The sequence below is a fragment of the Carcharodon carcharias genome, chromosome 2 (assembly GCF_017639515.1).
Source record: "Carcharodon carcharias isolate sCarCar2 chromosome 2, sCarCar2.pri, whole genome shotgun sequence".
NCBI classification, from domain to species: Eukaryota; Metazoa; Chordata; class Chondrichthyes; order Lamniformes; family Lamnidae; genus Carcharodon; species Carcharodon carcharias.
The window spans coordinates 88,854,574-88,998,752 of record NC_054468.1 but is presented as its reverse complement, the minus strand read 5'-3'; the positions used below and the strand labels follow the sequence as shown (position 1 = coordinate 88,998,752).

The window sequence follows — 144,179 nt, the reverse complement described above, 5'->3', positions numbered from 1 at the left end:
GCTTGGATGGCCCAACACATTTCTCCAAACCTACTGTTTCACAAACCTAGCATTTTCCTATTATAAATGTGCCTTCGCTGCACAAATGGAAGGAATCAAACAAGGTTTATTTTTCTTTTACAAATGGCTGAGGGCATCTGAAAGGGCAGCTCCACTCTGATTAGAATTGCAGATAAAACCTGAAGGGTCACTCGGCCTTCTGCGTGGTGCTTTTGTTGGGGTCCAATTGATCTTCTGCTGCTTTTGTTCGAGGCTGAATACAGCCTGGCCACGTTTGTGAGAGGTCAGGGGGTCACAATTTCAAGCTGCTTGCGACTCCTACCATCACAGGGCAAATCAAGGTTTCACAAGTCAACTGAGTAACCCCGTCTCCCAACTGTTCAATCTCTTTCCTCGATGGTTTACAGAAGCAAGAGCACTTGCATTTATATAGCACCTTTCACAACGTCTCAAAGCATTTTACAGCCAATGAAGTTCCCTTGAAGTGTGGTCACTGGTGATGTAGGGAAATGCAGCAGCCACTTTGTACGCAGCAAGATCTCACAGGCAGCAATGAGACAATGAGTTGTTTTAGTGATACTGGTTGAGAGATTATATTGGCTAAGGCACCAGGGAGAACTGCTTTTCTTCAAAATAACACCATGGGATCTTTTATCTCCACCTGAGAGGGGAGAAAGAGCCTCGTACATCCTCATTCAAAAGATAACAAATACTTCTCCCAGGTTGAAAATCTGGTGGTGTATCTGATCTTGTTAACGAATATTGTTTGCTCCTTTTATATCTATTTAAATTCGCCTACCAGCCAACCCACTGCCGTACACCAGTCTTCTATACTTTAAAGCACTACATAAATGCAAGCTGTTATTAAATATCCAAAGGAATCTGTCATATTGGAGATCTTGGATCTAAAAAATGACAAGTTAAAGCATTGTATGCAAGCCTGCTGCCGATCAGCTTTAACAGAAAAATGGACCAAATAATGTTATTTGATCCTCAAGACACTTAAAATTCCTGGAATCCCATGTTACCAATAAAAAAAGTGGAATGTCACGATGAACCTATGGGCCTAACTTCAATTGATGGCATAATGAAGCATAATCCACAAAATACTGGCAAAATCCCCGTAACCCCCATGGGCTAAACATGAAACTTGACTTATTCATGTCTCCGGTTGTGGTGTATTGGGAAGGGAAGCAATTTTACATATAATATCTGTGTGGGAATGAATGTGAACAGAAGAGCACATTTCATCAGCAAATGCTCCAAACTTGACCTTGATTTTTCTCTAAAACTGGACCAGAGGAGGCTACCGACCTGTTACGTTGTGTGCATGCTTATTACAACAAGGCGGCAATAGGTGCTTCGTAACATATAAATCTTAAGTCCAACTAAGACAGACAGTCCAAAAGCTGCTCTTTTATCCTCACTGGTGGCTGGAAGAGTCTGAGGGCTAAATGGCACGAGGGCCAACTAAGAATGGTTGATAAAGGTATAGAGACAGTTTTTTTTTAAAAAGAGTGTTCCATTCACCAGCCATGTATCATTTCTCTTTTTGCAGATGAGGCATTAAAACCTAAGCCCCATCAGCCCTTTCAGATGGGCATAAATAAATCCCCATCATGATTTGAAGATCAGCAGGGGAATTCGCCCTGGTGCTCTGGCTTAATTTACCCCTCTAACATTGCTAACACAGATTATCTGCTCATTATCACATTGCCAAATGCAGGAGCTTGCTGTCCACAAATTGGCTGCTGCATTCCCTATCACAAAAGTGGCTGCACTTCAAAAAGTACTTCACTGGCCTCTTTCGGACATCCTGAAGTTGTAAAGGACATTGTATATGAATGCCATGTTCTTCCTTTGATTTTGACAAACATTCACTTGAAAAAAAAACACATGCTTTCAAATATACCAGACAGTATTTTGTTACTCTGCATTTAATGAACTAGCCATGGAAATGTAGTTAGTATTCTCTAAAGTACAGTGGTGCCCAATCAATCCTTGCCTGCTTGTCCCAATCCATGGCACTTTCATCCTGAAGTCAGAATGTCATGGGTTCTGATCTCACTCCAGACACTGATGCACATAATCTAGACTGACACTCCAGTGCACTCCAAGGGAGTGCTGCACTGTTGCTGGACGAGGGATAAACCTAAGCTTCAGCTGCCTGTTTAGATTGTTATTAAATATCCCGTGACACTATTCCAAGATGTACAAGGAAGTCTGCTCATTTGCCCTTAGTGGAACCTTGCTTCTCCCAAAATTGGCACCATGTTTATCTACATAACTGCTAAAAGTGGAACATTCTGTGCCAACTGCTGCGAGATATTTTAAGGAATATGACAAACACATATATTAATGTAAATTTGCTCATCATCAAAACTCAAAATTTCACCCATTACAAACCACAAGCTAAATACAGAAATCTAAACGTTCACATGTGAAGAGGATTTCACTTACCCGCAACACAATGGTAAATGTTTAATCCAATTTATTATACATAACCATGTATTTCAGGTTGAAGAGTTATGAGGAAACATCCCATTTTTTTTGCTCAACCAAATCAGCGATGCTTAAAAATGCCTGGCCCTAGACGGCCCAACATTTGGGCTGACCCAAGGTATGTATGTTAGCTAACATGTTGTCCTTTCACATCTAGCTTCTGGATTGAAGCCCAGCATAAATGAGCAGGATGGTCTCCCCTCTCTTCTCACTGGAAGGATCCTTGATTAAATCAACTGGAATCATAAAATTTGCATGAGGGACCTTTATCTGAACTGGGAATGTTTGAAGCTAACACAGGGTTGTACTAGCTTTCTGAAATTGTCTCCATGTCTGGCTGAACATTAAAAGTTCAGGAAAAAAACAAGAAATGGAACCATGGCACATGAAAAGGTGATTTTCTTTTGCACGGTGTTTCTATCAAGTTTGTACAGAACGGCTACATCAACAACTGATAAGTGAAGGCTGGTTTTGAAATTAAGTCCCCCCCTCCCCCACTTAGATACGATCCTGACAACCAACCATTATAAATGATTGCAAGGGCTTCTGCTGCAGCAGAGGCTGCACTGCTGGACTTAACCCCAGAGGCCAGCATGCCATTTAAGCAGAATACATTTTCCTAGCTTTCTGGGAAACTGATGTGGTCCAAATGTTCACCAAAGTGCAAGGACAATGCCCCTTTAAATTCAACCATTACAGGTCAATGGAAGAATTGAAAAGTATCACATTGAAAAAGCCTCAGTACTGCTTTCCCAGGACATCTTTAAACTTAGGCTAACCTTTAACCTGGGGGTTATGCAGCAACCTTTTGTCATGAGTGCAATCGCAGTGTCTTCCCCATGGGATAGAGAGCTCTGTGCACCTTGATCTCCCACACAGTGAGCTCCCGATTTCAAATGTGCCACCTTTGTGTTACTTGTCCTCACTCTTGCCTCTGAGCCAGAAATTTGTGGGTCCAAGTCAGGCTCTAGGAACTCGAGCATAAAATCTAGCCAACGCACTGAGGTGGCATCTTGTGAATCAGATGTTAAACCGAGGCCTTGTCTGTCCTCTCAAGTATAAAGATACCATGATACATCTTTTCTACAAGTTTAGTTATTTCTCTATCTAAAAACAGATTATCTGGGTCATTAGCACATTTCTGTTTGTGGGACCTGGCTGTGTGTAAATTGGCTGCTGTTTCCTACATCGTACTTCAAAAATGGGCGTAAAGCAGTGTCCTGAGATCGTGAAAGGTGCTACACAAATGCAAGTCTTCATTTCCTTTCTATTTAAACACCTGTTTATTTTACAGGAGTCGGTGCCTCAGCTAAACTAGTGGACAAACAAATATCTCCCCTAATATCGCCACAGGCATTTGTAGATTGAGGAAGGGGGAACCCCCCAATAGGTTGCCGGGACATTTGCAGCTTTCAAGACAACACTCTGTATATTCGTGTTAGGTAAGGGTTATCAGGGGACATGGAGCAATGGTGGTAAATGGTTTCATGGTACAGATCATCCATAATATACATGAATGGTGAAGCAGGCCCAAGGCGCTGAGAGGCCTCCTCCTCTTCCTAGTGTTTTTAATATGCTGCTGGTTACATGGCAAGATTCATTTGAGATGACAAACTAAAACAATTGTACAAGGAGTATAACAGACAGCTACAAAGTGCGTGCCTCGAGTGATTGACAAAAATACACAATAGGCCAAATGAGTTCACAGACAACACACATGCACTGTGTGGCTCTAATTTGGTGCTCCCAATTTGTAGATATCGCCTGTGATTTCCTGAGATACAATAAGAATAATGGCAACCAAATTATTGTCCAATTAATGTTTGGCTGTCAGCTCGCAATTTCCACTGAGGTGTTACAACGTGCTCTTTATGGTGTGCACTGTTGCATCTGGTTTTGTGGACCCAATGTCCCAATTGATTATCTTTTCGAAGACTGCTGCATTTTTTTTGTTTTTGCCACTCTTCTCCTATTTCACTCAATGAAGGCACTCCGACTATATCAAACCTTTGCTGGATGACTCATGAGGCCTTTTGTCCTTTTGAAGCCAGAAATGGTTCAAGAAGCTGAAATGCTCTTGAAATGCAGAGCAGTTCTTTTCTTCCCTCCACTCCACACACGCTGTGCCTGGCCTGCACATCAAGACTAAAACCACCTACATAAAATTTCAATTCAATCGAATTCCTCATCTCAGAAAACAACTGTCATCAACAGTTTGAACTTATGCAGGGACGTTAACCTAGGCAAACGTCTCAAGGGGCTCCACATAGGTGTAATCAGAGAAAAGTATAGATACCAAGACAAAGATTACTGGGAGAGATGTCCAAAAGCTTCATCCGAAATGGTTCTCGAGGAAAATTTGACAAAAATAGTGTTCATTCATACAGTGCCTTTAATGTAGTTGGACATCCCAAGGCCTTCCACAGGAGCATAATTAGACAAAACTTGACATGAAGCCAAAGGAGGAGTTATTAGGACAAACTTCATCAAAGAAGTAGGTTTTAAGCAGCCACTTAAAGAGAGGGGTTTTGACCAGGAATTCCAGAGCTTAAGGTTGAAACAGTTGAAGGCACAGTTGCCAATGGTAGAACGGGGAAATCAATAAGAGGCCAGAATTGAAGGAACGTGGAGATCTCAAAGGGTTGTAGGGTAGGAGTAGATTAGAGAGAGAGATTGGGAGGTCAAGGCTCGTGAATAATGACATATGACTGAATTTTTAAAATTTGAAGCTTGGGATTGGGGGGAGACAGGCAGCCAATATAAGTCACTAATCAGCCCTCCCTCTCCAAAAAATTGGAATTCAACCACCCTCGGAGCCACCATAGTTTTATCCCCCTCTGTAATTCTTTGCTGCCTCATGCTAGGTTGCCCAAGAGTGAGTCTAGTTCACATACAGATACCAACATGTTTCTTATGTGACATTAATTCATCACTTCCGAGTGGACCCTAGTCCTCACACCATTATAGATCAATGACACACGCCCCCCAGTACTTCGCCTTATTATTATTATACAGTTCAGAATGCTCACAGTTGGAAGGACAAAATCTCTAAATTGTACTGCTGGATATTGTTCAGTGTTGAGGTAGAGATAAGGTAAAAGAATTTCTCACAGCGGCCATGACACCTAGTGACTCCTCAAAATTTTCTTTAATTCTGCAAGGGCCATTAAAATGGCACTCTGAGACAGCCACTCTTCCTCCTACAGATTGGGTTTACTCCCGCCACATCTACACTGCTGGGTTTGCACGGAAGTGACCCCTAGCATAGATTCCATTCTGAAGCATGCAGCACCATACACCAAGTGCCAAAGTGAGCATTCAACCTCCGTCACACACATCTCTAGGCAACAAAGGACACCAGTGTGTTACGAAGCTGAGATTTTTGCAGCACTACAAAGGGGACAGGATGCAGGCTTCATTGGCACAGTCACTCATCCTTGGGCATTGCTCGTCAATGGGAAAGGTACAACACTGGCCCACTAGAAGAGGAAGCTGCATCTCAGAGCCCAGATCTAGGCAAGAGAACCCTTTAACCTACTCTATGCAGTGGGTGCAAAGGTGGTATGATGGAGAGAACAAATGAAATGAAAGTGGGACTGAGGCTACATGGGTGCGCTGCAGTCATATATACAGAGTAGCCACTTGCACAAAATCCTACCAGACTCTGCAGAGACCACTATGACCACTTAGGCTACAACATTCTTAGAATTGATCTAATTTCACAGAGCATTGACAAGCATCTTTATATTTAAAAGAGAATCCCCGCAGGATTAAATACTGCAGCTAATGATTAGAGGACCTCATCTGGCAGAAAAAAAGGATTTTGCACTCATACAGAACCATGCACATTGCCTAGACATCTCAAGTACTTCATGCCTGATGAAAATAATTTTTCAAATGCAGTCAATGAGGTTACGAGTAAACACGCCAGCTATCTTCCACATAGCAAGGTGTCACAAAGAGAAAATGAGAAATATAAGCAGCTAATTCAAGTTTCTCTTGGCTATGACTAAGGGAGGAATGCTGACCCAGACTCTGTAAAATCTCCTGCTTTTCTGTGAAGATCTCTTACTTCCACCTGAAAAGGCAGGTGGGACCTCCAAGCCAGAAAGAAGCATTAAGAAGAAAAGCTACCCATTACACCGGTGTGAACTTGAGAGGTGGAGGCTAACTGTGCCACATGTCCTCTAACTAAACTGGGGCAGAGAGTTCCAGTGTCCTATACTATAAGGGCCAGAATAGTTAATGATCATTGGCAGATAGCAGCACAGCTCTGGCTGACACTGCTCCTACTCAATGTCCACACACATTGGACAGCAATAGTACATTTGGAAACCCCATGGCTAATTCTTTTTTGTTCCATACCATAACGCGACTGAAGCTAATTGTAGCCACTGCATCCCCCTACCCTCATCCACAGTGTAATGGAAGCGTATGTATGATGCTTTGAACAAGGAATCCATTATAGTAGAGAAGATAAACAATATAACAATTGATACAGTGCCTTTGACATAATAAAGCATCTCAAAATGCTTCACAGGAATGTAATCAGACTAAAATTTGAGACTGAGTCATGAGGAGATATGAGGTGATCAAAAGCTTGGTCAAAGGTAAGTTTGAAAAAGCATCTTAAAAGGGTGAAAGAAGCGAAGAGGTTTAAAGGGAGAATTCCAGAGCTTTGGGCCATGGCAGCTGGAGTTATGGTCGCCAATGGTGGAAAGAAGGAAGTGGCGGGGTTGGATAAGTAATATAACTACACTCCCATGGGAACAAAGAAAATACTTTAAACACACCCCTCCTTCAATCTTGAAAGTTTGTGGATTGAAATCTGTAGAGTGGGTGAAGCTGTTTAAATGAAATGTGAAGACCTTGCAAAAACAGCACCTCAACAATTGATTCCCACCCACAATCTGCATGCAAATTATCGATCAGGACAAATCTGATCACGCATTAAGTCTGTCCCATGGGACGGTTTACTTCGTACAAGGATTGATAACAAGGGCACAATTCAATGCAGTAACAGTGGAAGATGGAGGCGGGTTGTCAGCAGACACAAGATCTACACTGTCAGATAGATACAAGAAAGGGGCATGGACAGCTAAAACCACACCCCAACCACATCTGCTTCTCGAATATCTTGACTCATTAGAAGTCACAACAGTGGATTTGGACCAAAGTGGAATAAAGCGTGATAACTGATTTAAAAGCAGGCCATTTTCTGTAATAACGTAAGCATCACTTAAGGATCAGCAAAAAGCAAGTCACCATCAATGCTCATTCTTCCAGTACCTACTTCCCCAACCACAACAATCAGCAGTATTTGAACATCTTAAGCATTTTTCTCCATTTGACTCCACCCAAATATTCTAAACATTTATCACCGTTCACCCAAACAATTGGGAGCCATGCCTTCAGCATCTAGTCCTTAAGCTCTGAAATTTCCTCCCTAAACCTCTATACTTCTCTCTCTCTCTCCCACTTTTGAGTCCTTTCTGAAAACCCACCTCTTCGATCAAGCTTTTTCTGCATCTCTCCTAAAATCTCCCCCTTTGGATTGGTGTCAATTTTTATCTGATTTACCTTCCTATGAAGCTCCTTGGGCCATTTCCCTACATTAATGGTGCATTATCAATTTGGTTGTTGCTTGAGGGGAGATTTTTGGTTGAGTAGTTGTAAGTTTACTTCCCACAAATTAAATGCTACATGTATTTTAAAGTAATGTTCATCACTTGCCTCAAGTTATTACATCACATTCCTCAATGAGTCCACTACCACCTCCAGACAAACCAGGTTCGATTTGGAACTGTGGGATTAAGCATTCTTTATCTCTCCTCATGACTGACTTCAATCAGTCTTGTACTCACTCTTTGACAAGGTTTTAAATTGAACCCCCACCCCAATACCCCCACCAACCCCCTTAACATTGGAAAAACTTTCACATCAACTGAAAACATTACCCTGGGTCCCTGGAATGCCAGTCCAGTGACAATATCACCATGCCACCTCCCCTAATCACCAAATTGTGAAAATGCATCAGTGTGGAATTGCAACGAGAAAATTAATGAACAAAATTATGAAATTCTGCATGGCTCAATTAAGAATGAAAAAGTTCATCCTACAGATAAAACCGGAAAGAGCAAACTTGCAGTAGAATAAGTACTTAGTTACAAAAGCTCTATGGAAAACATCAAAAAGCTCAAGCTACATAAACTGGCTGATAATATTTTACTGATAAAACTTTACATTGCAATAAAAAACCTACACCCAAATCACTGATCTAACTTTCCAGATCCTTGAGAACCTGACCTCTATTTCCAGCATCTTTGGTTTCTATTCAGATTTCTGGAATGTATTGCCCGAACAGGTGGGGGAAACAAATTCAACAGTAACTTTCAAAAGAGATTCAATAACTAGAGAAGCAAGGAATTGCTCTCCCTACAGCAGAAAAAGACTGAAAGGAGATTTAATAGAGCTGTTAAAAAATATGGAGGGTATGGATAGTTACTATTTTCACCGGCAGAAGGATCGATAACCAGAGGACACAGATTTAAGATAATTGGCAGTGAGGAGATGAGTTTTTGTTTACTCTCGACAGTCATTCCAGATGATGCCTGTGTGAATAGTGGAAACAGATTCAGTAGTTACTTTCAAAAGGGAACTGGGTAACTTGTAAAGGAAAAATCTGCAGAGCTATGGACAAAGAGCAGGGGAGTGGGATTAATCAGATTGCTCTCCCAAAGATTGCGAACAAGCACAATGGGCCAAATTGCCTCCTTCTGTGCTGTAAGACTCTACAACTGAGAGATTTGCAGGGATCCTTTTTGTAACAGTTATACAGATCGGCCACTCCAGGGAGTTGGGAATCCCCTCCCTGTTGAAAAGAAATGCGAGCTGTAAAAGCTTTGATTCATTGCACTGCCGGGTTTAACCAATTGCCAAAGCGTTTACCACCCCCAACCCCCAAACCCTGCAAATACATGAAAGGTGACAACGGGAGCTAAAGAAATTGCGCCGACATCCACCATTTCAAGCACAGCGAGAAAGATGAACCTCTAGAGTATATCCCCAGGCATGGAATAGAAGGCATTTGGAAAAGACAGAGAACAGGGCTGCTGTTTTGAATGAGTTAGCGGTTAAAAAAAAGCCCTTAATTTTCAAATGCTGACTGACCTATGGGGATTTGTATCTTTTAGTTGCTGCACTTCTCTGTTCAACCAAACAATTCACTTCACAAAAAACACCCAGGCAAATTTCCAGTAGTTTGCCACCAGTCCATCTAATGCAGCCTTTCAGTCATGCTTTTGCTACGTGTTGATAGAAACCTGCTGTGTCTTTTCCAGCATTTTCTGATTTTATTTCCAGTGTTTGCGGAGGCTTTGTTTTTTTAAATCATTACTAAAGCTTTGATTACCCACTTATCTGCTTTTTAAATATATAAAACAAAATGTCTGTATCTAGGGATTCACTGTTGTTTAAAAGAATTAAGGTTCCAAAAAAGCCTAAATACTGACTTTTAAGGTTTTTTTCAAATTAGTGAAGAAGTTACCTCCAACATTTTACAGCAACACATTTTTTTTGAAATGCTGTGAATCCTTCACAAGAGTTACTGGCTGATCCAGATCCCTCCAAACCCGTAGAACGAGGCAACATCACTAACGAGTTGGAAACTTTTTAAACAAACACACAATGTCGCTGCTAAACGCGTGTTAAAAAGGCAGGGTTACAAATCATCGCCCTCATACCCCACTTCCAGCAGTGAGAACTTTGCTGAGACGTTTACTCACAGCTCTTGTAGATTACAGGCACTGGCTTCTGCCCAACTGGTTAAACCTTGATATTTTTCTTTAATCCAGATTCAGTACGGCAGCAGGAAAGGTTGTGCCTAATATTGACACACCAGAGTGGAGGGGAAAGTAACAAAGCTCTCCAATTTTTCATTCACTTTTTGACCAAAAGCCTCCCACCACGTGCTCAAAAAGGACAAAGGAAAGTATCATTCTTCCCACCCCTTTAGGGCTCGTCTCTAAAGTGCTGTTCTTAATCCAAGCGTGTAACTAGGCAGAGCCATCCAACTCTTTTAGTTAGCTTGCACTGATGATTAAAACATAATCCATAAGTAAACCATCTGTGCTCTGTTTTTTAGGCACAAACACCAGTTTCAAATGATGACCAAATTCACTTAAAAAACACATCAAGTTATGATTTTTCCCCTTATTAACAACGTACTTCATTCTCCGCCGTGTCCACTTTTCGCAGAAAGCATCAAGTGCACCAACGGACACTACATGCTCCCTCTCCAGGACATGCAGGCACAGGCATTACCCTGGAAGAGAGGCAGGCAGCCTGAATGCGCACCCTCTTGGGCCGCAAGCAGCCTGGACCTATTAATGGTCAGGCTACAGGAACAGAGCTGAGGAGGTCCTCCGATCTGTCCGTTCCCCATCCACCAGGTGGCTAAAGATCAGGAGAGTGGGACTGAAGTGCAGCCATAAATAAAGGAACAGCCTCCTCAAATAATGGAAGAGGGGCTGCAGCCTTTCACACTATGTATGAATATGAAACACAGCCTTGCAGGGTGAGATTTTAATTCATTCAAAACCCAAAAATTGCACTGTTAAAATCAAGCCCATACAGGCTGCAAAAATGACACGGCCTGGGAGTTCATGAATTCACTTTTAAAGCACATTGGACTGGATTGCTCCATGCAGCACTCTCCATGTCAGATTCCCAATGGAATAGAAGAGGACTCCCACGCAGATAACCTTCCACTTGGGACCACTGCCTCCGCCAGAATGCAGGACAAAACAGCAGGGCATGTCTAGATGGAAATGAGGGTGTGGTGGTAGACAATGCAGGAGCAACCTGTACAGGAAACCCCTTGCACAGAGAGGAATGGCAGGGCAATTTCATCCTCACTTTTTTTTTCTCTTTGGGAAGAGGTAAGGAATGAGTTATAAAATATCCCAAATACCCTGTGGCTGCTCCCAGTAACTCCCCTCCTCCCATCACAATCCCACAATGATCTGCTGTTAAGGACTCAAATACATTATCCAACCTCTTATGAGTCTTTCTTACTTCAGTGCCATGGAAGTAACTCCAAAACACTAAAATTCATGCCAATTCTGCCATCTTAGAGCCATGTAGATATGGCACCATAACACTGTAGATGTCACTTATTTTCCAATCGCAGATCAATGAAGTACTTTTTGACATATTCACTGTTATAATGCAGGAAACATGACAGCCAATATGCACACAGCAAGCTTCCTGTAATAAACTTGGTGTACCAGACAGTTGCTTACTTGAAACAGTTAACTTTATTTACAGAGCTCTTGAAGAAGCTGCATGCTTGAACCAGGTCCGTGACTAGAAAGCTCCACCCCTAAGATTACCCGCACTTAGGGCTGATTTGTCAGTACAATCACGTGACCCCTAAAACAGTAGGAAAGGGTTTACTTATAATCACTAGGTTCCACCCCCTTTAACTTATTTTACATTTCTTATTTACAAGAACATCTTAATCCATAACATACATATATACACAGGTCCTGGGATTATAGATGAAGTCTCTGAGGTGGTTTTTCTATTTTGGTTAGAGCGATGTAGCTCTACAACTTGTTCTTCTCCACTGGATCGACATGATCAGGAACTACAGCATCAGGGACATCCTTAGACAAAGGATTTTGGGGGACTTAGGGGAATTGATAGCATCCTTTGTAAGCAGGGTGGAGAGTCCCGCATGGTATGTTGCCTGCCCAGAGCCAGGGTGAGGGACATCTCTGACCGGCTTGAAAGGATATTGGAGAGGGGGGGAGGGGTTCCAGTTGTTGTGGTCCACGTTGGGACAAATAACATAGGTAAGACTAGGAAAGAAGATCTGTTTGGGGATTATCAGGAACTAGGAACTAAATTAAAGAACAGGTCTTCAAGGGTTATAATCTCCGGATTACTACCCGAGCCACGTGCAAATTGGCAAAGGGTCGTGAGAATAAGGGAAGTAAACACGTGGCTAAAGGCGTGGTGCGGGAAAGAGGTGTTCCATTTCGTGGGGCACTGGCATCAGTATTGGAACAGGAGGGATCTGTACCGTTGGGACGGTCTCCACCTGAACCGATTTGGGACCAATGTTCTAGTGAAAAGGGTAAATAGGGTGGTCAACAGGACTTTAAACTAGAAAGTGGGGGGTTGAGGGAAGGGTAAAACTCCAAGAAGTATGACTAATGGGAAACAAAGCAGCAGGTTAGCGTGTGGGGGGATGGATTCAACTTCATGGAAAATTGTGAAAAAACTGAAAAGAAAGGAGAGCCCTAGAAAGGCTATTAAAGTCTCCAGAACACAAAATAGGACAGAGTGTTTGGAAAGGGCTAGGAATCTAACTTCAAGCACATCCGATAAAGGGACAGCAATGAGAAAGGTGATGGGAAATACAGGATGAAGGTGTTGTATCTGAATGCACGCAATATACGAAATAAGGTAAATGAGCTTGTGGCGCAGATTGAAATTGACAGGTATGATGTGGTGGACAGCACGGAGACATGGCTGCAAGGGGATCAGGACGGGAAGCTAAATATCCAAGGATATACATCCTATCAAAAAGATAGGCAGGTTGGCAGAGAGGGTGGGGTTGCTTTGTTAGTAAGAAATGAAATTAAATTGATCGCAAGGAATGACGTAGGGTCAGATGATGTAGAATCTGTGTGGGTAGAGTTGAGGAACCGCAAAGGTAAAAAAAAAACATAATGGGAGTTACGTACAGGCCTCCGAACAATAGTCAGGATATGGGGCACAAGATACACCAGGAGATAGAAAAGGCGTGTAAGAAAGGCAAAGTTACAGTGATCATGGGGGATTTCAATATGCTGGTAGACTGGGAAAATCAGGTTCGTAGTGGATCCCAAGAAAAGGAATTTGTGGAATGTCTACGAGATGGCTTTTTGGAACAGCTTGTGGTGGAGCCCACTAGGGAACAGGCAATTCTAGATTTAGTGATGTGTAATGAGGCAGATTTGATAAGGGAACTTAAGGTGAAGGAACCCTTAGGAGGAAGTGACCATAATATGATAGAATTTACCCTGCAATTTGAGAGGAAAAAGCTGGAATCAGATGTAACGCTATTACAGTTGAATAAAGGCAACTACAGAGGCATGAGGAGGAGCTGGCCAGGATTGACTGGGAGATGAGCCTAGCAGGAAAGACAGTAGAACAGCAATGGCAGGAGTTTCTGGGAGTAATTTGGGAGACACAGCAAAAATTCATCCCTAGGAAGAAGAAGCATACTAAAGGGAGGACAAGGCAACCATGGCTGACAAGGGAAGTCAGGGACAGCATAAAAGCTAAAGAGAAAGCATACAATGCGGTGAAGAGCAGTGGGAAACCAGGGGATTGGGAAGCCTACAAAGACCAACAGAGGACAACTAAAAAAGAAATAAAGAGGGAGAAGATTAAATATGAGGATAAACTAGCCTGTAACATAAAAGAAGATTGCAAGAGTTTTTTTAGGTATATAAAGGGTAAGGGAGAGGCAAAAGTGGACATTGGGCCACTGGAAAATGATGCTGGATAAGTAGTAGTGGGGAACAAAGAAATGGCAGAGGAACTCAATAGGTACTTTGCGTCAGTCTTCACGGTGGAAGACACGAGTAACATCCCCAAAGTTCAAGAGAGTTGGGGGGGGCAGAGGTGAGTATGGTGGCCATTACCAAGGAGAAGGTGCTAGGAAAACTGAAAGGTCTGAAGGTGGATAAATCACCTGGACCAGATGGATTACACCCCAGAGTTCTGAAGGAGATAGCTGAAGAGATAGTGAAGGCGTTAGTGGTGATCTATCAGGAATCACTGGAGTCAGGGAGGGTCCCAGAGGACTGGAAAATCACTAATGTAACCCCCCTGTTTAAGAAGGGAGTGAGGCAAAAGACAGGAAATTACAGGCCGATTAGCCTGACCTCAGTCATTGTTAAGATTTTAGAGTCCATTATTAAGGATGAGTTTTCAGAATACTTGGAAGTGTATGGTAAAATAGGGCAAAGGCAGCGTGGTTTCATCAAGGGGAGGTCATGCCTGACAAATCTGTTAGAATTCTTTGAGGAGGTAACAAGTAGGTTAGACAAAGGAGAGCCAATGGATGTTATCTAATTGGACTTCCAGAAGGCCTTTGACAAGGTGCCGCACAGGAGGCTGCTCAATAAGATAAGAGCCCATGGTGTTAGAGGCAAGGTACTAGCATGGATAGAAGATTGGCTGTCTGGCAGGAGACAGAGAATGGGGATAAAAGGGTCCTTCTCAGGATGGCGGCCAGCGACTAGTGAAGTTCTGCAGGGGTCAGTGTTGGGACCACAACTTTTCACTTTATACATTAATGATCTAGATGAAGGAACTGAGGGCATCCTGGCTAAGTTTGCAGATGATACAAAGATAGGTGGAGGGACACGTAGTATTGAGGAGGCAGGGAGGCTGCAGAAGGATTTGGACAGGTTAGGAGAATGGGCAAAGAAGTGGCAGATGGAATACAATGTGGGGAAGTGTGAGGTCATGCACTTTGGTAGGAAGAAGGGGGGTTAGACTAGTTTCTAAATGGGGAGAGAATTCAGAAATCTGGAGTGCAAACAGACTTGGGAGTCCTAGTCCAGGATTCTCTTAAGGTGAACTTGCAAGTTGAGTCGGGAGTTAGGAAGGGAAATGCAATGTTGGCATTTATTTTGAGAGGACTAGAATATAAAAGCAGGGATGTGCTGCTGAGGCTTTATAAGGCTCTGGTCAGACCACATTTAGAATATTGTGAGCAATTTTGGGCCCCGTATCTCAGGAAGGATGTTCTGGCCCTGGAGATGGTCCAGAGGAGGTTCACGAGAATGATCCTAGGAATGAAAGGCTTAACATATGAGGAACGTTTGAGGACTTGGGGTCTATACTCGATGGAGTTTAGAAGGATGAGGGGGGATCTGTTGAAACTTACAGGATACTGAAAGGCCTGGATAGAGTGGACGTGGGGAAGATGTTTCCATTAGTAGGAGAGACTAGGACCCTAGGGCACAGCCTCAGAATAAAGGGAAGACCTTTTAGAACAGAGATGAGGAGAAACTTCTTTAGCCAGAGAGTGGTGAATCTATGGAATTCATTGCCACAGAAGGCTGTGGAGGTCAGGTCATTGGGTGTATTTAAGACCGAGATAGATAGGTTCTTGATTGGTAAGGGGATCAAAGGTTACGGGGAGCAGGCGAGAGAATTGGGTTGAGAAACTTATCAGCCATGATTGAATGGCGGAGCAGACTCAATGGGCCGAATGGCCTAATTTCTGCTCCTAATAATTTTCCCACAACTCGGGTTGCCAATTGCGATTAAGTGTATTCCTAGAGGTTTCATCACTCTCTCTAATGAGAGAATTCAACCATCTCCCCTTGACACTCAAAGGCATTACCATCACTAACTTCCCCACTATTGACATCCTGGGGATTACCATTGACCACAAACTGAACTGGACTAGTCATATAAATACAATGGCTACAAGAGCCGGTCAGAAGCTGGAAATTCTGCGGACAGTAACTCACCTTCTGACTCCCCAAAGCCTGTCCACCATCTACAAGGCACAAGGCCTGGATAAGTGCACCTCCAACAACAGTCAAGAAACTCAACACCATCCAGGACAAAGCAGCCGCACAAAGGCAGCAGTGTGTACTGCCTACAAGGAGCACTGCAGGAGTTCACCAAGGCTCCTTTGACAGCACCTTCCAAACCCATGACCTCTACCACCTAGAAGGACAAGGGCAGCAGATGTATGGGAACACCACCATTTGGAAGTTTCCTTCCAAGCCACACACCATCCTGTCTTGGAACTATACCACTGTTCCTTCACTGTCACTGGAACTCCCTCCCTAACAAGCACAGTGGACTGCGGCGGTTCAAGAAAGCAGCTCACCACCACCTTCTGAAGGGCAATGCCTAGCCAGCGTTTATTCCCATGAAAGAATTTTAAAAAATGATTTGCCCCCACACTCCAGCAATGAGCTCCAGCCACTCACTGGCCAACACAGCCATCCTTGTGAAATACTATCTGCCTACGCCAGTTGTAAAGCAAAAAGGCTCATTACTTAATTGGATGATTGTTGACTGTCAGCCAAACAGCCTTTTTTTAACCTCAATTTTCAATATTTTTATGTCTGATGAAGAGAAACGTTCAAAGAAATTTTAAAAAACGAAATGCAGCGATGATTTTTCTCTAGGGTTGCCCATAGCAGTGCCCTGGAGATTGATCGTCAATTCGTGGAGACTCCAGGCCAACTGGGGAGAGTTGGGAACCCTACCCATAACTGATGTCAGACTGACAGTCATATGGTTCCCTCTCTCCCACCCTTCCTAAATAATTGAGTGACATTTGCAATTTTCCAATCCAAATTGCAGTGGAGTTGAAATGGCAACTTCTGTCACTGCTGACACTGGAGACAGTGTTTAACCATTTTTTCTATACCTGTCTATACCTGGCCACAAGATGTCGGTCCGTGCAAGCATCTTCATCGTCGAAACGCCTGGATGTGCATTGTGAAACTCGGTCAAGAGTGATTCTCCTCCTTGTGAAGGGATGACAACTCTTGATCCCCACAACAAATCTTGACAAATTAACTTGGTTTTACGGGTGTAGAATGTTTTTATCTCTTCAGAGACTGGTGCATTTAACCATCCTGGCAGTACCTGGTCTCAGATTTTTGATAAAATTGGATCCCAGTTTGTCCAATTCCTTATTTGCTTTGTACAGACTGGTGAAGAGTCCAGGAAATTCAACACAAGTCCAACTTCTTGTAGCACTGGAGCATGTACAATGCTACCTGGCAATGGAAAATGACTGAGTGTGTCTGCATTTGCAATATGCACTCCCGGATGGTGCACAAAGGTGCACTCATATGCCGACAAAATCAAGGCCCATTGTTCAATTCTGGCAGAGGCTATCAGCGGAATTGCTTTATCTTCCCTAAATAAACCTATCAGTAGCTTGTGATCTGACACTATGGTGAAATGTCAACCATGAAAATATTGATGGAATTTCTTTACTCCAAACATTACAGATAAACCTTTTTTTTCAAGTTGTGAATAACCCTTCTCGGCTGTTGAGAGGGGTCTGGAGACATAGCCAATTGGCCCTTTGGAACCATCTTCCATCCTGTGTGATAATGCTGCTCCCACTCTGTAGGGAGATGCATCACAGGTTAATATTATTTATTTTGATGGGTCATAATGTACAAGTAGACATGATGAGTGTAAAAGCTTCTTGACTTTCACAAAGGTTTCTTCCTGTTGCGCCTTCCATGACTATCCATGGTTCTTAATTAAAGTAAAGGGGCTAACACTGTTGATAAGTTTGGCAAGAAGTGATTATAATAACTTATCATACCCAAAAAGGATTGTTCAGTGACTCTGGTAGGAGAGGGTGCCTCCTTGATTGCCCTGACTTTCTCCTCTACCGGATGCAACCCCTAGGCATCCATTTGGTGACCCAAGTAAGTGACTTCAGTCGCCTGGAAAGTAAACTTCTCTTTCTTCAACTGTACGCCAGCTTCCAAAAATCTCCTTCAAGCTTCTTCTAGGTTGGCCAAATGTTTGGTTTCCATTGATCCTGTGATCAGGACATCATCCAGGTACACTACTCCTCGAGATGTGCTATCCAGCTGTAGCTGTTGGTATGCATGGCTCATGTCCAATTTGGTGTAAACTTTTCCCCCAGCAAGCTTGGTGTACAGGTCTTCAATCCTCGGGATTGGGTATTTATCTAAATTAGCAGCCTTGTTCACAATTAATTTGTTGTCTCTGCAAATGCGAATAGTTTGATCTGGTTTCATCACAGGGACTATGGGTGCTGTCCATTCTGAAAATTGGACTGGCTGGATGATGCCCAGCTTCTCTAAGCAGCACAATTCTGCACCACCTTCTCCTTTAGGGCATAAGGCCTTAAAGGATCGGGGTGTTGCCTCTGAATCTACATATATATTTGCTTTTAAACCTTATATCTTTCCCAATCCATCACAAAATACGCTGTCGTACTTCTTTAACAGTTCAGGAATTCATCCTGTTCTAACTTGAAAAATTTCTCATCAATTAACCTTAACTTCTTTTAACCAATCCCAGCCAGAAGATTAGGTCCTTCACCTGTTACAGTGATCACTGGAAGCGGGGCTGTCTGTTGTCTGTAGGATACAGGTACAGAGGTAACGTCTTTTACCTGCATTGACTCTCCAGTGTATGTCTTCAGCTGAGCTGTGGTTTGCTCCAGATTCAGTGACTGGGTACCTTCACTCAGGTATTTAAATGCGCGTTCTCCTGCCTCTGTTTTCGATGTTCCTGTGTCGGCCTCCATGACTAGAGGTTTTCCATTCACTTGAAGGGTGACAGTGATTGGTTCAGTTTTTACTGCTTTGACATTGTATAAGGAATAGATATCAGTATCAGCAGCTTCTGGTTCAGTTATATTGTGCACTTCAATCATCTTGGCCTGCTGTCTGATTGGCTGTCATGATTTCGTCCTGCATTGCTTTATAACATGTCCTTTTTAGTGACAGTAGTGGCATTCTGCCTCTTTAAATCCGTAGGTTTTTGGTGCATGGTTACTTCCACATCAGTAACAAATTAATTTCTGAATCACTGGTGAGATGCTTCCAGTATTTATTTTTGTTTTTTGAGCAGTAGGGACATTTCCCGTTTTGCGGCTGTCTGGTTTTCTCACCATGCCCAGCGGTAAGTTCCTGCCCCAACTGAAGAATGGCGCCATGTTACAGCATGTACGCTGTAAAGCCTGAGTTCCTCCCAGCACTCTCCATTGCCATTTCCATGGTGCGCTCCAAATCAATGTTAACTTCTGCAAGTAAACATCGCTGAAAGGCACCGTCGTGTACACCACAAACCAACCCATTCCGCAACGTCATTGAGTGCATCTCCGAAGTCGCAGTGCTCAATCACCTGCTTCAAATTCACGATATATGTTGCGATTGACTCATCTGGGGCCCTTACTCTGGAGTTGAACTTAAATCTTTGCATAAACACCAATAGCTTCGGCTGAAAACGTGTCTTCATGAGATCTACCAGTTCATTAAAAGATTTGGAATTGGGTGCGTTTGGGGTTGTCAGACGATGGATGAGGTTATATGTCTTGCTACCACAGACACTTAAAAGAATTGTGTTCTGTTTCTTCTCTGCTGTTATTTCATTCACCACAAAATAAAAACCTAGGCGCTCTATGTACTGGCTCCAGCCTTTCATGGACGAGTCATAAGAGTCGATTCTGCCGAAGATTGGCATGCCTGGTCAGTATACTTTTTCTTTCTTTCCTGAAGAATTGCTGTACTCAGATTCAGGAGGCGAGGTACAGCATTGGAGCTGTTTATTCTCATCACCAATTGTAATAAACTTAGTGTACCAAAAAGGTTTCTTACTTGAAACAGTTAACTTTATTTACAGAGCTCTAGAAGATCTACATGCTTGAACCAGGTCCACAACTAGAAAGCTCCACCCCTAAGATTACCCATGCTTAGGTCTGATTTGTCAGTACAATCATGTGACCCCTAAAACAGTAGGAAAGGGTTTAACTTACAATCACTATACTCCCACAAACAGCAATGTGATAATGAACAGATCATCTGTTTTTGTGATGTTAATTGAGGGATAAATGTTCGTCAGTTCACTGGGGCAATTCCCCTGCTCCTGTTCAAAGTATAGTGCCATGAGATCTTTTACATCCACCCAATAATCTGATGGAGCCTCAGTTTAATGTCTCACCTGAAAGATGATACCTCCAACAAGGCAGCACTCCCTGAACACTGTGTCAGCCTTGATTTTAGCACTCCAGTCCTGGAGTGGGACTTTAACCTGGAACTTTGTGATTCAGAGGTGAGATTGCTATCAACTGAGCCACAACTGACAACAATGACTGCAGTTGTATCATGTCTGCATAGAGTAAACTTGTTAGTTCTAACTATTCTTTACCACACAACCATAAAAGTTTACAGCGGAGAAAGGAAGCCATTTGACCCATCATGTCTGCACTGACACTTTGGTAGAGCAATATAGGGCAGAATTTTTAGGTAGGCCTGTGGGCGCCTGCACGACCCAATCGGATGCGAAATCATGTGGGATGACGTCGGGCAAGTGTCCCAACCTCATCCCATGCTCACACAATATTTCAGTCAGCGGGTGCGCGCAAAAGTCGGAAGCGTGCCTGCCAACAATTAAGAGGCCAATTAGTGTAATTAAAGTTGCAATTGTCTCTGATTTTTCATTTTTGTCCAACCTTACAGTTGGCTGATGGGCAAATCGGCCAGGCGGACTTTGCATTGTTCATGAAACCTCATCCAAAGGCGGGATGAGGTTTCCGACACTAAATTTAAAAAAATCTATGGACAGCACTTTTATCTTGTATATGTTCAGATGACTGATTGTAACACATATTCATTTCTTTCCTGATTTTGAAAACTTTGTTTATTGGTTTTAAAGTCTTCAGCTCCCTGAGGCAGCTCTCTGCCCCCGGGGAGCTTCCATTCAGTGCTCACCTGTGCTCGCGCTTATGTCAGTGCCTGCCTTCCTCCCATCCCCACCCCGTCAGCACTGAGTGCGTACTTCACCCTGGCTGGCAGTTAATTGGCCATCCAACGCAAAATTATGGTCGGGGGCCAATCGTGCTCGGCAAGCCGTTCCCCAGCCTACCTCGGGCCCACCGATCACGCCCGCCAGCCAGCCTAAAAATCCTGCCCATAAAGTTAAGTATTGCCATTGTGCCATGCACTATTGTCCTCTATTGCTTTGAATGCCTATTTACTCTTCCTTTAAAGGGCACAACTGTTGTGCAGTCACTGTTTCCTCCATTACAGTAGTGTCTGCAAATTAAAGGTAAATTAATTGGCTGTCAAGCACTCTGGGCCATCATAAGGTCATAACATTCATTTTTTTCTCAATGGTCTTTGCCTCAACTATTCCCTGTGGCAAAGCATTCCTAGTGCCACCAACTCCGACATTAAGGAGTTTCTCCTAAACTCTCTCAGTGGCAATTTTAAATTGATGACTGCTCACAGAAATTAGTCTTTTCCTATCCAGCCTGCGGAAACACTCCCTAATTATTAATCAGGAAGGTTCCGGGCATAAGAGGAGTGACGATCCCAGGCAGAGGAGGCACTCAGGTCAAAGTCTCCCTGTACATGGACGAGGTCAATGTCTTCTGCTAGGATCCACTGTTGGTGCGCAGACTGATCAACATCTGCTACCAGTTTGAACCGGCCTTGGGAGCCAAGGTAAATCGTGGCAAGAGCGAGGCCATGTTCTTTGAGAACTGGGCTGACCGATCCTTTGTCCCCTTCACCATCTGGTCAGATGGCTTGAAAGTGCTGGGGATGTGTTAGAAGGAGCAAGTGGCTATGGTGAAAATAAAACAGTCGGGAAGGACCTGGTCATGAAGTGTGTGGCACTTTCGGTGTTGCTGTACTTGGCGCAGGTCTGGCCTATTCCTCACTCCTGCGCGGTTGTGATCACCCGAGTCATTTTTTGCTTTATCTGGAGGTCCAAAATGGATCACGTTCACAGGGACGCGATGTACAAGCCTCTAGATAAAGCATGAAAAAATGTGCCCAACATTGCCCTCATCCTTTGTGTGCAGCTGCATCAAACTGTGCGTAGACCCTCGGTACACAAACACCAAGTGTCACTATGTGCTGAGGTTCTGCCTGTCCCCGGTGCTGTGAAAAATGGGTCTGGCCATACTGCCGCGGAATGCTCCAAGTAGTTGGGCCATGCCGTACCGCCTGTCCCTCGTGGAAAAAATTATGCAGAGAAACACCTTTGACCACAAGTCCATCAGGCAGTGGCCAGCACATAATGTCCCAGAGGTCCTGAGGGGAAAGGAGATGGTGGATCCTGTTGGATGGTTCCCCGAGCAGACTGTCAAAGTCATTTGGCAGAATACCTCATTGCCAGAACTTTCCAACAAGCACCAAGATGTAGCTTGGCTGGTGGTGAGAAAGGACCTACCCATCACATCCTTCCTACACACCAAGAGTCTCAGCCCCTCTGCACGTTGCCCTCGAGGTGGCTGTGGTGGGGAAGAGACCATTGTTCACCTCCTTATGGAATGTGCCTTTTCAAAGAAGGTCTGGAGAGAGATGGTTTCTGTCGAGGTTCATCCCGAGCAGTTCTGTGACACAGGACTGTGTGCTTTACCGCTGTACCGCTGTTCCCAGGGACACACACCGAGACAAACATCAACTGTAGCTTGAGGGCCATCAACTCGGTGAATGACGCTCTTTGGTCTGCCTGAAACTTGTTGGTCTTCTAGTGCAAAGAGTTGTCCCTGACCGAGTGTTGCAGACTGGCACATTTCAAAGTCCAGGACTACATGCTGAGGGACACACTAAAGCTTGGGGCAGCTGCTGCAAAGGTGCAATGGGGAAAGGTCGCTGCCTAAGACCTTTCTGCCATGGTGCACCGAGGGGCTGGGATTTGTATGGATCCTTCAGGCTGTATGACTCACAATGAATGTATGTAGTGAACACGAAATGTATCATAATTTTATTGAAGCACCTCAGAGTGCAACATGCCATATGTTGATAACTCCAATACCATTGCACTGTCTGACTATCTGTTATGACCATACTGAAATTGCTGTAATGTTCATTGATTGTATTGAAACACCTCGTGATCCATGTGTAAAAGTTGAATATGATTGCACTTTTTGTGATGGTCATTTAGAAATGTTTTGTAATGTTCTCTAAGATATTTTATGAATAAAGTATATTTTTCCAAAGAAACACTTCCTAATTATTAAATAAACGCCTATTAATTCTCCTCTCATCTGCTCCAGTCTCAATATTTCAATCTTTTTATATAATTATGCTTTCTCATTGCTCATGTCCTCCAAGTATCCAGCATCTCCTGAAGGCTTTCTTAGCCTTCAATGTCCTTTCTACAATGTGCCCAGAACTGCATATAATACTTGGAAAAACTCAGCAGGTCTGGCAGCATCGGCGGAGAAGAAAAGAGTTGACGTTTCGAGTCCTCATGACCCTTCGACAGAACTTGAGTTCGAGTCCAGGAAAGAGCTGAAATATAAGCTGGTTTAAGGTGTGTGTGTGGGGGGCGGAGAGATAGAGAGACAGAGAGGTGGAGCGTCTCTCTATCTCTCCGCCCCCCACACACACACCTTAAACCAGCTTATATTTCAGCTCTTTCCTGGACTCGAACTCAAGTTCTGTCGAAGGGTCATGAGGACTCGAAACGTCAACTCTTTTCTTCTCCGCCGATGCTGCCAGACCTGCTGAGTTTTTCCAGGTAATTCTGTTTTTGTTTTGGATTTCCAGCATCCGCAGTTTTTTTGTTTTTATGCATATAATACTTGTTAAGTGTGATCTAATCAAACTTATCTTGATCATTACTTTCTTCCCCTGGTAGTCTTTGCCTGTAAATACTGTGGCCCTTTTTTTATGGTTTTACTTGTTTGCAGTCACATTTTCAAGGAGTTCCGTGTTTCTCTGACTTTTCTTCCAGTACGTTTGCTGGTCTCTAAGCTACAAAAGCAGAAAAGTCGATTAGTGTTCAGCTTCTAATCACCATCCACTGACCCCTGCTGGCCAAGAAGAGCATCGATTATGCTTGGCCATGATGCCCTCCACAGCCTATAGGCTCACACGTGAATGCTGAGGGCTCGTGTGTGGGATGTTGATGCATGTGGAACTGGTCCCAGAGTGAATCGGTGCCTGGCACTAAACTGGGAAAAGTGAATTGCTACAAGGAGACAGTTCTGTAATCTGGCATTCCCAGGGACAAGAGGAGCTCTCCTATGACCAGCATTGTGCTGCAAGACCACACCTGTCAGTTTATAGCTAAGTGGAAGCTAGATAAATGCATGAGGGAGAACGCAATATGCTAATGGGGAGAAGCGGGGTGGCAGGAGACTTGTACAGACCATACAGCATGGACCCGTTTCTGTGCTGTGAAATCCATGAAATATCTTCATTAAAACTATCGACACCAAACTGAAAACTTCCACTTTACTCTACAGTGCTGCTGCCCCAGTGACTTAGTCTGAAGGAACGTCAGAGACCTTTATTGATCTCAAAAAGGGTCAGTTTCCCCACTCCAGGCTGGCAAGACACTTCAGTTCAGAGCTCCGGTGTTGCATTGAGAAGCACAAGTGGTGGCTGTTATAGATGGTGACCCCTCTCCCTGACCCCAGAGCTCCTGAATCCTCAGTGTTTCTCAGGAACAAAGGGTCCTATTGTGGGGACATAAGCAACAGATCACTGCACTTATGTCTTTGCTGCGGACATGCCCCCAAATAAATTCTAATTTATGCACTGATGTGAAGTAAATCCGTTCAGGGTCAAAAGGGCACCAGTATATCATTTAACTCTGTTCTGGCTGTATCGAGCTGTGCAAATCTTTTCCTAATTTTTGTGAGATTTTGGTCTTTTGTCCTACAATGGTGGAGAAGCTGCAGTGCAGCCAATGCAGTGCGATTTTGCTTTTTAGCCCACTGTCAGTTTCAGGAACTCCCAGGTTTTGCTGGTGGTCAGACACAAGCTCAAAAGTTCATCTGTATGGTCAGTCCTTAGAGGCTGCTGTGTGCTTCCAGTTTACGCTGCGCTTGTTTTGGGTATAGGCAGCCTCAGCAAGGTTCTGTTCAATTTCCTGAGGGGATCACAGAGGGATTTTTCCAGAGTATTTTTTTCCCTTATTGACATGGGTAAAGTCCCTGCTTCCTTTTAGCTTCTCACTGGAGATTACATGGCTGGGTGGGGTATGGGTGGGAGGGTGTGTTCAGTCTTGATGTTCCAGCCATCTTGAGCATGCTCGGCTGACCCACTGAGCCCTTCTGGTCCATCGATTTTGGATGCTCTGGCCATACTGTCCCATCACACACTCCCAAGTCTAACACGTCACGGCTCAGATACAGGGTAACGTGCATCCAATTCTAACTCACCGAGCACTCTCAAATGAGAATGTCATGGGCTGAATGTTTGGGTGCCCCCCGAGATCAGGAGTGGAGGCTGGCCGGGGTGGGGGTGGGGGGGGGGTGGTTGCGGTGAGCGGGGGTGCCTGGAAGGGTGCTGATGTCCTTAATATTCCGGTGATAGCCAGCATGTCAGCTTCACAACGTCATTCCCAGTGTTGGTGATGTTAACCAGGTAGGGGGTGGGCAGAACAGGAATTCTGCTCTCCTCTCCACTAAGGTCTATTTAACGATTTAAAAAGCTCATCAAGAACTTGTTGGAGGGGAAGTTGGGAATTTTGAAGAGGGCACAGGATGTATTTTTGCAATTTTGCTGAAGGGAGGTGGGGACAGGTTGGAGGGCCAGGCATGGCTGCTCCAGCCCCATAAGATGGTCAGTGGAAAAATAGGGTCTTGGCACTGAGTAAGGAAGTGCCTTTGCCACTGTGCAGGCAGTGGAGAGATTAGACACTCAATACTAGGCCTGGAATTGAACTAGGTCATCATGGGCATTGCAGGGGCAGAAGAGCAGGGACCTAGGCTGCCAGAGACATTTGAGATCCAGTACCGCAGAAGCTGTGACGCTCCAAGTAGATAGTCACAGTCATCAGTGATCTCTCCACCCAAGACCATGCACCTTGCAGCACTGGTCGCCATCCCCTGCAGTGGCAGACTACAAATGTGATTCTGGTGCCTGGACCAGTTAGGTGATGCCCTGCAACATGCTCTTGCAGGGTCCTGGTCATGGTGGTGTGTTCTCCATAGGGTACCCTCCAGAGAGGTGTGGCCCTTGAGGATGGAAAGGCCCTTGAAGGAGTCAACTCATTGGATGAGCAGCAGAATCAGGAGATAAGAGAGGAGGAGGAATTGGAGGCGGAGGAAAGTAATGCTAAATTGAGAGTTGGCTCTGTTGCATGTCAGAGTGTTTTCTTCCTGCCATCCTCCACAATGTGGATCACCCTACCCTCCCTCATGACCTCCAGCTATAGACCCAGCTTGGCATCGATGAAAAGAGGGGCAGTCCTTCCTTGGGTGCCAGGCCTCTGGCTCTCCAGTGACATCTTGCATCCCACTGGTGCAGTGGAAGACTTTGGCACAAACTGTGGATTTCTCCCTTAGAGCAACCAGCAGTGATGGCTATCGTGGGGAATCTAATCCAGTTCTACACTTCATCTGGCCCACCTCCATTCCTGTACTCTCTGTTTCCCACATAAAACCTTAACTTTAATCAGTTTCCCCCTGAAGTTGGTTTCTGACCCAAAAGCGAACCTATTTCTTCTTCCCCACCTTCAGGGCGAAGATTCAACCCTCTGAGCCCTATTAAGGGGAGAACTCTGACTACATTATACTATCAAGCACCTTCAATGCAAAGTGGAATAAATTTGGTGCAAAAACTCAGTCTCAAAGGAATTCTGCTTCATTCATCAATGTAATATTTGCAAATTATCACCCTTACCACCTCTTTCAGTTTAATTCTGCCTGTTCAAATTCTCTTCCTTTGGGCTGGATTTTAACTTAGCTGACCCGCCAGGGGTGGGGAATGGGGGTTGGGTAAAACATGGGGAATCCAGAAGTTGGGCTCACAGCTGTATTATTATTTATATATCATTATAATATTTAAATTTATATATTATTATAATATTTAAGGCTGCATGTACTGACACTGCTAAAGGTGCAATTCCTGCCCTTGTGCGGTTGCAGGCCCTGTATTAATGATTATAGCCCAGATACCTGAATATACCACATACTACAGACTATGCTAATCTCCAACAATAGTCTTTCACCATTCCATTTACTATGGTTAATCCTCATTAATTAATATTCCACTATACCATAACATACAACGTTTCATACTTTCCATTATATTGTTACATTTTATCCTCAATCCTCAAAAAAACTATAATGAAAAATATTCATTTCATATTGTTTTTCCTCCTCAATTTCCTGTTATAAAAGTTACTTTGGGTGGAATTGTGCCCTCCCGCCATCAGCGGGATTCACGAAGGGTGGGGCCAGAAGATATAGTGGGAGCGAAAAATCGGTTTCCTGATGCCGGGAGACCTGGCCGGGATTGTCCTCGCTCAGCATTCACGGTGGGTTGAAAACAGGTCAGCTTTCCCACTGAAGCTCAGCAGGAAGTTTTCCATCTTGTGCATGCATGCTCATTAAAACCCCATTTTGACAAGAGTATTGAGGGCAGTGGAGGCAAATGGAATTATGTGAGTTGGAAGCTTCTTGCACATGGAAGTCATCACCCTTGTCAAAGGGCAATGTCTCCATGTGTAGCCATGTATTAGGGAAAGGAAGACCCATCCTTGTTCCCTCCGTTGGAAGGGGTGGGGTCTGCGCGACCATTAAAACTATTAGCAGCAAACTTGAGAACAGGAGGCTTGCAAACAGTGCAACATGGCATATATTTGGGAGTGCAAGAACTATTCACAATGATTGAACACCCATAATACCAGTGCTCATTCAATACTTAATTTTCCTTGCTGTACCGCTATGTCTAGATGCTTCCCTGACATCCACAGTAGAGTCTGCTGACTGCCATGCCCTGTTGTCTGTGATGATTTCAGTGGGCGTCCTCTGGAGGGCTGAGGCCTGGAGGGCCCCGGCCTGCTTTGGCTCTCCGGCTCAGGGGTATGTGCATCCTTCTCAGCTTGAGCAGCTGCAGCTGGTGAGCTTACAAGCAGAGGGGTTGGGAATATCTGGACACTCTTGGAGATTTCTGGGTGAACGCTCCTGGGGTATCCAGCTGACGTTCCTCCTCCCTTTGGGTGCCCAAGGACTCCTCCCTGACTCCTTAAGGAGAAGGGGCACCTGGAGAGAGGTCAAGGTGCCCCACCCCCATCTTGCATTGCCACAGTGAAAGCTGACCCATGGCAACACCGATGGAATGCAGGTCTGTGCGCACCTCCGACAGAAGCTGAGTGTTCTGCTGGACCAGAATTGCCATGGCATCTGCCAACTTCCCAGTGGAGACCTCGATGCACTCACATGTCAGAGATACTACATCAGATTCCGTGCATATGGATTCCTCTGCCTTGTGTGCCTCTCTGTCGAGGGCCCCTGACTCCTCAGTCTGATGTTCCCTTGCATCTTGCTGATACTCCAGCATCATCTCCATGATCTCTCCCAGAGGCTCATCATCTGACTCAGACTGAGCAGATGCCTCTTCTCCAGCAGTCGTCCAAGTATCAGCGACCTTAGCTATCACACCGTCCTCATGTCCGTGCGGTGACCACCAGAGTTTGAGCCTGAGCCTAAACTAGATCTATGAGCCACTGAGATGTGCGTCTCTGGGTGGCGGAGGGTGCAGGTGAACGCTGTGACAGTTGTACAGGTGAGAAGTTGTCCTTGCCCTCTTCCGAGGCCTCCTGCAGGCTGGGGCTGACTTCAGGTGCGGGGCTGACTTCACCCTCATCCTGCTGGCACCTGGAATCGAGAGAGGAGAGAATGAGTGATTGCCTAGGCTGGCTCAATCTTGGCACTCATCAATCACCTTGATTTTCTGAGGCTGCCCTGATTATAAATGCTTCCTTGCTAGATGCTAGGAGGATGCTGACCTCGCCCTTGGCACAGGCACTGTCACGGTGCCCCCCTCCCAGCTCAGCAGCCTGCTGTTCAAATTGTGTGAGGAGCCTGAGCTCAGGCAACCCCCTCCGGTTTTGTCTCTCGCCCTCCTGCATAAAGACATATAGATGGATTGCGATCACGTATACTGTAAGAGTAGGTCGCAGGCTGGTAATTTTGTGGCTGCTAACTGACCTCGTGACTCCCCAAAACCCAACCACTATGTGCAAGTGAGGATTGAGGTGGAATAGTCTCCAGTTGCCTGGATGAGTGCAGCTCCAAGAACACTCAGGAAGCTTGACACCATCCAGGAGAAAACAGCCCACTTGATTGACACCCCATACAATACCCTCGACGTTCAGTCCCCCCACCATCAAGGCAGAATGGCAGTAGTGTTTACCATGTACAAGGTGCACTGCAGCAAGTCACCAAGGCTCCTTGAACAGCACCCTCCAACCCCGTGAGCTCTACCAGCCAGAAAGACAAGAGTAACAGACTCATGGGGACAGCAGCACCTGTGGGTTGCCCTGCACTCCACCCTGTGGCCATGGCTGGGTTAAAATCCTGCAGTCAACAATGCAGTAGCCCAGCACCTTGTCAAGGGCATTTAGGGATGAGCAAGAGAAATGCTGGCCTTGCCAGTGATGCCCAGGTCGTTTGAGACAAACACTAATGAGTGGTGAGGTGGGTTGGAAGGGTTGAAAGTTCACTTACCCTAATGGGATGGATTAGGCATAGGGGAGGCGATGGCATAGTGGTATTGTCACTGGACTAGTAATCCAGAGTCCCAGGGGAATGTTCTGGGGACCTGGGTTTGAATCCCACCACAGCAGATGGTGTAATTTGAATTCAATAGAAATCTGAAATTAAATCTCTATTGATGACCATGAAATCATTGTAGTAAAAACCCATCTGGAAGGAAATCTGCCGTCCTTACCTGGTCTGGCCTACATGTGACTCCAGACCCACAGCAATGTGGTTGATTCTTAATATGCCCTCGCAAGTGACTCAGCTGTATTAAACCACAACAAAGTTATAAAAAAGGAATGAAACTGGACGGACTACCAGACATTGGCCTAAGTGCCAGTTGACCCTGCAAAGTCCTCCTGACTAACATCTGGGGGCTAGTGCCAAAATTGGGACAGCTGTCTCACAGACTAGTCAAACAACAGCCTGACATAGTCATACTCACGAAATCATACCTTACAGAAAATGTCCCACTGGCAGGACAGACCCAGCAGAGGTGGCGGCACAGTGGTATACAATCAGAAGGGAGCTGCCCTGCAAGTCCTCAACGTCAACTCTGAACACCATGAAGCCTCATGGCATCAGGTCAAACATGGGCATGGAAACATCCTGCTGATTACTATGGACTGCCCTCCCTCAGCTGATGAATCAGTGCCCTACACTACTTGAAGGAAGCACTGAGGGTGGCAACGGCACAGAATGTATTCTGGGTGGGGGACTTGTCCATCACCAAGAGTGGCTCGGTAGCACCACTACTGACCGAGCTGGCTGTGTCCTAATGAACCTAGCTGCTAGACTGGGTCTGCAGCAGGTGGTCAGGGAACCAACAAGAGGGAAAAACATACTTGACCTCATCCTCACCAACCTGCCTGCCGCAGATGCATCTGTCCATGACAGTATCAGTAGGAGTGACGAAGTCCCGCCTTCACATTGAGGATATCCTCCATCGTGTTGTGTGGGTAATTTGGAGGTGAAAGTTATGCTGTCCAAATTCAAACTGGAGGAGAAATCTGACCTTAAATCAACCCTCACCCTTAGGCGGATGGCAGATGCTAAATGGGATAGAGTCAAGGCCATGGGCCAAGTGCTGGTAAATGGGATTAGGTAGGTAGGTCAGGTGTTTCTCACGTCACAGTGCAGACTCGATGGGCCAAAGGGCCTCTTCTGCACTGTGTGATTCTGTGAGTTCAAACAGATATAACAACTCAAGACTGGGCATTTATGACGTGCTGTGGGCCATCAGCAGCAGGAGAATGTACTTGAACACAATCTGTAACCTCATGGCTCAGCATATCCCCCATTCTACCATTACCATCAAGCCTAGGGATCAACTCTGGTTCAATGAAGAGTGCAGGAGGGCATGCCAGGAGCAGCACCAGGCACATCTAAAAATAAGTTGTCAACCTGGTGAAGCTATAACACAGGACTACTTGCGTGCTAAACAGCATAAGGAGCAAGTGATAGAGCTAAATGATCCTACAACCAACGGATCAAATCTAAGCTCTGCAGTCCTGTTCAGTCATGAATGGAGGTGGACAACTAAACAACTCACTGCAGAAGGAGGCTCCACAAATATTCCCATCCTCAGTGATGGGGGAGCCCAGCACATCAGTGCAAAAGAAAAGGCTGAAATATTCGCTACAATCTTCTGTTAGAAGTGCCGAGTGGATGATCCATCTCAGCCTCCGCTGGAAGTCCCCAGCATCACAGGTGCCAGTCTTCAGCCAATTCGATTCACTCCGCGTGATATCAAGAAACGGCTGAAGGCACTGGATACTACAAAAGTTATGGGCCCTGGTAATGTTCCGGCAATAGTACTGAAGACCTGTGCTCCAGAACTTGCCGCGCCCCTAGCCAAGCTGTTCCAGTACAGCTACAACACTGGCATCCACCCAGCTATGTGGAAAATTGCCCAGGTATGTCATGTACACAAAAAGCAGGACAAATCCAGCCTGGCAATTACCATCCCATCAGTCTACTCTCGATCATCAGTAAAGTAATGGAAGGGGTCATCAACAGTGTTATCAAGCGGCACTTGCTTAGCAATAACCTGCGCATTGACACCTAGTTTGGGTTCCACCAGGGCCACTCAGCTCCTGACCTCATTACAGCCTTGGTTCAAACACGGACAAAAGAGCTGAACGTCCAATGTGAGGTGCGAGTGACTGCCCTTGACATCAAGGCCATATTTGACTGAGTGTGGCATCAAGGAGCCCTAGTGATACTGGATTCAATGGGAATCGTGGAAAAACTCTCCACTGGTTGGAGTCATACCTAGCACAAAGGAAGATGGTTGTGGTTGTTGCAGATCAGTCCTCTCAGCTTCAGGACATCACTGCAGGAAGTCCTCAGGGTAGTGTCCTAAGCCCAACCATCTTCAGCTGCTTCATCAATGACCTTCCTTCCATCATAAGGTCAGAAGTGGGGATGTTCGCTGATGATTGTACAATGTTCAGCATCATTTGCAACTCCTCAGATACTGAGGCAGTCCATGTTTAAATGCAGCAAGACCTTAACAATATCCAGGCTTAGGCTGACAAGTGGCAAGTAACATTCGTGCCACAGAAGTGTCAGGCAATGAGCATCCCCAACAAGTGAGAATCTAATCATCACCACTTGACATTCAATGGCATTATAATTACTGAATCCACCACTATCAACATCCTGGGGGGGGGTGGGGTGGGGGGGGGGGGGTTGGTGGTTACCATTGACCAGAAACTAAACTGGATTAGCCATATAAATTCTGTGGCTTCAAGAGCATGTCAGAGGCTAGGAATCCTGAGATGAGTAACTCACCTCTCGACTCCCCAGAGCCTGTCCAGCATCTACAAGGCACAAGTCAGGAGTGTAATGGAATACTCCCCACTTGCCTGGATGAGTGCAGCTCCAACAATACTCAAGAAGTTGGACACTGTCCAAGACAAAGCAGTCTGCTTGATTGACACCACATCCACAAACATTCACTCCCTCCACCCCCGATGCACAGTAGCAGCAGTGTGTACCATCTACAAGATGCGCTGCAGGAATTCACCAAGGCTCCTTAGACAGCACCTTCCAAACCCACGACCACCACCATCTAGAAGGACAAGGGCAGCAGATAAATGGGAACACCACCACCTGGAAGTTCCTCTCTGAGTTACTCACCATCCTGACTTGGAAATATATTACTGTTCCTTCATTGTTGCTGGGTCAAAATCCTGGAACTCATTCCTAACAGCACTGTGGGTGTACCTACACCACATGGACTGCAGTGGTTCAAGAAGGCCGCTTACCACCACCTTCTCAAGGGCAATTAGGGAAGGCCGATAAACGCTGGCCCAGCCAGTGATGCCCACAGCCCGTGAATGAATGATAAAAACTTGTTGACTCTTTTCCTGCACTGCAGCACGGTCCTCTTCATCCCATGAGTGCTGACCCCCTGGCTACCTCCTCCCAGGCCGCAGTGGTCAGCTGGGGTGGCCTCCTGCAGTCATCCTCGGGGAAGAGGAGTGCTTTTCTTGCACTGGCTCCAGGAGATGCTCGAGGGACGCGTCGCTGGAGCAGGAAGCCGTGGCATGCTGCCTTCTCCTGTTCATCCTTCCTCCCTCCTGTTAGTGAAAGTCTGCCCGGGTGCCTTTTAAACATGGCGCCCAGACATGATGGCGGGGCAGCTGACTTCCTGCCCATCCCACCATGAGATTCAATGCGGAACACATGCATAACTAATGAGGCAGGGAGCACACAATTGCACGTAAAAGAATGGCCCGCTCCATGGTGGAAACATTCCGGCTTTCTCATTCTGCCATGGAACCTATGGCGGGAGGGGATGATTCTGCCCTTCATATGGGTTAGTAAGAAACCAATATCTGGCTATTTAATGGCATATTTTATACAGTTTGTTGTACTATAATCCCTAATAATTGATCAAACCTGGCATCTGATTACTGCTTGATCATCTCATTATTTACCTTCTGCCTGGGGCTGGCTGGAAACACTGAGGTAAACCTGAACTCCCCTCGGCACTCCTATGTACACAACTTCTGGGGAAAATTGCGTGGGGGAGAGTGGGTGCAATGTAAGGCAAGTTAAGGTTGCCAACAGTGGTTGGACATGTTCCTGGAGCTGTCTTGAACCATCTCACCCCCACAACCGTGCCACTGGTCATCCAGCTTGCACACTCTTTGCACCACATCGCCTCCCCAGCCAATTGGAAACCAAACAGACACTTCACTACTTGATTGGGTCATTCTTGACTGTCAGTCAAACAGCCTTTTCTTACCCCACCACCCCTCCTACCCCCGCCCATGTCCCATGTTTTTATTACCAATAAACAAAAGGATTCAAATAGGTTTTTATCCCCAATTTTTTTCCTGAGCTGCTCGCAGCAGTGTCCTGGAGATTGGTCTTTAATTCCTGGAGACTCCAGGACTGTCCTGGAGAGTTGGCAACCCAAACTGGCGAGTGCATATGTGCAGATGTGTACATGTGCAGCATCTGCAATATAAAGGGTTAACAGATGGGATATGCTAATATGCGACGTAGATGCTGATGTACAACTGACTTCAGTCAGTCATGACTCTCTCAAGAGAGGTTGGGAAACCATGCCTAGGAGCAACATGCTTACTCTGTGTTTTTTTATCTCTGTGTTTAATTGACTGCCACTGCTCTTCAAGAAATGCCTACCTCCTTGAAGAAGTTCTGTTCCTCTCTGCGACAAGATTTCCGTTCCTCTCTTTTGCCCTGCTCACCTTCCTTGTTTTCCATTTCCCTCCTGGTGTTTGACAAGGTGTTTACTAAAACCCACTTTCACAGCCATATCTCCTTTCTCAGTGACTGTCTCCATCTCCGACTTACCCCACGTGGGTTTCAACTGAAATTCCACCCCTCATGTTTCGAACCCACCCAGGATTACAGGTATCTCCGGGACATAAAACGTTTCTCGGACTGCTGTTCCCATCACATTCTGAAATCCACACTCAGTGCCATGTGCCGCTAAATGAATACACTCGACCTCTCCCTCCAGCAGCACCGCCGTACCCTTTTTCAAAGCTGCGCGTGCCCCAGTTTCATTTTATCCTTCGCTCATCCGACGCCTCAACAAGAAACTTTTTCTCTTTCTCTCAAGTGCTAAGGAACGCAAGCTCCAACAACTCATCGACGCCAACACCCATCTAGGACCCTCCACCCCTGCCTGTCCCTCCGTCCCCACCCCATCTTCCAATCCCAACCCCAGCCGTGTATTCACTATACCCCATGACCTTCCCCTCTCCGATGCTGAACGTTCAGTGCTCAGCAAAGGACTTAGTTTCATACCCTTACGCCCTCACCTCAATGAATTTCGGGCTCGGCATGATGCTGAACTCTTCTTCCGCCGTCTTCGTCTCCGGGCTCACTTGTTTGGGCAGGAGTCCTCTCCCAGTTCAACGGATCCTTTTACCCATCTCCAATATTCTCCCTCCACCTGGACCCCTCCCTCTGGATTCTTACCTTCTCTTTGATCTTTTCATTGAGAACTGTCAGCGCGACATTAGTCGTCTCAATTTCTCTGCTCCTCTCACCCATTCTAACCTGTCTCTCTCTGAACTTACTGCACTCCATTCTCTCAGGTCCAACCCTGACATTGTCATCAAACCCGCTGACAAGGGTGGTGCTGTTGTTGTCTGACGCACTGACCTCTACCTCGCGGAGGCTGAGCGTCAACTCGCAGACACTTCCTCCTACCTCTCCCTGGACCATGACCCCACCACTGAACATCAAGCCATTGTTTCCAGGACTGTCACTGACCTCATCTTCTCTGGGGATCTCCCTCCCACAGCTTCCAACCTGATAGTCGCCCAACCTCGGACGGCCCGCTTCTATCTCCTACCCAAAATCCACAAACAGAACTGCCCCGGTAGACCGATCGTCTCAGCTTGCTCCTGCCCCACAGAACTCATTTCTCGTTATCTTGACTCCCTTCTCTCTCCCCTTGTCCAGTCCCTTCCCACCCATATCCGTGATTCCTCTGACACCTTACGTCACATCAACAATTTCCAGTTCCCTGGCCCCAACCGCTTCCTCTTCACCATGGACGTCCAATCCCTCTACACCTCCATCCCCCACCAGGATGGTCTGAGGGCCCTTAGCTTCTTCCTCGAACAGAGGCCCGAACAATCCCCATCCACCACTACTCTCCTCCGTCTGGCTGAACTTGTTCTCACGCTGAACAATTTCTCCTTCAACTCCTCTCACTTCCTCCAAATAAAAGGTGTGGCAATGGGTACCCGCATGGGCCCCAGCTATGCCTGTCTCTTTATGGGGTATGTGGAACATTCCTTGTTCCAGTCCTACTCCGGCCCCCTTCCACAACTCTTTCTCCGGTACATCGATGATTACTTCGGTGCCGCTTCATGCTCTCGTGCTTCCAATCTCCACCCCTCGATCATTTTCACATGGTCCATCTCTGACACTTCCCTTCCCTTCCTTGACCTCTCTGTCTCAATCTCTGGTGATAGACTGTCCACCAGTATCCATTACAAACCCACCGACTCCCACAGCTATCTCGACTACAGCTCCTCATACCCCGCTTCCTGTAAGAACTCCATCCCATTCTCTCAGTTCCTTTGCCTCCGTCGCATCTGTTCCGATGATGCTACCTTCAAAAACAGTTCCTCTGACATGTCCTCCTTCGTCCTTAACCAAGGTTTTCCACCCACGGTTGTTGACAGGGCCCTCAACCGTGTCCGGCTCATCTCCCGCGCATCCGCCCTCACGCCTTCTCCTCCCTCCCAGAAACATGATAGGGTCCCCCTTGTCCTCACTTATCACCCCACCAGCCTCCGCATTCAAAGGATCATCCTCCGCCATTTCCGCCAACTCCAGCATGATGCCACCACCAAACACATCTTCCCTTCACCCCCCCATCGGCATTCCGTAGAGATCGCTCCCTCCGGGACACCCTGGTCCACTCCTCCATCACCCCCTACTCCTCAACCCCCTCCTATGGCACCACCCCATGCCCACGCAAAAGATGCAACACCTGCCCCTTCACTTCCTCTCTCCTCACCATCCAAGGACCCAAACACTCCTTTCAAGTGAAGCAGCATTTCACTTGCATTTCCCCCAACTTAGTCTACTGCACTCGTTGCTCCCAATGTGGTCTCCTCTACATTGGAGAGACCAAACGTAAACTGGGCGACCGCTTTGCAGAACACCTGCGGTCTGTCCGCAAGAATGACCCAAACCTCCCTGTCGCTTGCCATTTTAACACTCCACCCTGCTCTCTTGCCCACATGTCTGTCCTTGGCTTGCTGCATTGTTCCAGTGAAGCCCAACGCAAACTGGAGGAACAACACCTCATCTTCCGACTAGGCACTTTACAGCCTTCTGGACTGAATATTGAATTCAACAACTTTAGGTCGTGAGCTCCCTCCCCCATCCCCACCCCCTTTCTGTTTCCCCCTTCCTTTTTTTTTCCAATAAATTATATAGATTTTCCTTTTCCCACCTATTTCCATTATTTTTTAAAAAAATGTTTTGAAATCTTTTATGCTCTCCCCACCCCCACTAGAGCTATACCTTGAGTGCCGTACCATCCATTCTTAATTAGCACATCCATTTAGATAATATCACCAACTTTAACTTTAACACCTATGTGTTCTTTTGTTCTATTGTTGTTGACATCTTTTGATGATCTGCTTCTATCACTGCTTGTTTGTCCCTACAACCACACCCCCACTCCACTTCTCTCTCTCTCTCTCCACCCCCCACACACACACCCTAAACCAGCTTATATTTCAACTCTTTCTTGGACTCGAACTCAAGTTCTGTCAAAGGGTCATGAGGACTTGAAACGTCAACTCTTTTCTTCTCCGCCGATGCTGCCAGACCTGCTGAGTTTTTCCAGGTAATTCTGTTTTTGTTTATGCTTACTCTGTAACCTGTTTAGAAGTAGCACTAATAAACAAGTATGAAGCAGATACCAGAGTATGACTGCAGCCTGCCTACTAACCAAGTAACATATACAGAGTTCCCAGATGGTTCTACTTCCTGGTAGTGGATAGTTTGACCACTGTCTGCCCCTACACTGGGTTCCGCCTCTGTTAAATGCAGAAGTAGATGGGTTAGAAGCACGTTGGGATCAGGATTCAAACGCTTTTTAACACTTCAATGTTCCACCTGACGTCAAGCTGCCTGTTTTTAGAGTTAAAATCACACAGTTTTTCTCTGCCACCTTGTATATTACAAAGAAAAAGTTACAGGTTTAAATTTTGGTCCCCATAAATCAGATCATAAGATTAAAACCCCTTTTGTAACAATTTTAGCAAAATAAAAATTGGCAAAAAAAAGGAATAGAGTTTTGTTTTATTCAAGAGTCTGTGAAATATAATTCCAGAGTCTGTGAAATATAATTCCAAATCAAGTATAGCACAGGTTAGTAGCAGAATAATTTACCCACTATGCTACACATCGAGTACTCCCAAATCAGGTATAACACAGAATGAATACTGAGTACTTCTCCCATCAAAAAGAATAAACTCAATAGATGAAGAAGCAAAAAATCAACTGCACCACACAAGGACAACAGTACCCAGCAAAGATTAGATATATCCCAGCAAGCATTAAATGCGCCTGGGAAGGAGTAACTGAACCCAGACAACTAACTGTATGCAGCAAACAGGGAACACCATCAGGCCAGGAGAGGAAAAGAGCAAAAAGTGATTAAGGAAATTAGTTAGAATAAGATTCTTCATGGGCAGAATTTTCCCGTTGGTGTCTGCCGATGCGTAAAATGACATGCGGTGATGTTGGACGAGTGTCCCAACGTCACCGTGTGCCATCATGATATTTTGCTGGGCGGGCACACGATGATATTGATGCGCACCCACTATTAATTAACGGGTCACTTGAGGCCCTTGGGGCACCAGTCGATGGCAATTTTTCAGCGCCCATGCAATCTTCGGGTCGGCGCATGGGCACAATGCGCAGGCGGGTAGGACACATTTGAATAAACCTCATCCAAGGGTGGGATAAGAGTGTTCAATGGTTTCGCGAGTGTGGTCTCTCAAATATTGATTTTTCGAAGTTACTTGCCTGAGTGATCTGCAATTCGTCAAAACACATACAGCTGCTTGGACTAGACTCACAACCTTCAGGTCAGCACTCTGCAGTGAGGAATCAATTTTGGGCCTGCAGGTTTCAGGAAGCCTTCCCTTAGCCTGGGAATGGGAACTGCACTCTCCACTGGAGGCACCTCCTCTGAGGAGGAAGGGAGGGCTAGAAGGGGGAAGAGGCTAGGAGTGCACATTCAGCTTCTAGGGGAGCCATCTTTGGGAGGAGAGGCACAGGCACAAGGGGCACAGGGCCAAGAGATAGTCCAAGGAGGAAGGGGCTGCAGAAGATACCACTATCCTGCTGCTGGGGTATACAGGCAGCGAAGCAGCTACCTCAATATGTCTGAGGTGCAGTGCCGAAGAAGCTCTGTCTCTCAAGGGACACAGTCAACTACATCTGTCAGATGATTGGGCCTGAGATCCCCATTAACTGTGTGGGTGGACAGCCCATGCCAATGGCTCTAAAGGTCACAGCTACCCTCAACGTCTATGCCTCTGGCTCCTTCCAGGGGTCGGAGGGTGATGTTTGCGGTGTATCCCAAGCAGCTGTCCACACTTGTGTCAAGCAGGTTACAGACACTCTGTTCAGGTGTGCATTGACCTTCATCCACTACTGTTGGGACCTGGCAAGTCAGGCACAGTGAGCCAGAGGCTTCGCGGCGATTGCTGGCTTCCCCCATGTCCGGGGTGCTATAGACTGCACACATATGGCCATCAAAGCGCAGCAGGTGAGCCTGGTGCCTTTGTCAACAGGAAGGGTTTCCAATCCATGAATGTGCAGATAGTGTGTGACCACAGGATGCAGATTCTACAAGTCTGTGCAAGGTACCCAGGCAGCACCCATGAAGCCTACATCATCAGACAATCCCAGGTGCCGGGGCTCTTCAGTGCTCCACCCTGGCTTGATGGATGGCTGCTGGGTGACAAGGGCTATCCCTCAGAAGGTGGCTCATCATGCCTCTCCACCATCCAAGAACAGAAGCTGAGCAGCGGTACAATAGGAGCCACGCCTTCACAAGGGCTGTGGTGGAGAGAACCATCAGTCTTCTCAAGATGTGCTTCTGATGTCTGGACCTTTCAGGGGGAGCACTCCAGTACCCCCAGATCATGTGTCACTGATAGTGGTTGGATGCTGTGCTCTCCACGATCTTGCGCTGGAAAGGGGAGAAGCTGTGGACGACAAAGATTTAGACGCAGTGGCTGCGGCTGCACACCATGAGTCTAGCAGTGAGTCCGAGGAAGAGCACGCACAGGGAAATGCTGAGGGGGTAGACGCTGACCCGGGCTTACTGGCTAATTTTCTCCCTCAATCAACATCACTAAAACAGATGATCTTGGCATAGCTGCCTGTGGGAGTTTGCTGTGCGCAAATTAGCTGCCATGTTTCCTACAATACAACAGTGACTGTTGTTCATCCTTCGAGGCGAAGATCATCATTTGGAGTGCTTGGTAGGGTTCCGATGTGTACATAGCTGACTGCTAAGTGATGAGTGCCGGGAAGATTCAGCTGCGGATAGGACAGGCAACTGAGTTTTGAATGAGTTGCTGGCTCAGGATTTCCTCTCCTTATGTTTTCTCTCTGCCTCTGATATGCAATCACTTTCGAAAGAGGCTGCACCATTTTTTATTTGGTTGCACCAGGTACAGCAATCTTTGGTGAGCTTCCTAGGACTTGGGGGTTGATATCAAAACTCCTAAGTGAAGCCTTCAGTGTGTTCTTGTAGCCCTACCTTCGACCATCATGAGAGTGCATCCCAGGCTCAAGCTCTCCATAGGAGATTCACTTTGGTAAATAAGTGTCAGGACTACATGACCAGCCCAACTCATTTGTGGTTGTCTCAATATGGTGTGGATGCTCAGCATGCCAGCTCAGGTCCTGGTATTTTGTCCTGGTATCAGAACTTCAGAAGCTTTTCAAGGCAACTCAAGTGAAAGCGATTGAGTTTCTTGGCATGACACTGGTACACAGTCCAAGGCTCACTTGTGTAGAGCAGAATGGGCAGGACAATTGCTCTACAGACTTTCAGTTTGGTAGGCAGACTTAAAGCTCTTTGTTCCCAGACTGATGTTTCAAGTCTGTCGAAGAATGCACTTGCTTTGGCCAATTCTTGCGCGTGTTTCGTCATCGATATTGACAGATTGAGAGCATGTGCTGTCGAGATAAGTGAACTTATCAGTGCTGACAGGTTCTGGTCATAGACTGAAGATAGGACTTTTCTGAAGCAGGCTGTTACATTACTTCAGTTTTCTTCATGTTGATCGTAAGGCCAAAGTTGTTGCATACATTAGAGTTGCTACACTGCATGTCCAGATTAGAAAAGTACCTCATTGGCTATAAGTCACTTTGGGACAACCTGAGACCTTGAAAACTGCTCGAAAAATACAAATCCTCTCCTTCTTTGTACAAAATTAAGTTGAAGCAACCATGCCATTTCGCTCATGTTGGCAAATATTATCTAAGCTAAGTTGTTTGCCTAACCTCTCAGCAATTTTATAGAAAACAAAATATTTTTTGACATTTTGAATCCTGTTATATTTTGTTGGATGGAATAGATGAGAGACCACAGCTTGATCTGGTCAGCTTATACTCTCCAAAACATTCAGTGCATAGAATTTTTTGTACAGTCATTGCAAATTATTTCTGTGTTACCTCCTTGTTCTGAATATCAGTTCCACTTCATACTCAGATATTCTAATCCAACAACAGCATTAGCAGTTTTTTTTAAACTTTGTTTTTCATCCCCCACTTCCCAATTTCCATACAAAGGCCTGGATTTTATCATTGTGTCAGGGGTTCCTGGTGATGGGTTGGAAAGCCATGGGTGACCTCAGTTCGCCAAAACCCCTGGCTGCATTTTTCAGCAGGTCAGGAAATTAATTAGTTGCTGTGGGGGCTGTTGGCCCTTTAGAGGATGGCCGCCTGCCTCCAGGAGCTGCAGGCCAATCAGAGGGCTGGCAGCTTAACAGTCTCAGCAATGCCACCAGGAGCCCTGATCTCTGCTGGGACTGCACCTGGAAGAAGAGGGAGCCAAGAAAGCGGGCGGCCCTCCTAACCAGGTAAGTGGATCTGGGGAATGGCTGGGGCCATTCAGGTGGGTCCTGGCGAGCGGTGTGGTGTTGGTGAGGGCAGGTGGCACAGCTGCTGCAGAGACAGCCATTGCCATCTGCTGGCACCTCCATGGGCCAAAGAGTGCCCCAACAGAAGGCCCCAACCCCCATCACCTGCGCCCCTCTACGGAGCCAGCTGGGAGGCTACAAGGGGTAAACTGGCAGTCTTCCCACACAATGGATGGCCCACTCACCACAGGTAAAATGCTACCAGTGGAGGGGAGAGGCCTTTTAATCGGTGCCTTAAGTGGCTCAATTGATCTCAGGCAGGTGGGCCATCCTCCTCCATCCTCACTGCTGGTAAAATTACATGGCTACAGCAAGACATCAGGTGCTCCCCTCCATCTTCCTTTGCCATCTAACAGGAAACCTCAAGCCTTCTAGCCCACAACCAGAGGGCTGGTAAATTTCAGCCCAACCCAAGTGGATCCCATATGCCATCCCCAAGTGTGTGCTGAGTTGATCTTAGCTGAGGTGGTGGCAGGATCAAAGTGCTTGGTCACAAAAGGCACTTTATAAATGCAAGGCTTGTTTTGTCATGGGGTGGAGGGGAACCCTTGGTGAAAAGTGCATGTGAATGCCAGATAAGTCAGAATCAGGGTGGGCTGTGATGCCTTGCAGGGTCAAGGAGCCAGCTACTCACTGTCAGGACACATGCATGAATTATGACCATTTGGGAAAGATGCTGTACCAAGAGAGATGGGAACCGGGCAAAATTGTCCAATAAATAAAAATGTTGCCCCGTGTCGGTGATGGTGTATTACAGGGAGCTGATGGCGTAGTGGTATTGTCAGTGGACTAGTAATCCAGGGGCCCGGAGTAAAGCTCTAGGGAGCAATCTGGGTTCAAAGCCTGGCACAGCAGATGGAGGAATTTGAATTCAATAATGATCTGGAATTAAAATTCTAATGATGACCATGAAACCATTGTTGATTGTTGTAAAAAACCCATCTGGTTCACTAATTGCCCTTTAGGGAAGAAAATCTGTCGTCCTTACCTGGTCTGCCCTACAAATGACTCCAGACCTACAGCAATGTGGTTGACGCTTAAATGTCCTCTGAAATGGCCTAGCAAACCACTCAGAATACTACAAAGTCACAAAAAAGGAATGAAACTGGACACCACCTGGCATTGACCTAGGCACCAGAAATGACAATGGCAAACTCAGCCCTGTCAACCCTGCAAAGTCCTCCTTACTAACACCTGGGGGCTAGAGCCAAAATTTGGAGAGCTGTCTCACAGACGAGTCAAGCAACAATCTGACATAGTCAATTTCATGGAATCATACCTTACAGATAATGTCCCAGACACCACCATCACCATCCTTGGCAATGACCTGTCCCACTGGTAGATCAGACCCAGCAGATATGGTGGCACAGTGGTATACAGTCGGGAGGGAGTTGCCCTGGGAGTCCTCAACATTGACTCCAGACCCCATGAAGTCTCAAGGCATCAGGTCAAACATGGGCAAGTAAACATCCTGCTGATTACCATGTACCACCTTCCCTCAGCTGATGAATCACTGCCCCTCCATATTGAACATCACTTGTCCATCACCAAGAGTGGCTTGGTAGCAACACGACTGACCAAGCTGGCCAAGTCCAAAATGACAAAGCTGCTAGACTAGGTCTGCGACAGTTAGTGAGGCACCCAACAAGAGGGAAAAACATATTTGACCTCACCCTCACCAACCTGCCTGTCGCAGATGCATCTGTCCATGACAGGATCGGCAGGAGTGAGCACCGCACAGTCGTTGTGGAGACAAAGTCCTGCCTTCACACTGAGGATACCCTCCATCGTGTTGTATGGCACTACCACCATGCTAAATGGGATAGATTTCAAACAGATTTAGCAACTCAAGACTGGGCATCCATGAGGTGCTGTGGGCCATCAACAGCAGCAGAATTATATTCGAACACAATCTGTAACATCATGGCCCAGCATATCCCCCATTCTACCATTACTATCAAGCCAGGGGATCAACCCTGGTTCAACGAAGAGTGCAGGAGGGCATACCAGGAGCAGCACCAGGCATACCTAAAACTGAGGTGTCAACCTGGTGAAGCTATAACACAGGACTACTTGTGTGCCAAACAGCATAAGCAGCCAATGATAGACCAAGTGATCCCATAACCAACGGATCAGATCTAAGCTCTACAGTCCTGTCACATCCAGTCATGAATGGAGGTGGACAATTAAACAACTCACTGGAGAAGGAAGCTCCACAGATATCCCCATCTTCAATGATGGAGGAGCCCAGCACATTAGTGCAAAAGATAAGGCTGAAGCATTCACAACAATCTTCAGCCAGAAGTGCAGAGTGGTTGATCGATCTTAGCCTCCTCCGGAGTTCCCCAGCATCACAGGGTGCCAGTCTTCAGCCAATTCGATTCATTCCTCGTGATATCAAGAAATGGCTGAAGGCACTGGATACTGCAAAGGCTATGGGCCCTGACAATATTCTGGTAAAAGCACCAAAGACATTTGCCCCAGAACTTGCCATGCCCCTAGCCAAGCTGTTCCAGTACAGCTACAACACTTGTATCTACCCGACGAGGTGGGAAATTGCTCAGGTATGCCCTGTACACAAAATGCAGGACAAATCTGACCCGGCCAATTACCCGGCCCATCAGTCTACTCTCGGTCATCAGTAAAATAATGGAAGGGATCATCAACAGTGCTATCAAGTGGCACCTGCTCAGCAGTAACCTGCTCACTGATGCCCAGTCTGGGTTCTGCCAGGGCCACTCATTACAGCCTTGGTTCAAAGAGGACAAAAGGGCTGAACTCCCGAGGTGAGGTGCGAGTGACTGCCCTTGACATCAAGGCAGCATTTGACTGAGTGTGGCACCAAGGAGCCCTAACAGAACTGGAGTTAATGGAAACCAAGGGGAAAAGTCCCTGCTGGCTGGAGTCATACCTAGCACATAACAAGATGGTTGTGGTTGTTGGAGGTCAGTCATCTCAGCTCCAGGACATCATTGCAGGAGTTCCTCAGGGTAGTGTCCTCAGCCCAACAGTTTCAGTTGCTTCATCAATGATCTTCCTTTCATTATAAGGACAAAAGCGGAGATGTTCGCTGATGATTGTACAATGATCAGCACCATTTGCGACTCCTCAGATACTGAAGCAGTCCATGTCCAAATGCAGCAAGACCTGGACAATATCCAGGTTTAGGCTGACAGGTGGCAAGTAACATTTGCACCCACAAGTGTCAGGCAATGACAATCTCTAACAAGAGAAAATCTAACCATTGGCCCTTGATGTTCAATGGCATTACCATCATTGAATCCCCCACCATTAACATCCTGGGGGTTACCATTGACTAGAAACTGAACTGGACTGGCCATATAAGTACATGGCTACAAGAGCAGGTTAGAGGCTAGGAATCATGCAACTTGTAACTCACCTCCTTACTCCCCAAATGCTGTCCAACATCTACAAGGCACAAGTCAGGAGAGTGATGGAACAACCCCCACTTGCCTGGATGAGTGCAGCTCCCACAACACTCAAGAAGCTCAACACCATCCAGGACAGAGCAGCCCGCTTGATTGACACCACATCCACAAACATTAAGTCCCTCCACACCAACGCACAGTAGCAGCAGTGTGTACAATCTACAAGATGCACTGCAGGAATTCACCAAGGCTCCTTCAATAGCACCTTCCAAACCCACGAATTCAACCATCCAGAAGGACAAGGGCAGCAGACACATGGGAACACCATCACCTGGAAGTTCCCCTCTGAGCCATTCACCATCCTGATTTGGAAATATATTGGCCGTTCCTTCACTGTTGCTGGGTCAAAATCATGGAACTCCCTCTCGAACAGCACCGTGGGCATACCTACACCACATGGACTGCAACAGTATGAGAAGACAGCTCACCACCACCTTCTCAAGGGCAATTAGGGATAAGCAGTAAATAGCCAGTGATGCCTACATCCCATGAAGAAATATTTTTTTAAAATGCTCAGTTGGCTTCCTAGTAGGTTCAATTCCATTGCAACATTGCACAGAATCAGGACCATAAACGGACTAATATTCCCATGAGTTTTAAAGAGGTTTGCATGCATCAATCTAAATCAAATGTATAAGTGACTTGAACTTACCAAGCCATGTGTATATATGAATTGGATCAAGTCCAAGTCAAGTGAACATATGAGTTAGATCAAGTCTAGGTCACTTACACATGTAAAGATAAACGCAAAATATATCCACTTGGGCTATAAACATTGTAAATTTTCAGTTCCTATCTCCCTTGCACCCCACATTACTTTTGGCTGATCCCTGATTTTACTCCAGAGCAGGTGATTGAGATTGGCCGAGACTTGTGAAAATGAAAGGACTGCCAAAATTCAGCCAGTAGCCAGCTTCACTACCTGCAATTGAGATCTTGTGGGCAATGTGCAGGATCTTTTCCCCTCCAGCACCTTTTATCTCTGTGACCCTTTAAATCTTGGAGATACAGAAGTAAAGCTGTATGACCAAGCAGTGCACTCTATTTGCCACGCCACTGAGGACAATCCTGTCCCCCTGTAGCTCCTGGGTGGCTGGCGCTCCACAATCATACAGATATTGCTCTGCCTGTACACCCGATAGTATTGCTCCAGGGTCCACATTAGACAAGCTGTCAGCTGTCTCAACATAGTTATGGATGGCAGTCACAGTCCAAGTGATTGTCCTGAGGTTATTTGGAGCAAATGCACACATGCTGGAAGGGTTATCTTGGAATTACACTAAATGTATTGTGTGAGGATGCAATCATCATCCTGGGCTGGGCAACGCTAGATTGAGGTTTCTTAATACATTGAGGGAGAACTGCCAGCACCAACACAGGCATTTACATATAACTACCTGCACCCAGAATGAGTCATTGGTTTAGTGGTGGAATTTCTGCCCCCTGAGTCAGAAGGAAAAGGGTCTGAACCCTGCTTCAGATGAACCAGCCCACAGACTGGTATGAAGATGATTATGGCCATGGGAGGCCTGTTAATGTTGTGGACTGCCAGACTGTCCATCAGCCTGCAAATTCTTCCATTACTTCACATTGTTCACCAAGAGAAGAGTGTGAAAATTTGAAAACAACAGTTGAAACCCTCTCTAATTAAAACATCAGAGACATACCAATAGTGCTACTGGTTTTATCAGCAATTATTGAAGTTTGCTTCGTACAGCTGATGCTTAATGTGAGCTTACACAAACTAAAGTTGTATTCACTGGGATTTAAAAGGCGAAGAGGTCTTGTGATCAAAGTTTTCAAGATACTACGGACAACTGATGAGGTACATAGATTTCTGGTCTAGGACTAAGGACATAGCCTAAAATTTGGAGCAAGAGCTTTCAGGAGTGACGTTAGGAAACATTTTTACACACAAAACATAGTTGAACTTGGAAGTCTCCTCCGCAAATGATTGTTGATGCTCAGATAAATTGTTAAATTTAAACCTGATGTTGATAGATTTTAGTTATCCAAAATATTAAGGGATATGGCACAAATAAGGCAGGTATGTGGAGTTAAGTCACAAATCAGCTACGAATGGCAGGACAGGGGTTAAATAGCCAACTCTTGTTCCTACGTTTCTAGCTGCTAGGAGTATTGCAATTTTTGGACTCTCATGACCAATGTTCCCTTCAAAATTTTTCAATGTAAGGTGTCTTTAAAGTTCTTTAAAGCTTTTTGCCTGCATGTATGTACCTTCCAGGCTGTTACATGGTCTTGCATGTGAGCAGTTTAGCAGGAACATTCCTAATAATCATCAATTTAAGAAATGATGATTGGAATTTTGTTGTTATAACTCCATTCAACTATAGACACTTAAAATATCCACATCAGTAAATCTAGTGGTATGTGTTGTAAGGCGTTGTGTGTAGCTTGATAGGTCTCATGCAGAGGTTCTGAGGCTTGTATAGTTTAACAGTGTTTATTAACTACCAGCAACTATATACATATATATAGTATAAGGTCGAAGCTAGTAACTGTCTCCACGCTTGCCTCTGCACAGGTCTCTGTCCAGCCCAAAACTGCCCCGTTGATGTGGGTCATGGGCTTCTTTACATCACAGTGTGGGCAGTACTGTACCCAGTCCCACATTAACCCTGTTTATGCCAGGCCCTTATACTACAATATATTTTAATTTAGGACACTGTGCAGTTCCTGTGTTTCTCACCCCTCTCTATTTTTGTAACTTCTCCTACCTTACAGCCCTCTGAGAACACTGCATCCTCTAATTCTGGCCTCTTGTGCACCCTGATTTCCTTCACTCAACTGTTAGTGGCTGTGCATTGTCTAGGCTCTAAACTTTGGAATTCCGACCCTAATCCTCTCCCCTTCTCTACCTCTCCCTTCTTTTTCAAGATATTCCTTAAAATCTATTTCCTTGACCAAGCTGTTGGCCACCTGGCTTAATATCTGCTTATGTAGTACGGTGTCAAACTTTTATTATCTCCTGTGAAGTGCCTTGCAATGTTACCCTGTGTTAAAGATGCTATACAAATGCAAGTTGTTGTGATGCTGGAGATTTCCCGAGTATAATTGACAAATTCTGTGGAACTGATGCCTGTGTAGATTCACATTTGACCCCTCAACTGGTCACCTCCTTGCCAACCAGCCTGAAAGTCTCCAGCTCAGATAAGACTTTGGGCAGAATTTTTCAGTCCTCCCTACAATGCGACAGGGAGCTCAAAAATCAGTTTCCTGCCAGCATAAAATGACAACGCGATTGTCTGCTCCCAGCCACCATGACAGCTCGGAATTCTCACCAGAGGCCAGCATGAAACCGATTTGCATCCTGCTGATGGGTGCAGATGAAGACCTGGCCGGAATCACCCTCTACGCCTGATTGTCCGTGATGCCAGTGGGAAATCATGCCGGTCCAGAACACATCTGGCGTGTAAAAGTCAGCACTTACCTTAAGATAGGGAGGAGAGGTGAGGTGGGTGTGCAGGCCTAGAGGGGAGCAGGGGAGGTTGGGGGTGGTATGGGAAAGAGAGGGATTCAGTAGCGGTCTTACAATGGGTGAGTTGGTGCGGAGCGGGAAAGTGGGAAGGGCTGTGTTGGGCTGTGGGCAGGGGTGGGGCTTGCGCAGATGTGAAGGGGCATGGGGTGTGTGCAGGTGTGAAAGGGCATGGGGGGTGTGCAGGTGTGAAAAGGCATGGGGTGTGTGCAGGTGTGAAAGGGCATGGGGTGTGTGCAGGTGTGAAAGAGCATGGGGTGTGGGCAGGTGTGAAGGGGCATGGGGGTGTGCAGGTGTGAATGGGAATGGTGGGTTGTGAAAAGGTGTTGGTGGGCATGGAGGGGCTACCGAGGGGAAGGGATTCAGAGGGAGGGGTCAGCAGAGTCATTGGAAGGTTCCTGATGGGAAAACTGAGGGTACCGGTGATAGGAGGGGATGGTGGTGGTCTAAGGGGCCAGTGAGAGCTAGTAGGGTGGGAGCGTGAGGGTGCAGCGATGTTGTGTGAAGGGGCGCTGAGTGTTGGTGTGGATGCAGAAAGTGGCTCAGATTCGGGAGGGTCAGACGTATGAAGGTGGGCATGTCTATCGTTATGGGGGTGGGATTTTCGGGAAGGAAGGGGACCTCTACGTTTACCGGGATAGAAGCTGATGGGGAAGGGTTGAAGGGTGATGGTGGGGAGGTCGAAAGTGATTCTGGGTATGGGCCAGTGTTATGGGGGAAAAGGTGTGGGTGATGGGGGGGAGGGGAAAAGGTGTTGGAGTGAACCTCAAATGTTACTCTGCTGCTATGGCTGGTCGCAACTATGCCGAGCTATGGATGAAGATCTCAAGATGCTGCATGGGAGCTGGGCCATTGGAGGCAGATGAAGATGCAGGTCAGCTCACCTGGACAACTGAAGGGAAACATTAGCAGGTAGTATTTACAATGCTAGGGCCTTGGGTCAAATGAGAGTGTGAAGGGAAAAGACTCAGCGTGTGTGGGAGATATCTTGCACATGGCTCACAAGGGCCCTGGCAAAGACCTTTGCCTCCCTGCACATGCCTGATTCCTGAAGACATCAGGTGGCCCTTGGAAGATGATGGTGGTGACGTGGGGCAGGGTATACACAATGGCTTAAGGGCTATCACAAATAAACAACATCAGACATGATTAATGTGCAAGTGAACTGTATTTACAAAAGTTTTATATGTGTAACAAACATATTGCACCTGTGCAATGACTTGTGATTTCAGAACTTAACTTTCCTTTCCCTACCACTTTTTCTAAATACTCAGCTGACGTCTGCAGCAGGGGTGGCTGCTGACCTCTTGGCCCTGTTGCCTTGGATAACCATGGTGGTCGTCCTCTGGGAACCCGAGGCCTGGAGGCCCAGGCTTTCTTTGGTTGTCCTGCTGTGGGGCAGCTGCTCCCTCTGTGCTCACAGAGGACAAAGCTGAAAGGGTCAAATGCAAAAGGTATTTGGAAGGGCCAGGCACCTGCTCCTCCTCCCTCCTCCCAAGGGCCCCTGCCTGACTCCTTGAGGGGAAGGGGCATCTGGAGGGAGGTTGAGCTGCCCCAAACCCCTCTCGCATAGCCACTGCAGAAGCTCGCCCATGGTTACAGTCATAGAGTCATAGAAAACTACAGCACAGAAAAAGGCCCTTTGGCCCATCGAGTCTGTGCCAGCCAAACAAGTATCTAACTATTCTAATCCCATTTTCCTGTACTAGGCCCATAGCCGTGTATGCCATGGCATCGCAAGTGCAGGTCTGTGCGCATCTCTAGCAGAATCTGCTGAACCAGGTTCTCCATGGAATCCGCCACCCTCCCCATGGGGACCATGGGGACCTCCTTGCGTGCACAGGTCGGCACCACTTCATCAGCCAGCAGATGGATGGACTCTTTCTCTTCTTTGCATGCCACTGATGAGGGCCTCCAACATTGCTGCCTGATTTTCCCCCATCTCTTGTTGCGTCTCCAGCATCTCTTGGATGGCTGATTCTAGAGGCCTGTCATCGGGTTCAAACTTTGTAGAGGCCTCTTCCCAGCACTCCTCCAAGTGCCAGTGAGCTTGGCTGACCCTGCCTCCCCCTTCTGTGTGGACATGTGCCTATGCAGTGACCCACCAGAATGTGAGACCCTTCCTAAACTAGAACTCATACCCACCAAGGAGCGTCGCTGGGCTGGTGGAGGGTGCAGGTGTCTGCTGTGATGCCTCTACAGGTGCACTTTTCTTATCAGCGATGTCCTTGCTCCTGTCCAGGTTTCTGTACTTGATGGACAGGGCTTCCTGAGTCTCAGGTCTTGCCCTCTTCCTGGTGGCACTTGTAAGTGAGAGAGGAGAGGAGACTGCATGAGCTGCCTCCAACATGGAAGCACGTTTGACCCTTAGGTTTCTATGACAGGCATGGATCCTTACTGGAAGGAGGCTGCAAGCCAATTTCTCCATCTCCGATGGACCTGTCCCACAACACCCCTGCCAGCTGGGCTGCACATTCCTCAAAGTCAGTCAGCTCTTTGCCCTCTCCAGGATTATGCCATAACTTCTCCTGCGCAAAGAGGGAGGATGGGGTTGGGAGTAATTTGGTTTCATGTATCTTTCTCATGCTTCCAGTTTTACAAATAACTCACTAGTATGTGATTGGTGCACTGCAGGATGACCAAAAGGGTTCTGGGCCCGCGTCCTCTAGAGCGATGACTCCATGCAGATAGAAGGATAAGGCTCAGAAAGGCTTGTCATTTGCGGTGCTTGCTGGTGCCCTCAATGCCTAAGCCCCTTTCTCCCCACCTTGCCCTGCCCCCTTCTCTGACAGCATATGAGCTGTGTGTGTGGAAGGGTGGGGGACCCACATTGCCCTCTCCATCTGCAGAGGGGGGGATTGGTGTATCAGCGAAAAGGTTGGGTGGGGGCGGGATGGATTTCTGCATTTACCGGGCCTTAAGGGAGGGGTGCCCAATGTTAACAGCGGGATGCTGAAGGACACCCCCCCGCCCCCGCAACTTCTTCATGCCTGAGGCCTGAACCTGATTGTTTTGGGCTTCCCTCATACTCTGTAGCTACTCCAGCCTGCCTAAAAATTGAGGCACTTCTTCTTTCCTCGTTGGGCTGGGAACACATTGATTAAGAAAAATTTCCTCGACCCATTTCAGGGATTCTTCTTCCTCTTTGCCAATGTACATTGTTACTAACCCAATTTGTACCCGGATAATTCAAGTCCCACATTATTACTATGCAGTAGTCTTAGCACCTTTCTGCAATTTGCTGCAAATTTTCTCCTTTATCTCTTTACCACTAGTTGGCGACCTACAATATACATTCAGTAGTGTGATAGCTCCTCTTTAATTAACTCTTAGTTATGAAGCATTTTGGAATGTTTAAAAGATGTAAATGGTTCCATATAAATGCAAGTTCTTTATTTTTCCCACAGACCCCAAGCTGCAACATAGTGGGACCTGAACACTTGAGGCATTTTTAAAATCAGAAACAATTTCTATGACGGTGTGGAATTTCGGGAGATTGCTCCCTCTACAGCTCACATTGACCTATCAATGTCACGGATAAACTTTTAGAACAAGCCTTCCCCTGTGTGAGTTTACCTAACTTTTATCTTTGTGATTGCACAATGAGAATGCAATGTTAGTAAAACATGACTTGGCTTGCACACTCCTGTTGATCCATGATCCCACACAGTCTAGTTGTTGTTTACTGACTATGCAGACTGCAAGTGGGCGGGGCTTCTTAATGGGAAAATAAAGTGGGAAACTGAGCTCTTCAGTGTGTCCTTCCTTGTACAGCTGCTTCCGAGTGGTGAACGTTTTCAGCTGGTTTCCTCCACCAGCGGTTTGTTACTCCTCCTATCAGTTTAAAGCTTTCTTTTCCTGAGGTGGGGGGAGCTTTGTACTGTACCACTGTAAAGTGATTTATAATGCCACAAATGGACTTGGACAATTCTCAGGACGCTTCTAGCTTTATCACTAATACAAGGATAGCTGCAACAATGCTGGCAATTGCTTTGCAAACTGTAAGCGCCGTAGCAAGCTCCAGTATTTGCTCCTGGCAAGTGCCAATCCCTGTTGGGAATGTGGAATTTCTCCCTTCTTTTTTCCCCAAGAGAGGTTATTTTATTTAAAGAGTGCAAACTATATTGAAAGAACATCAGAGTATTAAAAAGTTATTGTACGCAAATTAATTTGAGTCCTTCTGGTAGGCTACCCTGCAGACCTACTTGTTCCCCAGTTAAGGGCATCCACTTGTGAACATGCATAGCACCATGTCTGTAACATTACTCACTGCTGTGAGCTGCTAATCACATGGTTGCATATTTTACAATTAACCAGTGAGGCATTTCAGTGTGAGCAGAGGGATCAGTCTGTATGATTTTGTGTCCCGTAATTGTGTGGACCATGTGTTGGGCCTGCAAAGTTCTTCATCCAAGAACACAAGATTGTAAAACTGACTGCCCAATGCTTTACTGGGATACTTCATGGGAGCAGCCAGATAGTTTTTTTATTCTGTTATGGGATGTGGGTGTCACTGGCAAGACAGCATTTGTTGCCCAACCTAACTGCACTTGAATTGAGTGGCTTGCTAGACCAATTCAGAGGGCAGTTAAGAGTCAACTACATTGCTGTGATCTGGAGTCACATGGAGGCCAGGCCAGGTAAGGATGGTAGATTTCTTTCCCTAAAGGGCATTAGCAAGCCAGGTGGGTTTTTACGACAATCGATGATAGTTTCATGGTCATGGTTACTGAGACGAGCTTTATATTCCAGATTCAGATTTATTAATTGAATTTAAATTCCACCAGAAGCAATGGTGGGAATCTGAACCATGTCCCCAGAGCATTAGCCTGAGCCCCTGGATTACTTGTCCAGTGATATTACCACTATACCATCTCCCCATTACCTTTCATAAAATCTTACCGCACAGAAGGTGGCCATTTGGTCCATCATGCCTGCGTTGGCTCTTTGAAAGAACTGTTAAATTTAGTCCCACTCCCCAGCTTTCTCCACATTACCCTGAAAATGAGTTCTCTTCAAAGCCATGTCTAATTGCCTTTTAAAGATTCCTATGGAATCTGCTCCCACCATCTTATCAGGTAGTACATTCTTTATCAAAACAATCCAGGGTGTGAAAAAGTTTGTCCCCATTTCCCCTATTGTTTTTTGCCAATTATTTTAAATCTATGACATTTGGTCACTGGTCCATATGCCAGAGGAAACAATTTCTCCCCAGTCATCCTATCAAAATGCCTTATCATTTTAAATATTTCTATTAGGTCTCCCCCAGCATTCTTTGCTCTAAGGAGAACAATCCCACCTTCTCCAATCTATCCACATAGCTGAAATCCCTCATTCCTGGTATCATTCTCATAAACCTCTTCTGTACACCTTCCAAGGTGTTGACATCCTTCCTAAAGTTTGGTGCCCAGAACTGTACATAATGCTCCTGTTGAGACTTCACCAAGGAAAAGTTCAATGTGACTTCCTCTTACTTTATTCAATGCCCTTATTTATAAAGCCAAATATCTCATACACTTTCATAGTTGCCTTATCAATTTGCCCTATCACTTCAGAGGTTTGTGAATATGCAACCCATGTTCCTCTGCACATGCACCCACTCCTAAATAGTATCATTTAGATTATAATAAAATCAAAATATTGCAGATGCTGAAATAGAAACTGAAAGTGCTAGAAAAGCTCAGCAGGTCTGGCAGCATCTGAGGAGAGAGAAACAGAGTTAATTTTTCGAGTAGAATATGAATCTTCTTTGGAACTGAGGAGAAGCAGAAATGTGATGGGTTTTATGATGTTATAAAAAAGGGAAGGGTTAGGTCAAGCAAAAGAAAAGGTCAGGGATAGGTTAGAGGGCAAGGGAGATTAAATGACAAAGACATCATGGAACAAAAGGCTAAGAGAATGGAAATGGCAGAAGTAAAGGGACAAAGCATTGGTCCAGAGTTGGCGTTAATAACCGAATAAAGGTCAGTGCTGTCTGAAAGTAAAATAGCAGAATGTATTAAAAGCAGAATAAAGGTCAGTGCTGTCTGAAAGCAAAACATGAGAACAAGATACAGGCTGGCAATGGGGAAAAAATACAAAATGGAGGACAGAGGAGCAGGAGAGCAAGGTGGTGAATTGAAATAGCAAGCAACCAGAAGGTCGGTGTCATGCTTGTTTACTGAAAAGAGGTGCTCTGCCAAGCAATAAACCAGAGATAAAAACAAAAATCTGCGGATGCTGGAAATCCAAAACACAAACAGAAACAGAAATACCTGGAAAAACTCAGCAGGTCTGGCAGCATCGGTGGAGAATAGCACAGTTGACATTTTGAGTCCTCATGACCCTTCAATAGAACTAAGTAAAAGTAGGAAAGGGGTGAAATGTAAGCTGGTTTAAGGGGGGCGGGGGGGTGGGGGGGTGGTCGTTGGGACAAGCAGCCAATGATAGGAGGAGGTAACCAAAAGGTGTCACAGACAAAAGAATAAAGAGGTGTTGAAGGTGGTGATATTATCTAAAGGAATGTGCTAATTAAGAGTGGAGAGCAGGACAAGCAAGGTACAGATAGCTCTAGTGGGGGTGGGGTGAAATAAGACTAAAAGGGCATAAAAGGTATAGATAAATGATGGGTGGAAATACATTTAAAAATAATGGAAATGGGGGGGAAAAGAAAAATCTATATAAATTATTGGAAAAAACAAAACGGAGGGGGAAGAAATGGAAAGGGGGTGGGGATGGCGGATAGAGTTCAAGATCCAAAATTGCTGAACTCAATATTCAGTCTGGAAGGCTGTAGAGTGCCTATTCGGAACATGAGGTGCTGTTCCTCCAGTTTGCATTGAGCTTCACTGGAACAATGCAGCAAGCCAAGGACAGACATGTGGGCAAGAGAGCAGGGTGGTGTTGAAATGGCAAGCGACAGGGAGGTCTGGGTAATGCTTGCGGACAGACCGAAGGAGTTCTGCAAACGGTCACCCTGTCTGCATTTGGTCTCTCCAATGTAGAGGAAACCACATTGGGAGCAATGAATGCATTAGACTAAGTTGAGGGAAGTGCAGGTGAAATGCTGCTTCACTTGAAAGGAGTGTTTGGGCCCTTGGACTGTGAGGAGAGAGGAAGTGAAGGGGCAGGTGTTGTATCTTCTGCTTTTGCATGGGGAGGTGCCGTGGGAGGGTCTTGAGGAGTAGGGGGTGATGGAGGAGTGGACCAGGGTGTCCCGGAGGGAACGATCCCTACGGAATGCCGCCAGAGGGGGTGAAGGGAAGATGTGTTTGGTGGTGGCATCATGCTGGAGTTGGCGGAAATGGCGGAGGATGATCCTTTGAATGCAGAGGCTGGTGGGGTGATAAGTGAGGACAAGGGGGACCCTATCATGTTTCTGGGAGGGAGGAGAAGGCGTGAGGGCAGATGCGCGGGAGATGGGCTGGACAAGGTTGAGGGCCCTGTCAATGACCGTGGGTGGAAAACCTCAGTTAAGGAAGAAGGAGGACATGTCAGAGGAACTGTTTTTGAAGGTAGCATCATCGGAACAGATGCGACGGAGGCGAAGGAACTGAGAGAATGGGATGGAGTCCTTACAGGAAGCGGGGTATGAGGAGCTGTAGTCGAGGTAGCTGCGGGAGTCGCTAGGCTTGTAATGGATATTGGTGGACAGTCTATCACCAGAAATTGAGACAGAGAGGTCAAGGAAGGGAAGGAAAGTGTCAGAGATGGACCATGTGAAAATGATGGAAGGGTGGAGATTGGAAGCAAAATTAATAAATTTTTCCAGGTCCCGACGAGAGCATGAAGCAGCACCAAAGTAATCATCGATGTACCGGAGAAAGAGTTGTGGGAGGGGGCCAGAGTAGGACTGGAACAAGGAATATTCCACATACCCCATAAAGAGACAGGCATAGCTGGGGCCCATGCGGGTACCCATAGCCACACCCAGAAACATTTTAGGGTCCCCCTTGTCCTCACTTATCACCCCACCAGCCTCTGCATTCAAAGGATCATCCTCCGCCATTTCCGCCAACTCCAGCATGATGACACCACCAAACACATCTTCCCTTTACCCCCCCTGCCAGCATTCCGTAGGGATCATTCCCTCCATGACACCCTGGTCCACTCCTCCATCACCCTACTCCTCAACCGCTTCCCAAAGCACTTCCCCATGCAAACGCAGAAGATGCAACACCTGCCCCTTCACTTCCTCTCTCCTCACTGTCCAAGGGCCCAAACACTCCTTTCAAGTGAAGCAGCATTTCACTTGCACTTCCCTCAACTTAGTCTACTGCATTCATTGCTCCCAATGCGGTTTTCTCTACACTGGAGAGACCAAACGCAGACTGGGTGACCGTTTGCAGAACACCTTCGGTCTGTCTGCAAGCATTACCCAGACCTCCCTGTCGCTTGCCATTCTAACACTCCACCCTGCACTCTTGCCCACATGTCTGTCCTTGGCTTGCTGCATTGTTCCAGTGAAGCTCTTCTGAATAGGCACTCTACAGCCTTCCGGACTGAATATTGAGTTCAACAATTTTAGATCTTGAACTCTCTCCTCCATCCCCACCCCCTTTCCGTTTCTTCCCCCTCTGTTTTGTTTTTTCCAATAATTTATATAGATTTTTCTTTTCCCATCTATTTCCATTATTTTTAAATGTATTTCCACCCATCATTTATCTATACCTTTTATGCCCTTTTAGTCTTATTTCACCCCACCCCCACTAGAGCTATCTGTACCTTGCTTGTCCTGCTCTCCACTCTTAACTAGCACATTCCTTTAGATAATATCACTACCTTCAACACCTCTTTGTTCTTTTGTCTGTGACATCTTTTGGTTATCTCCTCCTATCATTGGCTGCTTGTCCCAACAATCCCTCCCTTCCTCCCCTCCCCTTAAACCAACTTATATTTCACCCCTTTCCTATTTTTACTTAGTTCTGTTGAAAGGTCATGAGGACTTGAAATGTCAACTGTGCTCTTCTCCGCCGATGCTGCCAGACCTGCTGAGTTTTTCAGGTATTTCTGTTTCTGTTTTTGTTAAGCAATAAACCAGACCGCGTTTGGTCTCCCCAGTAAAGAAGAAACCACATTGTGAGAAGTGAAAACTGTAGACTAAGTTGTGAAAGTACAAGTAAATCACTGCCTCACCTGGAAGGAGTGTTTAGGAACCATTTAGATTATACCGCCTCTCTGAATTGTTTCTGCCAAGGTGCATCCCATCAAAATTATCTGCATTAAACTGCATCTGCTTGTGTCTTCCCAATTTACCAGTCTGTCTGTGTCCTCTTGAAATCTGCTACTATTCTCCTCACCATTCATTACTTTATGTTCCCGTTGTGGTTCAGCCATGGCTCGGTGTCAGTGTTAGCTCTGAATCAGAAGGCTGAGTGCTTAGGTGCCACCCCAAGGACACTAACACATAGGCTAGAATCGCTCCTCCCACCAGCAACATGATTTGTGATAGTTCGGGCAGAGGATACAGCGCAAGTGAAAAAATTGGTGCCCCGACAGCAGGAAATGATGATGGGAACTTGCAATTCTGACTGATGGCGGGAGAAGGACAGGTCATCCGTTTTGGATCTGAGAAAGGCCAATTGGAATATTTTCTTAATGATAGAACAAGAAACTGTGGAGGGGCAAAAGGACTTATGTCTCCATTGTACAAATCACTAAAAGATGGTGCACAGATACAGAAAGTATTCAAAAAGCCTTTACCTCCAGGAGATTGGAATTCAAAAATGGGGAAGTTATGCTTCAGATGTACAGAGCCTTGGTTAGACCCCATCTGGTGTACTCTGTTTAGTCCTGGCCAACAAACATCAGGAAAGCTATGTTAGCCTTGAAATGAGGGTGTATAATCCACCAAAAATGAAAGCAGGGACTAAAGGGTTAAATTAAGTGAAAGGTTGCATAAAGTGGCTTATATTTCTTTCAACTTAGAAGATTGAGAGGCGACCTAATCTACATGTGTAAACTAATAAAGATTTGATAGTGTAGATTCAGTGAGGCACAAATCAGCCACGATCTAATTGAATGTTGGAGCATGTTTGAAGGGCTGATTGACCTGTTCTTATCTTCCTGGTTGATATCCCGCTCTGAGATCCACCTGTAATCAGACGGAAAGAACCAGACTCTAGTTACAATACTTCAAAAGCAATTCCTCTTTTCAAAGAGTCAAAGCATTAATTGATATCTTTATTATATCTGAACCAAGACAGTGAGCAGAATTTTAGCTGTGGCTTGCCCTTCCCAATGGCGGAACACGAAGTGGGTGCCACTCCACTCTCTTGTTTTATGTTGGTTCCCATACAATTAAAAATATAATGCCACAGGTCTGCATGGGAGACACATGCGATCCCACATCGGGGGAAGCTTTTCATTGGTGAAACTTGCTGCCAGCTGACAATGCAGAAGGCTTGAATGGACAATAAAAGAGCCCCCTAGACATGTCAGGGAGGCCCAGTATCATGGGCACAATGTTCCTGCCAAACTCTATCGCCATTAATATAAGACATGAGAGCAGAAAGGTGGCATGGATGTATTTCCAATTGAAATTTCATTGTAAATATTTAACTCCCCATTCTTATTTACTTTACTCCGTGCATTCACATGCATGCATAATAGCCTTGATTTAGATTTTGTTACTTTCCCCCTCACCCGGACTCCACCTATTAACTTGCTATTCTCTATTCTAGTGCTATCTGTCTCTCCCAGTATTTTGTGCACCCTGGTATTCCTCTCTCATATTCTCTCCTGGTTCCCACACCTCTGCCGTTAGTTTAAAGCCCTCCCAACAGCCCTAGAAAAGCTCCCCGCAAGGAACTCAGCCCCAGCTCTGTTCAGGTGCAAACCGTCCAGCTTGTACAGGTGCCATCTTCCCCAGAGCCAGGCCCAGTGTCCCAGGAATCTAAAGCCCTCCTTCCTGCACCATCTTTCCAGCCATGCATTCATCTGCCTTATCCTCCTATGTCTGTACTCACTGGCATGTGGTAAACCAAGGATGTCAGGTGCTTCCCACTTCACTCTTCCATGCCTTTGACCCCACCCTCTGTCCTCCCTTGGATCCCTCATCCACTTCTCCATGCTCCTATTTGTAATACGATTTGCATTCCATGAATATTTATTATGTTAAAACCTTTTGCAATTACGTCCTAACTTCAAAATAAAGTCAGTGGCACACGAGAATGTTGTGGCCCCCAGCTCGCGTTTGTTTTCCTTGTTGAAATCTGTGGCTCATCAAGGCGAGCAGGAGATTGGCAATTTGCATGCTCCTGACCCCACTTCACACACCCTCCCCTCTACCATTGGCTTACCCTTGCTGGTAATAAGCCTCCAGACAAGTCACCACAAACACACCGCCGAGTTAATCTCTAAATTTGAACATGCCATCGGGAAAGCAAAATTTCTGTTCCTGCCTAATTCAATCACCCCACCCACTGTGTTTCCCGCTCTTGTGAGCCCCATAAACTACCCCCAGTGAATGATATTTTGACTGCAGAGAACCATGATGTAGCACAAGCCTGAAGTTTCCAACATGGGTGCAATGTTGATATGAATGGTCAGAGGCAAGCGTGAGATGTACTCAAACTGAATGTGTTGTTTGCACCCAGTGTTTCATTAGCAAAGTTCCTGGTTCCAATGCAAACAGTGCGGTGATGGTGGAGGTGGAATATTTATCAAAAGTGAAGTTAGGACAAATAAAGGAAAGTGTCAGAAGAGGGTGACAAAATTCTGGAAGCTTTTCAATAGGCTCGAAAAGCATCTCAACCTCTTGACAGCTTTTGACAAGTCAAAAGCAGAGATGATGAAGAAGTGACAGGCCAAAATGAAATGAAAGAAGTCACATGGTGCTGGTATGTGATGGTAGGGAAACAGCAGAGCAGCCCAGTGACAACCCATTGGTTAATGCTGAAGTGTAGGTACTACAAGTGATGCCGAGAGGAGGCTGGCCCTCTTGCCACAGGTCAGCATTGCAGCATACATGTGAAAGGCTGGCTGTTTTGGGCTGGATTTTCAGTATGATAAGATTCTGTTCACATTGGTGAGACTGCAGTGGGACTATACACAACAAGATTACATCCAGTGGAATTACATGCAAGATTGGTGAGACTTGACAATTATTTTGAGGGATTGACTAAGAAGGCATTAGGGAGGCAGCACATGATTAAAAACAGGCCAGCACGGTAGGCATATTTAAATAAGGGTGGTAAAGAAGAACACTTGCAACCAAAAACCCACTCAATTTACTTAAATTCTGTTTAAAATAATAAAATTGAGGGTAGACATACTTCCAAAAGACATCAGGCTGTGGGTAGTTCAGGTCAAGCTGGGTAGGGTGGGGTCAAGGGTCATTTGGAGTGCAGGATAGAGTGGCACACTAAGCTGTTACCTAGTCTGGAGCCAATGCAGCACCTAGCCAGATTGTACAGGTAAGTTTTTTTTAAAATTTCACTCAATTAAAATTGATGCATGGAACATTATAAAAATGTCCGGTTTTTGGACAAGTTCAGTTTTTGGACAGCTGGATTTAAGACACTGTACCTGTATTTGACACAGAGATGAATTTTCAAACACATATCCAGGCCATCACTAAGACCGCCTACTTTCATTCTGAAACATTGCCCAACTCTACCCGGCCTTGGCACAACTGTTGCTGAAATTTTCATCCATGAATGTTACTTCTAGTCTTGACTATTCCAATGCTCTCCTGGCTGGCCTCCAACCATAAACTTGAGATCATCCCAAACTCTGCTGCCCATGTCCTAACTGGTATCAAATCCCGTTGCCCATCATCCACGCGCTCACTGATCTACATTGGTTCCAAGCAAGGTTTTGATTTTAAAATTCTCATCCTTGTTTTCAAATCCCTCTGTGACCTCGCCCCTCCCTATCTGTGTAGTCTCCTCCAATCCTACAACCCTCCGAACCATGCACATGAGCAGCCTCAATAACAGCAACAAGATGGGTGCAGGTTTCAGCAGTAGATGTGAAGGCGTGGAGTTGGGCAATGTTACAGAAGTGGATGTTTGCAGTTTTGGTAATGGAGTGAATATGGTGTCGAAAGCACAGCTCAACATCAAATAGGACGCCAAGTTTTTGAGCAGTCTGGTTCAGCCTCAGTTTGTTGTCAAGGAGAGGGATAGAGTTGGTGACTAGGGAGCAGAGTTTGTAGCAGAGACTGAAGCCGATGACTTCAGTCCAGAAGCACCATCTCAGATATTTGGCAGAATGTGTGTTGTGTTTGCCAGCCAGTGTTCTACAATATAATGCTTTAATTTCTCACAATAATAAATTATCTTGTTCACATTCAACATGGGAAATAAATGATTTCCTTTCATTACAAAACACTCTGATCTGAAATTTGGCAATCCAACAAAATATTTATGGATTTCCTGAGTACACTTGTTTGCGTTTTGTTCCTTTTAAACTTATTTTAATATTAGAAAGAGCTTATATTCCTGTATCACCTTTCATGACCTCGGGGCGTCTCAAAGCGCTTCACAGCTAATGAAGTACCTTTGAAGTGTAATCACTGGGAAAATTCCACAGCTGGTCATACACAGCTGGTCATGCACAGCTGGGGAGAGCTGTGTGTTGCCAGTGTACATGTGAAACTTGAAGCTGTGTTTTCAGATGATGTTGCTGATGTTGCCAGATGAGAAATGGTGTGGTTGAGGATGGGTGGGGAACAAGGGCAGATTGCTTAGATTCTACAGAGGATACAGTGCGGGAATGGGATGAGCTGCCATGCAGGTGATTCTCTGGCTATGACTGGATGGAACCAAGTGAGTGCAGGCCAACTTTGCTGCACATTGGAGGAAAGGCATTGCAGGAGGGGGTGGGGACTGTGGTTAAGTCCATCAAAGGCTTCAGATGACGAAGATGAGAAGGTATAGTTTACCATGGTCGCTGTCATAGAATGTTGCTGACTTTGAAAAGATCTGTTAATATGGCAAGGATAGAGAGGGATGATAACAGCAGATTTGAAGGAGAGGGGAACAATACCTGTGGAATGAGAGTCATTATCAATAACAGCTAACAAATGGGGACTCCAGTAGCTAATATTTTTTACAGTAAACAGAATTCATGACTGAAACTGCAGCAACATGCCCTGTTAAAAGCATGGTCATTTCTCCAGCAAAATACAATGGGTGGAGGCTGGATACCCCAAAACAAATTCTGTATGTATAATGAATCCTAGTCACTTACATCAGTGCAGCCTCCAAATGCGTTTGATGGGGAAATTACTCAATCATCTCTATTCTGGCTTGAAATAGTGGCAGCATTGTACACAGCCAACAATGTATATGTATATGTTGCGTGTATGGACTAAGTCTGCATGCGTGTTATGAATATATGTTTGCATGTATACAAGAGTAAGTCTTAACTGCAACTTTGGACTGGGGTTTGCATGTTGAATTGGAGGAAAAGAATGTGTTCTAATATCGAACGCCACAGTGACACACTCTTGCCTGACCTGTCAAGCTAGTTTGCTGAGGAGCTCTGAAAGAGAACAATAGAAACATCTGCCCCCTTGCTTTCTGCTCATTCACACCCTCTTCATGCGTCAAGGCATTTAGACAAGGCCATTTTGTATAGCGAATGTGCATTAGGCCTAATATGTGAGCATTTTCAAAGCTCCTTACAGAGCACCAGGCAGTCAAGTCTTATCAAAAGTAGAGGCCCCAAAAATGGCCCCTGTGCTGGGCTGCTGCTAGTTCATTGTTCTGTGTCAGTGTGAGTCCTAGTTTTGTGTCAGACACTAGAAGGCATGTGAGTGACAATTGTAATGAAAATTTATCAAATTAATAAATGGATCACAATGGACGCTTGGCATTGAGTAACTAGGTTGTGTAGACAACTCTCCAGGATTATCCTTGAATCTTCAGGAATTACAGTTTAATCTCCTGCTGGAGGAAAGTAGCAGGAATCATTTAAAAAATGGTGCATTTTTCTCCATTTTAGTTTATTGTTATAAAATATTGGCGATTGGGGAATAAGTGGATTTTGGGCATGTAGGATAGTTGGAGATGTTAGATCATGTGGCAGTACCTCCACGAATACACCCAATCAGAGTAAGCAGCCCTTGGTGGCATGATAGGCTGCTGCTAAAGCTGAGAACAGTGAACGCAGCACAGCTCAGAGACTGACCCATGACCTTCTGGGTTGTAAGGTTCAGCCATACGCCGAATGGTGCATTTTCACCACTGGGGGTGCTCTCTGCTGATTTACCTTACACCAATTCTAAGGATGGCATAAGATCATAACAAATAGAAGCAAGGGTAGTCCATTTAGCTTCTCGAGCCTGCTCTGCCATTCACTAAGATCATGGCTGATCTGATTGTGGCCTTGCTTCACTTTCCTACCTGTCCTTCTTGTAGATCAAAAATCTGTCTAACTCAGCCTTGAATATATTCAATGATCCAACCTCTACTGCTCTCTGCGGAAGAGAATTCTAAAGACTAACAATCCTCTGAGTGAACAATTCTCTCCTCATTTTAGTATTAGATGTGTCCCTAGTTTTAGATTGCCCCGTGAGGGGAAACATCCTCTCAGCATCTACCCTGTCAAGCCTCCTCAGAATCTTATATTTTTCAATAAGATCACCTATCATTCTTCTAAATTCCAATAAGCTTTGGGAAAAACTGCTCAACCTTCTGACGTAAGACAACCCCTTCATTCTGGGAATAAACCTAGTGCCATTGTAGAAATAGGGCAGTTCTGTTGTCATGACTGCATGAACAATCCAAGAAGGAAAAACCCTGTAAATTCAAAATAAAGACAGTAAATGTTGGAAATACACAGGTAAGTCAGAGGGACAAAGAAAACAAAGTTAATGCTCAGGCTATGAGCCCTACATTAGAACAATTTAGATTAAAAAAGGAACTTACATTCATCTAGCACCTTTCATGGCCTCAGGATGTCCCAAAGGGCTTCACTGTCAATGAAGCGCTTTTGAAGTGTAGTCATTATTGTACGGTAGAGAAACACAGCAGTCAATATGTGTGCAGCAAGCTCCCACAAGCAGAAACGTGCTAATAATCAGATCAGTGAAGTTGATTCTTGAAGGATTAAGATTGGCCAGGACACAGGAGAGATCTCCCCTGTTTTTCTTTGAAATGTGCCATGGAATCATTACATCTACCCAGATGTCTTAACCAAAGGCCACACTTCCAACAGTGCAGCACTTATTCAGTACTATCAGTCTAGAATTTGTGCTTAAAACTCTGGAGTGAGACTTGAACCCCCACCCTACTACTTCAGAGGGAAGATGGCTGCCTCTGAGTCACAACTGCACATTACTAGTCCATTGCTAAAATATTCACCTGTCCTTTTCCTGTTTTTGTTGTAAGTTTGCTCAAGATATATTTGTTTCTTGGTTCAGCAAAGTCAATACAACTGGGAATCTTTCTAGGCTGCACATCTCCATGTCACAACAGGTTGTTCTTATTACTATATAATACTTCCATTTATCTAACATATTCAAAGTTGAGCCAGACTGTTCAGAACCTTTGAGATGCTTTTTGATCCCATATTAAATATATGAACATATGAATTAGGAGCAGGAGTAAACCACTCGGTCCCTTGAGCCTGCTCCGCCATTCAGTAAGATCATGGCTGATCTGAATGTAACCTCAACCCCACATTCCTGCCTACCCCTGATAACCTATCACCCCCTTGTTAATCAAGAATCTATCTAGCTCTGCCTTAAAAATATTCAAAGACTCTGCATTGCCTTTTGAGGAAGAGAGTTCCAAAGACTGGCGACCCTCTGAGAGAACAAATTTCTCATCATCTCTGTCTTAAATTAGTGACCCCTTATTTTCAAACAGTGACCCTGAGTTCTAGATTCCCCCACAAGATGAAACATCCTCTCCACATCCACCCTATTAAGACCCCTCAGGATCTTAAAGGTTTCAATTAAGTCAACTTTTATTCTTCTAAGCTCCAGTGGATACAAGCTTAACGTGTACAGCCTTTCCTTATAAGACAAACTGCCCATTTCTGGTATTAGCCTAGTAAACCTTCTCTGAACTGCTTCTACCACATTTATATCTTTCTTTAAGTAAGGAGACCAGTACTGTACACAATACCCCAGGTGTGGTCTTACCAATGCCCTGTACAAATGAAGATAATAAGACCATAAGACATAGGAGCAAAAATGAGGCCATTCGGCCCATCAAGTCTGCTCCACCATTCAATCATGGCTGATAAGTTTCTCATCCCCATTCTCCCGCCTGCTCCCGGTAACCTTTGATCCCCTTACCAATCAAGAACCTATCTATCTCAGTCTTAAATACACTCAATGACCTGACCTCCACAGCCTTCTGTGGCAATGAATTCCATAGATTCACCACTCTCTGGCTAAAGAAGTTTCTCCTCATCTCTGTTCTAAAAGGTCTTCCCTTTATTCTGAGGCTGTGCCCTCGGGTCCCAGTGTCTCCTACTAATGGAAACATCTTCCCCACGTCCACTCTATCCAGGCCTTTCAGTATTCTGTAAGTTTCAATCAGATCCCCCCTCATCCTTCTAAACTCCATCGAGTATAGACCCAGAGTCCTCAAATGTTCCTCATATATTAAGCCTTTCATTTCTTGGATTGTTCTCATGAACCTCCTCTGGACCGTCTCCAGGGCCAACACATCCTTCCTGAGATATGGGGCCCAAAATTGCTCACAATATTCTAAATGTGGTCTGACCAGAGCCTTATAAAGCCTCAGCAGCATATCCCTGCTTTTATATTCTATTCCTCTCGAAATAAATGCCAACATTGCATTTGCCTTCCTAACTACCAACTCAACCTGCAAGTTAACCTTAAGAGAATCCTGGACTAGGACTCCCAAGTCCCTTTGCACTCCAGATTTCTGAATTCTCTCCCCATTTAGAAAATAGTCTATGCCTCTATTCTTCCTACCAAAGTGCATGACCTCACACTTCCCCACGTTGTATTCCATCTGCCACTTCTTTGCCCATTCTCCTAACCTGTCCAAATTCTTCAGCAGCCTCCACGCCTGCCCCTCCACCTATCTTTGTATCATCTGCAAACTTAGCCAGGATGCCCTCAGTTCCTTCATCTAGATCATTAATGTATAAAGTGAAAAGTTGTGGTCCCAACACTGACCCCTGCAGAAGTCCACTAGTCACCGGCTGCCATCCTGAGAAGGATCCCCTTATCCCCACTCTCTGCCTCCTGCCAGACAGCCAATCTTCTTTCCATGCTAGTACCTTGCCTCTAACACCATGGGCTCTTATCTTACTGAGCAGCCTCCTGTGCGGCACCTTGTCAAATGCCTTCTGGAAGTCTTATCTCTTTGCCCCTGCTTCAGCCCAACTGCTGTTGAAGCCCTCACCTATGTGTTTGTCACCACTGGACTCAGCAGTTCCAATACTCTTTTGGTGGACATCCATCATCTACCATAAACTTCAGCTCATTCAAAACCTTGCTGCTCGTATCCTTTGCTGCACTAAGCCCCGATCATTGCTGACATACATTTGGTTCCTGTTCCCTAAAACCTCAAATTTAAACTTCTAGACTTGTGTTTAATGTCCTATCTCTCTAGTCTAATATTTTACAACCCTACAGCATCCCCTCAGGGCTCTCAGGTCCTGTAATTCTGGCTTCTTGTGCATTCCCCCCATCCCTTTGCCCCACTATTGGTGGCCATTCTTTAAACTGCTAAAGCCCCTCCTTCTGAAATTTCATCCCTAAACACTTCCTTTCCTCCTGCCCCATCTCCCTGTCTAACAGTCCATTTAAAACCCACATCTTTGACCAATCTTCAGTCATCCCTCCATCTTTGCCACATCATACCTGGGTTGGCTCTTTGAAAGAGCTATTCAATTAGTCCAATACTCTTGCTTTTTCGAATAGATATGGAATATTTTCCTTTTTCAAGTATATATCCAACTCCCCTTTTAAGTTAAAATTGAATCTACTCCAGTCACCCTTTCTGACAGCATATTCCAGATAACAATAACTCACTGTGTAAAAATAATTCTCCTCATTAACCCCCTGCATCTTTTGAGGATTAACTTTATCTGAGACCTTGGGTTACTGAACCTCCTGGCAGTGGAAACAGCATCCCCGTCATAATTTTGAACCCCTCTGTAAGTTTCCTGTCAATTTTCTCTGCTCCAAGGACAGCAATCCCAACCTCCTTAATGTTGTTATTGAAGCATCGATAGTATTTAAAGACTGTGGTACAATTAAGTATGGTGGCCAATATTCCTGCAGCAACGCCTCCACAACCAGCCGCAAGAGGAATGATTAATTAGATTTTGTTTTTTTATTAGTGATATTAGTTGATGGAGGGACGTGACCAAGAGAACACCTTGCTGATCTGTGAATAGCATCATGGGATCTTCGATCCCCATATGAACCACTGGAAAAAGGGCAACTGGGGTCTCAGTTCAATCTCATTGAAGGACAGCACCCCTAACAGTGTGGCACTCCCCCAGTACTGTACCAGAACACCAGAGTACAAGCTCCAATCATAATATAACATGCAAATTCACAACCTTTTGAGCCAGCAGTGTGAGTACTATCGACTGAGCTAGGCTCACACACAGTTTGACACATTTATGGAGACTGAGCATGTTCGGGTCATGATTAACCTGTTATTAGCCTTGGCTTAGATATTAGCACTCTTAGCTCTAAGTCAGAAGGCTGTGAGTGCAAATCCTGCTTCAGATATACTGACCCTCCTATTTAAGAAAATAAGAAATAGGCGCAGGAGTAGACCACACAGCCCATCGAACCTGCTGTGCCATCCAATACGATCATTGCTGATCTTGGGCTTCAACTTCATTTTCCTGCCTGGTCCTCATCTCCCTTAATTCCCTAAGAGACCAAAATCTGTCTATCCCAGCCTTATTTAAATGTATCCAATGATGGAGCATCCATAATCCTTTGGAGTAGAGAATTTCAAAGATTCACAAAGCTGATTTACAAGGCTGTTATGTTCAGAACAGGGGCATTTGGAGTTATGCACAGGAAACCAAGATGAACGGGTTTCCTGAACGCTCATTGTTTTTAACTGCAGGAGGTGTTTTAAACTTTTTTGGCAGTTTTATTGTTTGACAGCCCCCTGACTGCAGGCTGCCTATGTGGGCAGGAAAGCTTGTGGCACAAGGCTGCATTTAAGCAGGCGGTAGTAGGAAGGCAGAGAGTGGTCAGAGTTTGAGGGGTTTAGTGGTGGTTGAGAGGTTTTGTGGTCACTGGAGAAGGAGAGATCCAGGCTGGGGGAAGGGAGGGGTTGCAGATGGGGGTGCACACCCATGCTGCATCATTGGGAGGGACAAAATGGTATTCAGGGGAGTGAGATGATGGTCAGGTTAGGGTGAGGGGCAAGACAACAATCACAGGGAATGAAGCAGGTAAACTTACTGCTCCTGGAGAAAACACACCTGCTGCTCCAAGCTGGCAGGCAGTGCTGTAAAGACAGTTACCTTCTGAAACCGACTCTCTTACCTCCTTTCACCTGTCGGGTTTCCTGATGCCTGGAATTACAACTATGATTACACTTCAAACTTAATTGGCTATGAAGCACTCTGGGATATTCTAAGGTTATACAAGGTGCTATATAAATGAAAGTTCTTTCTTATTCCAATAAACCGCACCAAAAGATAGCTTGCGGCAGTTACCGGTGTCAAATTATTTTTTCGGAGAGTCAGGTGATGCCACTGCTTTTTTTTTTGCTGAGATAAACATCTTTCCCTAAAGGTGTTTGCATAACATCGTACGAGTTGAAAAATGTTTTTCGCAATCAAAACCGCCTGCACTTAGCAGGAGAATGTGAATGACAGCTCAAGGCTTGACTGGGGAAGTCAAGGAGCCTGGGAGAACCGGAATATTATCACGAACGCCAGGTTTTCAAAGAGAGGCGAAAGAAACGAGAGAGAGAGAAAGAGACCAAGAAGAAAATGAATGGCAAAAGGGAAGAAGAACGCAATTCAGAATGGTTTTAAGACAATTTCTGAAAGCAATGGGACATGTCATGTTCACATCGGTCTTTCTGGTTTCAACATCAGAGAGAGGTAGGTGTAGGTGTGTGCTGGGTGAAGGATTGAATGACGCTCTGGGCGCAGATAGACAGCGCTGGAGGTCACTGCACTTCCTTGACGCGTAGAGCTACCTAGAATTTTAGTTCAGAGAATTGTAAACACACGAGAGGAAAGAACGCTTTTTTTTGTTTCTTCCCCCATGTGAAACACGTAATCAAGGAGAAGGACAATCTTGCTCTCCTCAAACTGGAAACAATGTTCAAACTATCGTTTCAAAGTATCCATTCTCAAGATACTTTTTCTCTTGAGTTTCTTAAAATTCCTTTCTACGACATATGCGTTGCTTGAGGTTAAACCCAATAGTAATATTTTTGCATCAGAGGGCGTAAACTAACCGTCTTATGCTGATAGATTCCTTCCTCTGTAAAGTGAGACAGGTATTTTTGAATTCAATGACATTCTGTGGAGACTGTGGCGAATCTGTGGATTAACGTTGGGGATTTAACCCCGTTGGACACCAGCTTTTCACATATCGCCAGCACGGATCCACTGTCCGGCTCACCAGTGAAAGGCAGTACACTTTTACAATTTGTGCTTCCCTCTGCGATCAGTGGGTCTAAAATGAAAAAAAAAAAGCGCCTTGTATTGTATATAGTGCCTTTCATGGCCTCAAGACGTCCCAAAGCACTTTAAAGCCAATGAAGCTTTGTTTTTATGGAAGTGTAGCCACTGTTGTAATGTAGGAAGCACTGCAGCCAATTAGTGCACAGCAAGCTCCCACAAATAGCAAGGTGCTAATGACCAGATGATGACTGAGGGATCAATATTGGCCTAGACACCAGGGGAAAGTAGCCCTGATCTTTCTCAAATTAATGCTATGGGATTGTGTACATCCACCTAGGAGGCCAGGCAGGCCCTCAGTTTAACATTTCAACTGGAGGATGGCAGCTCTTGTGCATCCTTGATTAATAATTGCTTGTGTTTCCGACTGCCTAGGCACTAAGCTCTGGAATTTCCTTCCTAAACCTGTTTGTCTTCCACCCCACCCCTTGCCGGCTCTTTCTCTCTCTATCTTTAAAATGTCCCTTAAACCCTACCTCTTTGACAAGGCTTTCAGTTATCTATTCTAAAGACTCCTTTCATCAGTGTCAACTTTATTTGATTGGTGTCCTGTAACTCAGTTTGGGGTGTTTTACTAAATGTTAAGTGCTATAGGAATGCAAGTTGGTTGCTTGGGTTTACAATCTGGGCCTAGAGCTCTGATGCAAGGGGAATGCTGTAATAATGCTCTGTGTGGTGGTCTTTAGCTTGCTTTGATGGTCATGCACCAGTGCAAAGGTGTAGGGATGTATTTCTTTACAGGTGACCCTAAACTGAATAGACAGCTTGCTTTGCATTTGAAGGTAGACCGTGTGAGTCTAGAATCCTTGGCCTTAGCAACTGAAGGCATGTTCGTGGTGACCACCTGGCCTGCAGGCCAAATGTTCATTTGGTCTTGCTCCTTTTCACTTGGGTTCTCTTCGGAAACTGAGTAAATAACTGCTTACACCCAGCTCGCTACAGCAGCAGCAGCAGGCCCCCCCACTGCCTACCCTCGCCCCCACCACCTCCAAGGGATCATGTCTATGTTGCCCTTTCTACAATAGGTGTTGGTTAGGCAGCTTTGGTATTCAGTTGGGCAGTGGCATGCCTCCCCCTGGAGAGCAATAGAAATATTATAATGGGACAAATGCAAGGATGCCAAATTTCAAACAGTCACAACCATTTATACTACAGGAGAAAAGGGTGCTGATTGGTTGGCAAGTTGACTCTGATTGGCTGAGGCGTTGCCGTGTAGAAAGCAGCAGGGAATTATAGGCTCCCAACTCTACATGGTAAGAGTAAACAAGTGTGAGACAGTGGAGAAGTGAGTGAACAAAGAGATAAGGAACGAAGAGGAAAAATTGATTTGATTGAGCTTAGGAAAATTCTGACCTCAATCTTTCCTCAATCCCTGTATGCCCAGAATCTTGGTAGCTTTATTGACACAAGGGGATGAATTTCATGCCTCTTCCACCAGCTTATTTGAAGGCCTGGGGGGTGGCGGGGGAGCATGTAAATTAAAGTGGGTGGCCAGCCCGCCACCTTCCCACCCAGTCCCAACCTGTCCCCCATACTAAGGTGGGAGGGTAAGGTGTCAGGCAGCCTGTCCAATCTTAGGCCTACTGAGGCCCTTAAGTGGACAATTAACTGCCTCTTAAGGGTCTCATTCCACCTCAGCTGCGATGTTTCGGTCTGCGGAGGCACAGCAAACAACGCAGAAGCTCTGTCTGCAGGATTGCTGGCAGGCAGGTGGGGCTTAGCTCCTTTGAGGGGATGGGGGGTCACCTGTGCCCATTGTGGGCAACTCCCCCCACCTCCAACCACTACCACACCCCCCCCACCCCCCTCCGCCTTCCCACACCAGAGCTGCTGGGACTACAGAGCTGCCACCCAATCAGATTGGCTGACAGCTGTCTGGGGCAAGACCTCTAGTCCTGAGGGACAGATGTCCCACTCAGGTCCGCTTAAGGCCACCCCCGAGATATCACTGTGGGATAGCCAGATTTCACATTGGCGAAATGCTAACTGACTTTTAGGTTCAGGGAGTGGGTAATCCACCCTCCACCACCGCCCCCCCCCCCCCTCCCCACTCCACCCTGCAAAATCCACCTCAAGGTGTCAACGGCCATAGCTCAGGTAGTCTGCGCACGCTGCTCCTAGTTATGTACAGCCTTTTCATACAGTGAGATGTAAAAGGAAAGAGGAATATGAGACAATTGCTGAAAAAAGAGCCATATGTTGAAGCTTTTCATCTTGCACTCATCAGGACAGATGCACAAGAATATAAATTCAAAAGGAAACAACAATTTGTACTGCATGAGAAGAGAGTGCTGATTGGTTGCTGAGTATTTTTCAGCAAAGCTGTACCACCAAGCAACAATGGAAGAAAAGGTGTGTGTTCTGGCAGTCTGCCAGCTCATGTGAGTGCGCAGTATTCCGATACTGTGAACTGGCAGCACTGTGTGTACTTAATTGTTGCTTGCAATATTTAGTGGGCCACAATGTTAACATACTAATAGAAGAACAATATGCAAGTACCTGTGTATTTGGGATTCAAGTTATCAGTTGGCAAAGTGTAGTGAATTATCCATCTGCGGTTGTAACCAAATGAACAGTGAAGTATCCAGAAGAAGTATTGTGAGCCAACACTGCACAATGATGTCATGTGTCAGCATGTTGGCAATAACACCACCAACGTCAACAACTTTAATGTAAAGAATGTTCTGAGGCATCTCACAGATAGATGTTAATAAACATGAGTGCTGAGCCAGGAAGAGAGATATATGGGACGATGATCAAGAGCCTGGTTAAACAAAATGGATTTTGAAAAGTATTTTAAGCAGTTTCAGAAATTAAAGTTGTTTACAAAAGGAAGAGCTTGCATTCATATAGCACCTTTCACAACTTTAGGCTCTCCTGAAGCACTTTATGACCAATTTAAGTATTTTTGTAATGTTCTCACTGTTATACTCTCGGAAATGCAGCAATCAATTTGTGTACAGTGAGATCTCATAAACAGCAATGAGCAGATAACCTGTTTCAGTGTAGCTGGTTGATGTTTAGCAAGGAAATTGTAGAGCATAGGGTCAGGGGGCTGAATGGTATAGCAAAGAGATGATGGGTTGCAAAAAAGCCCAGGGTCTGCGAAGTGTTCGGTGGGGGTGGGGGTTAAGGTTGAAGGAGCTGGTACATTTAGGGTAGGATTGATGCTATGAAGTAAATTAAAGCCAAAGGCAAGAGTATTAATACAAAAGCAAAATACTGCAGATACTGGAAACCTGAAAGAAGAATAGAAAATGCTGAAAATATTCAGCAGGTCAGACAGCATCTGTGAAGAGAAACAGCGTTAATGGCTGGAATCTTCCATTCTGAAGTCTAAGTCTGGTGGTGGGCTTGGAAACCAGAGTGATTTCCGTTGGAGAGATGGGACAGCTGACCATGCGCGATCTTGCTCATTAAATATGCACCAGTGAGGAGGTCGCTGATTCTTGCAATGGGGGCAGGCAGGAAGCCACTGTCCTGTCATTACCTCATGGGGTCGAAGGTCCAGTCACCATATTTAAAGGGAAACTGGAAAGCTTGCATTTTCCTTGCCTGGCCACTGTTTCACCCTTCCCTGCTAACCTTTCCTCCTTTTTTTGGTTATCCACCACGCAACTTGCACTGCCACCCCTTGGTCTGAAGCATAGGCTGGCATTTACAGACAGTCCTTAAAGCAGGCAATGTACTAGCAACTCAGCATTAGTCATGGAGGAAGTCTACCTTACCAGGTGCACACCACTTATGTGCAGTCGGAAAAGTGAACGTTCTAATTTCCCTCTGACAGGGAACTTAATTAGGATGGGGGAACTTAATTGGGAGGGGGAGCTTAATTTTGGCAAGTTGGCCTTTTAATCAACATGCATGACATGCATAAGGGCTTCCTGACATTGTTCATCAGGAAGCTTGATCCGCCTTTAACCACCTTCAAAGTCCCAAGAACTTAATTGTAAAGTTCATCCCACTAACAGGAAACTGAGTTTTGGCCTCACGTCAAATTAAGTTCCCCTGCCCGCCAACCTTCCCACTGCCGGCAGGAGCTGAAGATTCTGCCCAATTTTCCAGGTTGATGAACTCATCATCAGAACTGGATGACAGAAAGGTCATCACCTTGAAATGTTAACTCTGTTCCTCTCTCCATAGGTGTTACCTGACCTGCTGAGTATATCTAGCATTTATTTCTTGTTTTTATTTCAGATCTCCAGCATCTGCAGTGTTTCACTTTTGTATTGAATTTAATCTGTTGGCGGACAGGAACCCAATGTCAGCCTGGGGTGTTGGGCAACTGACTGGGGCATAGGACAGGATTTGAATGTCTCCCTGCCTAGTGGAAACCTTGTTGGGATGGTGGGGATGGGGGAAATGCAATTGAGGTCACCTCTGATCCTACAGGCATCCTGTGAGTGGGTGAGCAAGGCAGCCAGGGTACTTCAGTAAATATGACAACAACCATGCTATAATATTAATTGTTATGGTGTTATTGTTGGAGTTGGTAAGAAATCAATTGTTGCTGACTCTCAGAGAATGAAAATGTTATGGTGATGCAGGCCTTCGGCTTTAGGCTCAATCTGAGGAGCATCAAGAGTCCAGCAGTAGCATTAAACCTTTGCAGCTGACTGTATGTCATTAGCACTGGCAGGAATTTTCAGGGACGATGTTGCTCTCCTCAGCATTGATATGCCCTGCCCTAATCAGCTGAAAAAATAAAGCATGAACGTATTCTGAAATAAAGGGAAACTCGTTTGAGGAACTATTTGAAAAGCTTCCTTCCTTAGTGGTTATGCAAAGCAACTATGTTGTTTGGGAAGGTGGGAAGTGTGAAATGAAGCTGGTAAGTTTTGTTTGTTCAAGCTTGCTTCCTGTCTTTTATTCTATTCTTTCTTTCTGTCCCTACCCCTCACCCTTTCTAACACCCAACTCTGATACATGAATGAAAAACAACTAGAGCCTCAGCAAAGGTTGTATTGACAATGGTACCTTGCATAGAAGGAACTATTTAAAGATGGGGAATACCTGTTTTCTATTTTAAGATGGGGATGCTCTTGTGCGTTCTGTTGCCAGCCAGTGGATAGTAGTCTTGCCTCTGTATCTGAAGGTTGTGGGTTTCAATCCAACTCCAGAGGCTTGAACACAAAACCTAGGCCCTCATTGCGGTGCTGCACTGTCAGAGGTGCTGTCTTTTGGATGAGAAGTTAGAACGAGAGCCAGTCTTCAGGTGAACTTAAATGATTCCATGGTACTATTTCAAAGAGGAGGAGGGAGTTCTCCCCAATATCTTGGTCAATATTTATCCTCCGCTGAAAATCCCCAGAATATCTGGCCATTATCACATTACACTTGGTGGAATCTTTCTGTGTACAAATTGGCTGCTGTATTTCCAACAGTGACTATGCTTCAAAAGTACTTTATTGGCTATAAGGAGCTTTGGGCATGCTAAGATGATTTTAAGAAATTCACTCATGGGATGTGGGCTTCGCTGGCTGGGCCAGCATTTATTACTCACCCCTAATTGCCCTTGAGAATGTGGTGGTGAGCTGCCTTCTTGAACTGCTGCAGTCTATGTGGTGTAGGTACACCCACAGTGCTGTTAGGAAGGGAGTTCCAAGATTTTGGCCCAGTGACAGTGAAGGAAGGCGATATATTTCCAAATCAGGATGGTGAGTGGCTTGGAGGGCAACTTCCAGGCGGTGGCATTCCTATGTGTTTGCTGCCCTTGCCCTGCTAAATGGTAGTGGTTGTGGGTTTGGAAGATGCTGCTGAAGGAGCCTTGATGAGTTCCTGCAGTGCATATTGTAGATGGTACACACTGCTGTCACTGTGTGTCAATGGTGGAGGGCGTGAATGTTTGTGGATGTGGTGCCAATCAAGCGGGCTGCTTTGTCCTGGTTGGTGTCAAGCTTCTTCAGTGTTGTGGGAGCTGCACTCATCCAGGCAAGTGGAGGGTATTCCATCACACTCCTGACTTGTACCTTGTAAATGGTGGAAAGGCGTTGGGGAGTCAGGAGATGAGTTATTCATTACACGATTCCTAGTCTCTGACCTGCTCTTGTAGCCACAGTATTTATATGGCCGGTCCAGTTCAGTTTTTGGTCAATGGTAACCCCCAGGATGTTGATTGTGGGGGATTCAGTGATGGCAATGCCATTGAATGTCAAGGTTTTGATCCAACATTGGCAAAGGAAAGGAGATATATTTCCAAGTTTTGGATGGTGTGTGAATTGGAGGGGAACTTGGTGGCGGTGGTGTTCCCATGTGCCTGTTGTCCTTTTTCTTCTAGGTAACAGAGCTTGCAGACTAAGCGGGGGGGGGAGGGGGGGTGATGTTGAGTTACTGATGAGGATGGCCATTAGCCTACTTTAGCTCATCTATCCAGAAAGATCCCAACATTCTCCCATTATACCATACAAATATTGCTTAAGATTCCAGAGCTTTTGCCTCTGCTACTCTTTCTGGTATTCCAAATATTGATCAATTCCTTATGCATGCCCTCTGAACTGACTGTGATAATTGAACTAATCTCCTTATCTGTGTCTACTCTTTGAGCTGGATTTTCTGATTAGCGTTATTTTAATACTGGTACAAATCCAACGTGGGCCTTTGCATTCAAATTCAGGTGAAGGAAGCAGTTGTTGGTAAAGGGAATGATGCCAGCAGAGGCAGTCCACAACATATCATTCTTGGGACACTAGCTGAAGGCCCAACTATTACCTTCTTTCTGCTGATTGCCACTTTTCCCGTTTCATTGACGACTGCACAGTAATATTTAATTACCTGTAAAGTGCTTTGGGATGTCCTGAAGTTGTGAAAGATGCTATATAAATACTATTTTTTCATTTCTTTCTTTCTTTGGCTGCTTTCACTTTCCTTCAGTTCCTCTCCACTCTCCCCATTCTCCTGTTTCCTATCCATTCTTCCCACTCTCTTTCCATTACTGCCCATTCTCTCCATCAACCTTTGGTTAGTTCTCCACTGCCTGCTCTTTTGTTTGTTCTCCTCTCTCTCCTTTCTCCCCACCCCTTTTTATTCACTCCCAACTCTGTCTCCATATGTGACCTAAACTGAACAGGCTCAAGTTTGGCTGAGATGCCTGATATTTCACTTTACAATGCTCCTCTCGCTCCTATGAAGCACCTTGGGAGATTTAATTACATTAAAGGCACTATATAAATCCAAGTTGTTGTGGCTGAATGATCAAAGAGGCCAAAAACACTCATTTCACAGGCTCAGATTACAGAATGGTTATTTGGATGAGGTATTTGGGAGCTGTGAGTACCAGTGGCATTAGTGCCCTCAGGAGAGGAGGGAAGAACAATTGTGGAGGTGGTAAGTGGGGAGGTGAAATTGGGTCTTATTGGACACTGCTTTTTGCAGAGGCTTGAAAGGGAGAAACTAGTTGAGTCGATTATCAAAGTAGGAAGGAAAAATAAAGAAACTGTCTGTTTTAGGGAAGGTTGTCATTATTGGCAAGTGCACTATGAATGCTATGGAGAGTGTCAATAATTAAATGTATACAGTGAACTGACTTTATGAAAAAAATCAACCTAACTTGCACAGGGAGGTACATGTGTGCAAAATCCTTGGCTTCAAGCTAGTTAACCAGCCACACCACATATTGCCAAAGAGAAATTATGGGTCCATTATTGAGAAGCAGGAATATTCAGGAGCTGTAAATGATGAAAGAAAGACTTGCATTTATAAAGCACTTCAGGGCATCCCAAAGTACTTTAAAGCCAAATAATTGAACTGTAGTGACTGTCATAATGTAGAAAATGCAGCAACCAATTTGTGCACAGCAAACCCCCAACCATGAGATTAAAGACAAATGAATCTTATTTTGGTGCCATTGGTTGAAGGATGAATGTTGGCCAGGGCACTGGGGAGAACTCCCCTGCTCTTCTGTAGATTGTGCCAGAGAATATTTGAAACCCACCTGAGAGGACAGACTGGCTTTACATCTCATCCTAAAGAATGCGCGTCTGACAGTGTAGCATTCCCTTAATACTGAAGTGTTATCTTTGATTATGAGCCCAAGCGGCTTCAGTGGGACATGAAGCTTCCGACTCAAATATTAAACACTTATCCAGAGAATGCAGACAAACCATCCTGTGTTGTGCTGTGTGTCACATTGTAGCTGTTTATTGAATAGGAAGTAGATGTATGATGTGTAAAGATTTAAAAGAGTGGTTTAATCGAGATAACTATCCCTAAATCTATCAGGCTAAAACTGTGGTTCTCAAACTTTTTTGTTTGAGATCCTCCTTTTCAAATAGATCATTAATCACCGATCCTCTATTTAAATTATAATACTATATGTTACTCATAATAATAAAGTGCTGCATTTGAAGAGTGTTTTAATATTGGTTTGAAGGAACAATGGGGTGGGTGTCAGTGGGATGGGAGTGCCTGCTTGTATTTTGGGACCCTTTGAGTAGTACTCAAATATTTTTGCCTCTCTAGAGCAAGCTGAACTCACCTGGCACCCATCACCCGCCATAGCAAATGCAGGTTTGACTGATGATCTTTGTGCCACTCTCAGTGCTCCTCCATGTACGCTCCCCTGTGAGGTGAGAAAGCCAGTCCGCTGTGTGCTGCACATGTGATGGCTGCACTCCGCTCCCACTCCCACCTACTGGGTCTCAGCAAGTCCACCTTCCAAGTGCTGCTCATTCGCCTGACCACAGCATCCTGGGCCCTTTCCCATTAGTTCATGGACCCCATGGAAAGTCCCTATGGACCCCCAAAAGTGCCATTCACAACCTTGAGATATCCCAAAGCATTTTTCTGCCAGTGAAATACTTTTCAAGCGTAGTGACTGTTGTAATGTATATCTAGCTATATTCTATTTAACTATCAATTACCTATTTATCGAGCTATCATCTATCTGTCTATCATCTATATGTCTATCAATCATTATTTTTATCTATCTATCATATACCCGTAGGATTACACAGGATATACCACAGAGAAACAGGCCATTCGGCCACATCAGTCCATGCTCGTGTTTATGCTTCATTTGCGCCTCTTCCCATCCTTTCTCATCTGAATCCACTATTGTAACCATCTATTCCCTTCTCCCTCATATTCTTGTTTAGCTTACCCTTAAATGCATCTATACTATTCACCTCAACCACTCCCTGTGGTAGAGAATTCCACAGTCTCACCATTTTTGGGATAAAGAAGTTTCTTTTGAATTCCCTATTGGATTTCTTGCTGACTATCTTATATTCACGGTCCCTGGTTATGCTCTTCTCCACAAGGGGAAACATTCTTTCTGTATCCATTCTATCAAAACCTTTCAGAATTTTTACACACATCTGTTAGGTCAGCCCCTCAGCTTTCCTTTTTCAAGAGAAAAGAGACCCAGCCTGTTAGTCCTTTTCTGAATGGAAGCCCTTGCATTTTTATCATCTTTTTAAATCTTCTCTGCATCTTCTCTAGTGCCTCTACATCCTTTATATAATACGGCAACCAGAAAAGCACACAGTACTTGAAGTATTGCCTAACTAATGTTTGATACAGGTTTAGCATAACTTTTCAATTCCAACCATCTAGAAATAAAGTCTCATGCTTGGTTTTTTTTATGGCCTTGTTAAGCTGTGGCACAACTTTTAGTGATTGATGCATTTCTTCTCCAAGATGCCTTTGTTCCTAAACCCCACCAAGACTCGCATCTTCCAATTAATAAGTGACCACCTTGTTCTGTTTACCTACCTACCTACCAGCCTGACCGCCTGCCTGCCACCCGCCCGTCTGTCTGCCTGTCTGTCTGTCCATCTGTCTGTCCTTTGGTCTCTCTATCTATCTCTTTATTTATTATTTATCTATCTATATGTATATTTCTAGCCTTCTTTCAAGCTCTATCCATTAACATGCATTAAATGGGTTTCAAATCCACTTCTGCAAAGCTGTGGGCAAGATATTAGAAATAGAATGCACGATGTTCTCCAGAAATGGAACCAGTTGTTTTACATTCCTTAGAAATCAGATAGAGTTAAAATTTTAAGAAGCTGCTGGGATGCATTCTTAAAACTGTCATGCGGTTTGTTTCATACTGAATCACAATCCTAACTCCTTAACACTTTGAGAACTGATGGAGAAGCATATCCATTCCAAATAGAAAATCTTAACATGTCAAAACATGCAAAATAATGTTAAGCCAGGCATTGTGTTATGTATATTATTCTTTCCAATACTAAAGGTGGAATTGTCCCAGATTTGCACTAAGTGTGGTACTGGGCGGGTAAAATGACATTTTACCCGCCGGCCGCGATGGTGGGTTTTCACCCTGTATCATACCAAACCCGCCACATTATTTATGCACTCCCGGGAAACACACCATTTTGATGGCAGGCAAGCTCTCATTCGTCCCCCGCCGTCACCTTGCCACTTCATCACGCAGGGTGCCGTATTTAAAGTACAGCCGCATGCATACATCTCAGTGCTTCCAGGAAACGACTACTGCAGGGAAGATGTCCACGAAAGACTGCAGCAGATTTAGCGACATATCACTGAAATGCCATTTGGATGCTGTGGAGGCCTGCCGCCATGTCCTCTACACGCATTCTGGCCACAGAATGGGCAGTGGCATTGCCAAGCAGGCTTGGGAGGTGGTGGCAACGGTGGCCAGCGCCAATGCCCTGCGAAAGAGGACATCCACCCAGTGCCGCAAGAGGATGAATGGTTTCATTTGTTCTGCCTGGGTAACTCACTCTTCTCATCACTCTCAAATCCTTCACACATCCACAGGGATCTCACACTTCAGCGGACAGCACCAGACCCAGACTAGGGGGTGGAATGGCCTGCCTTAGGCCCCTCACTCACTTTGAGGAGTGTGGCATCGTGCTGACTGGTGAGGATATGGATCCTGCCTGCAGCGATGGTGATGTCGGCAGTGAACATCCATCTGAGGATCCTGCACCACATCATCTCTCTCTCAACACAACTGTGAGTGCTCTCTCTCTTGCTTTTGACTCTGCTGCCATGCGTGACTTAATTCTGGTTCACAGGGAGCTCTGCCAAGGGACCAACACACTCTGCCAGCCAGTCCCTCAGCTTCATCCATGTCCTCGTCTGCAGTCAAGAGGACTCTTCCTCCAGTGAAGAGGTGGAAATAAGCAGCCCCGAAGATCCATCACCATAGAGGGAGCAGCCGGCCCATGAGTGATTCTGGAGGGAAAAGTGTGTGTGTGGCAGGACCTTTCGGAGCCTCGTGCAAGCACTCTCACTCGCACATGGATCCTTCACGTCTCACACCCATCTCAATGAGCTGAGCATTTTGAATGGTGCCTGCTGGAATTCGCTTTCAGTTGTCCATCTGAGCTGACCTGCATCTCCACCCACCTGTTGATCATTGATCACGTTCCCATGCAGCACATGACCTCTCCCCCTACGACACTTGTTTCACTTTCGATGTGGACAGCATGGTGTTAATTCGGTTTTACTTTTGTTCCCCCATCCTTTACCCTCCCCAAGTCACCCATTTCCTTTCCCCCATCACAGTTGATCCCCCTGGCATCACATTTCACCTCTCCTCCGTGACCTACCAACCTCAACTCGTTTCCTTTGGGGATGTCCAGGTAACGTGCACGTTCCCTTCCTTCCTGAAAATCCCACCCCCATCCACATACACCTCCCCAATCTCCTCCTTCCCACCCCAACGGTCTGCATCTGCCTTTGAGTCCCCACCAACCACCCTTCTGTCTCTTCTATTGCTACCGTCGAACCCTCACCCTCCCACCCTACCGCCTCACTCTGCCCTTGGTCATTCTCACCCTTCCTCCATGCCATGCCCACCCTCAGTTCATTCCCCATCGTTCTCCAGGAGGCAGACATGGACCTATCTGACCCGTTCCATGCGCGTTCACCGGTACATCCCCCCCCCCACCACCCGACACCTTCCTCCCCCGCCCAGATCTTCTTCACTCCTTCATTCCCTGGAACCCCTTTGGAACCCCTCCACTGCTGGGACTCCTTCACCCCGTGGAACCCCTTCCCCTCCAGAACGCCTTTCCCCCAAGTCCTCCAAACCTCCCGGGCTCCCCCCAAGCCCGCTTAGTCCCTCCCCCTTTCTCCACTCCTACCCCTTCCGCCACCCTTAGTCCTTTGCCCTCCCAACTCCTTCCTTCAGCCTTACCTCTTCCTCCATCCTCACTTCTTGCTCCAGCATTACTCCTATCCCCTTCCTGACTCCTTCCTCCGCTCTTACTTCTTCCTCAACCCTTACTGCCTCCCCTCTCTGCACCTGTTCCTTCCTCCGGACACCCTCCTCTCTCTGCACCCCTTCCTCCCCCTGGACACCCTCCCTTCTCCACTCCCCTTCCTCCCCCTGGACACCCTCCCCTCTCCACTCCCCTTCCTTCCCCTGGACACCCTCCCCTCTCCACACTCTTTCCCTTGCGCCTTCTGCCTCCCTTAGACCTACCTTCCCAGTTGCCATTTTCTCCCCCCGTTACCCCTTCCCAACCTCCCTCCCAACACCTTCATCCCTCCCCTCCCAATCTCACTCTATCCTGACACCTTAATTCCCCCCCTCCCATCTTCCCCCCAACCCTTATTCCTCTCCCAGCCGATCCTAGCCCTTCCTCTCCCACCCCCTCGACCATCATCCATTGCGAGCATCAACTATGTCTTTCCAACTTCCATGAGCTGCTTCACAGCAGAGCCATGTCCATGAGAATCCACCCGGCATGCCATAGACGTTCCTCCAGTGTGCCATTGGTGCTGGGCTCCAGCATCTTCTGCTCCTTGGATGTCCGCGAGGCGAGCAAAGCCCTGGCGGGTAAGACCCAACTTCTGCACTTCACACTTGTCAAGGCGTGTTCTACACTGGCGTGTTTCCCCGCCGACGTGGGCAGAAAATCCAGCGGGGGGCGGACAATTCAGGTGGCCAGGCCAAACAATGATATGCTGCTATATTACAACGAGGTTCCCGATGTTGGATGGCGGAGAATGCGGCCCGCCATTGACAGACTGAGAGGATGATTGTGAACTGGTTTCATGCCGTTGTGCAACTGATCACGCCATATTATGCGCTCATGCCACCGAACATGCCCGATGCTGGCGGGCATGGTAAATCCTGGCCAAATGTTGGACTTCCTGCTGGTGTGTCTTGTGACAGTAAGCTTTCTTGAATTTTGGCGAGAAAGTCATAACTTTATAGTCCCTATTCTCCAAGCTTCCTGTGTGCACTGGGAGTTGGGGTGGGGGTGGGGGTGGGGGGAGGTGGTGGGGTTTGGAATCATACCCTTTTCTTCTGTTTGTCTGCCTTTCCTTTGTCTTCCTGGAAAAGCTTTAGAAAAAAGAGGGGGAGGGTCCAATTATGCTCCATGTCAGAACCAACGAGATAGGAAAGGTTAGGGAAGAGCTCCTTCTAAGGGAATATCAAGAGTTAGGAGCTTAATTGAAAAACAGGACCTCATAGGTAGAGCCACATGCAAATTGGCATAGGACAAACAGATTAGGAAAGTTAGCATTTGGCTAAAGGACTGGTGTGGGAAGGATGGAAATGGTGGCATAGTGGTAATGTCACTGGGCTAGTAATCCAGAGGCTCAGGTTAGCATTGTGGGGACATGGGTTCAAATCCTGTCATGCTAGCTTGTGAAATTTGAATTCAATTAATAAATCTGAATATAAAGCTCTCCATTAATAATAGTGACCATGAAGCTATCATTGGTTGTTGTTAAAAACCTGTCTGGTTCACTACTGCTGTTCTTATCTGGCCTATATATGACTCCAGACTGACAGAAATGTGGTTGACCCTTTATTGACCTAGCAGGTCAATTAGGGATGGGCAACAAATGTTGACCTTGTCAGTAACATAAGTAGAATATCAATGAAGGTAAGAGGTTGTAAAAGAAGAAATCTTGTGGCACTAGGAAAAAATTTTGAAAAACAAAGAGTGGGCAAATCTTTAAAGGGGTAACAATAAAGTTCAAGAGAACATATTCCACTAAAAGCCAGAAACAAGCATACAAATTATGTATTATCCTTGTGGATAAATGAATAAATAAAGGGAATATTTCAGTTCTGTATGCTGCCATTTGGTGTTTCTTCTCATCTTCCCATCTTTGTCCCAAATACTTGACAAGAGTTTTGAAACCTTTCACATTTGTTTGCCTTCATCTGAAGTCAATGCTTTGGAGCATCTTTATAGCATGTCATCATGGGTCTCCATGGTTGGAGCTGAAATAACTATGTCATCCATTTTCCTGGAATTTTCCAAAGGCTGATGAACCAAATTTTCTCAAAGAATCCTGGGAGTAGCTATTTGGATGACAGTTATTTCAGCTCCAACCATGGAGACCCATGGTGACATGCTATAAAGATGCTCCAAAGCATGGACTTCAGACAAAGGCACACAAATGTGAAATATTTCAAAACTCTGCTGAGTATTTGGGACAAAGATGGGTTACATCCTACCAAGGGTGAAGTTCAAGCAATAATAAATGCACCGTGCCCTCAGAATCTCTCTGAGCTTAAATCTTTATCGGGCTTAGTGAATTATTACTGTAAATTCATACCAATTTTGGCAACCTTATTGCACCCATTGAATGAATGTTTGAGGAAGGGTGTTCCATGGAATTGGACAAAGGAGTGTGATGAGGAATTCAGTTGTGTAAAAGTAAATTGGCAGCTGTTATAATCCTTTTCCATTATGATGTGTCCAAAAAGATTAGCTAGTATGTGTTTCCTCTCCATGCGGAGTAGTTGCTGTGATCTCTCATGCATTGGGTAATGGTGAGAAGAGACTGACTGCATTTCTCTCAGGCACCCCCAGTGCCAGTGAGCAAAATTATGCTCAGATAGAATGTGAAGCATTGTGTTTGATTTTTTGCGGAAGACGATTTCATAAATACTCGTGTGGTTGTCATTTTACAACTGAAACTGATCATGAGCCATTAATGGCTATTTTAAATTCATCAAGGGATATGGGGATAGCCTGGGGAAAGTGGTGGCTTGAACAGATGCTCAGCCATGACCTAATTAAAATGTGGAACAGGCTCAACAGGCTGAATGGCCTACTCCATTTCTGCAGCCCAAATGCAGAGATGGGCTTTGATTTTTATCTGCTAGTCATTATGACATTGGCGATCGGAAGGTCATTGTAAATCCAATGTGTTGTCTAGGTCACTATCCCCATCAGAGTAGAGCCCAGCAGGGAAGATTTATTTTTCCTTTCTCTCATAGATGAGTGGCCAGTCACACCTGATGACATTGATAGAATAACTCGCAGGGGCCCTGTAATGGTAAAGGATATACAACTATATCACAAATGGGTGGCCAACACAGATACTGGATTTAGAAATGCTAAAAATGAGTTGGCTGTTGATTAAAGTTGTATTTTGTAGGGAGCCAGAGTTATAATTCCTGTAGGTAAAGATCAAAGTTGTTATGTGATCTTCATGATCAACACTTAGGGATGAGCTTGATGAAGAGTCTAAACAAGGATCTATCTTTGGTGTCAGGGTTAGATAAAGAGGCAGAAGGCACAGTGAAACAGTGTAGAGCATGTCAAGTTGTAGAAAAGAAGCCACCTTTGGTACCATTGCAACCATGGAAATGGCCAGCTAGAGTCTGGCAGAGACTGCATAAATTTTGCAGAAGTTTAAGTGTGTTAAAGGGTGGATTTTCCAGGCAACTTTACTTGGTGGACACATTTGACTTTATTTACAAGACAGCAGCAGCTACATGTGAGCATCTAACTATATAACCAAAGAAGGACTCTTTCCCAAAGGTTCCCTGCTCTGCAAACTCATTGGTTTACACAGATCATGTGATCTTACAGCACAGGATTATTCTTAATACCTATGTCCTACGTTTATCAGAACTATAATTACTACATTCCTCCCCCTTTAACTTTTCTATACGTCTTGTATTTACAAGGACATTTATCTCATGACATTACAATATTTACACAGGTCATGAAATTACAAGTTCAGTCTTTCAGGTGGTTTCCTGATCTGTGTGGAACGTCATAGCTCCATGACTTCCGATTCTTTGACATGAACTATTCTCTGGAACCACATTAACATCAAGTATCTCATTAGGCACATGCAGTTCAGTGTCTTCCACTCCGACAGAAACATTGGGCATGTTTATCCTTGATTAAGCAACTTCAACAGGAACTTCACAGGTGGAACATTATTTTGTTGGGGTATCTCCCTTCTTCTTAAATGATCCACATGCTTATGGGTGATCCTCCCTCCACTTCCATGTGGTACGACAATGGTCCGGTCACAGAGCTTACTTTACCAGGTAACCACTTCGGTCCTCCACTGAAATTCTTTACATATGCAGTAAATTGTCACTCACAACTATGCAAATCTTGAGTCGTTTTATTGTTCCCTTGACTTTTCTCCACCTTCCCCTCCAAATTGGGAGTATCAAGTTTAGTTTTGTTTGAAGATGGCATCTCATCAATAATTCTGCAGGTGTTGCTTCCATCGTCGTGTGGGGGATTGTTCTGTAGTGAAATAGGAAACAAGCAAGTCTAGTTTCCAATGATTCATCTGTTAACTTTTTCATTCTCTCCTTAAAAGTTTGTACTGCTCTTTCCACCAGTCCGTTAGATGACAGATGGTATGGTATAGTCTTCTTATGGTTGATGCCATTGAGGCTGATAAATCATTGAAACTCAGCCCTCATAAATGCAGTACCATTAACTGAGATGATCACTTCTGGCAATCCATGGATGATGAAGCTTTGGACTTAGTTTTCCTATCATAGTGCCTGACGTTGGCAACTTTACCTCATAAACGTCTAACCACTTGGAATGAGCATTATAACTAGTAGAAACATGGTTCCAAGGAAAGGACCGACGTAATCTATGTGCAATTTCATGCAGGGTCTACCAGGCCACTCCCATAGGTGTAATGGGGCAGCTACCGGCAACTTTCGTAGCTGTTGACATTCCACACAGTGTTTTACCACCTTTTCAATATCGCAGTCTGTCCCCGACCACCAACGATAACATCATGTTATCGTCTTCATGCCTGAGATTCCTGGATGGGCACTGCATAGCTTGACTAAGAGTGGCTCCCTTCCTTGTGAAAGAACTACTATTCGTGCACCCCATAATAATACCATTTTGACTGCTCATCTCGTGTCTTCGGTTGAAAAATTGCTTCAATTCATCAGAGACTGGTTCCTGGGACCAACCATGTAACACTTGGTCTCACTTGAGATAGGACTGGATCGCAATTTGCCCAGTTTCTTATCTGCTTGGCACAGGCTGGTGAGGAATACAGGAAATTCATCACTAATATGAATTATTTAGGGATTGGGACATGGCCATTGTTCTCTTGCAAAGGAAGGCAACTTAGGGCATTGGCATTTGCTATTTGAATCCCTGGTCTATATACAAAGGTGTATTCATGTGCTGCCAAAATTAGGGCCCATCTTTGTATTCATGCAGAAGCTATGGGAGGTATATCGTTTTCCTCACTAAACAGACCCAAAAGTAGTTTGTGGTCTGAAACTGTCGTGAAATGTCGCCCATACATGTATTGGTGGATTTTTTTTTGCATCAGAAATAATTGACAGACCTTCCTTTTCAATCTGAGAATATAATTTTTCAGCTGTGTTAAGTATCCTGGATACATAGCCTATCGACCTCTCTCTACTGTTGTCCATCATGTGAGATAGTACCACTCCCACCCCGTAAGGGTACGCAACGCAGGTTAACACCAATTCCTTTGTTGGGTCATAATGCACTAACAAATGTGAAGAGTGCAAGAGCTGTTTTACTTTCAAAAAGACTTCTTCTTCGGATGACTCACAAACCCAATGCTGGTTTTTCTTTAGCAGTGAATGTAGAGGGGCTAGAACTGTTGATAAAAGTGGTAGAAATCGGCCATAATAATTTACCATCCCTAAAAATGATTTAAGTTCAGAGATGTTCTTCGATGCAGGTGCCTCTCTGATTGCTTTAACCCTCTCCAACAGGGTGTAACCCTTGGGTATCTACCTGGTGGCCCAAATAAATGACTTCATTTGCCTGAAAAGTGCATTATTCCTTCTTTAGGTGCACTCTTGTTTCTAAAAACCGTTTCAGGACCATAAGACTATAAGATGCAGGAGGAGAAGTAGGCCATTCGGCCCATCGAGTCTGCTCTGCCATTCAACGAGATCATGGCTGATCTGATAAACCTCAACACACTTTCCTGCCTTTTCCCAATTACCCTTTATTCCCTTACTGATTAAAAATCTGTCTATCTCAACCTTGAATATTCTTAAAGACGCAGCCACTACAGCCCTCTGCAGTAAAGAATTCTACAGATTGACTACCCTCTGGGAGAAGAAATTTCTCCTCGTCTCTGTTTTAAATGGGTGACCCCTTACTCTGAGATTATGCCCTCTGGTCCTGGATTCTCCCACAAGGGGAAACAGCCTCTCAGCATCTACCCTGTCAAGCCCCCTAACCATCTTATATGATTCAATAATTCTCATTCATCTAAACTCCAATGAGTACAGGCCCAACCTACTCGACCTCTCCTCATAAGAAAATCACTCCATACCTGGGATCAATCTAGTGAACCTTCTCTGGACTGCCTCCAATGCCAGTACATCTTTCCTTAGATAAGGGGACCAAAATTGTTCGCAGTATTCTAGGTGTGGTCTAACTAGTGCCTTGTATAGTTTTAACAACAGGGAAGACTTCCCCATTTTTATACTCCATTCCCTTTGAAATAAAGCCCAACATTCTATTTATCTTCCATATTACCTGTTGAACTTATATGTTCGCTTTTTGGGATTTTTGGCACAAGGACTCCCAAATCCCTCTGTGCTGCAGCTTTCTGCAGTCTTTCTCCATTTAAATTATATTCAGCTCCTCTATTCTTCCTGCCAAAGTGCATAACCTCACATTTTCCACATTATATTCCATCTGCCAAGTTTTTGCCTACTCAATTAACCTGTTTATATCCCTCTGTAAATTCTTCGTGTCAATCTCACCACTTGCCTTCCCACCTATTTTAGTGTCATCCACAAACTTGGCAATAGTACATTCAGTTCCCTCATCCAAGTCATTAATATATATTGTAAGTAACTGAGGCCCTAGCACTGATCCTTGTGGCATTCCACTAGTTACAGGTTGCCATCCTAAAAATGCCTCCTTATCCCAACTCTGTCTTCTATCAGTTAGCCAATCCTCTATCCATGCTAATACACTACCCCCAACACCATGGGCTCTTATCTTATTAAATAGCCTTATGTGTGGTACCTTATCGAACACCTTTTGGAAATCCAAATATATAACATCTACTGGTTCCCCTTTATCCATCCTGCTTGTTAGCCTCAAAGAATTCTAATAAATTTGTCAGGCATGATTTCCCCTTCATGAAGCCATGCTGACTCTGCTTGATTATGTTATGCTTTTCTAAATGCTCTACTATTACATCCTTTATAATAGTCTCTATAGCATTTTCCCAATGATGGATGTTAAGCTAACTGGCCTATAGTTACCTATTTTTTGTTTCCCTCCCTTTATGAATAAGAGTGTTACATTGTAAGTATTCCAATCCTCTGGGACTTTTCCAGAATCTAAGCATTCTTCGAAGATTACTACCAGTGCACCCACTATCCTTGCAGCTACTTCCTTTAATATCCTAGGATCCAACCCATCAGGTCCAGGGGACTTATCAGCCTTTTGCCCGATTAGTTTGCTATCTATGTGCTTCTAGCTCTATAATTAAAGAAAAAGCTCTCTCCTTGAGAGCTCTCCATGTTGCAAACTCATTGGTTTACACAGATCATGTGATCTTACAACAGAATTATTCTTAAAGCTAAAGTTCTACGTTTATCAGAATTATAATTATTACAAAGGGCAACAACTATTAATTGTGATAGATAGCCATTCAAAGTGGGTTGAGGGGTTTCTGATGAATAGAACAACAGCTAGCAAAATCCTAGATGTTTTACATAGTTTGTTTGCTATTTATGGGTTCCCATAATTGTGTATGACGACGAACCTCAGTTCTGTTCATAAAACTTTGTATAATTTATGGGTATGAATGGGGTAAAGCACACCAGAGTTCCACTGCTTCAAATGGAGAAGCAGAGAGCATAGTATATATTGTTAAGCATGCTCTTGTTAAACAACTGCTAGATACAAATTGGAAGAAATGTCAATTGACATTGAATCACAGGCAAACTTTGTGTTTGTTTTTCATAACACACCTCACACTACTACCAGTGGAATGCCAGCTGCATTGTTTCTTAGAAGACAGCCTAGAACAAGGTTTTCATTGCTAAAGCCACATTTAGCACAGTCACTAGAAGAGAAACAATCCAGGCAGAGAGAGTCATGATCTGGTTAGAGTGAGAGAAAGAAGCCTGAAGTTGAACCAAAAGGTTAAGGTGAAAGATCATCATCATTAGTGGTTGAAGTGGCTTCCAGGAAGAGTTGTGAAAATATGTTGTCGTTGCACATATTTGGTCAAGATGCTTGGTAGTGGAAAGGTTAGGCTTGTACATACACATCATGTTTTACATTCAGAGGTTCATGAAGAAGATGGGAGTTGGGAATAATCAGATGAGTCTGATGAATTGGATAGTTGGTAGAGAACTAATAGTTGCTCCAACACAAATAATGCCTGGAACTAGCTCAGATCCCATTCAGAGTCAGACAGACATATCTGATGAAGTGGAAAACTCAATTGAAGGTCAAGACCAAAATCAGCCTTTGATGGAGAAAGCTTCTCCTCAGACTCAACCCCAGATGGATCAAGGTCTGTCCCAAGTTCTAAAAGTTTGGGTTAAGAAAGGAGGTACCCTCTTAGGATTAGGAAACCAGGGATTAATTTAGAAGGAAAAAAAAAATTTTAAGACATGTCCCCTCATGTGACAGTGTCACATCAGCTGGGACATGTCTATGAACTTTAATAAAAAAATTTATTTGAATTATAAATCCTTAATAAAACCTCATCCCACCCATGGATGAGGTTTCATGATAAATGCAAAGGCCGCCTAGGCTCTTTGCCTGCCCGGCAACCTTAAGGTTGGACGGACAGCTTTGTTAAGTGTTTTAATTCGTTTTTAAATGGCTTTAATAGGCCTTTGACAGTTTGGCGGGCACGCAGCTGACTCTGGTGTGTGCCCGCCAAACTGAAATTCGGAATGATACCCGGTGACATTGGGACGCACGCCTGATGTCACTGCGTGTCATTTTACGCATCGGTGAGCAGGGCCCACCCCCGCATGCCGACCCGAAGATTCTGGCCTATGAGTCATAAATAAAAGGTAGTCCTAATAAATCCAGTAGGAAAATGAGGAGAAAGTTCTTTGCTTAGATTGGTTAGAATTGGAACTTACTACCAGAGGAATGGTAAACTAGATAAGTATCTGAGAGAAAGGGGAATAGAAAGATATGTTGAAAGTCTGAGATGAGGCAGAGAGAATGAAAGGAGTCTCATGTAGATACAAACACCATTGCATACTGGGCTGGATGGCCTGTTTCTCTATTGTATATTCAGTGTTATTCTATACAATACCTGGTTGCAATGCATTTCCCAGGCACTGCTGTTCTCAGACTTTTGTCAATCACACGGTGGAAATGGTATTTGAACTCTTGGAGGCTTGCTGACACTTCCTGCATGAGTTCTCAGTTAAGGAGGCAATTTCAAACTGAAGGGGCAAGTGCACAAAATAAATGTTTGAATGATGAGTGGACCATAGAATCAAAAATGTTTACAGCATAGAAGGAGGCCATTTGGCTGATCAAGCCTGTGCTGGCTCTCTGCAAGAGCAATTTAGCTAGTCCCAATCTCCTGCCCTCTCCCCACAGCCTCCCTGCAAATATTTTCTCTGCATATGGGAGGAAGATCGAGGACAAGCAATATAAACTAAAGGATATGATTCAAATGGGGTGCAGAAACAGAAAGACCTGAGGTTGTATGGGCACAAATCATTGAAGGTAGTAGGCAGTTTGAGAAAGCATAGAGGATCCTGACCTTTATAAATCGAGGTGTAGAGTGCAAAAACAAGGGAGTTATGACAAAACCAAAACACTGGCCTCAAGTGGAGTATTGTGTTCAATTATGGACACAACATTGCAGAGGGGGTGTGAAAACATGACAGGAGTTGCAGAAAGATTTACAAGAATGGTTCCAGGCATGAAAGCCTTCAGTTACATGGATGGATTGGGGAAGCTGGTTCTGTTTTTAGAGAAGAGAAAGCAGAGAGGAGATTTGATAGAGGTATTCAAAATCATGAGGGACCAGGACATTGTAGATAGGGAGAAACTGTTTCCATTGATGGAAGGGTTGAGAACCAGAGGACATCTAGGTTGTGAGTTTGGGAGCTGCTGTCAAAGGAGCCCTGACAAGTTGCTGCAGTGCACATTGTGGATGGAACCCACTGCAGCCACAGTGATGGAAGAATTGGTTGTTTAAGGTGCTGGATGGGATGTCAGTCAAGCAGGTTGCTTTATCCTGGATGGTGTTGAGCTCCTTGAGATTTGTGAATTAATTCAAAATATTTTTTTCCCATCTTTTCTTGCTGCTACGTTCTGAGCTCTTGTTGAACTAGTTTTGAATGTGTCGGCCCTTATTCTCTAGCCAGCCATTATTAATAATGGGAAGCTTGACAGTACGTGTTGTCAGATTCTTTTTTTTATTCATTCACGGGATGTGGGCGTCACTGATTAGGCCAGCATTTATTGGCCATCTCTGATTGCCCGTGAGAAGGTGGTGGTGAGCTGCTTTCTTGAATCACTGCAGTCCATGTGGTGTAGGTACGCCCATAGTGCTGTTAGGGAGGGAGTGCCAGGATTTTGACCCAGCAACAGTGAAGGAACAGTGATATATTTTGAAGTCAGGATGGTGAGTGGCTTGGAGGGCAACTTCCAGGCTGTGGTGTTCCCATCTATCTGCTGCCCTTGTTCTTCTAGATGGTAGCGGTCATGGGTTTGGAAGATGCTGTCTCCCCTCCCCTTAACCTCTCTGTTTACGAAATGGTTAATGAATTTAATGAGAAGTTACTCAAAATGGCCTACTGCAATCAAGACATTAGCATGAGTCACAAAGACATTGGTGCATATTGGCACCATTGTCTGAATACAGCATTGTTCTTTATTTAGACAAACTTAGTCACCCTCATGGATCTGTTTGTACATGCAGTGCCTAGTGTGAAAATGAACACTAATGGCCAAGAACATTTCAGATTAAATTTCTGGTCTAATATCACAAAATAATTTGGATGGGTTAACATGAATGGGTAGGTGTTGTTGATACTAAGCTGAATTCCTTTGCCCAGGGCTAGGGAGGGAAGAGCATTGAGCCACAGTTGCCACATTGAAATGCTATCCAGTGACTCCTGTCAACAACTTGATGTTGCCAGTGATGCTTCTTGACGGTGCTGCCTCAGGTGAGGGTGGAATTGGGATTGGAATTGATGTCTTACTGCTCTGGTCAAATAGCCTGATAATACTGATTCTGAAAGCATGATTACTTGGATGTCAGTGCCAACCTGCGTAATTACAGGCCAATTATGAATGTGCTAGAAAAAGTTTGCCTTCTTTAATTCAAGATGGAATTACAAAATATCTAGATGAAAAGAAAGGAAGAACTTGTCATTTTAAAGCCAGGGCATTACTTTTGTAGTGTAATCACTGTTGTAATGTAGGAAACATGCCAGCCAATTTGCACACATCAAGGTAACACACAGCAATGTGATAAATAACCAAATAACATTTTGTTTCATTCATTCATGGGAAATGGGAGTTGCTGGTTAGGCTGGCATTTACTGCCCATCCCTAATTGCCCTTGAGAAAGTGGTGGTGAGCTGCCTTCTTGAACCACTGCAGTCCATGTAGTGTAGGTACACCCTCATTGCTGTTAGGGAGAGAGTTCCAGGATTTTGACCCAGCGATAGTGAGGGAATGGAGATATATTTCCAAGTCCGAGTGGTGAGTGACTTGGAGTGGAACTTCCAGGTGGTGGTGTTCCCATGTGTCTGCTGCACTTGTCCTTCTAGATGGTAGTGGTTGTGGGTTTGGAAGGTGCTGGCTAAGGACTCTTGGTGAGTTTCTGCAGTGCATCTTGTAGATAGTACACACTGCTGCTACTGTGTATCTGTGGTGGAGGGAGTGAATGTTTGTGAATAGGGTGCCAATCAAGCAGGCTGCTTTGTCCTAGGTGGTGTAAAGCTTCTTGAGTGTTGTTGGAGCAGCACTCATCTAGGCAAGTGAAGAGTATTCCATCACACTCCTAACTTAAGATAATAGATAGTGGACAGGCTTTGGGTAGTCAGGAGGTAAGTTACTCTCCGCAGGATTCCTAGCCTCTGACTTGCTGTTGTTGTCACAGTATTTATATGGCTAGTCTTATTCAGTTTCTGGTCAAAGGTAACCCTGAGGATATTAATAGTGTGGGGTTCAACAGTGGGAGTGCTATAGAATGTCAAGGGGTGATGGTTCAGATTCTCTCTTGTTGGAGATGGTCTTTGCCTGGCACTTGTGTGGTGCAAAAGTTACTTGCCACTTGTCAGCCCAAGCCTGGATATTGCCCAAGTCTTGCTGACTTTGGACATAGACTGCTTCAGAATGCGAGGAGTCGTGAATGGTGCTGAGCATTGTGCAATCATCAGTGAACATCCCCACTTCTGACCTTATGATGGAAGGAAGGCCATTGATGAAGCAGCTGAAGGTGGTTGGGCCTAGGACACTACCCTGAGGAACTCCTGCAGTGATGCCCTGGAACTGAGGTGATTGACCTCTAACAACCACAACCATCTTCCTTTGTGCTAGGTATTACTCCAGCCAGTGGAGAGCTGTACCCCCTCATTCCCATTGACTCCAGTTTTGCTACGGCTCTCTGATGCCACACTTGGTCAAATGCTGCCTTGATGTCAAGGGCAGTCACTCTCACCTCACTTCAGGAGTTCAGCTCTCCTGCCCATGTTTGAACCAAGGCTGTAATGAGGTCAGGAGCTGAGTGATCCTGGCAGAACCCAAACTGAGCATCAGTAAGCAGGTTATTGCTAAGCAAGTGCCACTTGATAGCACTGTTGATGACCCCTCCTATCACTTTACTGATGATCGAGAGTATTCTGATGGGTTGGTAATTGGCCAGGTTGGATTTGTCCTGTTTTCTGTGAACAGGATATAGCTGGGTAGATGCCAGTGTTGTAGCAGTACTGGAACAGCTTGGCTAGGGACATGGCAAGTTCTGGAACACAAGTCTTCAGTACCATTGCCGGAATATTGTCAGGGGCCATAGCCTTTGCAGTATCCAGGGCCTTCAGCCATTTCTTGATATCTCGTGGAGTGAATCAAACTGCCTGAAGACAGGCATCCATGACGCTGGGGGTCTCCGGAGGAGGCCGAGATGGATCATCCAATCGGCACTTCTGGCTAAAGATTCTTGCAAATGCGTTAACCTTAACTTGCTTTTGGTTGTATTGATTGAGGCATTAAATTTTGGGCAGGACCCCAGAGAAACCTTCTTCAAACAATGTCACAGGGAACACCTCAGGGAACAGATGGGGCCCCAGTTTAACATCACATCTGACAGACAGCATCACTGACAGTACTACGCTCTCTCAAGCACTGTGCTAGAGTGTCAACCTAGATTATGTGTTCAAGTCTCAGGTGTGGGGCTTGAACCCACAAACCTCTGACTGCGAATGTACTCCAGAGCCAATTAAGTATAATCGGAAGTAGGGACACAAGTTTCAGCAGGCCGATTGTGCTTGATACTCCTCTTCAGGAATTTTGAGGAGGCAATAGGTGTGGTGGATAAAGGACATACATTCTGTACAAAGAGCTTTAGGAAATCTTTGATAAGGTACTACACAAGAAGCAATTGGAGAAGATTTAAGGGGTTTGGAATTAAGGGTAGAATGCTGCATTAAAAGCTGGTTGGAAGAAAGGAGACAGAATAGATAAGGACAGTTTCCCAGAATAGCACAAGGTGGGTAGCCATGTGTCACAGAATTCTATTCTCGAGCCACTTCTGCTCACTCGGTGTACAAATGATTTTGATATAGAACAGAGTGAGCGCTGTCCAAATTTGCAAGCAACACCTAAATAGGAAGCATTGTAAATAATTTTGAGGACTGAAGTAGACTGCATAGGGAAATCGATAAGATGGTAGAATAGGCAAAAAAGTAATAGATGGAATTCATTAGCACCATATGTGAGGTGAAAGATTTTAGTTTAAAAAATGTAATTATATCTTGAATGGGGAAAGCTGGGTGATGTGGAAAAACAGAGACTGTGATGTTCAGATTCAGACCTTAAAATCAACACATGAACTGCATAAGATCGTAAACAAAACAAATGAAATATTGGTGTTATGGCGAGAAGTGTAGAATATAAAAGTTAAGATTTAAAAGTGAATCTTTATAAAGCTTTGGCAGATGACAGTTAAAGCAATGCTTTTCTGGGCTCCATAGGTTGGGGCAGTGGAGATAATGCAATGTAAATTCATCAGGAAATAAAAGCACAGAGAAAGGCATGAAAAGTCAGGGCTGCTTTCATTAGAACAGAAGAGATTAAAGAGTGATTTGATGGAGGTGTTAAAAGATTACATAGAATTACACAGAATCTACAGCACAGAGAAAGGTCATTTGATCCATCTTACCTATTGCTGTGCGAATGTTTCACATGAGCCTCCTCCCTAATTACCTTTTCTCACTCGAGCCCCATGTTCCTCTTTTCACTCTCCCTCATGTATACATCAAGTCTCCCCTTAAATGCATCAATATTCTCCATTTCCACCACTCCATGTGGCATCTTCTACCCATAAATTCCTAATATCCCTTATAAATCAATTTCTCATAATTTTTTATTTGATCTGTTAGTGACTCTATAAAATTTATGGCTGCTAGTTCTGGACTCACCCACAAGTGGGGACAATCTCTCCACCTCCACTCTATCAAATGCCTTAATAATTCTATCTCATCTCCTCTTAGTCCTTCATTTTCTGGAGAAAGGCACCTGGGCCTTCTCAATCTTTCCTGATGATTGCATCCTCTCAATTCTGGTAGCGTATTTCCAAATCTTCCTTTCAATTTCCCCAGTGCTTCAGTATCTTTTTGTACTGTGGAGACAAGAATGGCGTACTGTATGAGAGGAGAATTTTCCCCTGGTCGGGGGAGGGTTGTGTGGGGGTGGGCGCGGACCCAATCGGTGCCCCCGATTGGGTCCGTGCCGCCATTTTATGTGGGCGGGCCAATTAAGGCCCGCCCAGTGTGATACGCGCCCGGAAGTGCTGTGCGCTCCCAATGTGGGCGGCGGGTGGGGTGGGGTGTGGGTGGGTTCCCTGAGTCGGGAATGTGCTCTTTTACGCATGTGCGCTAAAGAGTGCAGAAATCTCCCTGAGGCATTTTATTAATTTTACTTCCAATCTCCACCCCTCCATCATTTTCACGTGGTCCATCTCTGATACTTCCTTTCCCTTCCTTGACCTCTCCGTCTCAATCTCTGGTGATAGACTGTCCACCAATATCCATTACAAGCCTACCGACTCCCACAGCTACCTTGACTACAGCTCCTCATACCCCGCTTCCTGTAAGAACTCCATCCCATTCTCTCAGTTCCTTCGCCTCTGTCGTATCTGTTCCTATGATGCTACCTTCAAAAACAGTTCCTCTGACATGTCCTCCTTCTTCCTTAACCGAGGTTTTCCACCCACGGTCATTGACAGGGCCCTCACCGTGTCCGGCCCATCTCCCGCGCATCCGCCCTCACGCCTTCTCCTCCCTCCCAGAAACATGATAGGGTCCCCCTTGTCCTCACTTATCACCCCACCAGCCTCCACATTCAAAGGATCATCCTCTGCCATTTCCGCCAACTCCAGCATGATGCCAGCACCAAACACATCTTCCCTTCACCCCCCCGTTGGCATTCCGTAGGGATCGTTCCCTCCGGGACACCCTGGTCCACTCCTCCATCACCCCCTACTCCTCAACCCCCACCTATGGCACCTCCCCATGCCCACGCAAAAGATGTAACACCTGTCCCTTCACTTCCTCTCTCCTCACCGTCCAAGGGCCCAAACACTCCTTTTAAGTGAAGCAGCATTTCACTTGCATTTCCCCCAACTTATTCTACTGTATTCATTACTCCCAATGCAGTCGCCTCTACATTGGAGAGACCAAACGTAAACTGGGCGACCACTTTGCAGAACACCTGCGGTCTGTCCGCAAGAATGACCCAAACCTCCTTGTCGCTTGCCATTTTAACACTCCACCTTGCTCTCTTGCCCACATGTCTGTCCTTGGCTTGCTGCATTGTTCTAGTGAAGCCCAACGCAAACTGGAGGAACAGCACCTCATCTTCCGACTAGGCACTTTACAGCCTTCCGGACTGAATATTGAATTCAACAACTTTAGGTCTTGAGATCCCTCCTCCATCCCCACCCCCTTTCTGTTTCTTCCCCCTTCCTTTTGTTTTTTCCAATAATTTATATAGATTTTTCTTTTCCCACCTATTTCCATTATTTTTAAATATTTTTAAATCTTTTATGCTCCCCCCACCCCCACTAGAGCTATACCTTGAGTGCTGTACCATCCATTCTTAATTAGCATATTCGTTTAGATAATATCACCAACTTCAACACCTCTGTGTTCTTTTGTCTGTGACATCTTTTGATGATCTGCTCCTATCACTGCTTGCTTGTCCCTACAACCACACCACCCCCCTCCACTTCTCTCCCCCCACCCCACATCTTAAACCAGCTTATATTTCACCCTCTCCTTGGATTCACCTAGTTCTGTTGAAGGGTCATGAGGACTCGAAATGTTAACTCTTTTCTTCTCCGCCGATGCTGCCAGAGCCGCTGAGTTTTTCCAGGTAATTCTGTTTTTGTTTTGGATTTCCAGCATCCGCAGTTTTTTGTTTTTATTTTTTTTTTATCTAAAGTTTCTAATGTTTAATAAAGGAGAAAAAAATCTTTGGACCATGTTCCCTGATGTGAACCTATCATATGAGCTGGATCATGTGTATTAATTTTATTAAAATTTTTTCCAAGATTTCAAAAACATGCATGAAACCTCATCTCACCCATTGATGAGGTTCCATGAAAAATGCGAAGGCCGCCTGGGCTCTTCGCCTGCCTGCCAACCTTAAGGTTGGACAGATAACTTTCTCAAAAGGGTTAATTAGTTAATTAATGGCCTTAACAGGCCTTTGACAGTTCAGTGGGCACACAGCTGACTCCGCTGCATGTCCGCTGAACTGAAAATCTAAACGACACGCGGTGACGTTGGGATGCACGCCTGACAAGACCCCGTGTCATTTTATACCTCGGCAAACGGGCCCCACCCCTGCTCACTGAGCCGAATGTTATCTCTCTGTTTTTGTATTCTATTCTGCTCAAAATGAACCCCCAGTTCTTTGCTTACATTCTTTTGTGGCCTTATCAAGATGTGTTACTGCTCTTTGTGACTTATGTATCTGTATTCACAGATCACATTGCTCCTCTACCCCATTTACTTTCCTACCTTCCAAGAAATAAGTAGTTCTTATATTCTTCCTGTCAAACTGAACTGATTCATCTCCCACCTCACTAAATTGAATTGTGTTTGTCATTTATCCAGTCACTCAGCAAGCCTGTTCACATTTTCCCTGCGTTCTGGTGTAATCCTCCACATTACAACACCACCCCACTGCACAATTTGTTATCAACTACAAATTTCTACAAAATATCTCCATTTTCTGAGTTCAAATCATTTCTGGACCTAGCAAACAACAAAGGCCCCTGCTAACAGTCTGAGAAAATTCCATGAATTCCCAACCTCTCTTTTCCGCTTTGTAGTCATCTTTCACTCCATTCAGCTACCTGGCCCCTGACTCTATACAGCCTGCCCTTTTGCATCAGTCAGGCCTTATTAAAGGCCTTCTTAAAGTTCATGCAAACCACATTCTCCGTATTACCTTTCTCTACTCTGAAGCAATAGACAGAGTAGACTGTTTCCAATGATTGAGGAAGTTTAAAATGAAAGGTCTATTTATAAGATGAGATACAATAGATGAAGGGTAGGGAGAGAAGAAAGACTCACACTTATATACTGCCTTCCATGACAACAAGATGCCCTAAAGCATTTTTAGCCAATGACGTACTTTTGAAATGGAGTCATTGTTGTAATCTGGAAGAAGGTTCTGTTTATACAGAAAATGTTGAGCCTATGGAATGCAGTACCAGTTAGAGATTGAAGCAGGCATCCTCTCAGGGATCCCTGACACTATTTCGAAGAAAAGTAGGGGAGTTTACCCCGGTGTCCTGGTCAATATATATCCCTCAAACAACAAAAACTAGTAATTTATCCCTTCCTCAACCTCCTGCTGGCTGGCTTTTACTCTGCCTCTCTCCTGATTCATGTTTTCCCCCCTTCTACCCTTCTCTAGCTCAAGCTGCCACTCTTTTCTCCCTTCCAATTCACGTAGACATTCTCCTTCTTCTTGCCCTCACCACTATTCCCAGCTCTCATTAGCTATGGACAAATTCAGTGAGGTTACGTGCAATGGCTGGGAACTATTACTGAAGACTATATCGAGATCAGGTATCTCCTCCTACATTGTGCAGCAGAGTACCACCTCTTGAAGCAACAGCAGCTGCAGTATTAGGATTTAAGTGAGGAGTGGAGACAAGAACACGGGTGAGACGAAGAGACCAGAGTGACAATGAGAGACAATGCCAAGAGCAGTGGTGAGCATAGATACACAAGAACATTAGGGACAGGAGAAAGTCAGCTCCTCACACCCGATCCACTGCCACTCAGTTGGATCATGACTGATCAGTACCTCAACTTCATTTAGCTCCATATCCTGTGATAGTCTTACCTAACAAAAATCTATTCATGTCAGTTCTGAAAGCTCCTAATGTCCCCCAGTATCTTTCTCCTTTTGTGGAGAGAGTTCCAGATTTCTACCACCCTGTTTTTGAACGAGTGCTTCCTGATTTCACTCCTGAATGCTGTAAGCTCTAATTTTAAAATGGTGCCCCTTTAGTTTCTCTGTATCTGCCCTCGCAAATCCTTTCACATTTTAAACAACTTGATCAGTCACCCCACAACTTTGTCTCCATCGGGGGAAGAGCAAAGTGAGACAGAGAGGGGTGGAATCAGGAGCAGAGATAAAGAACAGAGCTGGGAAATAACAGTGAAGGATGGTGAGGGACGGAACTAAGAGCCACAGTTAGAAATGGAGCCAGGGGCAGAGCTAATTTTCATGTGCAGGTGCGGACACATCTGCACAACCCTGATGGCCCATGTGAAAACATCCAGCAAGCATCTAGTACGTTAGCCTACCATCACTCACTCATTAAATATAAGAAGGGATACTGTTGCAGAGTTGTTGCATTTAATATTCTGCATGTATTGTTTATGTTTCAAATGGATTTGATTACTTGCCTTTTGAACCTCTAGGCCTTGAAAGATTGCCAAAACCCAAGAATGTGTTTGTAAATTCAACCAACATGAGGCATATCCTGAGGTGGAGTCCTGTGAGAGTTCCTCTGGAATACATCACTTACTCAGTATATTTTCAAGGGTATGTACAATGTATGGGATTCATTTTGACAAAGTGCTTTCAGCACTTATAGAAAGAAATAACTTGCATTAATTCCAAAACTCTTGACAGCAAATGATGTATGGTTGTAATACAGGAAATGCAGCAGCCAATCTGTGCACAGCATATTCCCACAAACAGCAAAGTGATGATGTTCAGATAACCTGTTACCTTGTTCTAGTGATATTGTTTGAGGGATAAATATTGACTAAGACACTGGGAAGGATAACCTGCTCTACTTCCATGGAATCTTTTATATCCTTTCGAGGAGGCTATTGAGGCCTCAGTTTAACATCTCATTTGAAAGACAGTGCTTCTGACGGTGTAGCACTTCCTTTGTCACAGGATTGGAGTGTGGCCTAGATTATGGGCTTGAGTTTTTGTATTGGAATTTGAATTCAAAGTCTTCTGACTTTTGGTGTCATGACCAATGTCACAAAAATAGATTAGCTAGTCATCCATCTAATTGCTATGTGTTGGACTTTGCTGATCATTGAGCCTGCTCCAACATTCAATGAATCATGGCTGAACCTTAACATCAATTCCACCTTCTCCCCATATTCCCTGATTCCATTATTGACCAAAAATCTATCAATCTCAGTCTTGAATATACTCAATGACTGAGCATCCATAACGTTCTGGGATAGAGACATGTTTATTGTTCTTTAGACGTTCTACAAAATCCAGGCCATACTTTTGAGCAAAGGCAGTAAGCTGAGGGCCTGTGATGAGGTCACAGCCATGGAATTGGCCAAAACGGGTAGGTGCAAATTTCAAGGGAGTTCTTTTCCTGAGACGGCAGGGGGAGTCCACCAGATTTCAGCAGGATCTAGGCCATAGCACCCAAGTTCACACTCTCAGAGTCAGACATTTAGATGTTACCATCACCATAGTAGCCACCAATCATTTAAATGCCCCCATTTTGAGTCAAAGTGCTGTGCCTGTGGGAAAGTCGGTCATATCCAGATAGCATGCTGGAGTAGAGGAAACAGTAATTTTCCAGGTTGTGGTAAAGGTCCAGATCACATCCATGCATATGGTATATCTAAAGCTTGCTCAGAAGTCTGGAAATCCTTGAATTTGAATATGATAGATGTGGAAACAGAAGTTGATGTTATCGAGCAGGGTGATCAAGAATTGCACTCAGTCAGAGAGCAAGACAAACAGCACATGGAAGATAAGTGTAATAGGGCTGAAGATAAAATTCCAGTGCCCACAACAAAAATGAAAGTTGGAGATTCACAACTTTCATCGTTGATACAGCTGCAGCAGTACCTGTTATCTTGGAAGGACAGTACAAGAATCACTAAGTCACATTCTGTAGGCAAAACAGACGTGGAACTGACTAGTTATTGCAATAACAGTATTCCAGTATTAGGTGAAGTTACTGTTGGTAACATCCTATTACTGATGATACATCCTATTACTTGCCATTGATAGTAGTTGGAGGGAACAAAGCCTCCCTGTTGGGAAGAAATTAATAGGATAGATTCTTGATAAGCAAGGAGGTGAAAGGTTACCAGGGCTATGTGGGAATGTGGAGTTGAGTTTACAATCAGTTCAGCCATGATCGTATTGAATGGCGGAGCAGGTTTGAAGGGCTGAGTGGCCTACTCCTGCTCGTGGTCGTATGTTCATATGTAGTTGACTTCAAAAGATATGGTTAATCTGGGCTGTGTTATTTATGGTAGGGGTCAATAATTCTACGTCTGACGTTGAGGGAATGCTAAGAAAACACCGCCTATAATAATTTATCATCCCTAAAAATGATTTAAGTTCAGAGGCGTTCTTGTGTGTGGGTGCCTCTCTTATTGCTTTAACCTTCTCTTCCACTGGGTGTAACCCCTGAGAATCTACCTGATGGCCCAAAAAGATTACTTCCTTGGCTCGAAAAGTGCATCTTTCCTTTTTCAGTTGCACTCCTGCTTGTAAAAAGTGCTTTAGGACTTCCTCTGGGTTAGCCAAATGTTCCTTTTCAGTGAATCCAGTTATCGGCACATTGTCTAAGTAGACTACAACCTGGGGTAGTCCTTACAGTAAACTTTCCATTGTTCTCTGAAAGATGGCACAGGCTGAGGAAACACTGAAAGGCAGGCATGTATATTGGTACAACCCTCTGTGGGTATTATTTGTGATGAGTTCTCAGGAGGCATCGTCCAATTCGAATTACTGATATGTATGACTCATGTCAAGTTTTGTATACATTGTCTCTCCTGCTAGCTTGACATACAGGTCTTCAATTTTTGGAATGGGGTTCATATCCAGTTTGGTTGCTCTGTTGACCGTTAGTTTATATTCCCCACAGGTTTGGATGCTTTGGTCTGGTTTAAGCACAGGGACTATGGGTGTTGCCCATTCTGAGAACTGGACTGCTTTTATGACACCCAACCTCTCTAGCCGGTTCAGCTCAGTGTCAACCTTCTCTCTCAGGCCAATGGCACCGGTCTTGCTTTCATGAAGCAAGGGGTTGCTTCTGGATCCACGTAAACCTTGGCCTGCAGGCCTTGGATTTTTCCCAGTTCATCCTTGAAGTTGGTGGCATGCTTTTTAAGCCGCTCTGGTGGCCCACTTGCTCTCAACTGGAAGATTTCGGACCAATTTAATTTAATTTCCTTCAACCAATCTCACCCAAGAAGGCCCTTCACCTACTACCACTATCATGGGTAGCTGCACTGATTGGTTTCTATAGTAGACAGTTACTCTGCTGATACCTTACATTTGGATTTTTTCTTCTGTGTATATTTTCAACATTGCTGATGTTTGCTCCAAATTTAATTGATGTTCACCATTATTTAAATATCTGAAAGTTTGTTCTCCATTTACAGTAGTAGAAGCTCCCGTGTTTACTTCCATTTTTGCTGGTTTGCCATTCACTTGTACTGTAACAAACGTTGACTCTGTCTTCCCAACTTTCATGTTAAACAATGAGTTGATGTCAGAATTTCAAGCTCTGTAGATTCACTGGGCTTTTTCTGTTGTTTGCAAGCTTGTTTAAATCTTTCTTTGTACTGTCTCATTATATGTCCACCTCTGTGACAAAAGTGACATTCTACTTTCTTAAACTGCCAATCGCTAAATGACTGATTGTTTGCACACTGATTAAAGTTGTTCTTTAATTTAGCTGCTAAATAATTTCTTATTTTTCCGGTTAACGGGGGCTATTTCCCACTTCAGGGCAGAGTCTCGCTTTTTCATGCCACTTTTGACTGACTGTTCCTGCACGATTTGGAGTACAGTGCCATTTTGCGCTCCTTGGATTGCTTTTGAATCTCTTACAGAGCTTTCCATGGCCAGCACTATTTCTAACGCCTAATTAAAATCCAGATTCACTTCAGCCAGCAATCATCTCTGAATAGTGTCTTTTTCCACACCACACACTAAACAATCTCTGAGCACGTCATTCAGAATCTCACTGAACTTGCAATGTTCCGTTAGTTGCTTCAAATTTGCCACGTAGCTGGCAATTGTTTCACTTGGGGCTCTAATTCGCGAATTGAGCCTGAACCTCTGCATCATGACTGAGGCTTTGGATTGAAAATGTCCCTTCACGAGGTTTAGTCCTGTGAAATTCTTCGAACCTGGGGCACTGGATGCCATCAAACTTCGAATCAAACTGTAGGTTTTGTTCCCACAAGAACTCAAGAGGATTGCTTACCTCTTCCTCTGTGATTTAATTTGTTTGAAAGAAGAATGCTATATACTATATACTGAGACCAATCGTCTGTGGCTGGCTCAAAGGGATCAATTCTACCACTGTTGCGTTTTGGGTGAGTATATCTTCTGTTATTTTAAATGGACGTTGAATACTCACAATTGCTGTGTGAGGTGCAGTACCGATTCCAATTTATCTTGATTTATCCTGATTTACCTTCATCCCCAGTTTGTTATAGTGTGGCCTTGTCACCTATTTGTAATAGCATTGATCTGCAGACAACTTACTAAGTGGAAGCATTAGGTTTATTTACAATACAGCCAGCAGCAACCACACGTGTGTATTCAACTCCATCTCTATCTCTACACTGACTGTGGATGTTGCTTTCATGCTGCTAACACATTGGTTTACACAGATCATGTGACCCTACATCACAGGACTATTCTTAAAGGTACAGTCCAATATTTAACAAAACCATAATTACTATAGCATTACAAAGCTGAAGTCAAGATAAAGGACAATGTACAGTCGACATTTTGGGAGACTAGTTCAGAGCTTTATGCACAGTTAGAAGCAGGAAGTAAAGAGCTGAACAGATTAGAAAGAACACGGGCAATCTAGAGGGTGAAGAGCAGTGAATGGGCTGCACCCATTGTAGTAGTTCAAAAAGTAAAAGGGTCCTTTCAATTTGAGAAGGTTAGAAGCAAATGGTAAATAAGGTAATTGAGAATGATACTTACTGACGGCCTACAAGTGAAGGTTTGTTTTCTAATTTAGCCAATGGAAAAGTGCTCAGGAAGATAGATTTGTCAAATGCATATTTGCAATTAGAATTAACTGCCAAGATCAAGGAACTTATTACCATTCATACACACAGAGTTGTACCAGTATGAAAGGTTACCATTTGAGGTGCCCATTGCTCCCACAGAGCATTATGGATCTGGTACGAAGTAGAATGAAAGGAGTCCTAATTCTTAGATGACATTCTAATTAGTAGTAAGACAGACGAAGAGCACATTGTAAAGTTGGACAAACTCCTAGGTCAGCATCAAGATTATGGCATCAAAGCTGAAAAGCACAAGTGTTTCTTCATGGTGTCAAGTGTAACACACCTGAGTCTCCAAATAGATGGCGAAGGTATGCACACAATGTGACAGATGGTTGAGGGGATCTTGAAAGCAAAGAGACTAGAGAGCAAAGAAGAACATAGAACATTCATAGGATTGTTGTGTATTTTTCTAAGTTCACCCCTGACTATAGCTAAGACATTTACTCCATTGTATCAACAGCTCAGAGATGGAATAGATTGGCAATGGTCCGTAGACCATCTGAAAGCATTTGAAGAAGTGAAGAAATTACTGACTTGAGATGCTGTTTTGAACCACTGTGATCCCAATAAACAATTGGTTTTACTGGGTGTTGCCTCTTCACAGGGGTTAGGTGTGGCGTTATCTCATATAAAGGAAATGGTGTTGAGAAGCCTGTAGCTTATGCTTCACATATTCTAACAAAATCAGGGCAAAATTACTCAAGTTGAGAAAGAGGCATAGTGATCATATATGGTGTTACGAAGTTCCACAAATACTTATACAGTAGGAAGTTCACTTTGTTAGCTGACCATCTAATCCTTATGATCACATTTGGTTCAAAGAAGGGAGTAGCATCCCTCGTGGCAGCATGGCTTCAGAGATGGGAGTTGGTTTTGATGGCCCATTAGTACGATATTAAATATCATTAAGTCAGCAGGTCAGCAGAACTCATTCTTTCAAGATTTCCCCTGAGGGCTAATTCATTTCTAGCCACTGAGTTATCTGTCAATTACTTTACATACACAAATGACATGCCAGTGTCTGCCAGAGAGATTGGTGGAGAAACTCAAGGCTGAGCAGCTCAGTAAAGTGCTCAATTATGTCATGAATGGCTGGCCTAAAGAGGTGTGATGGTAAAAATTGCAGGAATATTTCACTAGTAGAAATGAACTGAGTGTAGATCAAGGCTGTCTCCTATGGAGTTTAAGAGTTATTATTCTACCAAGCTTTAGAAAGAGATTGTTAGAGGAACTTCATCAAGATACTCCCTATGAAAAGAGTAGCAAGAAGCAATTTATACAAGAGTAGATAGAAAATTGAAGCGTTGGTAAAAAGTTGTGATGTGTGTTTCAGAATGGGAAATGATCCAACCAAGGTCAAACACAAAAAAAACCTGTAGGAATGGTTGATTTATTTGAAGTGGAAGGGAAAGAGTTCTTTGTTTTGGTTGATAGCTGTAGCAAGTAGATAAATGTTGATTCTATGCCCAATACCACAAGTACCAAAATTACTGAAGTTTTTAGAAGTTGGTTTGTAATTTATGGGTTGCCAGAGGTATTGGTGTCAGATAATGGTCCACAGTTTACATTAGAAGGATTTGAAATATTTCTAAGTAAGAATAGAGTCAAAAACACTCTAATACCACCATATCATCTAGCATCAATTTTTAAAAATCATTCATGGGATGTGGGTGACGCTGGCTAGGCCAACATTTATTGCCCATCCCTAATAGCCCTTGAGAAGGTGGTGGTGAGCTGCCTCTTGAACCGCTGCAGTCCATGTGGTGTAGGTATACCCACAGTGCTGTTAGGGAGGGAGTTCCAGGATTTTGTCCCAGCGACAGTGAAGGAATGGCAATATAGTTTCATCAATAATTCACATGGTGTTGAACCCGTAATTGAATGAGGCATTGTTTGATAATTGAGAAGAAAGCTGGAAAGTTGAGTTTCCAGAGTATCTTTGAATAACCTCTTCATACCAGATTTTAAAGTCTCTCTCAGCTAACCCATTTGATGAGTGGCATGGAGGGGAACTTCCAGGTGGTGGTGTTCCCATGTGTCTGCTGCCCTTGTCCATCTAGAACATAGCAGTCATGGGTTTGGAAGGTGCTGTCTAAGGAACCTTGGTGAGTTCTTGCGGTGCAACTTGTAGATTGTACGCACTACTGCTGCGTCTGTGGTAGAGCGAGTGAATGTTTGTGGATGTGGTGCCAATCAAGCCAGCTGCTTTGTCCTGGTTGATGTCAAGCTTCTTGACTGTTGGACAAAGCAGCCCGCTTGGTGGCACATAGTGCTACAGAAAGAAGCATACATTTTAGTAATGATTTGACGTGCTGGACAGGTTTCTACTTGAACAGATAGTTATGTACTTGAACTAGGTCCTTGACTAGAAAGCCATGCCCCCCAGGATTACATGCGCTTAATGCTCATTCATCAAGAAAAATCATGTGACCCCTAATAGGCAGTAGGAAAAGGCTATACCTTTAATCTCTACATTTCCTCGCCCTTTAGTTTTTTTACATTTCCTATGAACAAAGAACATTTTAATCCACAACATATACATATATACAGGTCAGGTGATGAAAGACTAAGAGTCTGAGGTAATTTTCTTATTCGATTAGAGTGGCATAATTCTACCACTTGATGTTCTCCCACTGGATCAACATGATCAGGAACTGCAGCATCAGGTACATCATTAGAAAGTGGGAGTTCAGGGTTAGGCAACTCTACAGAAACATCGGGTATGTCTATTCTAGGCCAATCTGTAACTTCAGGGATTAATGGTTCGATGTTAATCACAGGCAGAATAGTTGGTTGTTGGAATGTCGCTTTATAGCTAAGGTGATCCACATGCTTTTGAACAATTCAGTCTTCCACTTCCAACTGGAAGAACAAGGGACCAGTTTCTGAGACAATTGTACCAGGAACTCAACAAAGTCCACTTCCAAAATTTCACATGAAAACTGTGTCTCCTACACTGTGCAAGCTTTGCTATGTATATTTTGATTCAATTTTTGATTAGTCTGATCCTTCTCTAACTTCCCCTCTTAGTTTGGAAACACCAGACTTAATCTTGTACATGGGCAGCGTTTTATCAATGACTCACATGGTGTTGAACCCGTGGTTGAATGAGGTGTCATTTGATAATTGAGAAGAAAGCTGGAAAGTTGAGTTTCTAGAGTATCTTCGAATAACCTCTTCATACCAGATTTTAAAGTCTCTCTCAGCTAACCCATTTGATGAGAGATGATATGGTGCTGTTTTAATATGTTTAATTCTATTTAAACTCATGAATCTCTGAAATTCTGTACTGGTGAAGACAGTACCATTATTGAAACAATGGCTTCTGGTAGGCCTTGTATACTAAGACATTGGTGCAGCTTTTCAATAGTTGTATTCAATGCTGGTGATCTGACTTCATACACATCCATCCGCTTCGAATGTGCTTTTTTAAAATTAGATCATGGGGTGTGGGCACCACTGGCCAGGTCAGTATTTATTACCTATCTCTAACTGCCCTTGTTCAGAGGGCTCTTAAGAGTCAATCACATTGCTGTGGGTCTGGAGCCACATGAAGGCCAGACCAAGTAAGGACAGCGGATTTACTTCCCTAAAGGGTATTAGTGAACCAGATGGGTTTTTACAATAATCGGCAATGATTTCATGGATTTTTTTATTGAATTCAAATTTCATCATCTGCCATGGTGGGATTTGAACCCAGGTCCCCAGAGCATTACCCTGGGTCTCTGGAATACCAGTCTCGTGACAATACCCTATGTCACCCACGATCAATGAAACATGGTACCTAAGAATGGATCTACATAATCAATATGTTGTTTAACCCAGGTTTGACCAGGCAACTCCCACGGATGTAGTGGAGCTGAAATGGGCGACTGCTGTTGTTGCTGACACTGGAGACAGTGCTTGACCATGCTTTCAATGTCATTGTATCTTCACACAAGAATCTGCATCTTCGAAATTCCTGGGTGTGCACTGTGAAGCTCTGTCAAGAGTGGTTCTCCTCCTTGTGAAGGGACGATAACTCTTGATCCCCACACCAAGATTCTATCTTGACTACTTAATTCTTGGGCATAGAATGGCCTTATCTCTTCAGACACTGGTGAATTCGACCATTCTTATAAAGGACTGTCCTCTGACTTTTGACAAAATTGGATCTCTGTTTGTCCAGTTCCTAATTTGCTTCGTACACACAGGTAAAGAGCCCAAGAAATTCAATGCAAGCACAATTTCATGTGGCACTGAAGCATGTACAATGCTATCTGGTAACGGGAGATGCCTGAGTAAGTCCTCATTTGCAATACGCAAGCCAGGACAGTGCATAATGGTATACTCTTACGACGATCATATCAAAGCCCAACTTTGAATTCTTGCTGAGGCTATTGGCGGAATGGCCTTATCCTCACTGAATAAACCCATTAATGGCTTATGGTCCAACACTATGGTGAAATGTCATCCATGTAGATACTGATGGAATTTCTTCACTCAAAATATCATCGATGAACCTTCCTTTTCTAGTTGTGAATAACCCTTCTCGGCTGCAGAGAGGGTTCTGGAGACATAGTCTATTGGCCTTTTGGATTTGTTTTCTTTTTCTGTTTGCCGCAGAGTTTTGACTGTCCTTCGTTTTGATTTCACAGTCAGCCAAATTTCTCGCTGGTGAAATCTTAGCTTGGTTCATGTGGTAATCTGATGAGTAATATACCTTTAGGAAGAATACATAATGGAAGATCACATAATCATTGCGCGCTTAAAATCGATGTTGACTTATGAGAGTAAACGGGGCTGAATGGTGTCGTCGTGAACACCACAAACTTACCCGTCCCGCAACGTCATTGAGTGTGTGTCGCAGTGCTCAGTCAAATGCTTCAATTTCAGTTGCGATGAACTCGCCCGGACCCCTTACTCTGGAGCTGAACTTAAACCTCTGCATTATTACTGATGGCTTCAGCTGAAGATGCGTCTTCATGAGGTCTACCAATTCATTAAAGGATTTAAAATTGGGCATGTTTGGAGCCATCAGACTGCAGATGAGGTTATATGTCTTGCTACCACAGACACTCAAAAGAATTGCTTCCTGCTTCTCCTCCATGGTAATTTCGTTCGCCACAAAATAAAAACCAAGGTGCTCCACATACTGGCTCCAGTCTTCCATAGACGCATCATAGGGATTGATTCTGCTGACGAGTGGCATCACTGGTGAGTATGCTTTCCTTTTATTCTTAAGAACCGATGGTACTCACATTCACAAGGCGAGGTGCAGTATTGGAGCTATTTTACCTTTGTGCCGAATGTAATGCCTTGACGTATCAAACAGGTTTCTACTGGAACAGTTAACTTTACTACAGAGGGCTCTTTCAGAAGCTACACGCTTGAACCGGTTCCTTGACTAGAAAGCCACACCTCCCAGGATTATCCACACTCAGGGCCTATTCGTCAAGAACAATCACGTGACCCCTAATAGGCAGAAGGAAAAGGCTATATCTTCAATCACTACACGATTGTGAAGAGGTCTTTGCAGAAGTATTTGCTAGGTGACAAACTAGGCAGTAATTTCCATATTTCCCTATGACTCAGGCTAGACAATTTCCTGTTCTCTTGCAGAATAACCCCACAGTCTACAATAGGTTGCTCACATTATGAGTTAGTGTCTAAACATGCTCATTGGACAAGGTTTAGTTTAGTTGAGCCTGACATCAATAACTAAGTAAGAGAAAAGCAACACAAAGTGAAGATGAGCCATGATACACAAAGTGTGGAACTTAGAGTTCAGTGCTGGTCCGAAGGTTATGGTGAAAAATCACTGAGATGATAAAGAGAAGTATGTGATTGGAGTTGTTGTAAAGTGACTAGGTGCATTCACATATCTAGTGTAGATTGGAGGGAGAATTTGTCAGTGTCACATAGATCATTTGATTGAATGATGAAATCTGACAAAGGGAGAGCATGAGAAACCTCTGAGTTTAAATTCCTCTCACATCCCAAAGTGAAAGTCAGAAAGCAAGCAAAGGTCACAAAGAAACTGGAACATACGAACAAGTAGCAGAACAAGGGGCCATTCAGCCCCTTGAACCTGCTCCGCCATTTAATAAGATCATGGCTGATCTGATAGTAGCCTGAAATCTGCATCCCACCAAAATCCTAGCACCCCCTTGCTTACAAAGAATCTATCTACCTCTGCCTCAAAAATATTCAAAAGGCTTCCACCGCCTTTTCAGGAGGAGAGTCCAAAGACTTACGACCCTCTAAGTGAAAAAATTTCACCTCATCTCTGTTTTAAATGGTTGACCCCTTATTTTTAAACAGTGACTCTCTAGTTCTAGATTCTCCCACAAGAGGAAGCATCCTCTCCACATCCACCCTGTCAAGACCCTTCAGGATCTTATATGTTTCAATCAAATTGCTTCTTACTCTTCTAAGCTCCAGCAGATGCAAGCTCAGTCTGTCCAACCTTGCCCATAAGACAACCCACCAGTAGACCAAAGTGAGCCAGTGTCTCTGATTAAGACAAACCGATCAATGCCAGGGTCCAAATCACTAAGTGGAATTGGTAATCAAAGTCAAAGCTCAGACTTGACACAATCAGAGGAGTTGAGAGAGCAGAGCCAAGTTAATGGCAAAGGAAGGAAATACCCAGACAGAAAGAAAAAGAAACCAGATAGGTTAATTGAAAACATAAAGGAAGAAGAAAAAAAACGTTCTTTTCATTATTTCTTGCCAAACGATGATTTTTTAAACATGTAAATGACTCTGGAAGTATCAGTCATATATGTTTTCCTTGTGATTAAAGTAAAAACAAATATGCCACCCCACCTGTTAAATTTTCAGCTATTGTTAACATTGGCTTTGTCATATTGTAATCTGGGAACCTACATACATGTACAATTTTACATTTCAATATATAAGTTGTTTTTGAACTGGGATGTGAGTGTAGTATATTGCAAGATCTGAACATTGCGTTAGGAATTAGAGATAGTTTAAGTAAGTTCTACTTGTAATTGTAGGTGTTGGGAATGAGTTTAGCTTTAAAGCTTAAGTTTGATTTGTATTTGTGTGTTAAGAAGAGGTCAAATAGCGTTTTCGTTTCACTTTAAAAGGTGCCTGCATTTCTAATGAGAGTTTTATGACTGTTTCAACCAAGTAGAGAAACTAAGCTGTTGCTTGGAAACAGGGGTCCAGAGAGGCAGGGCCCTCCCACAGACACACAGGAGAAACTGGAAACAGCAGTTTGATTTGGAAGCTGCTTGAATTCAGTTGGTTTTGAAGATGGCTTCCAGGGGAGACTGGAGCAAAGGGGACAGATAGCCAGTCCCAAGCTAAGGAAAAGACCCTCAAAATCCAGTGAGTGGAACAGGAGAAAGTCCCAAGCAGACTTTCTGGTCAAAGGAAGGACATGAACTGGGAAAAGGACCAGTTCTGTGGAAGTGAAAATAAGGAGCAGAAAGGAAGGCTCCAAATTTCAAGCTTAAAGGAAGCAGATTTAAAGCGAGAGGTCAGAAGGTCTAAAGAGACAGCCGAAGATCTGTAACTCTTTGCTATGGGCATGTGAAGCAGTGGTTGTATTGTTGACAGCTGAGTCAGTGAGAGAGAGAATGCATGGAAGACAGCTTGAACCCAGGGGAGAGGAACATTGGAGGGAGAGTTCAAAACCCTGGAGGTGAACCCTTGCGGAAGGTGTCTGAGAGAAAGCATCGGTTTGGGAGAAGATTCCAAAGTGAGTTCTTGGAGAGTGGAGATTGGAAACCCTCGTGTGAAAGACAGAGTGCAGTGAGACCAGTTGGTGCACAGTGTGACAAATGTCTGGGATGGGGCATGGGGGAGTTGAGGAGAGATCCATAGCATCTGATTGAGGTGGCATCGTCACTTGGTTTCAGGTTGTGGTATGTCTGACCATAGGTCGCCTTACTTATGGTGTACTTACTGTGGACATTAGAGTATAAGATAGCTTTTATAACCTGTGCTATCCTTATAAATATGTATCTGTAGAAGTATAGTTTTGGTGAAGGAGTATCGTAATATAGTTCATCTTTTCTTGTTTAATAAATGTTTTAAGCTTTTGTTGAAAGCTCATTGGTTGTCTCCAGTGACTTTGTTCAGTAGCCCCTCTCCACGTATCTAAACAAACAAATAAAAGTTAGGATCTATCAAGCTGGGTTCCACCCTGGGATCAGGCTTGTCCAGGGGTAACCTCAGCTGGGATCATAACAAATGTGTTAAATTGCTCTGTCAGGTGCCCTCTGTTGGAGAGGTGTAAAAAAGTTAGTTCGATAATGTTTGCCTGCAGTTAAGCATGTGTGATTCTTACTCAGTGCCATACACAACACTGACGGTATGGCAGGTATGGCTCGGTTAGTACCATCCTCCCTTCTGTACTACAAGTTTCTGGGTTCAAATCTCACTCCAGGGCTTGAGCATAAAAATTAAAGCTGACACTCTGAGTGCACTATGGAGGTGCTGCCTTTTGGATGAGGTATTAAACTGAGGCCCCATTTGCCTGCTCAAGTGGAGGTAAAAAATCTCATGGTACCATTTTGAAAAAGACAGTGAAGTTATCCCTGGTGCCCTGGCCACACACAAAAAAATTCTGCTTATTATCACACTGCTGTTTGTGGCAATTTACTGTGCGCAAATTGGCTGCCATGTTTCCTATACTGCAACAGTAACTATACTTCAAAGTACTTCATTAGCTGTAAAGTGCTTTGAGAAATCTGGTGATCATGAATGATGCTATATAAATGAAAGTCTTTCATTCTTCTTTCTGTTGTAGAGTAGCTTGCTGGATTTTGTTTTATTCAAAGGCTCAGTTTTAAACCTCGGTGCTCACTGAATTATGCAATGCATTAACACCATACTTTCACCCCTGGGACCTGGGTCCAGCATTGACTGGTGGAGTGGTTGTGAAATTGTTTCATCATTTCCCAAGTTGGATCCTAATAGGTCTGGGTTCACAACACAGAAACAGAGTGACATTCATTAAGTGCAGTTTAACATAAACAAATAACAGAAGGAGCCAGTGGCAATGGAAGACTTATCCCCAGCAGATGGAAGCACTGGGCAACTTCTGACTGGGCATCAGCTGTGGTTAATTCAGCCTTGGTGACTGGCAGCAGAGCAAGGCAGCTCATATCAAACAGGGTTCAAATGGACCTAGGGCAACTCGTAATGGGAAGGGAGCAAAGTGAGGCAGAATGGCAGTGAACAAACAATCCTCGATTTCACCAGGCCAGAGAAAAAGAGAATCATAAAGTTTTGGGGTTGGAGTGGGGAGTGGTAGCGAGGGGAAGAAACAGAAGAAGACAAAGAAAAAAAGAAAGATCTTGCATTTATATAGCACCACTACAAGACCTTGGGACCTCTGAAAGCATTTCACAGCTATGAAGTGTCATACTGGATAAAAGACTATGGACAAAGGTAGAGAAGGAGCAAAATAAACAGAGAAAGACGAGAGTTGATGAAAGGAAGGAACAATTTAGAAATGGAGAGTCTGAAAATAAATGCCAGCCACGAGAAGCAAAGAGAAAACATAATATTTACACAATATTTACCAGTGTGAGAAATCATAACACAAAAAAAGAGTGGAAACAATGATATTGTTGCAATTCTTGTAACTAAGGAAAAGCTGAAGCGAAATGCAGAGGAAGAAGGAAGTGCCAATGGACAAAAGCCCAGTCGTAAGTTGAGCAAAGTGTTTCTGCATCTCAGAGAGATGCAGCTGCATAGAGTCCACTGTTATTGGGCTTGCAGTGCCCACTCATGGCTGAGATGGTACTTCATCTACTGAAGCTTCTAGCTTATAGCAATACTGCCCTCTAGGTTCCGGAAAACTTTTATTTAATTTGGAAGGAGTAATTCCACTTGATTTGTAAGGCTTATTTACTTGAAAAGAAGATGAGAGTTTGAGGTGGCCTAATTGGAACTTAAGACAATGCAGTTGCCTGTCAAAGTTGATTGTGAGTCAGTTCTGAAGAAACACAAGTTAAATTCATCAGGAAAGGAATAATAAAGATAAAAACAAAAAAACTGCGGATGCTGGAAATCCAAAACAAAAACAGAATTACCTGGAAAAACTCAGCAGGTCTGGCAGCATCGGCGGAGAAGAAAAGAGTTGACGTTTCGAGTCCTCATGACCCTTCGACAGAACTTGAGTTCGAGTCCAGGAAAGAGCTGAAATATAAGCTGGTTTAAGGTGTGTGTGTGGGGGGCGGAGAGATAGAGAGACAGAGAGGTGGAGGGGGTTGGTGTGGTTGTAGCGACAAACAAGCAGTGATAGAAGCAGAATATCAAAAGATGTCAACAACAATAGTACAATAGAACACATAGGTGTTAAAGATAAAGTTGGTGATATTATCTAAACGAATGTGCTAATTAAGAATGGATGGTAGGGCACTCAAGGTATAGCTCTAGTGGGTTTTTTTTTATTTTATATAATGGAAATAGGTGGGAAAAGGAAAATCTTTATAATTTATTGGGAAAAAAAAAAAGAGAAGGGGGAAACAGAAAGGGGGTGGGGATGGGGGAGGGGACTCACGACCTAAAGTTGTTGAATTCAATATTCAGTCCGGAAGGCTGTAAAGTCCCTAGTCGGAAGATGAGGTGTTGTTCCTCCAGTTTGCGTTGGGCTTCACTGGAACAATGCAGCAAGCCAAGGACAGACATGTGGGCAAGAGAGCAGGGTGGAGTGTTAAAATGGCAAGCGACAGGGAGGTTTGGGTCATTCTTGCGGACAGACCGCAGGTGTTCTGCAAAGCGGTCGCCCAGTTTACGTTTGGTCTCTCCAATGTAGAGGAGACCACATTGGGAGCAACGAATGCAGTAGACTAAGTTGGGGGAAATGCAAGTGAAATGCTGCTTCACTTGAAAGGAGTGTTTGGGTCCTTGGACGGTGAGGAGAGAGGAAGTGAAGGGGCAGGTGTTGCATCTTTTGCGTGGGCAAGGGGTTGTGCCATAGGAGGGGGTTGAGGAGTAGGGGGTGATGGAGGAGTGGACCAGGGTGTCCCGGAGGGAGCGATCCCTACGGAATGCCGATAAGGGGGGTGAAGGGAAGATGTGTTTGGTAGTGGCATCATGCTGGAGTTGGCGGAAATGAATTATAAAGATTTTCCTTTTCCCACCTATTTCCATTATATAAAATAAAAAAAAAAATACCCACTAGAGCTATACCTTGAGTGCCCTACCATCCATTCTTAATTAGCACATTCGTTTAGATAATATCACCAACTTTATCTTTAACACCTATGTGTTCTATTGTACTATTGTTGTTGACATCTTTTGATATTCTGCTTCTATCACTGCTTGTTTGTCGCTACAACCACACCAACCCCCTCCACCTCTCTGTCTCTCTATCTCTCCGCCCCCCACACACACACCTTAAACCAGCTTATATTTCAGCTCTTTCCTGGACTCGAACTCAAGTTCTGTCGAAGGGTCATGAGGACTCGAAACGTCAACTCTTTTCTTCTCCGCCGATGCTGCCAGACCTGCTGAGTTTTTCCAGGTAATTCTGTTTTTGTTAAGGAATAATAAAGCACTTGTTTAAACAACTGTGTCAACTTTGACTCAGTGGGCAGCACCTCATTTTTGCAACATAAGGTTTTGGGATCAGGCCTGTTGGATCCTAGTCACCAGTTCTTTAGGTCCTGTTTGCACGCTTGTAAGGGGCGGCCGATTTGGTGTAGTGGAGTAGCAGACACTTCATAGGTAGAAACTCAGTTGCTGTTCAGTATCTTTGTAAATAAACAAAGCATGCGCTTACACAAACTCTATCTGTACACTACTACTGACTACAGACTACTAACTACAGAGATAGCCCCAGCTACTTTGCTATTGGATACTAAGATCATGTGATCTTCCATTATAACATTCTTCCTTAAGGTATATTACACATCAGATTTCCACAAGGCCCCACTCTAGAGAGACCTCAGCACATAACCCATGGCTGACATTCCAATGCTGTGCTGACAGAGTGTTGAAGGTGGTGTCTTTCAGATGAGATATTAAACCGAGGCCCTGTCTGTCCTCTTGTGTGGATGTAAAAGTTCCCATGGCACTACTCTGAAGAGCATGGGAGCACTCCCCAGTCTCCTGACCAGCATGTCTTAAAACAATTTGCTGGTCATTATCACATTGCTGTTTATGGGAGCTTGCTGTGCATAGATTGGCTGCCACATTACAGCAATGACTGCACTTCAAAATAACTTTACTGACTGTAAAGTGATGTTCTGAGGTTGTGAAAATGCAACTTCCTTCTTCCACTAAATTGTGATCGAGCTGTGCGTTAAGTTGCCAGGGAACCCAGCTGAAAAGAGACATTATGAACGGGGTCAAAAGAAAATCAAACGAATGTCCAGAGAGGAGGATGGATTGAGGGAAAAGATTGAGGGAGCTGGTGAGTAGATGAGTTGGTCGAATTGATCTCCAAAAAAGATTGTGTTTGCTTATTCTTGAGGCAGTTTCAAGTTCCTAAAAATCTCGCAGACTGCTGTGGAATGAGAATTCCTGTGCTTGAGAAAATTAACAAAGACAGCAACAAGTGGCTGGTGGAGAATCTCACAGGCAGTCTGCACAATGTTTGCAGAGTTCAGTTAAAGCCTGGCTGAGGTTATACAGTTCATTCTTTCCCACAGCCTGAACCCAATATCTCACTGGGCCCCAGTGAGCTCCAGGAATTCCTTGACATGGGCAGTGTGATAATGATCATCATGACTTCAGACCTGTGTTGATTGAGTGTCATCACTCTCCATCACAACACAATGCATATTTGACTCATATAATATGGCGGGAGGCCAATTAGTCCAATTAGATTCAATGCCCGGCCCTTTCGTCATTAGCTCTACATTGTGAGGAGGGTTTTTCTCTGTCATAATAGAGTTCCAGGGATATCAGGGGCCCACTATTCCATCAGCCAATAGGACATTCTTCATAAAAACAAAAAAACTGCGGATGCTGGAAATCCAAAACAAAAACAGAATTACCTGGAAAAACTCAGCAGGTCTGGCAGCATCGGCGGAGAAGAAAAGAGTTGACGTTTCGAGTCCTCATGATCCTTCGACAGAACTTGAGTTCGAGTCCAAGAAAGAGTTGAAATATAAGCTGGTTTAAGGTGTGTGTGTGGGGGGTGGAGAGATAGAGAGACAGAGAGGTGGAGGGGGGGGATGTGGTTGTAGGGACAAACAAGCAGTGATAGAAGCAGATCATCAAAAGATGTCAACGACAATAGAACAATAGAACACATAGGTGTTAAAGTTAAAGTTGGTGATATTATCTAAACGAATGTGCTAATTAAGAATGGCTGGTAGGGCACTCAATGTATAGCTCTAGTGGAGTTTTTTTTTTATAATGGAAATAAGTGGGAAAAGGAAAATCTTTATAACTTATTGGAAAAAAAAGGGAAGGGGGAAACAGAAAGGGGGTGGGGATGGGGGAGGGAACTCACGACCTAAAGTTGTTGAATTCAATATTCAGTCCGGAAGGCTGTAAAGTCCCTAGTCGGAAGATGAGGTGTTGTTCCTCCAGTTTGCGTTGGGCTTCACTGGAACAATGCAGCAAGCCAAGGACAGACATGTGGGCAAGAGAGCAGGGTGGAGTGTTAAAATGGCAAGCAACAGGGAGGTTTGGGTCATTCTTGCGGACATACCACAGGTGTTCTGCAAAGCGGTCGCCCAGTTTACGTTTGGTCTCTCCAATGTAGAGGAGACCACATTGGGAGCAAGGAATGCAGTAGACTAAGTTGGGGGAAATGCAAGTGAAATGCTGCTTCACTTGAAAGGAGTGTTTGGGTCCTTGGACGGTGAGGAGAGAGGAAGTGAAGGGGCAGGTGTTGCATCTTTTGCGTGGGCATGGGGTGGTGCCATAGGAGGAGGTTGAGGAGTAGGGGGTGATGGAGGAGTGGACCAGGGTGTCCCGGAGGGAGTGATCCCTACGGAATGCCGATAAGGGGGGTGAAGGGAAGATGTGTTTGGTGGTGGCATCATGCTGGAGTTGGCGGAAATGGCGGAGGATGATCCTTTGAATGCGGAGGCTGGTGGGGTGATAAGTGAGGACAAGGGGGACCCTATCATGTTTCTGGGAGGGAGGAGAAGGCGTGAGGGCGGATGCGCGGGAGATGAGCCGGACACGGTTGAGGGCCCTGTCGACGACCGTGGGTGGAAAACCTCGGTTAAGGAAGAAGGAGGACATGTCAGAGGAACTGTTTTTGAATGTAGCATCATCGGAACAGATGCGACGGAGACGAAGGAACTGAGAGAATGGGATGGAGTCCTTACAGGAAGCGGGGTGTGAGGAGCTGTAGTCGAGATAGCTGTGGGAGTCGGTGGGTTTGTAATGGATATTGGTGGACAGTCTATCACCAGAGATTGAGACAGAGAGGTCAAGGAAGGGAAGGGAAGTGTCAGAGATGGACCACGTGAAAATGATGGAGGGGTGGAGATTAGAAGCAAAATTAATAAATTTTTCCAAGTCCTGACGAGAGCATGAAGCGGCACCGAAGTAATCATCGATGTACCGGAGAAAGAGTTGTGGAAGGGGGCCAGAGTAGGACTGCAATAAGGAATATTCCACATACCCCATAAAGAGACAGGCATAGCTGGGGCCTATGCGGGTACCCATAGCCACACCTTTTATTTGGAGGAAGTGAGAGGAGTTGAAGGAGAAATTGTTCAGCGTGAGAACAAGTTCAGCCAGACGGAGGAGAGTAGTGGTGGATGGGGATTGTTCGGGCCTCTGTTCGAGGAAGAAGCTAAGGGCCCTCATCCTGGTGGGGGATGGAGGTGTAGAGTGATTGGACGTCCATGGTGAAGAGGAAGCGATTGGGGCCAGGGAACTGGAAATTGTTGATGTGACGTAAGGTGTCAGAGGAATCACGGATGTAGGTGGGAAGGGACTGGACAAAGGGAGAGAGAAGGGAGTCAAGATAACGAGAAATGAGTTCTGTGGGGCAGGAGCAAGCTGAGATGATCGGTCTACCGGGGCAGTTCTGTTTGTGGATTTTGGGTAGGAGATAAAAGCGGGCCGTTCGAGGTTGGGCGACTATCAGGTTGGAGGCTGTGGGAGGGAGATCCCCAGATGAGATGAGGTCAGTGACAGTCCTGGAAACAATGGCTTGATGTTCAGTGGTGGGGTCACGGTCCAGGGAAAGGTAGGAGGAAGTGTCTGCGAGTTGACGCTCAGCCTCCGCGAGGTAGAGGTCAGTGCGCCAGACAACAACAGCACCACCCTTGTCAGCGGGTTTGATGACAATGTCAGGGTTGGACCTGAGAGAATGGAGTGCAGTAAGTTCAGAGAGAGACAGGTTAGAATGGGTGAGAGGAGCAGAGAAATTGAGACGACTAATGTCGCGCTGACAGTTCTCAATGAAAAGATTGAGAGAAGGTAAGAATCCAGAGGGAGGGGTCCAGGTGGAGGGAGAATATTGGAGATGGGTAAAAGGATCCGTTGAACTGGGAGAGGACTCCTGCCCAAACAAGTGAGCCCGGAGACAAAGACGGCGGAAGAAGAGTTCAGTATCATACCGAGCCCGAAATTCATTGAGGTGAGGGCGTAAGGGTATGAAACTAAGTCCTTTGCTGAGCACTGAACGTTCAGCATCGGAGAGGGGAAGGTCAGGGGGTATAGTGAATACACGGCTGGGGTTGGGATTGGAAGAAAGGGTGGGGACGGAGGGACAGGCAGGGGTGGAGGGTCCTAGATGGGTGTTGGTGTCGATGAGTTGTTGGAGCTTGCGTTCCTTAGCACTTGAGAGAAAGAGAAAAAGTTTCTTGTTGAGGCGTCGGATGAGCCGAAGGATAAAATGAAACTGGGGGCACGCGCAGCTTTGAAAAAGGGTACGGCGGTGCTGCTGGAGGGAGAGGTCGAGTGTGTTCATATGGCGGCGCATGGCACTGAGTGTGGATTTCAGAATGTGACGGGAACAGCAGTCCGAGAAACGTTTTATGTCCCGGAGATACCTGTAATCCTGGGTGGGTTCGAAACATGAGGGGTGGAATTTCAGTTGAAATCCACGTGGGGTAAGTCGGAGACGGAGACAGTCACTGAGAAAGGAGATATGGCTGTGAAAGCGGGTTTTAGTAAACACCTTGTCAAACACCAGGAGGGAAATGGAAAGCAAGGAAGGTGAGCAAGACAACAGAGAGATACGGAAATCTTGTCGCAGAGAGGAACAGAACTTCTTCAAGGAGGTAGGCATTTCTTGAAGAGCAGTGGCAGTCAATTAAACACAGAGATAAAAACATAAAAACTGCGGATGCTGGAAATCCAAAACAAAAACAGAATTACCTGGAAAAACTCAGCAGGTCTGGCAGCATCGGCGGAGAAGAAAAGAGTTGACGTTTCGAGTCCTCATGACAGAACTTGAGTTTGAGTCCAAGAAAGAGTTGAAATATAAGTTGGTTTAAGGTGTGTGTGTGGGGGGCGGAGAGATAGAGAGACAGAGAGGACATTCTTCATATTTGAATCTTGGCAGTGTATGCTGGTGGGCTATGAGGGGAACCAGCTCCAATACTGCTGTCACTGGAGGTTCACGAACACTGAGCCTTGCAGCAGCATTTACATGGATAACAATTGGGATGGAGGGCGAAACTGCCCACAGACATGGTGGGGTGGGGTGGGGTAGGGAAGGGCAAAAGCTGCTGCTTTTTGGCTCTTGTACATTTAACTCTACTACAGGAGCTACTGTGTGGCGGAAAGGCAGGGGGCAGTTGGTACTGGACCCTCCCAGATTGAATATGAAGTTTATCATACTCCTCTGCCCTTCTGTTTCAGTGAGTTTGAAAGACATCACAAGAAGACTTGGGTGGCAATCTCGGAATGTTCTGACATCACTGAAACATGGTGTGACATCACAACAGACATATCATCGGATGTGGACTACGATCTGAAGGTTCGTTCACAGCTTGGGAACATCACTTCAGACTGGGCGAACCTCAGTAAACTCTTCAACCGTAAGGAGAGTAAGTATCCTATGCAGTGGGGTCTGATTGTACCATTTGGACAGCAACATGAGGAGCATTTATTTGCAAATTTGGGTAGCTCCAGTCTGCATCTTTTTGTTTCTGTAGCTGTGTGTATAACATGTGGCATCAATGCCAACAACCTAAAGCAGAATGCCATTGTTTGTCTATGGCATTTTGTGGCCTGGAAATTCATTTGAACCTGGCAATATACAGGAGCCCGATAATACAGATGACATTAAGGGAGGCATGTAGACCAGGACTCCCCTTTCTTCTTCCAGTAGTACCACTGGACATTTACACCCACCTAGGGAGATGGCCCTCAGTTTAATGCTTCATCTCTGATAGTGCAGCACTCCCTCAGTACTGCATTGCAGTGCCAGCCTAAATGTGTGCTCAAGTCCTTGATTAGGGCTTGAACTCACAACCTTCTGATGTAGAGCTGAGAATGTACTAGTGAGCCAAACTGGCCCCCAGTAACAAACCCACCTCTGCCCGCCACTACAAATTGCCCAAATGTTTTTATTCTTCAGCAATTTATCAAGGGCTGATTTTACACATGGATGCTACTGCCAATGCATCTTATCCAGCAGTCAGTCTTATCAAAGACCAGAGTAACTATTGCAGCCATCTTTGGATTGGGTTAGGAATTAGGTTGATGGTTTTGGTTTTAAGATTAAGGTTTCGGTCAGAGTAAGAATGTTAGGATTTGGCTTTAGGGTTAGAAGTTAGGATTTTGGAGATAAGGGACATTATTTTGATGATGTGATTATGCATAGCAACGAGAGCAATGTTTCCCTCTCTACCTCCTCTAAGCTTGAATGGAACTCCAGTATTTCTCCTGTTGTTACTCAGCTTCTAAGATGCTCATTCGCATCCCTCAACAATGATTGCCTCTCCATATGCTGACGTCCATCTTATAATTAAATTGGCTTCTATATTTGATGAGGTTTGACAAACGCCTCTTTCACACTCTTAGGTAGGACACAGAAAATAGCTTGTACTCTGTCCCTTTCTCTCAACAATTCTTCACTATACCATATCCATATGCTACCATATCCCACTTCAGAGACCTGAGCATAGAATATATGTAACACTCCTGTGCAGTACTGACGGAATGCTGCACTGTTGGAGGTGCTGTCTTCCCACTAAGACATTAAAATGCTGTCTGCCCTCTCAGGCGCATATTATTTGAAGAAAACCAAGGAAGCTCTCCCCAGTGTCCTGGCCCCTCAAGCAGCATCATTAAAACAGATGCACTGGTTATTAACATTGCTATTACGCAGACCTTGCTGTGTGCAAATCAGGTGTCACACATCCCACACTACACCAGCGCCAGCACTTCAAAAACATTTCATTGGCTGTATAACAATTGTGAAGATCTTGAGGGTGTGGAATGTGATACAAAAATTCAAGATCTTTCTTTGTTTATTTACAGGCTTTGAAAGCCAAACCAGGAAACTAAATCAATTTGCATGAATTTACCTTATTTTCTTTCATCCTCTTTTCAATGTTGCCAGGCATGTCTGTTTACTTTGGGCTCCAAATAAACAAATTCTTCATTAGGATGGTACATTAATGATACACTCAAGCATCCTTGGCCAATGTTACTCCATAATCACCTATTGGAGGAGTATGGAATATCTGGATCACAATTACACTGACTCTGTCCTCCCTCTCTGGAAGGCAAAGGGAGAATGGGCTGGTGTGCATGAATATTGAGAGTGAACAGCATAAGAGAGTGGTGGTACTACTGAATTCTCACTCTGTCGAAGCTTGAAATATGAAGAATGGCAAATAGGGCTGTCGCTGAAGGATGTGGAACTGTCCCCAGCGCGTGCCAGCGCCTGTGGGAACCGTCCCCTGGCGCGTGCCAGCGCCTTTGGGAACCACCGTCCCCCGGCGCATGCCCGCGCCTGTGGGAACCACCCCCCCCGGGGCACGCGCCTGTGGAACCCCAGGAAGAGTCAGGTATGTGGAACTCTCCAGCACGTATCCGTGTCTGTGTAACTACATTTCAGCAATTATTCAGCGTTTGTGGAATTATAATGAAGTGGCACTTTTAGAATTCTCTAATTTGTCAGGTTTCGAACCAAGAATCAGAAAAGATATAATGAATTTTTATTTTGTTAATTGTTTTTGTTTTTTGTTTTGTTTTAACGTGGCTCATTTGATAGCTTTCTCACCTCTGTGTCACAAGGTTCTGAATTCCAGTCCTGCTCCAGGGCCTGAGTGCAAAAAATCAAGACTGACATTTCAGCTCAGTACCAAAGAGTACTGCAGTTTTGGAAGTGCCATCTTTCAGCTGGGACATTAAACTGAAGCTCCATTCTGCCTGCTAGGATAGGTGTAAAAGATTTCGAAGAATAGCGGGGGTGTTATCCCCGGTGTCCTGGCCAATATTTATCCCCCAAGCAACATCACAAAAAACAGATTGTCTGGTCATTATCACAGTGCTTTTGATGGGTGCTTGCTGTGTGCAAAGTGGCTGCTGCATTTCCTACATTACAACATTGACAGCACTTCCAAAAGCACAGATAAAGTGGTTTTAGATATCCTGTGGTTGTGAAAAGCACTGTATAAATGCAAATCTTCCTTTCTAAAGCCAATCTCACGACACCGAGGCTGACTGTTAAAGTGAACGGTGCTTTGCGATCTTTGGATGTCAGTGAAGTAAGGAACAGCATCAATGCTCAGATTTATTACTGGGAGAAAGATGCGGACCAGCAGGTAGGCAACTTACTGTGATCAGGTACTGTGTGAAATATAGAGCCAAATCTTGCAGGGGTCATGCAGAGTGTAGCGCACACCATTAGTTAGACTTTCACCTGCTCCTTTCAGTTTGAAAATCTTTCATGCTATAAGTTGCTCAAAGTGTGGGTTGATAACAGGACAGTGAGAGCAATGGGGCACCTTGGGTTAGTGAACAATGGGGCTGACAGTGTATCTAATTAGCCAATGAGACTTAAAGAAACAAGAGGAAGGGCTCATTGCTGGGGCCCTTGCTGTTTGTGTTGTACATAAATGATTTGGACTTAAATGTAGGGGATTGATCAAGAAGTTCATGGATGACATGAAAATGGGTAGGGTGGTAATTTGTGAGGAGGATAACCATAAACTGCAGGAGGATATCAATGGACTGATCAGGTGGGCAGAGCAGTGGCAAATGGAATTCAACCTGGAAAAGTGTGAGGTAATGCACTTGGGGAGAGCTAACAAGGCAAGGGATTACACTATGAATGGTAGGACCCTGCAAAGTACTAAAGATCAGAGGTACCTTGGTGTGCATATCCACATATTCCTGAAGGTAGCAGGGCAGGTAGGTAAGATGGTTAAGAAGCCATATGGGATACTTGTCTTTATTAGCTGAGGCATAGGATACAAGAGCAGGGAGGTTATGTTGGAACTGTTTAAAACAATGGTTAGGCCACAACTGGAGCACTGCATGCAGTTCTGGTCACTGCATTATAGGAAGGATGTGATTGCACTGGAGAGGGTGCAGAGGAGATTTACCAGGATGCTGCCTGGGCTGGAGGGTCTGAGCTATGAAGAAAGATTGGATAGGCTGGGGTTGTTTTCCTTGGAGCAGAGAAGGTTGAGAGGGTACCTAATAGAGGTGTATAAGATTATGAGGGGCATAGATAGGGAAGATAGGAAGGCACATTTTCCATTAGTAGAGGGGTCAGTAACCAGGGGGCACAGATTTAAGGTAAGAGGTAGAAGGCTAAGAGGGGAGTTGAGAATTGTTTTTACCCAGTGGGTGGTGGGAGTCTGGAACTCTGCCTGAAAGGGTGGTTGAGTCAGAAACTCTCGTAACGTTCAAGAGGTATTTAGATATTCATTTGCGTTTCCATAGTCTCCAGGACTATGGGCCAAGTGCTGGAAAATGGGATTAGTGTAGTCAGACCTTTGTTGACTGGCAAGGACACGATGGGCCGAATAGCCTCCTTCTGTGCTGTAAACGTCTATGAGTCTACGAGTCTATGAGTCTATGAGGAATGATGGAAAGGAAATAGGGTGAATTAAAATGAAATCAGGTAAGAAAGTGAAATATAGAGAGGGAAATAGAGACTGGATTATGAGAAAGGAAAAACATGACCGAAGGGAAAATAAAGGAAAAAATGTAAACGTTTTCAATTTGATACTTTCAAAATCTGTAACAACAATTTAATGTCCTAGCCCTGAACTGATGGCATCACCCCTCTTCTCAAAACCAACCCTTTACCATGCCCCCCACCCTGCCCTTGTAAACTACTGTCTTACCTCCAGCCTCCCTTTCCTCTCCAAAATCCTTGAACTTGCCTCCCAAATTGCTTCCCATCTTTCCTGGAACTTAATGCTCCACCCCTCTAATTAGGTATCTGCTCTCTCCCAGTACCGAAATGACTCTTATCAAAATCACAGGCCAGGATTTTCTGGTCCTACCAAGGGTGGGCATCGTCATGGGTGGGATGAGAAAATTGGCCACTCTCCAAATTTTCCCGTCCTGCCCATGATGATCCTTCCTGCTGGCAGGGCGAGAAAATCCAGTCCACAAGTGCTATCACTGTGACAAAGGCAAACTATCCCTCCTCATCCTTCTTGTCCTGCCTGTAATCTTTGACACAATTGACCAAACTGCCCTCCTCCAATGCTGCTCCTCTGTCATCCAGATAGGCGAGACTGCACTCGTATGGCACTACTCTTACCTATCTAATAACCAGAAAATCACATGCAATGGTTTCTCTTCCTCTCTGTTACCTCTGGCATCCTCCAAGGATCTATCCTTGGCCCCTTCCTATTTCTTACCTACATGATGTCCCTTGGCAATATCATCTGAAAACGCAACATTAGTTTCCATGTGTATGCTGACCACACCCATTGCTCCTGGCTCCTCCCCTCACTACTCTTGCCTCCACCTCTCATCTTTGTTGCTGGCTTCACCTCTCACCACTGCTCCTGACTCTACCCCTTACTGTCCTGGCACTACCTCTCACCTCACTGATCATGGCCCCTCAATAATGCTCCTGGCTTCGCTTCTCATCACTGTTCCTGGCTCTGCCCCTCATCACGCTGCTTGTTCCCCCACCCTCACTGCCCTTACTGCCACCAGGGGACATGGTGCTAAAGTGGGTAAATGGATATAAAGTACAGACCTAAGATCTAATGGAATGGTCAAACAGGCTCAGAGGGTTCAATGACCTAGGCCAGTCCTTACAGTGAGCTCCATGCCTATTAGTTTTTTCACTGAAGAACATGCTTTGCCTATTTTTGTTTTTGATTCCAGATTGTGAATACTTCCATGTACCAGAACCCTTTCAATATCATCCTGCAGAGGAGGGTCAAGTACTGTTTCCAAGCTCAACTCTATATTTCAGAATACAAGAAGTTCAGTTCCCGCAGTGACCCCATATGTGAGTCAGTCAATGACGGTGAGTGAATTTCCAGTGACCAAGAAATAACCATGGCTGCTTTCAATTTTTCTCTTGTTATGTCAAAGATTTCTGGGAAAATTAAACATGGCATCGATTTTACAGAGTATACAATGCAAAAACAGGCTTATCAGCCCAATCAGTCTGGGCCTGAGTTTATGCTCCACATGAGCCTCCTCCCATCCTTTCTCATCTAACTCTATCAGCATAACCCTCCATTCCCTCTCCCATGTATGCTAATGTAACATCCTCTTAAATGCATCTATTCTACTCACCTCAGCTAATCCTTGTGCTAACAAGTTTCACATTCCCATCACTCTCCAGGTAAAGATGCTCCTTCTGAATTCGCTATTTAGTTTTTTGGTAGCTATCTTACGTTGAAGGTCTCTAGTTTTGGTCTTCCTCAAAAGTAGAGCTGATCTATCTATGTCTGCTCTCTCAAAATCTTTCAAAATTTTAATGACCTCTATTAGGTCACCCCTCAGCCTTCTCTTCCAGTCTGTTCATTACTTTTCCTAAAAAGATCGTTCATTTATAAAATTTAAAGAGGTATTACATGTGTTCAAAGTTGACATTACATAAGGTGCAAACCCAATTAGTTTCTTCCAATACTGTATGTTACTCACAATATTTACAATTACAGTTCATATTTACAAGATTCATTACGTGTCAAACATGCAGCCTGAGAGGTTTAAGTCAGCTTCCAGCCCTCGATGTACTATGCCGAAAGGCCTGAGATTGTGGCCTTTCCCCATTAAGCCTTTTAGACCTAGCATGTTTATCCTTTCCTGATAGGTATAAGCTCGCAGTTCAGGTATCATCTTTGCAAATCTTATTTGCAGCCTCTCCAATACCTCTATGTCCTTTTTATACTATAGTGACCTAAACTTTACACAGTTTTCCAAGTGTGGCCTAATCAAGGCTTCATACAAAATTACGCCTGTACTTTTCCATTCTATTCCTCTAGAAATAAACAAATGTGAATGCTTGGTTTGCTTTTGCTATGGTCCCATTAACCTGTATTACAACATTAAATGATTTATGTATTTGAACTTCCACACCCCTTTGCTCCTCTACCCCATTTAGATTCTTATTTTTCAAAAACATGTGACGTCTTGGTTCTTTATTTTTACAAAAATGTAACACTTCACACTAAGCTATGCTGAAATTTATTTGCCAATTGTACACCCATTCTGTAAGTTTATTAACACCTTCTTATAATTTAAAAACAAAAAAACTGCGGATGCTGGAAATCCAAAACAAAAACAAAAACAGAATTACCTGGAAAAACTCAGCAGGTCTGGCAGCATCGGCGGAGATGAAAAGAGTTGACGTTTCGAGTCCTCATGACCCTTCGACAAAACTTGAGTTCGAGTCCAAGAAAGTGTTGAAATATAAGCTGGTTTAAGGTGTGTGTGTGTGGGGGGGTGCGGAGAGAGAGAGAGAGAGAGAGAGAGAAGTGGAGTGGGGGTGTGGTTGTAGGGACAAACAAGCAGTGATAGAAGCAGATCATCAAAAGATGTCAACAACAATAGAACAAAAGAACACATAGGTGTTAAAGTTAAAGTTGGTGATATTATCTAAACGAATGTGCTAATTAAGAATGGATGGCAGGGCACCCAAGGTATAGCTCTAGTGGGGGTGGGGAGAGCATAAAAGATTTAAAAAAAATTTTTTTTAAAATAATGGAAATAGGTGGGAAAAGGAAAATCTATATAATTTATTGGAGAAAAAAAAAAGGAAGGGGGAAACAGAAAGGGGGTGGGGATGGGGGAGGGAGCTCATGACCTAAAGTTGTTGAATTCAATATTCAGTCCGGAAGGCTGTAAAGTGCCTAGTCGGAAGATGAGGTGTTGTTCCTCCAGTTTGCGTTGGGCTTCACTGGAACAATGCGGGCGACCGCTTTGCAGAACACCTGCAGTCTGTCCACAAGAATGACCCAAACCTCCCTGTCGCTTGCCATTTTAACACTCCACCCTGCTCTCTTGCCCACATGTCTGTCCTTGGCTTGCTGCATTGTTCCAGTGAAGCCCAACGCAAACTGGAGGAACAACACCTCATCTTCCGACTAGGCACTTTACAACCATCCGGACTGAATATTGAATTCAACAACTTCAGGTCATGAGCTCCCTCCACCATCCCCACCCCCTTTCTGTTTCCCCCTTCCTTTTTTTTTCACCAATAAATTATATAGATTTTCCTTTTCCCACCTATTTCCATTATTTTTTTAAAAAAATTTTTTAAATCTTTTATGCTCTCCCCACCCCCACTAGAGCTATACCTTGAGTGCCCTGCCATCCATTCTTAATTAGCACATTCATTTAGATAATATCACCAACTTTAACTTTAACACCTATGTATTCTTTTGTTCTATTGTTGTTGACATCTTTTGATGATCTACTTCTATCACTGCTTGTTTGTCCCTACAACCACATCCCCACTCCACTTCTCTCTCTCTCTCTCTCTCCACCCCCCACACACACACCTTAAACCAGCTTATATTTCAACTCTTTCTTGGACTCGAACTCAAGTTCTGTCAAAGGGTCATGAGGACTCGAAACGTCAACTCTTTTCTTCTCTGCCGATGCTGCCAGACCTGCTGAGTTTTTCCAGGTAATTCTGTTTTTGTTTTTGTTCCTTCTTATAATTTGTTGCAGTCTTCCTTGGTGTTGTCTATCCCTCCCAATTTGGCATTGACTGCAACTTTAGAAATTGTGTATTTGATTGCAAAGCCTGTATCTTTGATACAGTATAAATTGTGAACAACAATGCTCCAGCACTGGCCCTTGTGGGACTCAATTTTCCATCTTCTGCCACTCTGATTATCTATCATTTACCCCTACTTTCTGCTTTCTGCCATGCAGTCAGCTAGCTATCCAATCTGTTACTTGTCCCCTGACTCTGCATGTTCTGACATTATTCACTTGGCTGCTATATGGTACCTTATTGAAGGAAATTAAGATATTAATTACCCTTGTTTAATGTCTATGTTGCTTCCTTATAGGATTCAATGAGGTTGGATAAACAATACTTGCCATTTTTTAATTCTATGTTGAAAATTCATTATTAAATTTTCTACATTGTAGAGATTCCAGTATCTTTGCTCGTACTGATGTCAAGTTGACTGGTCTATAGTTCCCTGGACGTGCTTTATCACCCCTCTTAAAGATAGGCATTATGTTAGTTACCTGCCATTCCCCTGGCATTATATTGTTTTCTGACAAATTAGTAAATATGTTTAATAGTGCCTCTGCTATCTCTTCCCAAAATTAATTTAAAGTTCATGGAAGTAATCCAGTCAGACCAGGGGTTTTATCCTCTTTCAGTTTGATTAATTTATTTAATATTTCTCCTCTTTTTATTTTAAATGCAGTATCATTTCTAATATCATCTCCCGATGTCATGTCCATTTCTCTGGTAAATAATGAAGGAAAATAATTATTTCATATTTCCGTCATTACATAATTGCCGCCTTGATTTTATCCTCACAGTCCTTTAGTGAACTGATTCCCAACCCAACCTTCCGATTTTTATTTATGTGCTTTTAGAATATTTTAATATTTTGGTTTATGTTCCTTGATTTAATTCCATAATTCCTTTTTGCCTTCCTAATTGTTCTTTTGGCTTGTCTCTTAGGACGGGATTTTCTGGCCATGCCTGCTACTGGAATCATCCAGTCCCGCCCAAAGCCAATGGGCTTTTGGCTAGGCTGCCGAATCTCCTGCTGCAAGTTCCACTATAATGGGGCCGGAAAATCCCGGCCTTAATCTCCTCATATTCTCCCTTGTCATGCACTCCTCTGCTGCCCATGTTATGAGTGTATCACCCTTTCTTTACCCTCAACTTTTCACCTTCATCATTCATCCATGGTGTCACATTAAGCTTTTTTGAACTTGCTTATAAATGAAATATATATTTTCCTGGGCTCTGTTGAACACCATTTTAAACATTTCACGTTGCAGTTCTATGTCTTTGCTAACTAATATTGCTGTTCATTTTATTTTCCCAAGTTCTGTTCTCAGCATCTCAGAATCAGCTTTTCTCCACCCTAGTCTTCGCCATGCTTATGTTTTCCTCAATTATTATCCTAAACCCTATTATATTATGAGCATTACTGCCCAGATGATCTCCTACCTTTACTTCTTGTACCTGCTCTGGTTCATTTTCCATTACAGACCCAATGGTGGATCTTCCCTTTTTGGGTTTCTGAAATTCTGGGTTAGAAAGGAGTCCTGTACATACTGTAGGAACCCCATTCCCTTATCCCTTTACCTATCTCTTCTGGCCAATTGATATCAGTTGAAACCCCCCTAATTATTATTCTAAGGAATACTGTGAACTGTTCTGGACATCCGAACTTAGAAAGGATGCATTGACCTTGGAGGTCATGCAACGTAGATTTACAAGAATGACACCTGAGCTGCAAGGCATAAGCTATGAAGAGAAATTACACAAACTAGGGTTGTCTTCCTGGAATTTATAAGGCTTAAAGGGTGATTTGTTGAAGTTATAAAGATATTAAGAGGAACAGATAGCGTAGATTGTAGGCTGCAAGTTGGGAAGTCTAGGATTAAGAGACATAGTCAAAAAATAGAGGCCTTTCAGGAGTGAAATTAGGAAACACCTCTTCACACAAAGAGTGGTGGAATTTTGGAATTCCCTTTCACAGACAGCAATCGATTCTAAAACAATTGTTAATTTGAGATTGATAGATTTTTGTTAACCAGAGACGTAAAAAGGTGTGGGGCAAAGGCACATATGTCGAGTTAGGTTACAGATCAGCCATGGTCTCATTGAATGGCAGAACAGGCTTTAGGGCCCAAATGATCTGCTCCTGTTCCTTTGTCCCTATGTTTCTAATTTGATTATTTCCCTAATTTCATCTTCCAACTCTCTTCCATTATGAGGTGGTCTGTAGAGTCCCCCGACTAGTGTGATTGATCCTTTGTTATCTTTTATCTCTAACTACATGCTTTCTTTTTCTATCTTGCTGATGGCTGTGTTAATTTTTTCTACTGCCTTGACGTTATCTCTAATAAATACAGCTATCCCACCTACTCCTTTTCTCTCTCTATCTTTTCTCTTTTACCCTGCAGTGTTTAATTCCCAGTCCTGAGTTTTCTGTTGCCGTGCCTCAGTAATCCCTTCAATATTAGGTTCCTCACTAAATATTCCTGCCTCCCATTCCTGTTTTATTACAAACAACATGTGCATTGCTGTACCAACAGTTTAACTCATTTTTAACAGCAGTTCCTCATTTTATTTTTAGCCTGCTCACTGATGCTCAGTTTGGGTTTCACAAAACTCACTCAGCTCCTGACCTCATTACAGTCTTGGTCCAAACATGGACAAAATAGCTGAACTCAAGAGGTGAGGTGAGAGTGACTGCCCTTGAGATCAAGGCTGCATTTGACTCAGTATGGCATCAAGGAGCCTTGTAAAATGAAAGTCAGTGGGAATTAAGGGGAAGACTCTCCACTGGGTGAGGTCATACCTAGTACGAAGGAAGATGGTTGTGATTGTAATGGCCAGTCATCTCAGCTCCAGGACATCACTGCAGGAGTTCCTCAGGGCACTGCCCTAAACCCAATCATTTTCAGCTGCTTCATCAATGATCTTCCCTCCATTACAAGGTCAGAAGTGGGATTTTCACTAATGATTGCACAGAGTTCAGGACCATTCACAAATTCTCAGATAGTGAAGCAGTCCATATGCAATAGAATCTGGACAATGCTCAGGCTTGGACTGACAAATAACATTTGTGCCACACAAGTGCCAGGTAACGACCATCTCCAACAAGAGAATGTCTAACCATCTCCCATAATAATCGCTGAATCCCCTACCATCAAACCTGAGAGTTACCACTGACTAAAAACTTAACTGGACCCACTGCATTATTACAGTGGCTACAAGAGCAGGTCAGATGTTGGGTATTTTGTGGTGAAAACTTATCTCCTGACTTTCCAATACCTTTTCACCATTTATAAGGCACAAAGCAGGAGTGCATTGGAAAATTCTCCACTTGCCTAGGTCAGTGATGCTCTAACAACACTCAAGAAGCTCCACACCATTCAGGGCAAATCTGTATCCTGCATAGGAGACCTATTCAGCAGCTCAAACATTCACTCCTTCTACCACCGTAGCTGCAGTGTGTATTGTCTACAAGAAGGACTGCAACACTCGTGATGCTTCTTCAGCAATAACTTCCAATTCCAAAGCTTCTAGTAGCCAGGAGAACAAGAGCGCCAGGAGCAAGGGAGCACTGCCGCATGCAAGTTCCTCTCCAAGTCACACATCATCCTGACTTGGAACTATATCGGCATCCCTTCACTGTCACTGGGTCAAAATCCTGGAATTTACTATCTAACAGCACGGTGGGTGTACCTACACCACAGGACTGCACTAAGAAATTAAAGAAGGCAGCTCATCACCACCTTCACAAAGGCAATTAGGAATGGGCAACAAACGCTGGCCTGTTCAGGGACAAACATGTCCCATGAGCAAGTAAAAGAAAACAGCTCATCCCTCTTACGGGTTCTGTGGCCAACTGAGTTTAAAATTCAGTAGCTCATAGAATTAGTTAGCTTGTCACTGACCAGAGATCAAATCTGTAATTTTACAAATTGGGATAATTGCTCGGCAATCCAGCCCATTGAGTCTGTTCCAATGGACCATGGCCAATCTGTACCTCAATTCTATTTATCGTCCTTTGCTTCATTACCCTTGATTCCCTTCCCTAAAAGTTGACTAATCAATGTTGTTCTGAACTTGTGTCTATAACTCCAGAGACCACATCCAGTGGGATCCTCATGATGGTGACTACAGTCTTAGCTCTTGGAGTGTCCATTCTAGCCGTGTCCCTGTTTCTCACATGGAAACTCTGCTGTAAAGTTCAATCTGCATGGCTTCCCAAAGTTTCAGCTCCTCGTGTTCCAGTAAGTACCTGCCACTTGCCTGCCCTCGTGCACAACTCCCATCTTCTGTGCACTCTTAACCCTGCAGCCTTATTGTAAATGTTTCATGACTTCCTCTACAAATGATCAGAATACGCCTGAGATTCTGATACTCGATGTGTTTGTGGGACTGGGGCCTTGAATGTGTTAAAATGTCCCAAGGTGGTTCATGGGAGCGTAATCACACAGAAACAACAATACTGAGGTAAAGAAGGAAATATTAAGGCAAATGACCAAAACCTTTTCAGAGACCTGGATTTTGAAGAAAATCTTAGAGGAGGAGATAGAGGTGGAGGAGTTTAGGGCTTAGGAGTTTAGGAAATTCCAGAGCTTAGGGGCTAGATGACTAAAGGCAAGGCTGCCAGTGGTGGAGCAAAGAAAGTCAGGGATGAACAGTAAGCCAGAGTTGGAGGAACACATAGACCTTGGAGGGGTGTGAGACAGAAAAAAACAGTGGGACGGGGAGTAAGGCCATGGAGGAGTTAGGCGATAAGGATTAAAATTTTAAATGTCAAATTTTAAAACCCTCCCATCATGAATGAATGTACTACAAGTAATCAAATCCTAAAATCATGGGTTTGGCAGGATGCAAGGCGGAAGCACAACTTGGACAACCTGAATTTAGAGGGCCCATCTCTGCTTTGTTTCCATTCCGTTGGTGTTTGTAAGTGGGTAGATTTTTGCTTGAAGTAGGATAGAGCCTTTTTGAGCCAGGTCCCCTTAATGTGGACGTCACCGAAAGAGGCAGGACAGCCAGGTGGACATCAGAAACACCGTATCTTTTGCCTCCGTGATACTGCATACAGATATACTGGCATGCAAGAACCTTATCCGGGCAGATGTGACACTTGTAATGCCTCCAGGTACTGGTTTCCCAATGTTTTGCTGTCCCTTAGGAAAGTGAGAGCTTTTCAATATTTAAACTCTGACAAATTTCAGGTCATTCGTGCTTGGCATGGAGAATCCCCTTTACAAGGCAACAACTTAATTATATGTTCCTGTGTCTAGTGGCATGTGAGGAAACCCATTTCATCCATTGATGCCCAATGGTGGTATTCCACAGCTGATATTTATATTTGTCAGTTTGAAACAGATTTGACTTGTTGCTGGTTTGTTTCTGTAACATAAAGCACCTTTATGTGGACAGGTTATCAAGCCTGACTCAACATGTCCCCTATCTGGAGGACCGCTGGACTGGCACTTAGTCTGGGCCTAAGCTTACAACTTGCCTAGCCCAATCAGGAATTATATTTCCGCCTGCATAGCTCTCAGGGTGATTGGAGCCTGCAAGCCTTCACATCAAGGTACAGTCCTTAGGGAAGGTACTGCAGAGAAATAAAAGTCCATCACCACCTCCCACCAAACACAGCCCCGACCACCTCCCTGAACACTTGGGTGAGCAATTCATTAAATGCTTAAAGTGATGTGGGTGTCCATCTCTTCCCATATGCGTATGCCCCTGGGATTTGCAATGGGGTCAGAATTGCAACAGAGTGGCAGTGAAAAGTCTCAACCAGAGCAGAGCTCTGGGAATTGCAAATCTTCAGTGTTTTGGCCCACTTACAAAGAACAGTTTAGCTGGCAGTATTGGTGGATATGGAGTGATTTAAGATAAGGAAAGAGGTAAAGAGGCAAGAGCACTGTAATAAGATGGGTGTTTGTGCTGCATTGTTCTTACAGAATTTTGATAACCTACGAGCAGACGTCATGAAGGAAGAAGACTGCAGCAAAGAGTTTTGTGATGCTGTGCAGGTTCTACCTCAACTTGAGCCATTACTCAGTCAATGTCAAGCATTGACAAGAGAGGATAAGTCAAACTACAAAACCAATACAGACAGTTGGGCTATCAACTCTATGATATCAGGGAATGTTTCCCAGTCGCAATGTCCAATGGAGATTCAATACTGGAGAGGATACCAATCCCAACAGAACTCAGAATTTCCTAAATTAGCAAGCAATGGCAGATACAACACAGGTATTTGAAGAATTTAATATAAGATGGCAAGCAAGCCTTTAAATCCACAGGGATGTACTGCTCGTGGAGTTGGTTTGAAATCCAGGCTTCCACAGATTTTGATCTTTAACCTGCAAGGATTTCAATGGGGGCGAGGCACTGAAGTGTTTGGTGGGCTTTATTGACACAATCCCTGTTCACTGTCCACAGTCCAAAGGAGCTCAGCAAGCTATCCCTTTAAAGTGCTTGCCATCTCTGAACTGAGTACTAGGTGATGTTCCTTGACCAACTAATGAACTGACTTTGTCGCAGCATAAAGTGGTGTATATTCCTCACCCTGTTGACTCTCCCAACATGATATTGGGAACTTTAAGGACTTAGGAGAAAGAGATTTGAAGGCATGGGTTTGCTGTTGTTCACCAGATCCTGTGTGCTTTCTTGTATCTCTTTCAACCAATAGTTCATTCCTCACATGATGGCCTAATGCTCAACTGCTGGCAAGCTCTTCAATCATAAAATAACAACCGAGTTGATTTTGCTCAGTAGGTCAATGAATAGCAATTAGGAGCTGATATTTACTGATCTGCCCTGTCCTCCCCACCCCCAGCCCCAGTCCAGTTGGACTGAGCCCAATGTGGTCTCTTTCCACAAAATTCAATACAGTCTTGGAAGTCAAACCTGTTGTCAATGGCTTGGTAGTGCTGCACATGATGCATTCAACCAGTGATCCATTGGTGAACATGTCTACAGCTTTCCAGTTGGCATTCACAAGAACATGAACTCCTTGAGCCTCTATGGTTATTCAATTAAATCATGGTTGATCTGTATCTAACTCCAGCCACCCACCTTGGTTCCAAACACATAAGCACTACCAAAAATATATCAACCTCAATTATCTCAGTTTTAAAATTTTCAATTGGTCCCCAATTGAGGAAAGAATTCCAGGGGTGGAATTTTACGCCAGTGGGATTTTACGGTCCTGGCGAAGTTAATAGAGTTTTGAATGGCTTGCAACATTTTATGGCCATGCCCCCGCCACGACGGGGTCATAAAATTCCGCCCATGATTTCCCCCACCCTTTTTTGTGAAAAAGCTCTTCCTGATATCATTACAGAACAGCTTAGCTCTAACTTTAAGCTGGATTTTCCCACCAGAGTGAATAGTCCTCCCTGTCTACCTGATCAAATCCTTTAATCATCTTAAACACCTCAGTTAGATCACATTGTAACCATCTATAAGCCGCATCTGTGCAACCAGTCCTCATACTTTAATCCTTTTATCCCCAGTTCACGTTCCTGGTTTAATTGGAATTTCAATGATTTCATGACACCAAGAAACCAAAATTGTAAATATTGAAACATGCTCTGGGAAGCTTCTTAGTCAAACAAAACGTACTTTATTTACACGGGAGCTTCCGTGGCTGCTTGTATCCAGCCAGTCCCTCACACAGCCATTTGTTCCTAGGAAACTCCTCCCTAGAATTTATTCCCCACTCTAGCCATACACAGGTTGAACAAATCATGTGACCCCTACTCAGTTGAACTGATCTTAAAATGAGAGTTATCACAGTAAATGTATCATATGTGTTAGATGATTCATGAGTTATTTAAAAGTCGCATTATTCCAGAACTCTTGCAGCCTTCTGTTTGAAAGACAGTGAAGTCATTTTAGTTGTTATATTTCCCAGTTGGATGGACATCTGGATCCAAGCCAACTTGGAGGGGGGGAGTAGTCTCCTCTGTCAAGAGGTTGAGCAGTTTCAATCCAGTTCTTAATTCAGTATTAAGTGACAATAAAAGGTCACGTGCAGCTGGAGTCAGAGAGCATATCAATTGGTCTTCACCTCTTGTGCTGTAGGGTGACCTCTGACCAGCCAATGTTCCTTCCATAGCACCTTCATATTCCTTGTCAACATGATGTCCTGTGGAGCCATAATCCACAACCAGAGAGGAACTTCCACGTAACTGCTAATGATATCCACCCTTGAGCCAATGTGATATTTCTGGTTTTTAGTCTGACACCAAGTTCTGCATGAACCAGAACTTGCTTCAGTTTAACACTGGTAACACCAAGACCTTCAACAGAAACTCTATTCCACATTCCGTCTTTTTCCAACTATTTGCACAATCTGAACCAAACTTCAATGTCCTGTTTGACCTGAAGTGACATTAAATCCAATATATTATTGAGCACCATAAGCAATAGTGTGTCCACCCCCAATATATCACCCACCTTCATCCTTATTTGACCCCCCAATGCTCTCACTTGTGTCTTTGGCCTCCAGATCTCACTTTTCCAATATTTTGTCTTTCAGTAATACAATTTATACAAACTCCAACCTATCTGAAATCATTCTGCTACCTTCACCAATCCCTCACATGCTCACCAACCTCTACTGCTTCCTGAATACATTGATTTCAAAACCTTTGTCCTTTGTGGCTTTGCTCCACCGCTTTAATAAAATGTAGATCAGAAACCCAGGTCTTCTGACTTCCCCTGACTCACAACACATTCTCTTCACTTCACTATCATACCTCTTCATTCCGCAATTCCTTCCCTAAACTCCATTGACTCGCTAACCCTCTTTCTACCTTAGAAACGTTTCTAATAAGTCATCTCCAAGACCGTGCCTTCAAATGCATCTACCCCCCTCTCCCCATCAATCCTTTTGATGTGCACTTGCCCTGTTGTGAAGTGTCTTGGTACATTTGTTTTGGGATGTGAACAGGGCTGAAGAATGACTATTTATTATCCATTCCTAGTTGCTCTTTGGGCATTAAGAGTCAAGCACTTATTGTGGGACTGGATCTACATGCAGGCTAGACAAGTACGAGGAGTAGGTTCTTTTCCCTGAAAGACAGTGGTGAACCAATTGGGTGTTGGCAACAATCCTGGTTCTTTCATTGTCATTCTTTTTGGTATCAGCTTCCACCCTAACAGAGATCAGCATTACAGCCTGTCAAGATACAATTTTAATGCATTAGCTTGGAATTACTAGTTCTGTACCTCAACCATTAGACTAATACAACTTACTTTGCTTTATTACTGTATGGAAATGTAAGTCGTAGCAGTATAGTTGTATGCCATTGCATTAGATGGGAATTTCTGAGGGTCAGAGGCACATTATTGGCACAGAATGAAGCTCCCCCTTATTCTGCACTTGATGCAGGACTGGTGATGGTGACATTGGATGTCCAGGCTGAGCCACTTCCTCACGCCTTGATTCACAAAATTCCCAATTTTTTTTAAAGATTTTTCTTTACTGATGAGAACAAAAGGGCTTGCATTTATGTAAATCTTTTCATTTCCTCAGCACCTCATGTTCAATGGGTTATTTTCTGATGTGCATTCACTGTTGGTGTGTAATACTTACTCCTGCTCCTAATTCGTATGTACATATGTGTGTACGTTTCCAGCTATGACCTAAGTCTCACCTTTACATTACTTATGATCCAATGAACAAGCTCCATTACCTACTGGTTAATAATTTAAAGATCTAAGTATAGATGCTGGCCATTTCTCCTTCTATTTCCAGGTTTGGATAAAGTTCCACAAGGACCAGAAGTCCTCTGGTGCCCTGCTTAAGTAATCATTCTTCAGGTGGGGGCCTCCACAGAATATCCAGAGACAACGAACCCACTGCCTACCTCACTATGTCAGGAACTCCTTCCTCTTTATCTTATCACTACCTCAAATTTCCTGCAGCAAACACAATATTTATTATTATCTCTTTCTCCTACAGCCAGAGTAAAGGAATTGGAATAAGGGTGGGATTTCCTATTCTTGTTTGGTCCCGTTTCCTCAGAGATCTGTGGGTAGATGCTGCAACCAGAAATCTCTTTATGTTAACTCAATTTTCTTGAAGAGAATACTAATTCTAAATGTTGTTATCACTTTTTATGCGACTAATATCACAGCATAAAATGAATCTGAGTTGTGAAAATAAAACTTGAGATATATTTCATTCTGGTATTTCTAATAAAAGTGATTTTTCTCTTAATCCAAAACACGTTTCTGAGTATTATTATAAACTATAGTATTTAATAGATAATGCAGATGTGGGAGGTGATGCATTTGGCAAAAAGGAATAGGAAGAGGCAAAATAGATTTTTTATTCTGAAGAAGTCATAATTGAATCAAAATATTAACTCTGTTTGTCTCTCGTAGATGCTGCCAAACCTGCTGAGTATTTCCAGCATTTTCTGCTTTTATTATAGACTTAATGACACAATTCTAAAGAGTGTACAGGGACAGAAGGACCTTTGGGTTCATGTATGTAGATCCTTGTAGGTGGCAGGATATATTGAGGGAGTAATTAGCAAAGCATATGGGAATTGGTCTTCATAATTAGAGGTATTGAGTACAAAAGCAGGGAAGTTATACTGAGTCCTTATAAAGCTCTGGTTAGGCCACAACTAGAGAATTAGGTCCAGTTCTGGCCGTCATATTTAGAAAGGGTGTTAGGGTCCTTGAGAGGGTGCAGGGGAGATTTACCAGAATTTATTTTTTTAACTCTTTCATGGGACATGAGCATTGCAGGCAAGGCCAGCATTTATTGCCCACCCCTAATTGTCTTCGAGAAGATGGTGGTGAGCTGCCTTCTTGAAACACTGTAGTCCCACAGTGCTGTTAGGGAGGGAGTTCCAGGATTTTGACCCAGTGCCAGTGAAGGAATGGTGATATAGCTCTGAGACAGGATGAAGAGAGGCTTGGAGGGGAACTCACAGTTGGCAGTGTTACCATGCATCTTCTGACCTTGTCTTTCTGGATGGTAGAGGTCATGGATTTCCCAGAAGAAAAAATCAGTAAAAACTGGGAAATAAGAATACTGGTCCAAAATGGTCTTCTATGTCATAAAATGGAGTACCAGTAAAAACTGGGAAATAGGAGTATTGGTCAGAACTGTTTTTATCCTTCTGGGTTGGAAGATGCTGTCAAAGGGGCTTTAGTGAGTTATTGCAGTACATCTTGTAGATGGTACACACTGCTGCCACTATACATTGGTGGTTGAGGGAATGAATGTTTTAGGTAAATGAGATGCCAATCCTGGATTGAGGCAAGCTTCCTTGTTGCAACTGCACTCATCCAGGCAAGTGGAAAGTATTCCATTGCATTCCTGACTTATACCTTTGGATATTCAAAAGGCTTTGAGGAGTCAGGAGATGGGTTCTTGCCACAGAATACCCAACATCTGATCTGCTCTTGTAGCCACTATGATTATGTGGCTGGTCCAGTTAAGTTTTTGATCAGTGGTAACTCCCAGGATGTTGATGGTGGGGGATTCAGTGATGGTAATGCTATTGAATGTCAAGGTTAGGTAGTTAGACACTTCCTTTTGTTGGGGATGGTCATTGCCATCAAATGTTACTTGTCACTTATCAGCCCAGACCTGAATGATGTCCAGGTCCAGTAGAATGCAGACACAGACTGTGTCATTATCAAATGAGTCATGAATGGAACTGAACACTGTGCAACCATTTTGAACACTGAACATCTGATCTTATGATGGAGGGAAGGTCATTGATGAAGCAGCTGAAGATGGTTGGGCCTAGGACACTACCCTGAGAAACTCCTGCAGTGATGTCCTGGGGCTGAGATGTTAGGCCTCCAACAACCATCTTCCTTTGTGCTAAGCATGGCTCCAACCAGTGCAGAGTTTTCCCCCTGATTCCCATTGACTTCAGTTTTGCTAGGGCACCTTGATGCCTCACTTGGGAAAATGAGGACTTGATGTCAAGGGCAGTCACTCTCACCTCCCCCTCTTGCATTCAGGTCTTTTGTCCACATTTGGACCAAGGCTATAATGAGGTCAGGAGCCATGGTGGCCCTGGAGGAACCCAAACTGAGCATCAGTGAGCAGATTATTGCTGAGTAAGTGCTGCTTGATAGCACTGTCGATGGCAGCTTCCACACTTTGCTGATAATCAAGGGTGGACTGATGAGGTAATTGACTGGGTTGGATTTGTCCTGCTTTTTGTGGATAGGACATACCTGGGCAATTTTCCACTTTGCCGACTAGATGCCAGTGTTGTAGCTGTATTGGAACAGCTTGGCTAGGGGTGTGGCAAGTTCTGGAGCACAAGTCTTCAGTAATATTGTTGGAATATTGTCAGGGCTCATAGCCTTTGCAGTATTCAGTGCCTTCAGCTGTTTCTTGATATCACACAGAGTAAATCGAATTGGCTGAAAATTGGTGCACACACACACACACACACACACACACAGACACACAGACACACAGACACAAACACACATGCACACAGACAGACACACACGCAAACAAGCACATGCTCATACATACACACAGGCACATACACACACCGACAGACACATGGACAGATACATAGACATGCACACATACACAGACAAGCCCACATGAACACACGCGCGTGCACATGCACATACTGACAGACAGACATACATGTACACAAGCCGGGA

General features: G+C 44.5%; 1 protein-coding gene across 2 annotated transcripts; it reads left to right on the top strand.

Moving 5' to 3' along the window:
- The first annotated feature begins 69,617 nt into the window (after positions 1-69,617).
- crfb16 (cytokine receptor family member B16) lies at positions 69,618-141,748 on the top strand. 2 transcript variants are annotated; one of them, XM_041209303.1, is made up of 8 exons: positions 69,618-69,906; positions 101,861-101,984; positions 123,236-123,423; positions 126,029-126,153; positions 128,690-128,834; positions 135,621-135,769; positions 137,468-137,762; positions 141,277-141,748. In XM_041209303.1, the coding sequence occupies exons 1-8, from the start codon at positions 69,669-69,671 to the stop codon at positions 141,324-141,326; spliced, it is 1,314 nt and encodes a 437-aa protein (XP_041065237.1). In that variant the 5' UTR covers positions 69,618-69,668; the 3' UTR covers positions 141,327-141,748. The 2 variants fall into 2 exon arrangements, with proteins under 2 accessions (XP_041065237.1, XP_041065245.1); XM_041209311.1 differs by lacking the exon at positions 101,861-101,984.
- Positions 141,749-144,179: the final 2,431 nt, after the last annotated feature.

Coding starts and splice junctions, on each gene's coding strand:
- crfb16 (XM_041209303.1), top strand. CDS start 69,669: ATGACAGCTCAAGGCTTGACTGGGGAAGTCAAGGAGCCTGGGAGAACC. Junction 101,985..123,235: donor TACTCAGTATATTTTCAAGG/GTATGTACAATG, acceptor CTTCTGTTTCAG/TGAGTTTGAAAGACATCACA. Junction 137,763..141,276: donor CAATGGCAGATACAACACAG/GTATTTGAAGAA, acceptor TTCTATTTCCAG/GTTTGGATAAAGTTCCACAA.